The sequence below is a fragment of the Lynx rufus genome, unplaced genomic scaffold (assembly GCF_022079265.1).
Source record: "Lynx rufus isolate CCGP_SWC_20201006 ecotype Redwood Valley unplaced genomic scaffold, mLynRuf1.p SCAF_11, whole genome shotgun sequence".
Taxonomy (NCBI): domain Eukaryota; kingdom Metazoa; phylum Chordata; class Mammalia; order Carnivora; family Felidae; genus Lynx; species Lynx rufus.
Window position 1 is genome coordinate 6,444,706 of NW_025814825.1, and position 144,179 is coordinate 6,588,884.

Sequence of the window (144,179 nt, forward strand, 5' to 3'; positions counted from 1 at the left end):
CTAGCAGGAGATGGAAAAAGAACAGGTTTCATCTTTTAAGTCATTCTCTTTAGGATCCTTTCCCTCACTCTATTTTCAAACTACTATTAACATAGACTCATTTAATAATTTTAGCCTTCCTCCAAATAAAATATTCTCAAGCATGTGAAAATACTCCCCCAATAGAGAGGGGAAGGTGACCTAGTATTTAGTCTCATTGGTATACTCATTAATAATTACACAAATTAGATACTATCTCTGTACCATGTAATTCTGCTCTCACTATCTGCTCTCCTATGTACTTTCTTACTCTTTTTTTTTCCCCCTGATAAATGAACTCCTTTAACATGTAGAAGATGCACATTCTACACATCTCCTAGGAACACCAAGTGAAATGCTGAAGAGAAAGAAATTCTTTATTTAATAGAGTCTAATTAGTTTTAAGGTTTAAAACACGTTGCATTTGATCATAACATTATCAACCCCATTTAAAACCCAGATGACTTGCCAAACATCACACTACTGAGAGTAGAAACGGGTCTCCTCATAGAAAGTCCTTTGACCTAAATATACTGCCTCCCACCATGTTAAATTTCAAAACCCAAAGGGTCTTTGCAGAGTGCAATGAAGGAGGCACTCCACAGCACAACAAATGAATACTAGTGATATATGTTAAAAATAAAAGAAACAATTTAGTATGTAAAGAAATAATTTTAGGGGCGCCTGGGTGGCTCAGTCGGTCAAGCGGCCGACTTCGGCTCAGGTCATGATCTCGCTGTCTGTGAGTTCGAGCCCCATGTCGGGCTCTGTACTGACAGCTCAGAGCCTGGAGCCTGTTTCAGATTCTGTGTCTCCCTCTCTCTGACCCTCCCCCGTTCATGCTCTGTCTCTCTCTGTCTCAAAAATAAATAAACGTTAAAAAAAAATTAAAAAAAAAAGAAATAATTTTATATTTTCTATACAAGAAATGTCTCAAGTATGCCAAATGAGGCAACACTTTAAAAGCTTCTAGGTCGGAGATAATGTATTTCCTTTTCTCCCAAGTCTCTAAAGCCTTGCCTCACACCATAAAGCACTTAATTAATGGCCACCTACTAGATCTCTACCATCCAAGATTCGGCCCAATATAGAGATGAGAAACACCTACTACTAAATCTGGGCACTGTCCATAAGAGACTCCTCATCAGATGAATTTACTCTTAATTTAGACCAAGAATTCTCAACCATATCAGACTCAAATGTTTCCCCTGCATAAAATATTTTCCAATTTCTGCATTATCACCCTGAAATGAAAGGAATAACAATCTTCCTACAGACTACTTCAAACAAAACTTTATACCCTAAATAAAAATGTAAAAGGGAAATGAAAATAATTTATAATAAGATAAGTATTTCAGTGTTAATCCTGAAACAAAACTGAACTAGAGGACATACCAAAGTAATTAGCAGGTGAACGTGACAACAAAGTTGTTTGTGATGCAATTTTCCAAAACTGTAAACAACCCTTGGTCAAGTTGTGAACAAAACAAATCTTCCTTTCCGCGCAACATTTTCGCGTGGAAACAGAGACTGCAAAGTTCAGTCTCAGTTAAAACTAGGAGTTTTTATGTAAAAGGGAGTTTCTAGATTCAGATAATTATGAATGTTACATACACAAATGTCAGGCAGAATATTGCTAAACCACACAGGACACTGGGAACAGTCTTTGTTCAGGATAGCCCATGCACTGCAAAAAGTATAGCATCCCTAGTCCCCACCCATTAAATACTAGTGGTTAGTCCCAGTCATTCCAACAACAAAAAATTTGCCTCCCAACTTCCTCCAAGAGGGCACCTCCCATTTAGACCCACTTCCTTAGACACAACTCAACTATCACAGTATAATGTGAAGAACACTCAGGAAGCATGGATTAGAGTTCCAGTTCTACCACCTATGAGCTATGTGGTGATTGGCACTGAGTACTCTAACCCTCAGTTTCCAATGTTATCAAGTGGGGATAAACCTATGCTTTTTGGGTTATACAGGTTGACTCAACAACATGTGCTTAACACAGGGCAGGTGGTTTCCAACACATGGCATGTTGAGATATATAAAGAAGGAGGCTGTTCCAGATTGAGAGCAGCAAAAAGTGACATGTGAAGGAGGCTGAAGATACAATAAGCATACAAAACGAAATTTAACACACAGCAGCCTAGGGACATTTCAGAGAGCAGCCAACAGTCCTACACATCTCAGCAACCCCTGAAGGCATATATTACAATGCAGTAAAATAATATTCAGAATGATGACCGCCAAACCAAGAATGCAAAAAAGACATCTTTAAGAGACCTCTGTGGTATGAGGCTGAAATTTCATAAAGCTTCAATAATTAAGAGAGTAACTGTACTAACAAACTTTTCAAACCTTTCCAACTTTCATTGGGCAATTACCCTAGAGACTTGGAAAACACAAAAAATATCTAATATACAATATCTATCCTCAAACATTTTACGATCCAGTAGATTAGACATCAGTAAAACATAGCCATAATATAAAGCAGAATGAAATAGGCATTAAATAGAAATTCACCTAATAAATCATAGGGGCCTAGGAAAAATTATGAATAATTCTCACTGGGGAAAATCAAGAACATCCTCATGGCATAGGACACTGAAAAACAAGAATTCTAATAGGTAGAGAATAGAGAGTAAATCATTAAAGAAAAAATGAAATCTAGGCAAAGGTACTGGGCATGTAAATATAATTTGGTTCCCAAAAGAGAACTAGGGAAAGGGTAGGGGTCCAAAGGGGTTGGGAAGGCAGTAAAATTCCAAGTTTTAAAAACATTTCAGGACCTGTTCATGGATGGATTTAAATGCTATTCAAATGAGTTTGAGTTTTATTGGGCAAGAGAGTTTTCCAGAAAACTGGTGCTTATGTGACACACCTGATCCCCAAAGAATGCTTGAAATAACAGCCAAAAATAAAAGGTTCCAAACAAATACAAGTTTTCATTAATGAGATCACTGAAACTAAAATATATATTCTTAATGAGTAAATAAGAAAAAGAACTTAACCTAAAAGCTGAAAGCAGCTTCTGAGCTCACTTCTTAAATAATCAAAATACTACTAAGTTTATTGAACCTTGGAACTTAAAGGAAGTTAGGATCTTATATATGTCCCCCATCTTCTTCTAAGCAATTTGGAGAACTTCCTAAACATGTTATTTAGCAGTGCCTCATGTCACTCTGAAAGGCAAGAGGCAGGCTACAGTATAATTTGTCTGTTTTTACTATGGGGAAACTGAGGAACAAAAAGAATAAATTACAACATGGTCAAAGAATAAGCTATTTTCTTGGACTTTAATTAAAGGCTTGAAGCCCACATTTCATCCTTTATTCTTCGTACCATCTGAATATTAGAATTACCTTTCACCATCTTCTTAACTGGAGGGGGAAAAAAAGACAAGACTAAACCTGAAGATCATTTTCTCAATTTGGTACCGCCACCAAAAGCTGTTTTTATATTCTATCTCTTGAATTATGCTATCTACAAGAACCTCAAGGTGTAAGTAAGCAGTAACCCAACCTCCCCTGAAAAAAGACAAATGTAAATAGCAGGGCAAGGCAGGAATCCTAAGCCCAGTTTTCACTCTGAGTATTTGGCAGGCTCAGATGTGTTTGTAAAACAGGCCTTGCAGATGTTGTGATGGGAAAGGTGCTGTGAAAGGCCTAGAACACTGCTATCAATACACCCACCGCTGCAAACATGAAATCCAATGCCACCCTCCTCTGCCCCTCCCTGCATTGCACCACGCACCACGCGACTCCTGGCACACACCGAGGCCTGTGCAAAGATCCTCCCGACGTTTCCTTAAAATGCCGTACTCTTGAGGATGCCCAGGGCGCTGGGCTTCAGCGAATAGTGAGGACACCCGATGTGGCTAAACACATCTCAAAATCTTGCCTCCCTAGAATCTAGGGCCAGGTCCAGAGGAGTCTACCGGACACAGAGTTCCTGCTATTTTTTCCCACATATGATGAGAACCCCTACCCGCAAGTCCCCTGCCTCAGCCCCCGGCCACTCCCTCGGCCCCGGTACGCCAGGTGGGCGTCCCAGAGATGTAACGAGTAGGGAGGTGGAGGTTGGAGCTGAGGAGTCTGGGCCGCGAGGCTTTTCGGCGCCGGCCGGGGTCCCGACCGCCCTGCCCCCGGAGCACCACCGCCCAGACCCGGGCACCACCGACGCGCCGCCGCTGCCGCCGCCGCCTATCAGCTGAGTGCAGGGGCGGGGCCGGCTGGCTCGGCGGCGGCTCGGCCGCGGGCGGGGACGGGCGGGGACGGGAGGGGGGACCGACCGCCGCGCAGCTCCGGCCGCTGCGCGCATACACCCGGCCCGGCTCCCGAGGGCGCCAGCGCGGCCCCGGGGAGCGCGAGGAGCCGGCGAGCGCGCGGCCTGCCGTTGGCGGCCTGGTCCGCCACGCTCGGCGCCCACCCGCCCCCTAGCTGGGGTGCAAGACCCCGGGAAGATGGTGTCCTGGATGATCTCCAGAGCCGTGGTGTAAGTGCAGCTCACGGCGCCCCGCCGCCCGCGCGAGTCCCGGGAAGGCGTAGGGAGGGGTAGGGGCTAGGAGAGGGGAAGGCCCAGGCCTGGGCAGGGATGGGCTGGCCCGGCCTCGGGCCTGCCCGGGGGCTGTGGGCCCTCGGCCTCCTCACCCTGGTCCACGTCGCTGCGGAGCTCCCTGCGGCGGACTAGGGCCCGGCGGCTGCGGCGCGGCCGGGCTGCGTGCGGCGCGGCGGCCCTGCTCCCGAAGCGCTGGGCGGGCAGGCGCGCAAGGCAGGCGGCGCGCGCTCCCCGCTCCCGCTCCCCGCGCTGCGCGGCACCGCCCTGTGGGCCCGGGAGCGGCGCGCCTCGCGGCGGCGCCCTGCGCAGGCTCCGCAGGCGTTGAGCGCGGGAGGCTCGGCGATCCTCCCAGGGATGCGGCGGCGGCGGCGTCGAGCCTTTGTATCCCGCGGTTGGTGCGGTGAGGTGTCTCTCTCGGCGGCTGAATACCATTCGGTCACGTGTGGTAGGAGGAGAGATTTGTCTAAAAACCTGAGACCGCTCCTAGCTCAGATCTCTGGGAAAGGTTCCAGCTTCCCCCGAGATTTACAGCTTACCTAGAGAGACTCTCCTTGTTGAATGGGGACACCCGCTTGTTCGGCCAGATCGCAGAATCTGGCCCTTTCTTGTCGGAAATATTTGCTAAGTGATTGAGAGGCTGCAGGTGCCTGTTGCCTTTATTCAGATTATCAGTTAATTTCATTGTGCTCTTACCAACAAGTGCTACAGGTCCATAAGAAAAAATTAAACACCGCAACTCAACTAAAGCTATTTGACTACAGTTTAAACTGATTTTCTCCCATTCTCCCCCATCTTACGCCCCCGCTTTTCAAAGAAAAAAAAAAGTCACAAAGTAAACAATGACGTAGGGACAGCCAGGGGGCCTTGGATTCATTATTCTTGATCTCTGTAGGGGTAATATTACCTCAGTACCTTTATGAAATGTTTTTGTGAGGCAGCAGGCTATTCTAATTAGCTTTAGAATGTGGAAAAAATAATATTTCCAAATTTTCAAATTTTGTTTTCCACTGGAGAGAAGGAAAATTTCTCCGTGAGATTTGGTTTTTTGTTTGAATCATTCAGCATCCCTATTCTACCTGATTTGCAGTACCCTTCTAAATTTGTCATTTGATCGTCTTAATGAGGTTTGTCCTTCCTCTGTACAGTTACTAGTTTTAAAGCTGCAGGGCTTCCTGCTTCATCTGTACAGAACTAAAAGTCAGGAAATAAAAGCATACTACAGGTGTGTTCAGATTTTTTTAAGGCTTTTTTTTAAGCCTTTGAATGTCATTTACATAATACAGGCATACTTTTCTTGACCTAGTAGATGTATATCAACTGTTGTGTCTGCACCTAGAAAATGAAGTGCCCCATTAAGAAGCTGTACTTTTTTTTTTGTTTTTAACTCTGGTTTCCTTTGACCTATTTTCTTTTTTCAAGAGATAGAAAATTGAGAAGTACTTTGATATAGTTTGCATTACTCAAATCAGATTCTTGTTTTGGATCATTGACTATGAGTATGTCTTTTCTAGGTGTTACCTATAACACAAACATTAGTAACAGTGTTGGTGTTAATGGAACTGACAGTTCAGATACACTGATCCCTGCAGTACAGGTGAGAATGTCAAATCTTGTAAGAGTTACACCCAGTGCTGTAGGGGTTAGATAAGGAGGGAATTATATCTGGTTGGAGAATCAGCAAAAACAAGGGAGATTACATTTGAGATGGGCCTTAAAGGACATTCTGAATTTAGACAGCCAAAGATGAAAACGTAAAGGAGTCCAGATAAAAGAATCATTGTGAGCCAAAGCACAGAGGAGGAACAACCTAGATTAGTTACAGAGGACTTGAGGGACTTGGTTGAGAGAGAAAGCTGGAAAGGTAGAGTGGGGCCTGTTTTCAAGGAATTTAAGGGAAAAGTGATAAATTCTGTTAGGCAGTAGTAGCTTTGCTTTGGGAGATTCTCTCCCTTGTTGAGTGAGATGGTTGTAAATGAAGAAACACTAAAGACAGGGAGCCCACTTAGGGGGCTCCCTAACTGGAGAGAGAAGATTAAAGCTTGCAGTGCTAGAATGTATGGAATTTGAAGTGTGAGGCAAAAGAAAAGAAACAAAAATGTGAGGGAGAAAAGGTCACGGAAATGTATTTCATGAGCCATTGAGTTATTAGCATACTAGAAAGCACAATTGTCAAGGAATATAAGCATCATTATATTTTGCCCCTGTGGTCCTCAATTTCTCGATCTCTAAGCACTCAATGTTTTCTACTCACTTGATTGTACTCTAGGGACACAAAAGCCCAATCCCAGGATCTAAACAAACTTGGAAACCTTTTTCACACCATGAGATAGAATTTCACATTCTTTTTAACCCACTGGAACAGCCAGCTAGTTTTGAGCCTGAAGAAAAGAGATCAGACAGTTCTCTCAACACGAACCTCTGGGTGGATTGGGCAGGGAACACAAGGAACTTCCATACCCTGAGCTCCCTGTGTGCTTGAGCACTTTCTCCCCAAACCCGGTGGTACATACTGGAGGAAGAACCCTGGCTTTGGAATCAGATCTGGATGCCAGTTACTAGCTGCATGGTGCTGGGCAATGTACGAAGCCCATCTGGGCTTCAGTGCCTTCGCCTTAAAGTGGTTATAATATTTACCTCCTTAAAACTATTGGAAAGATTTAACTCTGGGGGGTGGGAGGGAGGGGAGGGTGGGTGATGGGTATTGAAGAGGGCATCTTTTGGGGTGAGCACTGGGTGTTGTATAGAAACCAATTTGACAATAAATTTCATATATTAAAAAAAAAAAAAAAAAGATTTGTTTAACTAAAACACACCAGATGTGATGCCTGGCATTTATTGTGCACATAAAACATAACGTATTTTTTTTAGTGGGGAGGGGAATAAGATAATATAGAAAGAAGTATCATTGGGCTATCATCAGGAAACCTGGAATTTAGAACTAGCTTTAGTTATATTAACCAGCTGAATGACCTTGAGCCAGCCTCTTACTGATTAGATACCTGTTTCTTTCTCTGTGGAAATAAAGGATCTGGTTTATCTGTATTCTCTTATACAGCTCTAGCATTCCGTAATGCTATGAAAGGGCTTTTTGGTTTTTGTTGGGTTTTTTTTTCCCCAGTCTGTCTAAAATCAATTTTAACTTTGCAGGCAAGATTGAAAGTTAGTTAGCAATTATTAAGGAATGGGCACCTGGGTGGCTCAGTCAGTTAAGCATCTGACTTTGGCTCAGGTCATAATCTCACAGATCATGAGTTCAAGCCCCACATAGGGCTCTGTGCTGACAGAGTTTGGAGCCTGCTTCAGATTATGTGTCTCCCTCTCTCTCTCTGTCCCTCACACTCTCTCTCAAAAAGAAACAAACATTAAAATATTTTTTGAAAATTAAGGGTTAGTAGTCTGAGATTACCAAATGATATTTCATTCATTTGTGATACCTGTACCTTACCTATTGAAACATGACTTACAGGTTAAGAGAAATCCCGTTTTTCTAAGTTTTCTTAATTTGAGTATATATCATTGTGGTTAAGATCAAGATGAAAGACTGCCTGAATTCAAATATTAGCCCTGCCATGTATTAGCTATAACCTACTCCATAGGATTAAATGTGTCCCTATACATTATGTCTGTAGTCCAGCATTGGACACATGGTAAGTATTCAGTAAGTATTAGTAGTTGTTACCAGATAAGGAAGAACGTATTCCCCAACTGTCCCAGAATACTGAATGTTTAAACTGTTTTCAATTTACATCTTTGTCTTATTGTAGGTGACATAGTTGTAATTACTGTAAAAAAAAAAAAAAGTTTTCTTATTCTTACTATATTGTAGGCATCTAATGTGTTCTCTGAGATCATTCTGTCTCTTTTATGATCAGGCCAATATTCATAATTTTCATAGCCATTCATTTTTTAATTTTGCTTTTAGATCATTTTAATATGTTATTTTCATAACTAATGCTGATACAATTATAAGACTATACCAGACATCATCTATATATGCTTTTTTCTTTGTATTTTCTTTTTTAATGCTTGTTTATTTTTGAGAGATAGTATGCACAAGAGTTGGGGGGGCAGAGAGAGAGAGAGAGAGAGAGAGAGAGGGACAGAGGATCTGAAGCATGCTCTGTGCTGACAGTAGCCCTATGTGGGGCTTGAACTCACAAACCATGAGATCATGACCTGAGCCAAAGTCAGATGGTCAACCAAATGAGCCACTCGGGCACCCCTCTTTAAGTATTTTTTTAGGCTGAATATCCAAGGGAGTCAAAGGCTATGAATATGAATATTTATGACTATTGATATGAACTGCCAAACTGCTATCCAAAGGATGTTAATATTTTACATGGCCACCAACAATGTATGATCGTGGTCTTTATCACAGTGTAACTAGATTTGGGTGTTTTAATTTTTTCATATTTTCCTAATATATATAATAGATCTCATTGTTTTCTTTTGTATTTTATTTCTTATTAGCCAGATTTAATATTTGTCCTAATATATATTGTATCTCCTGTTGTACAAATGGTCCGTATGTACTTTAGCACTTTAACTCTTGGTTACTTGATAATTTACTTGTTGGTCTGAGCTCCTTACTTAATTAACCTTAAGTCATGTTTGATGCAGATGTTTCTCAATCTAATTACACTTCTCTTTAGATATTTTGGTTTTAGTTGAAGAGAAAATTTATAGTTTTAAGACAGTTCAACTTGTTCATGTTTTACTTTGTGATTTATTTTTCACCTCTAAATATGGAATACCGATCACTCTACTTTTATTTCTGTCAGAAGTAAATTGATCCTTCTCAATTATATTTAGTGGGTATCTATAAAGTCTAAATTGTATACCTTAAAAACCATACTCCAGCAGCTTTCCCCCTTCTTTCTAGCATACTTTCCCTCTCTCCCAGATTTTTCTTTTTAGCAGGCAAAAACATGCTGTCATTTCTCCCATTTAACAAAAAACTCTTTCAGCCTGCTATACTTTTCATCTTCTTATCCCATTTCTCCCCTTCCTTTTAAAGCAAAAACTCCTCAAAAGAGCAGTCCATATACACTTTCTCCACTTCCTTTGGGTCACTCAGACCCACACCATGTAGGCCTTGCCGCCACCAACCATTCCACTGAAATACCTGTTCTCTAAGTCATCAGTGACTTCTACATGACCAAACTGTCTGGTCCTCACCTAACTTACCAGGACTTTTGGTACAGTTGCTCACTCTGTCCTTGAAATGGTCTCTTCACTTGGTTTCCAAGAAGCCTTGTTTTTGTACTCTTCACAACTCACCGACCACTCCCTCCCTTCTCTGTCTCCCTGCTACATTCCTCCACATGCCCTGACTGATTAAAGTTGGCAGGTCCAGGAGCTCAGTTCCTAGAATTTTTTTCTCTTCTATAAGGACTCGTAATTTACATCTCCAACCCAGAACTCTGTGCTGAACTCATGATCCTATTTTTCAGGTGCCTACTTTACTTGGAAGCATCTAAGAGTCATGTTGAACTTAAGATATCCAACACTGAGCTTCTGAATGTCCTTCTCAGTGTGGCTACCCTGGCAGCCTGCACCAGCTCAATTAATGTCAACTCAGTCCTTCCAGTAGCTCAGGCCAAAAACCTTGGGATCATCCTTGATTCCAGTTTTTCTCTCATTACCTGCATTGAATCCTATAGCAAATCTTGTTGACTCTACCTTCAAAATATAGTTTTCATCACCTTTCTTACATTATTGTAGTCCAAGCCAGCATCATCTCTTAAATGCATTATTATAACGGCATCCTGTTTCTCCCCTTTGTGGGTTAAGATCGTGATAGGATTAATGAAAAACATCTTGAGTACTTTTTAAATCCTTGTGGAAGTTTGAGGTCAGTCACAATCTGTAAGTGATATTTCTCTTCCTTTATATGTGCTTTACATACTTTTAAATAGTTGTAAAATCTCAGTGATGGCTAAAATATCATCTTTCAATTAGGTTAAGGTAGATTTTGTTTTCCAGTTTTGATGAGATTTGTCATGTGAATAACAAATAATTAGGAGCTATGTCTAAGAATAGGATGCTTACTGAAATTGCTGTTAGGCAATGAGAAATAAAGTAAATAGGAGCAATGTTTTCAAGGACATTGGAAAAGTTAAAATCTTAAAAATATAATTTGTCATGAATGCCCTCCAAGAGGTCATCTTTTCTGTCTTCCTTCATTGAGACAGAAAACACATCCTAAACTATTGGGTCTTGCTTTCATTGCCTAGGCCAGAACTTCAACAAGATTCCTTTATTAGCCTTCATTTCAGAAACAGTTTGCTTCTGTTCACTTTTTGTTACTGCAGCTATTTTAATAACTTCTTTTTCCACTGGATTTTTGAGCCCTTTTAGTTTGGATATTTCCATGTTCTCTCCTTTTGGCGTAGATCGTAATGTTCAAATAAAGAGTATATTACAATAATCATGGCATAAATGGGTAATTTAAATATCTTAAATATATTACTGTTTTGTCATGTGGAAAAAGATTACTGGTGAGTCTCCGTTAGCAGAACATGAGCTTTTTAGGTCATTGATTATGTACTTGCACTGAACTAGCCCTTTCATGTATTTCTGAGGTTAAATGAAAGGTTAAAAGTAAAAGTTATTCTAGGGGCACCTGGGTGGCTCAGTTGGTTAAGCGTCCAACTCCAGCTCAGGTCATGATCTCATTGCTTGTGAGTTCGAGCCCCATGTTGGGCTCTGTGCTGACAGCTCAGAGCCTGGAACCTGCTTCAGATTCTGTCTCCCTCTCTCTCTGTGCCTCTCCTGCTTACACATCTCTCTCTCTCTCTCTCTAATACAAATAAACATTAAAAATTTTTTTTTTAATTTTTTTTTTTTTTCAACGTTTATTTATTTTTGGGACAGAGAGAGACAGAGCATGAACGGGGGAGGGGCAGAGAGAGAGGGAGACACAGAATCGGAAACAGGCTCCAGGCTCCGAGCCATCAGCCCAGAGCCCGACGCGGGGCTCGAACTCACGGACCGCGAGATCGTGACCTGGCTGAAGTCGGACGCTTAACCGACTGCGCCACCCAGGCGCCCCAAAAAATTTTTTTTTAAGTAAAAGTTATTCTGTTATAAATGTTTTCACATTCACAAAACTGTTAAGCATTTATGCATACTTATCGCTATTTCTGAAGTAAAGTTACCAGCTTCAGTCATGTTAAATTTTTACAAAGGCTGCTAGGATGGAAAATCAGGTGAAGTAGCATACTCGCTAAGATACTATGGACAGAGAAAACAGCTGTTAGGTTGGAAATATTGAGCATGGCAAAAGATTTTAATAGCAGACTAGCTAATGTTTGAATATCATTAGGAATGGCTGTATATTATTCTAAATATTTTTTATTTCATTTGAAGATCTTTTAAATATGTCTAAGTTTTTTAACCTAGCACTTTTCACATTTTAGACTGGGTAATCCTTACTTGGGGATGCCTGTCCTGTGCACCATAGGATGTTTTACCAGCATCCCTGGCCTCTGCCCACTAGATGCCATTGGCACCTCCCAACTGTGACAGCCAAAAATGTCTCCAGATATTGTCGTAGGTCACTAGTGGGCAGAATTGCCACTAGCTGAGAACCACTGTGTTAAGTGAAAAGAGAAGAAACCTGTACTGTTCAATATGGAAGCCACTGGTCCCTTGGCTATTTAGACAGTTAAATTAAACATTAAATTCCTCAGTCACACCACATTTCAAGTGTTCAGTAGGCATTCAAGCTTAGTAACTACCTTATTGGATAGCACAGAAATAGAACATTTCCATCATTACAGAAAGTTCAACTAGAGTGAGCCCTTATAAGGCATGGTTCGCTCAGCATTTCCATTTGAAAATGGCTTTGTTTGCGGCTTCTGTGTACTTTGTGGGAGAAATTACAGGCTATAATGATACTTGGAAATTTATAAGTGTCTCAGGATATCTCTTGCTTAAGAATTTTCTGTATAAAACACTTGCTGATCTTAATTTTTTTAAGTTTATTTATTTAGAGAGAGAGAGAACACAGGTGGGGGAGGACCAGAGAGAGAAGGAAAGAGAGAATCCAAGCAGGCTCCGTGCTGTCAGCACAGAACCCGATGAGGGGCTCAATCTCACAGTTCCTGAGATCACGAACTTGAGCTGAAATCAAGAATCAGACACTTAACTGACTGAGCCACCCGGGGACCCCTCAAAATTAATTTCTATTTCAGTATTTACAGAGAAGTTCCCAAAATTGATGAGAATCACTGATACAGTATACTTTGAAAATAATTTATATAATCACATATTCTCCCCATCAATGGGCTTATTCCTTATTTTCTAAATTTGTAAATTGTAGTTTACAAGTTACAGTTTTCTTGGTCCTAAAAGTTGTTCAGATACGAAGATTTGAATATAGAGCTGAGAGTTACCAGTATTTGCTGTCCTTACTGTTTAACAGTTTCATCAGCTCTGCAAAAGCATAGATACTAAGGAAATCATGAAAGCAAAAGTCATAGGAAAAAACTAAACATAATAGGTTTGTACTAACCAGTAGTTCAAAACATAATTTCAGGAAGTATTCAAATATATTAATGCTGAGACCTTTTATGTTTCCAAGGAATAATAAGTCTATTTTAGGAAAGAATTATTTTCACCTGTAAATAAAACCAAGCATTCTGCTGTGACAAGTTTCCTTAACCTTTTATCATGTCACATTTCTGAGAAATGCGTTAGGTTGCTGGGGCTATTATAATGAAATACCACAAACCTTGTGGCCTGAACAACAGAAATCTATTATCTCACAGTTCTGGGAGCTAAAAGTCAAGGCAAAGGTGTCAATAGGTTCCTTCGTTCCTTCTGAGGGCTGTGAGGAGGAAATCTGTTCCAAGACTCACTCTCTCAGCTTCTGGTGGTTTGCTGGCAATCTTTGTCATTCCTTGGCTGGTAGATTCATCACACCCATCTCTGCCTTCATTTTTGTGAAGGTCTTTGTGTCCAAATTTTCTCTTTTTATAAAGAACGTAAGTCACAGTAGGTTAGAGCCCATGCTAATTACCTCCTTTTAACATGATTTCCTCTTTAAGGACCCTGTCTCCAAATTAGGTCACTATTCGAAGTAGTGGGGATTGGGACTCCTTCATATCTTTTTTGGAGGGCACAATTCAACTTAAAACAATATCTTTTACATATCCTGAGAAAAACTAAAAAGCCAAGGAAGTTTTAGGGATTGGATCAGAAAAGGAGAAAAATTAATGACTAACAAAATAACTGTCTTAATTTAAGAGTTGTCACATGAGGGAGAGAGTACTGATTTTTTTCTTCTTGTGAACACCATGTTAGAGCAATAAGTGGATGTTATAAGGAAGAATTTAATTCAGTAGATAAGGGAGAGCTTTCAAATACCCAGAGTTGTTCACCATTGAGACGGACAACCTCATGAGAACAGTGTGTTGTCTATCACTTGAAGCAGGAAAGGGGGAGTAGAACCCTTGCTGAAGATCTTGCCTTTTATGACTTGTATGCTTCCAATGGAGAACCATAGATAGATTACTTTTCAGTGAGAAGCTGTGAAGTGCTGACTTTGTATTTAATAAAACTACTTATTTGCGAAGAACCAACTGATGGTTGGCAGAGGGAAGGGAGGTGGGGGGGGGGAGGGACTGGGCAAAATGAGTGAAGGGGAGGGGGAGAGACAGGCTTCCAGTTACTGAATGAAAAAGTCAAGGGGATAAAAGTTACAGCATGGGGAATATAATCGATGGTGATGTAATAGGGTTGCATGGTGACAGATGGTAGCTACACTTGGTGGTAAGCACAGCATAAGGTATAAAGAAGTTGAATCACCATGTTGTATACCTGAAACTAATGTAACATTAGTGTCAACTGTATTGTAAAAATTTAATAAAATAAACATCTAAAGTGTAAAAAAACTACTTGAATATTTAAATAAATGAATACATTAACCTTGTACTAAGTGAATATCTGCGATGAATAATAAGCAGCATTATTTGGTATTAAAAAATAACATGAATATATACAGCACTGAATAAATGATATGCTAAAGATTCTGCCAGTGTGACACTTTTTCATCATCAAACTTTAATCACTAATTTTCAGGACTCCCAAAATTTAGAATACACTTTCACCAAAACTGTAAAGTGGATAAATGGGACTTCCTTTCCATGTTTAAACTTCCAGAGGCCCACAGAAACAATGAGCTGTAGGCATCCTTTTATTTTCTTTTTTAAATATTTATTTACTTTTGGCAGAGTGCAGGCAGGAGGGGTAGAGAGAGGGGGGACAGAAAACCAGAAGTGGTCTCTGCGCTGACAGGCTGACAGCAGCAAGCCCAGTGTGGGGCTTGAACTCATAAACTGGGAGACTGTGACCTGAGCCAAAGTCGGACACTTAACCCATTAACCCACCCAGGTGCACCAAGCAGTAGACATTCTTGACTGTGAATTTAAAGAAGGTGCAGGGGGCGGGGTGGGGGCGGGGTGTGCCTGAGTGGCTCAGTCAGTTAAACATCTGACTCTTGATCTCAGCTCAGGTCATGATCTCGTGGGTTTGTGGGATCGAGCCCCACATCAGGCTCTGCACTGAAAGCACAGAGCCTGCCTGGGATGTTCTCTCTCTCCCTCTCTCCCTCTCTCTCTTTCTCTCTTTCTCTCCCTCCCTCCCTCCCCCCACCTTCTCTGTCTCTCAAAATAAATAAAACATTTTTAAAAAGTGCAGATATGAGAACAGAAGAGAATTTGGTGATATTTGCCTAAGGGGGTTAATTTTGCCATGATCAGTTCCTTGCTGCTTTGTGCCTATGGTCTTTGTTTTCTGTTCAGATGCTGATTCATCTCAGGATTGCTGAACAAACTTTCCAGTTGTCCGTTCAATATTTATTTATTTGCATTTTTTAAATCATTAATTTCATCAACCATAGTTTTTATTTATGGTTTTCTGAAACATAAGGCCTTTTAATTTTCACTTTATATACGTAAGTTAATCTTGCAAATAGAAATGTTGGTGGTTTTAAGGTGTTTAATGGATCATTAATGGATAGGTGAAAGGTACCCTTTAAAGATACACCTCTAGATCCATATAAAGGGGCCTTAGAAGTGTGTAAATCTTAATCTGAAAACATTAAGGTGTTAAAATAAATTATGTGAGAAAAGTCGCCTGAAAGCTTTGTGTAAAAATATTCTGAAAGGATATCTGGTGTTTTCCTTTGCCAAGTTGAATGACAGAAATGCAAATTGGAGATAAACTCCCCCGCTCACACATACACGCACAGTTAATGCTTTTTAAATTCTGATTAAATGCTTTTTTAGGCATTTCTAAATCCTAAGTCTTGTATTATTTTGTGTGGTAAACATGATGCAAATATGGCTTTGTTGCAAATGGTCTCCTAAGTTTAAGAAATAAAGTATACTATCTTCTAGTGAATCTATACCACATTACCTTAAATGTTTGCTAGTGACAAGTTCTTGTAGTGTTTGAACTAAAATAGCTCACCTACAACTAATGAGAAAAACAAAAGTGGTAAGCCGTTTTAACAGAAATAGTTACAATTAAAAAGAGGCCTTGGTTACCTCGAATGACTGAGAAATATAAAGGAAATCCTGCAGATGATACAGCCCACTACTTGGAAGTGCCACCACCCCAATGCCCTCGGAGCATGTGATGAGAGAAGGAACAGCATGAGGAAGGAAAGCACGCAGCCCCCTTTCTTTGAGGAGCTCAGCTCTGCTCTCCACCATCACCATTATCTCTTGTCCTCCCCTTTATGCTTGCCTCACCTTTCTCTCTATGTCTTGTTTTTCCTCCCACTCTAAATAAAGGCGTGACTATCTGTGTCATGTGCAGAGAGATGATAATTTAAAAGGATATTAATTTGTAGTTTTCAAACAGAGCAGGGTTGGGAAAGAGGAGGCTATAGGGATATAGAAGCCCAAAATTAAAGGGGACAGGAGATGGAGGACCTAGGTCAGTAATGACAGTAAAGGTACACAGATTACATCTCTCCTGGTAAAAGAGCCTGTGGGGCATCTGGGTGGCTCAGTCGCTTAAGTGTCAGACTTCAGCTCAGATCATGATCCTGTGGTTCATGAATTCAGGCTCCGCATCGAGCTCTGTGCTGACAGCTCAGAACCTGAAGCCTGCTTGGGATTCTGTGTGTCTCCCTCTCTCTCTCTCTGCCCCCCCCCCCCCCCCCCGCCGCTCACACTCACTCATTCTCTCTCGCTCAAAAATAAATAAACATTAAAAAAATTTTTTAATAAAAAATAAGAGTCTGTAACAATGGGGACGAAACTATAAAGAAAGTTGTAAAACATGATTGAAAGATAAAAAGTTCTGAGTAAATGGATAGCCCATGTTAATGGATCAGTGTTAGCTGATAATTATCAATTCTTTCCAAGTAGATCTATAGTTTCACTGGGATTCCAACAGAATTTTTATGGTTTTTGTTTTCATGGGACCTAACAGACCAATTATTTAAAGTTCACAGGAGAGAGCAAAAGCCCAGCAATCAACGAGATAGCTACAAAGAACAAGGAAGGAAGACCTGTCCTATTACCTATCAAGGTTGATTATAATGTTGTAGTAATTGAGACAATATAGAGTTGGCACAATGATTGACAGTAAACTTAAGGGAACATAGTCGAGAATCCAGAAACTAACCCAGCACACGTGAAAATCTGATATGACAGACTGGTGTTCAAAGTCAGCAGGAAATGATGGGTGACTTAGTAAGTAGTGTTGTGACAACTTGGTTATCCCTCCGAAAAAAGAGTAAAATACATCCTTATTTCACAGCAAACTCCAAAATAAATTGTAAGTGGACTACCTGCCTGTAGGTGAAAAAACGAAAATGTTTACACTTTTAGAAGAAAATGTCAAAGAATATCGTTATGGTTACGAAAGGAAAGAACTTTTCAGACTCTACAAGAAACCATAAATGATTGATGGTACAGCCTAACATATGTCTGCTGCACCAGACCTTATTTTAATCACTTTTACACAAATATACTTCTCTCTCACAATAGCCCTAATAATGTAGTTACTGCTATTATCCCCATTTTGCCATCAAGAAACCCAAGGCTTAGTGAAGTGAAATAACCTGCCCAGGGTGGTCATATAACTCACTAAGTGACAGAGCTAAGTTGCAGTCTAGCTCTAGAACCAGACCTTAGCCAATATGCCTCACCATTTCCCCATGTAATAGAATTTGCATGCCATAATTTCAGTGAGTGTTGTTAAATGTGTGTACTCACGTATCACCACCCTTAACAGGATCGAGATTCACTTTACATTCTCACCAGCAGTAGTTGAATGTCTATTTCTACCACTTTCACCATCCCTGATGATTTTATCTTTGCTAATTTCTGTGAAAAAATACCCAATTATTTTAAATATCCTCTTCAGGATATGTGTTTTAAAACTCTACTTAGAAGCCCATACTTCTTTTTTCTCAATTCCTCAGTAATTTAAGGGCTGGGGAGGAGGATGTAATGGAAGCCAGCACTAGAATTGTGGCCCAGTAAGGGTAAAGAACGAAGACCATTTTGTAATATATATGACAAAGTAGGATGGAAAATGTGAAGAATTCCTTAAAATCAATAAGAAAATAAGCGATCTAAAAAAAAAAAAAATGGACAAAAGTAAAAGGCATCTCCTAGAAGATGAAACCAATGGCAACTGCACATATAAAAAGAATCGCAAAACTCATTAGTTTTCAAGAAAATGTAAATTAAGACCACATTGAAATTCCATTTCACACATTCTAGATTGCAAAAATTAAGAAGTCTGAAAATGCCAAGTGTTGGCAAGAATGGGCAGAGCAACATTTTTGGGAATGACAGGAGAGGAAGTCATGGAAACTTACAGTGTTCATCATTCACATACCCTTTGACCCAGCAATTCCACTGCTTAGTAGACCTTAATACCTGCACCAGGAGACATTTGCAAGGATATTTCTAGGAAAGTTCTTAAAGCAAGAATCTATAAAGTATACTACAAAGTATTACACGAAGAGGAGACTGGGTAAATGTTGTTATTTTTACATAATGGAATATTACACAGCAACAAAACTGAATGCGGTACCACTTTATAAATATCAACATGGATGACTGTTAGGGAAATCACAGTGTTTTGTTTTGTTTTTTAAAAACAAGCCAGATGGGATTACATTTAGTATGATATAGAAGACCAAAATTAAAGGGGACAGGAGATAGAGGACATAGGTCAGGTTTAAAGACCCCAACAAAGGTAAAACTAAACGATATAGGAGATAAATACATATATGGCAAACCTATTTTTCCAAAAAGAGGATGATAAATGCAAATTTTAGGATCAAAGTAACCCCTGAGGGAATATCCTAGCAGAGGAAAAAGCTCAGAAGCAATGGTAATGGTGGTATTCTACCTTGGTTTTGGATGACTGATTCACTTTGTTGCGCTTCATAAATTAGAAGCATGTGTCCTGGTTTCTTCATATCAACTGTTACGTTTCAGAAATGCTCAACCCAGTGAGGACGAAGATACAGAAACTAAAGGGACAAGCTTAGACAACGGGGAGCAGATACCATCAGAAAGGAGAGGCTGCCCCTGCCCCAGCCCATATGCTTCTTGCTGGTGGAGAGGCCAGTTTTAGTGCTTAGCCAGGCCCCAGATGGAGGGAGGGATGGGGCCGCACCTGTCACAAAGAGTTTGTGAACAGAAGGCCAGAACCCCTATGAAATTGCCAGGCAGGCTGTCTCTAGTTCCTTCTTTTTCTTAAAGCTGGTAGGAATCCAATGAAGAATGTCCAATTTCTTATGTATCCAAAGGATTTTTGGGGTTCTAGAAGTAGGTACATAAACACTTAGGAGTTTTCTTGTTTTTTTTCCCCCCACTTATTTTCAGATGACAGTTTTCATGTTTGATATGTGGGATGTTGCTATAAAAAGCAACTCGATGTCTAAAAAATGTATAAATTAATGTGCCTTCACTATAGCTACTTCTAGACTAAACCAGACCTAAGAGAGTGTTACTGTTGAAATGCAGAATAATAGTCTCAACTCTATAGTATGCTTTGTGTTCTAATGATGTTGCTTGTCCGTTTTGAGTTTAGCTGGTCAGAAATTTTATGTTACTTGAAACTCCCTAATGCCTACAGAAGAATAATTTAACTTTAAGGTTATGTGTTTCAAAGCCTAGTACTAAGCCTAGTACTAAGGAGGGGTATGTGTCCTAGAACATGGGATGGGTCTGAACCTATCAAGGGAAGTAATGTCTAATAGTAACCTTTTATACCAATGTGTAGCTCTGATTTCTTATGCATGCTGAACCTCATTTATAGAAAAGGAAGAAAATGGAAAAGAATAGCGAGCTGTGTGTTTTCCATGTGGTCAGCATTGCTGTGGGGGTGATCTGGCTAAGACATCTGTCACCCACTGATGGCCAGGATTTATTTGGCCTGTTAGGCTGTCCCCTTGTTCCCTTGTCATTCCACGTGCTGTGTTCACTTGGTTAGTAGAGGAGGACGTTCAGAACCCTGCAGTATCTCAGGAACATGATTGTGAGATGATTAGCTAGTAGGTTTGCAGATTTGTCTGTATGTTTTTCTAGTTTGAGAATGCAAAGTAAATAAATTTAGTAGCTTTAACTTCAAAAGTTATCCATAATTCTGTACTAGCCTAGCATCTCCCAGAAATACCAACAAGATCGCCAACTTAGTTTAAATAATACTTTTTTTTTTTTTAATGTGAAAGAATTCTGTTTGATGAGGAATCCTGGAGGATTTGGGGAGAACGGTATAAGAAGAAGGAAATCAGAAAATGAATCAATTAGCTTCTGTAACAAGTGCATGATGCTGCCCAAAGCCCAAGCATGTACTAGGGGGAGAAATGAAGTGGGTTATTATGGAACATTTCATATGAAACATGATTGGAAATTCATGAAATAAAATGGAACTAATACAAACAATCAAAGATTTGGAAACTGGGATAAGCTAAAAAACAAATGAAAAAAAAAGTTCGCCTACAAATGAGCTCTGAAATCAATGACCATTTATTCCTTTTACTCTTTGCCAGATTCTTGTTTTATTGTTTTGTCAGTCTTACGTTTTGCTAACATTTAATCCCTCAAAGTAATCCTAAAACGTCCCAATAATCAGACAAGATTTCCTAACCCTGTTTACCCTTTAAAAAGAAGTTTTGTCTTCTCTGTATTGTTGGAGAATAAATTTTGGATTTTTTTTTCTTTACCCTGTTCCCTTCACCCCCCTCAAAAAGATAAAAATAAAAAATAAAATAAAAAGAAGTTTTGTATAATGGGGTACTTTAAAATTATGGCTTTGGACCAGAAAAACAATTATATAGCTATACAAATGTTGAAAATGAATGCTGTTTCTGAGAAATATGGTTGATACAACGATAACATTCACTTCTTAAAAATCCTAATAATATTATTTTCACTGTTTCTGACAGTTTTAATTGAGAGTAGCTCAATTACATAGAGATGCTTTGGATTCTTTATTTAGAATAAGAACTCACAAGGCACTGTATGGTATTTAAAAGATTTTTAAAACACCTTTCCTAGACCCCATTCTCAAAGATTCTGACTTAATTGACCTGGAATAAGGCCTGGACAGCCTTAGTTTTAAAAGCTCCTCAAGCAATTAGAATGTACTAGTTTGAAAATCTTTACACTGGAGATTATGAAATAGAAAACCTAGTGAGGATTTTGAGAAATAGTATTGTCAGGAAACTATCACAGAATTGAGCTGCTGAATTGTTACCATTAAAAAAAAATTTTTTTTCAACATTTATTTATTTTTGAGAGACCTAGAGCACAAGCGGGGGAGGGGCAGAGAGAGAAAGGGAGACAGAGAATCCGAAGCAGGCTCCAGGCTCTGAGCTGTCAGCACAGAACCTGACACGGGGCTGGAACTCATGAACTGTGAGATCTGACCCGAGCTGAAGTCGGATGCTTAACTGACTGAGCCTGACTGAGCCACGCAGGTGGCCATGAATTGTTACCATTTTAAAACAAGGAGAGAAAAATTGTAGAATATCCTTAGTTTGGTTTTCAGTGATTTCATGATATTTGAATACCTAGAAAATACTTATCTGAAGCCTAGCAATAAGCAACATTAGTTGTCTATACAGCAGTAATCGTCCCAGACAGATTTGCTTGTCCTTTTAGATTGAATTACAGAAGTATTAGAGGAAAGGAATGTAGTGGATGGAATGTCTGGATTTTATTACAGCATTCTCTGTAGTACTACTTCATGAAATCCACCTTGGAAATGCATTTCATATTCCCAGCTAGCGTGTGAAACAAAGTCTAGCAAATATCACATTTGTCAGATTGGCTAAATAGCACATTTGCAGCACTACACAATTTACACTGCCTTAAAAAGATCATTTTAAAATTTGTTGGTGTGGGGATTTATATTTATTTTTAAATTCATCTAAAATCATTCCTTGCCTTTAAAAGCATCCATAGAATTAATATTGTCGATTAGAATGTGTTACGAGTGGCTAAAAATATAATAGGTAATGGAAATCTGGAGGCAGGGGGAGGATGGGAGGAAGCTCGAGGCAAATTTCATCCTTCATGGGAGAAAGCCAGATGCTGTTTGGAGCTGGAGCACCAGCCTTTCGTGTTCCTTTTCTTAAAATCAAAGGATTACTTGAGGTTCTGACACTTCGGCTGTTTAAATAAGTTTTATTTATTCCTTCAGTTTTATTTATCATCTGTTCAATTAAACAAAATTGGGGTTATTTTAAATGCCATCTATTTTAAGATCCCATTTTACATACCTTTTTATCAATCTTCTTTCTCCACTAATAATACTGAAAGAGATGTTTGGATCATCAAATGGTATCATTATGTCTGGGGAGCACATCTGGGGGTGAGTTTTAGATTTCTTTGTTCTTTTTGGTAATGTATCTATTAAAAATATGAACATTTCTGTTTAAAAACATTCTTTAAATATGTTGCTGTTTAAAATATGTATTCTTTAAATCAAAGATTAGTTTTAAGTTTCCCTCAGAAAAATAAATGCCTTTATTTTATAGTCTCAACTTTTAATACCAAACAAGACTAAAATCTTTTAAGTGGTAGCATTTAAACCCAAATAGCAGTATGTGTTAGATAGAGAAGGAAAACCACCAGCCAACAGAACTTAACAAAAACTAATGGCTTTTATTCTAACATTTATTATACAGAAAAGTATTTTTTAAAGGTTAAGAAACTCCAGTTATACTAGGGACAGAATTGGGTGCTTATAAGCTGGTAGCATTTTACATGATGTTTAAGTTCTTCGGGATTTCATAATAATAAGGTCTCAACAAAGGATAGGTATTTCTTTTTGCCAGCTAAAATGGCACTGCTCTCTGGCAGCAGTATAAAAACAAGATTTAATCTTTTCTTCAGCCTGCTTTAAAATTATTGTGAAATTCTAATAACTCTGTGGATACACATTTCAGGCTTTTTTGCATAAGGTAAAAATACAAATACTTTCATGTCATTATTTCTAATTTACAGAATTCAGAGTTTCATAAAATGCCACCTCACATTATCATTATCCTTTTGAGTCACTACAAGTGACATCACTACTTCTTAGTACGGTTGACCCTTGAACAACGCAGGGGTTAGGGACACTGACCACTGCACAGTTGAAAATCTGTGTAGAACATTTGACTCTCTCAAAACTTAAATACTAATAGCCTACTATTGACTGAAAGCCTTACCAATAACATTAACAATTAACACAGATTTTGTATGTTATACATATTGTATACTATATTCTTACAATAGACTAGAAAAAAGAAAATTTAAAAAATCATAAGAAAATATATTTATACTTACTGTACTATATCGAAGCAAATCCACATGTAAGTGAACCCACCCAGTTCAACCTGTGTGGTTCAAGGGTCAATTGTAGTAGTAGGACTTTACTTCATCCCTAAAATGTAGATAATTCTGTTCTTGATTAACTCAGGTTGCTTGAGGCACAAATGTGACATTCTGTGTGCATTCACGAGCACAACACGAGCCTACGCAGAAATCTATCAGTCCTTGCTCCTTAAAACAGTCTGTTTGCATTACAGCAAGGCATTAACGAGTATTTCAGAGTTGCGACTCTTCCATTAAATGTCATTAGAGTTACAAAGAAATGAAAGAGGAGGAAAAACAGACTTAGTTTAGTTTTGTTTTATATCTTCCTGTTCTCTGTGAACACCCAACTGTGAACCTTAAGTAAACTTCAGTAAGGCCACCTTAACAGTTGACCCTTAGTCTAACAGATTACAAATCCTAACCCATCTAATTTAGGTAAGACCTCAGTTCTTCACTTCTGTGTCTCTGGGTACATTCAAGGGTATAGGGTGCCACCTATATAGTTGCTACCTGCATACACTCTTCTTGCTCTGGCTGTTCCTTGTGCCATCGATGCCACCTTTCCTGTGCTTTATTATGCCTACTTGCTCCACAGCCATTCGTCAGGCAGTATTGATTCACCTGGACTTCCATGCCCTCGGGAGTCTGTGCTCACTGCTACCAGGGCCACCTGGAGTTCCCGGCTGCTTTCAGTGATCTGTTGCTGCTTGACAAACCACCCCAATACCTAATGGCTTCGGGAAAAAGTCTAGCTCATGATTCTGTTGCACATGAAAAGGGAAATTGGCTTTCTTTCATCCTTTCTAATGTTATGATCCCATGGCAATTGCTTTTGATTAGAATTAATTTTTAAAATGATTTCATGTATTAGAAGGATTCTGGTGCATTAAAGTTTTTTTCTAGTACTAGTTAGTAGACCTAATGCCTTAAATTTAGTGGTAGAATAACAAAATTTACAGGTGTCATCTTTAAGTATTTAACTCACATTTTTCCCCCTGATGCAAACCATGCTTTTTGTCTTTATCACAAGCTGACTCAGGTTCTAGGACAATTCATGAAGTTGCCTCTTTTTGTTCAATAAGAAAGAAAAACTGATTCAAGTAAAGAGGAAAATAGATAATTTGTCAATTCTTATGTGATCATGACTCATACTAGTGTAAGTAGCTTAATTTTTCGCTTATTAAAAAGGTTGCTTTGATTGTTAGAGAATAAATCTCTTATGAAACAACCTTACTTAACAGGTTTAAACATTTGGGTGGGAAAGAATATAATTTTCTAGAAGTGTTTTTTTTTCGGAGTGACAAATTCGGGCACACAATTTACGATACTATTTCTAGCATACAATGCTTGGAGTATTCATTTTGTGAACCTTGTTTCTCTGCAGCTGATATGTGTGTGTATGTGCTTTAAAAAGAAGTTTTCAGAATCTGTCCTTCCTCTTTTTTATATCCCTTCCCCGAGAAAAAGCTATGTTCATACTTAAAGTATAGTTTAGTGTGCTTCTATGGAAACTAAAAACATATGAAGGAAATAAATAAATAAATAAATAAATAAATAAATAAATAAATAGTAAATCTTTGGCCATCAACCAATAACAAAAACATTCTGTGAAAAGAAATTTTTTTTTAATGAAGCAAATACATTTTAAACAAGTTGAGCATAGATGCTCTCCACAAAATAAGGATGAATCAGAAATGAGGAAAACCAGCATTCCAAATGAATATAAAAATATTGGGAAATATGACCATTTGTATATGTATGTCAACATTGAGACTTCTGCTACTGAAGAAAAGTAGACTTTGCACTGTGTTTTTAGTTTATGTTTTAATAAATTAGGATAAATCACATGTGTCAAATTGAGAATTAAAATTGCTGATACGTATGTTTAACTAAGTGGTAATTATACTTAACCCACCAGAAAAAGATGCTACTGCCGTCCTATTTTCTAATCTGAAGTAGCCACTGCATATATTTTTAAAGGCCATAAAAGAAAATTGTAGAACCGTCAGATTGAATAGCACTGTGTCCATTTCTTTTGTCACTTTTTCTGGCCTCAGCTTAGGCAATATTTGTCTTTCAGACTATGCATACAAAACTATTCCATTCTCCCTTTTTGTGTACAGTAGGGGAAAGAGTTTTTGTTTTTGTTTTATACTTTGTGCAAGTATTTATTGAGTACCTATCATGTATCAGAGTGTTCTAGGCTTTGAGGATGAAGAGCTAAATATATCCTGAAGAATGCTAAACACACAGACAGCAGATGGGTAAGTCCATGAACATATTGTTGTGGGACAGTAATAATTGATATTTGTCAACTGTGTATCACATGCCTGGCGTTGTTACATGGCTTAAGGTATTTAATACTCACAAGGTAGTCTCTGTTAAATCATATCTTACAGGAAAGCAAACAGGAACAGAAAAGTTAATAACTTACCAAAAGCCACACTGCTAGTAATCACATCAACTACGTACAAGATGCTGTGAGAACAGGGAGGAAGTCTTCCTCACCTAGAGGAGGCAAGGAAATACTCTGAGAGGAAATAGCTTTTCAATTCCCTCTCTGAAGTGATCCTTCTTGAGAAGAGCTCCCAATCAGAGAGGGAAAGTATGCCAAGACATAGAAACAAAGTGACATGACTGTCTTAGGGAACAGCAAAGCAGGTAGTTCAAAAGTATTGGAGCACAGAGCTGCCAGCGATGAGATTAGAGGAGTCAGAAGCCTAAGATCAATTCAGTCTAACTTCTAATAGCGTGATAAGAAGCTGTTTCTTGATTGAGAAAGGAAGGAAAGCAGTGAAAGGTTTGAACAGGAAGCCTGGGGAAAGTGAGGAGGCCAGGTGGTCCCCACGAAAATTAAAAAGGATCAGAATTAAGGCTGAAGTAAGTGTTTGGGACATGGGAACAGACATGAGAGAGATTTGGGGGTGGAATTTGACAAAAACGATTGCAGGTGTCTGGCTCGGGTTATTTGAGTGCGATGCGTCACCATTTTGTGAGATGGAAAACATGAGGAAGAACAGGTTTAGAGAGGGAAAGGAATGATAAGCTTGAGCAAGAGCAGCAGCAACTGCAAGGTGTGGAACAAAGGGTTGTCAGAGCACTCTGGACAGGGGAGGCATGCAGAGGTAGATGGGATGTTACAGGCACTGCTCTCATTTTAATCTGGGGTTGGGTTCACATGCATCGTTTGACTTCATACTTGCATATATATTATATATACTCTAGTATAGAGCAGGTATTACATCGTAAATTTTAAAAGAAGCATTTGGGAAAACTGCTCTAGAAATAAAAATACTCTTAACACCTTAAGATTTTGAGAAACCTTCCCAATTCTCCTTATATGCATTAGAGTTTAGTCAAATGCCATTAAAGCAAAGGCTATTTGATTTACCTACTCCTTTCTCCACACACTAAAATTTAAAACTAAGTAACAAAAGAGCCATGGGATCAATGGCCAGCAGAAGGAACTACCTTCTGCTGCTTTGTGGTAGTTTTCATCATTAGGTTAATTTCCATGACTGTCTTATTTTTAACAAATACAAGGAATATTGAAAGCGCTACTTAAAAAAAAAACCCTAAAACTTTCCTTTTTAAATTGCTTACATTTATTAAGGGACATAATTTATTATGTTATGTTTCTGTTAAAAGATAAAGCATCTTGTTGGAATAGAGTTTCCATTTACTCTCGGGGTGACTTGGAATTTTTAATTAGGGTAGCTAGGGAAGGCTTCGGTGAGTAGTTGACATTTATTTGAGCAAAGACTTGAAAGACGTGAAGACATTAGCCTTGCAGATCCTGGGGAAGAGCTTCTCAGGAAGGGAGTTAACTCAGTACAAGCTCCAAGGTAGACTTGTGCTCAGCAAAAGAAAGTCAGTGTGGTAGGCAGAGCAGTACTGCAGCAAGAGATGTAGGCCATTGTTAAGGACATGGGAATTTACTCTGAGGGAGGTGGGAAGCCATTGGAGGGTTAGGAGTATAAGAGTGACATTATCAGATCCTATTCTAAAAGATTTCTCTGCCATGATAAACAGACTGTAAAGGAGTAAGGGTGGAAGTATGGAGATCCATTAGGAGGCTATGTTAATAAATCAGTGAGAGATGGGTGGTTACTTGGACTGGACTGGTAGCAGTCATCAGATTCTAGATTTAGTTTTAAGGATATAACCCAGGGGACTGTTTGACAGATTGGCTATGGATGCTGTCATGAAATGGAGTTCACTTAAGGAGTATGTAGACCTAGAGAAGAGAATTGACAACTTATCTCTAAAACATAGATGGAAATGCAAAGGTCCGAGGGTAGCCAAGACAATGTTGAACTAGAAGAGCAAAAATAGTGGGATGACATATTTGATCAGCTATTACTGGTGGGATGAGTTTATTTAGATATGAAGATTACAAAGTTACAGTAATTAAGACAATGTGATACTGGGGCAAGGATAGACAGATAGGCCAATGAAAGACCGTAGGATCTAGAAAGAGTCCCATACATATGTGGATGCTTATTTTGTGACAGAGGTGGCACCACAGAGCAGTCCTATGCCAATTGGATATCATAAGTCCATTTAATCATAGCCCCAAACTCAGATCACACACAAAAATTCTAGTCTCATTACAGGTAAAAAGTAAAAGTTTCTAGAAAATAATATAGAAAAATATCTTTATGATTTTGAAATAAGGAAAAGCAAACAAAGAGGGCACAAAAAGCATTAGTCATAAAGGAAAAGACCAAGAATGATAAATTGAAACAGACTAAAATACTTCTCATCAAAATAGACCATTAAGAGAGTGGGGAAAAAGGCAGACTGGGAGAAAATATTTATAAAACACAACAAATGGCTCCTATTCAGACTACATAAAGGAAAATGGGCAAGGGACTTCACACCAAAAGGGGGGGTGGGAACACATGCAAATAGGCAATAAACATGAGTAAAGGTGCCCTCCCTTCTCTTTCTGGAGTAGTGGCAAAATTATGTAATACTGAACCACATTTCTATCCTTTTCATATATCTTTCAGGAAAAAAAATAAAAATCTAGCTTCTTGGGTCTTTATTTGTATTACTAAATCTTTAGAATTGAATAGGAATTGAGACTGTTCAAATTTAATCTAAAACTTAAATGGCTGTTTAAAGAAAATAAAAACCAATTCTTGAACATGAGATTACAGTCTTAAGAAGAGTTCTCCTAACATAAGCACCTGCAATATTAGACACACTCATGCCTAACCTCATTATTATGAGTTGGGTGCTTTGTCCTTGCTGTCCAGACCTGTGGGTATGAGGGGCCAGGCAAGACAAATACCAACATGAAAACTAACATTTCATATCTTAAAGGAAATATCACTGAGAAAGAAGAATGCAGAGACTATTCTGTACACAAAATGCATATTTTCTTATAATGTTTCAAAATTTATTTTGTCCTTTTGTTTAAGAATGTAACCTAAAGGCAGAGGTTGCCATGAGTGGCAGTTATTGATGGTCATAGGAGGAAGGTTTTCATGAGAGGGCCCTGGGATCCAAGGTAACCAGCGTGTGTTTAGCAGGGACTGGAAGTGATAAGGATAGAAAAGCATCTGTGTTTAGAATGCTCCAATGAGCAATCAGCACTCTCCTGAGATGACCCTTTCCTGTTGCTAGGCACTCATTTCTGTTCCTAGAGTGGGTGGCAACATTATGTAATGCTGAACCACATTTCCATCCTCTTTATATATCTTTGGGGAAAGAATTAGAGCTCCCAAGTGGGTTTTTTTTTTTTTGTACTATTAAATTTTTTGGATTGAATAGAAATTAAGATTGTTCAAATTTGGCCGAAAATTTGAATGGTTGTACATTTCAAGGGGGGAAAAAAAGTATATCCCTGAACGTGAGACTACTATTTTAAGCTCTTTTACCATAAGCGTCAAATAATGTTAGGTACTGTCAGGTATAAGCAGTTTAGGTGATTAATTTACATATTTCACATCAGATATAAGGAACTCCCATCTCTCAGCTATGTCTTCCAGCCCCAGAAGTGCTTGATAAGAGACTGATTTCTTTTCTCCTTATGGAATGTTCCGATTCTCCTTTTCAGAGCAAATCCTCTGAAAATTTAAATATAAACAGCAGTTTAGGGTTTCATTTTGAGCAGTCTGGTGGACAAAAATGTAACTGTGATAGGCCCTGGAATTGAAAACATGAAAAACGGCTTGATGAAATATTTTATGACATGTTTTCAAATGTACCAGTGATGAAAGCTATTAAAGTCCTGAGTATTCTTATAAATAAAATGAAAATACTAGCTAGCAATATAATCGATCAAAAGCTTTACAACCAATCAATATTATGTAAAGAAAATAGTATTGTTTTATATAATGGCTGGAAATTAGAAATGTCTGATGGTGATCTCCTCTAACAATCAAAAGAAATGCCTTTGGAGTTATTGAAAAGAAAAAAAAAAAAAAATACACCACTGAGGTCACTAGGAAGTATACACTGCTTACAGGCTGGTAGCCCAGCAAGACAAAGAGAGCACAAAGGAGCTAGTATTTACCTAGGGGCATTTCCTGTAACCTGATGACCTTGAGTGGTTTTCCTGTTCTCATGGGGCACATTGGGATCAGAAACAACACCCAGTGTAGGCAGTCTAATACCTTAACTCTAGAAACCAAGGACTAGAGGACTAGGTCTCAATCATTCCATAGAAAGAAGAAAAAGAACACAAGTAGAAAAAATAGTACAGAATAAGATGTTAGATTTAAGCATAAATATTTCAAAATTACAATAAATGTGTATAAACTGATAATTCTAGTTGAAAGATTTTAGACAGCATAACAAATCTAGTTACATATTTACAAGAGGATGTATTTAAGCAAAAATTAACCAAACTATAAGAATAGACGAATCCACAGTTAGGGTAGGAATTTTTCAATATAAAATATTTTAACTATTTCTGTCTTTAGTGGCTGCTGTTCCTCTTTTATATTCTTCTCTGGGAATATAGTAGTTTGTTAATTCAGTTTTAGGTTATCCAGTTTTGTACATAATTACAATCTTTTATATAACTGAAACTTAACCCTTTGAGAGACAAAGAACTTAATGAAAATTCTTCTAAAATGCACTTTATTCTTCCTTACCTTCTTTGTAAAATTATTTCACTGGTTTTATAGAAAAATGTTAAAGCTATGGAAAATGTGAACAAGTAGAAGGAACATCCACTTACGCTTCACCTAGAATCACTTACTGTTAACAGTTTGTCATAATTGCTGTATCTCTTCCTCTTCCCTCTCTTCCCCCAAGAGCAACAAGTTTTTGTTACTACTTTTGTTGCTTCGACAATGGTACTGTACCAATTAGATGTCCTTGTGCAATATATATAACGTGTGTGTGTGTGTGTGTGTGTGTGTGTGTGTGTATAGCTAAAGAAAGACCTTATGCCTTCCACAAAAATGACTTCAAAAATGGATCACAGACCTGAATGTAAAATGCAAAACTTTTATAAAACCTCCAAAAGAAAATATAAGAGAAAATCTAGGTGACCTTGGGTTTGATGAATTTTTAGATTCAACACCAAAAGCATGGTCCGTGAAAGAAAAAAAAATAAATTGGACTAAAAACCTGCTCTGCTGAGGACTGTTAAAAGAATAAAAAGATAAGCCACAGACTGAGAGAAAATGTATGCAAGGAACACTTAAAACTTAACAAGGAAATAAATAACCTAAATTAAAAATGGGCAAAAGAACTGAACAGACACCTCACCAGAAGAAGAGATACAGATGGCAATTGCACATACGAAAAGTCATACCACATCCCATATGTCATTAGGGAAATGGAAACTAAAACAGTGAGATACCAGTACACACCTATTAGAATATCTAAAATCATAAAAGTTAACAGCACCAATTGCTGGCAAGGATGCAAAACAAAAACTCCCATTCATTGCTAGTGGGAATGCAAGGTGGTACAGTCACTTTGGAAGACGGTTTGGCTATTAAAAAGCTGAACATAATCTTACCATAGAATCTCTCAATAATGCTCATACATAATCATCCAACTGAACCAAACTTAGGTCCACACAAAAACCTATATGCGAATGTTCGTAGAAGAATGCTCATAACCTACCAAACACTGGAAGCAACCAAGATGTCCTTTGCTAGCTCCTAGTGAATGGATAAACACACTGGTATATCCATACAATAGAACACTACAATGATAAAAAGATAAGAGCTTATCAGGGCCACACAAAGGGGGGGGGTGGGGGGGGTGGGGGGGTTGAATTTTAAATGAAGGAGGCAAGTCTGTAAAGGCTAAATACTGTATGATTCCATTTGTATGACATTCTGGAAAAAGCAAAACTATGGAGATTTTAGACAACAGTGATTGCCAGGCATTAAGGGGAGTGTTAAATAGAGGATTCTCAAGGGTTTTAATAGGGCAGCAAAACTGTTGCGTAGGATACTATGATGGTGCATAAATGACATTACACATTTGTCAAAACTCCTACAACTTTACAGCACAAAGAGTAAATCTTTATATACAAATTTTAAAATGTCATTTTAGGAGACTGAGGAATCAGGATGGGAAACTAAATGTGACAAAATAATCGAACTCTATAAATGTATTAAACAGCTTTGGTTGAAGAGAGTAGAGGGAAAAAGTGCTGATCTGAGTAACTTGGGAAATAATTGAAGGCTTATCTAAGACTCCAGTAAAAAAGAACTATAAATGGCACTGTCCTCTAGTTGATAAAGTTGTATCCAATCAAAGTATGAGTTAACAATTTTGAAACCATTACACATGCATACTGGAATTAACTGTCTCTCACTGTTGGAATGGATGGTGACACGTAAGCGACGGGAGGACCTTGTGGAGAAAAAAGATGACGGAGGGAGGCATGCACACACTCTCCCAGGTTGAAGTAGAAATACAAAAGGTAGGTGTATTTAGGAAACCATGTGGGAACATGTGATTTATATAAGGCAGTGGTTTTCAAAGTATGTTCTGATGAGTCCCTTCAGAGGCTGGTGGGCAAGGGGATAAGGAGGCCAGCTATTGAAGTCTTCAAGCAAGGAAGTACAGCAGGTATATTAGGAAGACTGATCCGACAGTGGAGCCAGAGGCGTTTTGGGAAATTATCCAATAAGTCAGAGATGCATGAGCCTAAGGGTATCGCTGACCACTCCCAGTTTGCACATAGAAAAGGAAGATGTACCTTGGACTCTCACCAAGGAAAAACCAACAGGACTGGGTTACAGGTTGGATGGAGGGGAAAGAGGAGTCAAAAATCCATTGTAGAAGTGGGTAAAGGGGGTTGAAGGGTACAGTCTTCCAGTTATAAGTAAGACATGAGGATATAATGTACAGCGTGCTGACTATACTTAATAATACTGTATTGCATGTTTGAAAGTTACTGAGAGTAGGTCTTAAAAATTTTCATCATACGAAAAAATTTTTATAACTCTGAGTGGTATTAGACTTACTGTGATCATTTTGCAATATATACAGGTATCAAATTGTTATGTTGTACATCTGAAACTATTATGGTATAGGTAAATTACTCCTCAATTTAAAAAAAAGAAAGGGGGGTGGAATTAAACATTAAAAAAAAAAATACTATCTTGATACCAAACCTGGACAGGCCAAGTGAGCTGAACCACTCCAGACTAGCAATATAGAAGGACTTTTTCATAGCAGCTTAATATAAAATGTTTTGTAAGATCTTCAACTTTACAAAAGAATATCACTATCATTATAATTTATGGAGTAAAATAAGTATTTTAAAAGGTTTTTTTTTTTTCCCCTGAAGAATTTCATGTGGAATTTAAATTCAGTGGTACTGGATTATATGGGCACACGAGGATAATACATTGATTTCATCCATAGTCTAGAGGGAAATACAAAGTGGACTGAAATTAACTTGAATATGTAAACTCGAAGTATGATGACTGTGGGATTGTACCTCGTGTCAGCAGTGGGGATGAACACCCAACAGACCTGGAAATTGTGTTCTTGTTAAGCTTCAGTTCTTAAGGTTAGTCGCTTTCTCAGAAGTCACTAGGCTGGATAGCATCTATGCCTTTTGGGGGGGTGCCCTGTGTTAAATCGTAAAGCCCTAGGTTCGGTGGCACAGCTAAAAATCCCATGTCCAGAGTCTGTGAATTGTCTCCTGCTAGTAGTGTTGTTAGGTGAGACAGAGACTGTTACTGATGTGGCTTCCAGTTGGTGAAGATAAAATCCCCAGCAGAAGATTTGGTATTCCTCTGAGCTGGTGACATCAGCCCCAAACCCAGGATTCATTTTTGTGAGGGATAATGAAGTCACCAGGGATTTACTGCCCATTCCCCCCACCACAAGAAATTAAACTATGAGCGAACTAAAAATAGAAGAAAAGCTAATCTAACACCAACGCAAACTTATTACCAGGGTTCACAAATACCCATGTTCATATTAGCAAAATTCATAAACAAAATCAAAAGACAACATACTAGAAAAATATTGGTTAAGATATAAAGTAAACAAAGGAGGGCCTAGAATCAGGAATACTTTAGTAGTAGCGAGCACACCCACCACTCAGATCTTGGTTTCAGATACATTTTCCAATAGAAGGAACCAGGGCTCCTTGGCAAAATAGCTGATTCTAGGAATGCAGCAAAAAGTATTGACAAGATAAGCCTGGACTATCTTGCAGTGCCAGAAAGTAGCAAAGTGCTCAAAAAAGATAAAAATAAGAACAATGATGGTATGTTAAAGGGACATAGGAGCCAACTGAAAGAGATCCCAATGACCAAATCTAGAACAATTTGAGCAACACAATAAAGCAGTAGTGTAATAGAACCCAAAATGTACAATAAATATCTGTGAGTCATAGTGATATAAATAATGATTGAATAAATGAATGGAGGAAAATAGAAAAATCTCCCACACAGGGGAATTCCAAAGAGTGTATATAGATGCTCTGCTCTCAAGGTGGTGGAACATAACTTGCCACTCAACGAGCACAGGATTTACATAGTGACTTTCTTCCCAAACGTATGGTGTGGGAAGTGGGGCAGGATTTTGGAGGGGGCTGGGGGTGGGGGATGGTTATAACTGTCCTGAAAAATACTGCTGCAATCAAGTGATCAAGGTTAACATCATAAATGATTAAGTCATGCTGGTTGTAAATACTCTTGATATGTAATGAAGATGGCGTATCATGTTTGTGATAAACCCCCCAGAAACCCTTATCCCCAATCCAATCCTGACAAAAAACAAAGGAAGAATCCCAATTGAGGGTCATTCTAAAAAATATTTGACCAGTACTCCTCAAAACTATCAAGGCATCAAAAATAAGAAAAGCTTGAGAAACTTTCTAAGGAGCCCAGGGAGACCATGGTCAAATGTAATGTGGTAAATGGGTGGGATCCCAGATGGAATCCTAGAATAGATATATGTAGAAACTGAGTAAATCTGAATAAAGTATGAACTTTAATTAATACTAATGCATTGTTAATGGCTCACTGTTGTGCAAATGTTCCATTCTAAGGTAAGATTTTAATGGGGAAACTGCATTGTGATATATGGGAACTGTACTATTATCACAATTTTTCTGTAAATCTAAATCTCTATTAAAATTAAAAATTTTTAGAAAGTTGAAGACATTGTGACGTTTAGCCCTGATTATTATGTCTCTAAACAAGGGCATTCTTATATAGCCTCAAGACTAATATCCTCCCAAAAATGTAACATTATGAGATATTAATACCAAAAGTACAGTTCATATTCAAACTGCCGACATTGTCCTGATAATGCCTTATATAGCTGCACAGTTGTTTGTTTGCTTGTTTGTTTGTTTGAAAAACAAAAACAAAAACGCAGGGCTTGAACTCTGACCCTGAGATCAAGACCAGAACTGAGATCCAGAGTCAGACTCTTAAATGACCGAGCCACCCAGGTGTCCCTGCACTGTTGTTCTTAATCCAGAATCCAATCAAAGATTACACACTGCACTTAATTGTCATTTCTCTTTAGTCTCTTTAACATACAGCAGTCCTCTGATGAAGAGGAATTTTAACGCCGCTTTCTTTAGAATTGATAGATCAATTGCCCTTTGTTTAATCATGTGTGTGTGTGTGTGTGTGTGTGTGTGTGTGCGCGCGCGCGCGCGCATGTGTATACACACACACGTGTTTTTTTGTTTTTTTTTAAGGAGCAAAAAGCAAGGTCACAATTGGTAGAGACTATACTATTTCTCAAAAACAGGAGTAGGGTCATCTAAAACTGCTTCTCATGAAACAATGAATGATGTTTCATAAGAGGCAGAGGGCTTGGTAGTACCAACCAGCCAGCATGCTGGTTTTGTGCTGTCTTACTGACATCAGAATTAAATTAGGTGGTGGTGTAGTTCTTGCAGCACATGTTTGCTTGCTTTTTCTGCTAGTGAGTTGTCCAAGACAGTATAAAGTTCCCTCTCTAATTTTCTTATACAAAGAAAGTACTTAGACATCCTCTAATCAGTTGACTATCTCAAGAGAAGAGAATATAAAGACTATTTAATTCTTTCATGTTTAAATTACAAAAATGACCAGAACATAAAAATTCCTGTTACTCATTCGCTACACAAAATAGGGAGACCAAACCATGCAACCTCATTAATGAGAAATAGTAACATGTAGGATGCTTATGAAAAAGGAGGTATTCTAGCTCTAGGGAAAGGCATGAGGAAAAAAAAAATCACTGAGTTGGAGATACTGGAAGTACTGGAAAGATTTGGATGAATGAAATGAAGTGGTTTAAGAAATATAAAAATAGAATGTTTTGGGCACCTGGGTGGCTTAGTTGGTTAAATGTCTGACATTTGATCCCAGCTTAGGTCTTGATCTCAGGGTCGTCAGTTCTAGTCCTATGCTGAGCCTACTTAAAACAAAACAAACAAACAAACATACTAGAATGTTTTGATTTCCAAATCACTGAAAACTTAGTTTTAATTAAAAAGCAATGGGGAGTTCACAGATGTATCTTTAGTGCTAGAAGACAGTACCTGGCTCATAGGATGCCATCAGTGATACCTGTTTTTGTGTAATGGAGAGGAATTAAAAGATTATTTTAAAGCAGAATATTAAATTCACCTTAGGGGGGGCGGAACCTAGAAGAGTTGTCATGTGCATCTGTGAGGTGACCATAGTTGACTGCTGTGCAGTCCAAGCTACACAAAGTGTCCAAAGGGAGGACTTGGCCACAATTTTATTTTTTAATTTAGTTTTATTTTATTTTTTTGAGAGAGAAGACGTGAACAGGGGAGGGAGAGAGGGAGAAGGAGAGAGAGAATCGTAAGCGGGCTCCACACCCAGTGTGGAGACTAACACAGAGCTTGATCTATAAAGACCATGAGATCACGACTTGAGCCAAAATCAAGAGTCGGACACTTAACTGACTGAGCCACGCAGGCACCACTGGGCAGCAATTTTAGATCTGAGTGCAATTCATGGAAGTTCACTTCATGGTCATGTAGTGCTGAATGAACTGCACAGAACAAGAGAGAATCCACATTTACGGATTTCCGTAGTCATTTTGAGGCATGTATTTTTAAAAAGGAAATTTTCCCAACATTTTCAAAAGTGGTTTGGGATTTTCCTTCAATGAAAGCTTTTTTAAAACCTTAGATTACAACTGAACTCTTGTTATTAGTGTCGATGGAGCTAATGCTAAGTTTGGGTTTCAACATACCCTGTGCTGAAAGGCTAAATAAAGAAAACCGTTCCTCTTGAATTAACAGCTAACGTAAGAGTGGGGTTGGTCAGCTCATAGGAGTAATTCTTAACCCCATCTAGTATAGTCACCTAACCAGTTTGATAAAAATTGGAGAACCTATAAATTTAAACTAAAGATGCAGGTATTCCTCCATGTAGACTTTGTACACAACCAAGAAATGTGTCTCTGAAATCTTTCTATATATGAGAGTAGTATATTGATGGGTCACAATTTCTTAGGTACCTTCTGAATACTGACTTCATTCAACTAATGTTGGGGATCTGCTTGCTATGGGTTATAGATTACATGAAGTAGGAAGTTGTTTTGATTTTTGGTGGGTTTTTTGTTTGATTTTGCTATTGAGGGAAGAGCACAACTCTTAAAATTAGAAGTTTTGTGTTTCTTATGTTTTGGCTTTGACACTTGCTGGGTACTTAATTCAGAAGTTCCTTAATGTCTCCAAGCCTTACATTTATCATCTGTAGAAATAGAATAATACTTACCCCACCTTGGAGTTTACTTGTAGTGACACTCAGAAAAATTACACTTGGTAAACTGGGGAATGCTGGAGATTGGCTCACTTAGTTACAAGATGACAGTCCCCACATTCTGTGGAACTCTGCCCACCGGATGCAAGGTTACTTGAGTGCTTCAAGGGTCTTCAGCCCTTGGTTCTATAGTGTACTGAGTTCAGCATTCTTTTTAAACAGTTTTCTTTGGTTTGGGTCTACCACATAATAGGCCCTAGTGGTGGGAAGGGATGGGAGTGGCTAGGGGAGATGAAGTACGAGTCTGATTTGCTTGTGGACTGATTTCTGTCCCCTAGTTTATCTTTAGCTTTCCTTTTAAAGTAGAAATGAGAAGCTCTGGGGTAAAATTAGAAGTTTAGCTCTGACAACATGAAAATTCCAAGCTTCCTAGTGCTTGATGACTATAATTAAAACATGTATAAGGTCTTTCAGAGGAATTTTTACTGTCTTTATCTCTCCTTGGCAGTTTTAAACTTGTATCATTGGTTACAGAATTCAGGATCTGAGGTTTTCTTCTCATGGGTTTGACTTTTTCTTTATGTAATTTTCATAATTCTCTTCAAGGCTGTAGTTACCTGATGGCCACTTAACTGTGTTTTACTGAATGGGAATTCTCTACTAGCCAAGATTCTTAGCAATAAATCTTTCTCAAAATTTGTGTAAGACAGAGTTGTGTATTATTCTGGCAGTGATCATGCACAAACTTTGATGGCTGCTTTAAACAGCAACATAATGAGGGATGCCTGGGTGGCTCAGTCATTTAAGTGTCTGGCGTAGGTCATTTGGCTCAGGTCATGACCTCACGGTCATGAGATTGAGCCCCGCATCCAGCTCTGCACTGACAGCCTAGGAGACTGCTTAGAATTCTCTCTGCCTCTCCTTCTGCCCCTCCCCTGCTCGTGTGCACATGTGCATGCACCTTCTCTCTCCCTCAAAATAATTTTTTAAAAAAATACTGTTTCTAGGATACCTTATCAGTTAAGATTCTATTTTGGAAATTCACAAGAGTCTTTGTTAATATTAGAGATCTAATAGTCAAACAGAATTGAAGTGAATTATGGTAAAGGGCAGAAAACTTTTTTTTCTTTTTCTCTGTCTTGCATGAAACTCTTTATGAACTTGGTTGCCATAATAGCCTGCCTTTTATTTACTTCAGTAAATTCGGTGAATTCCCTCTACATACAGTGTTTCATGGTTTTTCTGATGGAAAGATACTGTAGTTTCCCTTGGCTAAAACACATATCCAGTGGTGTGCTGGTAATGCTTACCAACTGAGAGAAAAAGGTCTGATTCATATCGTTTGCTAATTTCCCTGATGTGAATTCTCCCTACAATAATAGCCTTTTCAAGCCACCAATGTGAGGTCACTGAATGTGGAGCTGGGAGGAGAGACACATGGTGCAATGAGCATCTCCACCATACAGACGAATAGATGTAAATAACTTCAAGACCACATAGTAAAATGTACTAAGATGATTGGAAAATGCGGAGTTTGAATATTTACTGTCGGTTTTTAATATGTCTTATGTATTTAAGTTACTTTACCATAGGATACACAGGAAACTATTTGCATGCCTATCTTTGGGGAACTATGTGGTTTCAAAACAGGAAAAGACTTTTACTTTGCTTTTTCATTCTTATGTTCTTTAAATTAGTTACTGGTGTTAAATTTATGAGCAACAACAAACACAATATTAAAGCAGCAGCTCTCTGGGTGATTCTGATGTATGTCTAAGTTGAGGAACTACTAATGGTTCTCAGCCACTAGCTTCCTAAACTAAAAATGTTTTTCTTGGTTCTCTGGCACCTTAGAGCTGATTTTGTGCTTCATCGCAGTGATTATTATATCCTATTAATTTACATGCTCTTACGTTCTTCAGAATGATTTGAGAACTTTTTTGCCAAATGTAGATGTTAAAATGCAAAGAAAAATAAGAGTTTCACTGCTAGAAAAAAATTGCAAAGTCGAAAATCAGAATTTGTAAATACAAATATGCCAATCTTAAGGTTCGCCATACTTGATAATCGAGTTGAACAACAGATTTTTTGTTTCTGAGCTTCCTAGCAATCAGGGATTGGGGAGAGGGAGGGAATAATATTTTTACCATCATATTCTCCTAGAATGCTAAGCATTGCATTTACTGAATTCCAAAGTAAATCACATACATGAAATTTCATGTAGAGGGGTACTCATAGACAATGCCCTTAACACATTCCTCTAGTATTTATAGCCATGGGTTTCATATGGCTGTTTCCTATACCTCAAGAAAAAAAATTTTTAAACCATAAAAATACGTTCTTAATTTTTTTAAATGTTTATTTTTGAGAGAGAAACAGAGTGTGAGCCGGGGAGGGGGAGAGACAGAGGGAGACACAATCTAAAGCCAGCTCCAAGCTCTGAGCTGTCAGCCCAGAGCCCGATGTGGGGCTTGAACTCACAGACTGCAAGACCATGACCTGAGCCAAGTCACATGCTCAGCCAACTGAGCTACCTAGGCACCCCAAGAATGTAATATTAAAAAGCATCTCAGTTGAAATGACTTTTCCCTTAAAGGAGAGGTTTAACAGTAACCTGATGGTCAAGCTTGATTCAAATTTGGAATGACACCTCCTAGAGGAATAAAGATTTAGAACAAGGCTGACAAAACATGGCAAATAAGTCTACTCAGCTCCTGTCCTTTGTAGGTGTGAGTTTATGGTGCTGTGTTGAAGAGGACTCTGAGACCAGGGTCAGCAGAAAGGAGTACAGTCTGTCTGGGTTACAGGAATGGAGAACAGCAGAGAAACTTCTCTGTGTTTGCCATCCTTATGCAGGCTATCTTATGTAAATTTCACTGGTCTCTGTAGTGTAAAGTGGATTGCAGACAAATGCAGTTTACAATCTTCGATAAGGGCCTGGAGTGTTATATTCTGTGTCGCTTTTTGAGAGTATATATGGTATCTGTGTTAATTGTGACTAACTCATGCTAACAGCCTGGTGCATCTATCATCATTCTGGTTTTTGACTCTGTAGTTTATTTTGTCTGTTTAATATTTGGTATCCCATTTTAGTTCATCTCCAGTCTGAGTTGTTTTCAGTTCTTTCATCTAATAGAACATCATCGTTACTGTTTGTTTGTTTGGGAGTATGATTCTAAAAGCAGTGAAATAAGGAGAATTTGTCAAGTAATTCCTGTGGGAGCATTATCTTGTTACGCATTAGTATCATGTAGTTCCTATTATTGGCAATGAGCTACTTGTTGCACTTACTTTTAATGAACTACAACAAATTCTTTTATGTTATTAGAGAGGAAATTTATTATCTAAAGACAATCTCAGGGGAAATTAAAATAGTTCAGAAATGTTAATATCATTAGCTATAATATTTTGGGATTTTTTTTTTTTTTTTTTTTTTTTTTTTTTTAGTAATGATACAGAAGTTAAACTAATGTCATATACCTTGTAAGTTTACTGGCTCCCTCATGCACTCTCCAAAACCCACATTTAAAAATTAGTGTTTATTTCCTAATGACATCCTAACGTGGAATAACTAGGCCAAAGGGTTTGAGATTTCAAAGGTTTTGTTATATATTACCAAACTATTCTTCAGAAGAGTAGCATCAATTTATATTCTTATGGGGAAATTACTCATTCAAGGACTATTTTTAACAGGCTTAGAAAAAAAGTCACATAGATAGTCAGTAGGCATTTTTTTCAGCAGATGAACTGTGTTTTTCTAAGATACGGATTAGAAAAATCATACAAAAACAATAATACAGTGTATCAGCCTCAGTCTTCACATCTGTAGAACAGGTATGAAAATAGTACCGGTCTCTGGGTATTATTGTGAGAATTAAGTGCAGCAATATATGGAAACTGCTTACTATCCTGCATAGTATAAAATGTCAATAATTATTAATTATTAGTAGTCGTAGAAAGATGGTTCACCATAGCGTTAATTAAAATAGTAGTAAACATAGGAAAGGATTTAAATGATTTTCATTCATATGAGTTAATATTATACCATGTCTTTTTTTTTTAATTTTTTTTTTTTTTACATTTATTTATTTTTGAGAGACAGAGACAGAGCGTGAGCAGGGTAGGGACAGAGAGAGAGGGAGACACAGAATCTGAAGCAGGCTCCAGGCTCTGAGCCATCAGCACAGAGCCTGACTCCCAGCTCGGACCCATGAACCGTGAGATCACGACCTGACCTGAAGTAGGACGCTCAACCAACTGACCCACCCAGGCGCCCGTACCATGTAGTTTTTTTATGTTTATGTATTTATTTTGAGAGAGCACATGTTGGCAGGGGAGGGGCAGAGAAAGAGAGAGAAAGAGGAAGGGAGGGAGAGAAAACCCCAAGCAGGCTCTGCACGCTGACCTAAGCCAAAAATGAAGAGTCGGACACTTAACTGACTGAACCACGCAGGTGCCCCATACATACCATGCACTTTTTAAATGACATTCTTTAAGGATATGTAAAGACGTAACAAAATGGCTTATAATATCACGTTTACTGAAAGAGTATATATTTATCCTGCCCTAAGATGTCAGTTAATTATGTTTAAATTATGTTTTAATTAGGTTATAAAATATTGTTTCTAAAATATTGTCTTTAAATATGTTAATTATATTTTAAAATAATGTTCTTTAAAGAGATCATAGAAAAAACTGGAAAATACCAAAATGCTAATGATTAATGTTAAAGATTTTTTTTAATTATTTTTTTTAATGTTTATTTATTTTTGAGACAGAGTGCAAGCCAGGGAAGGGGAGAGAGAGAGAGAAAGAGAAGGGGACAGAAGATCCAAAGTGGGCTCTGTGCTGACAGCAGAGAGCCTGATGTGGGGCTTGAACCCACGAACTGTGAGATCATGACCTGAGCCAATGTTGGACACTTAACCTACTGAGCCACCCAGGTACCCCAATGTTAGTAATTCTTAAAAGTAGATGATAGGTATAGGGAAGTTATATTAATACTATTCTGTTTCTATACTGTAGTTTTCATTTTTCATAATCATTTCTTAAAAGAATGACAATAAAGTTTAAATCCTTGGAATTAGTGTTTTGTGACTTGTTTAGATGTAAATTAATCCCTTGGCCAGTTTTGTTATTAAAATTTTATTGGTACTTGAAGGTTTTTTAAAGCATTTAAGAGAATGATAGGTCAAACTTGAGACCATTTGATAAAAATTATAACAAATACATATAAATATTTGGAATGGCATTTAACAGAAAAGATGGTTCATTCAGTAATGGGATTACTTAGTGATTTTTGTCATTTTTTTTACTATTTTACATCTTCTAAAAATTCTACAGTAAACTGTGTTTAGAATCTTAATAAGGAAAAGCTTTAATCAATATTTGATGAAATCCAGATAACTTTTATGCATTAAGGATATTATTCTAGGGGCGCCTGGGTGGCTCAGTCGGTTAAGCGTCCGACTTCGGCTCAGGCCATGATCTTAAGGTCCGTGAGTTCGAGTCCCGCGTCGGGCTCTGTGCTGAGAGCTCAGAGCCTGGAGCCTGCTTCAGATTCTGTGTCTTCCTCTCTCTCTGACCCTCCCCCATTCATGCTCTGTCTCTCTCTGTCTCAAAAATAAATAAACATTAAAAAAAAAAATTAAGGATATTATTCTAGTACTAAGAGCACTCCTCCTTGTTGCTTCAGAGACTGGTCTTTGAATACACTGTTCTTCTCTAGGACAGTTTTGGTGAATGATGGATTTATGTCTGAATATATGTCCAGAAAATAGCTATTTCAGGTATTTTCTATATATGAAATACGATATAAGGGCCACCACTATTACTACATTCTCATAAAATTTCCTTTTTAAAAAAAGGTACAGAATATTCAATATAGCCAGTGTTCATATATAAAACTTTACCTTAGTGGGAGGAAAGGGTATCATGAGTATTTTGGCAAAATTTTCCCTCTTTAGGCAGAAATAAGATTAAGAGGAAATGAGTAACTATTTCTTCCTGCCTCCAGAACTGAAACAGTATTCAAATTTATGAGAGAATTTTATTTGTAGCAAACACTTTCTTTATAAACCATGAGTTTATTTTGTAGGTGGCCTTTTAAAATAAACTATTTGATTTTATACACTGTGCTCATACTCTGGCTTTATGCCCGACCTCCCATGTCGCAAACATCCAGAGTAAGACCCAATATTAAAGAAAATAAACCAGAAAAAAAAAAAACCTAGAAAATATTACAGATGTTAGTAATAAATTACTCAGTAATATTCACATTAGAGCAGTAATAAATTATAATAGTGGTGGTCCTTAAAAAATTGTCCCACTGTTTACTAAGACATATAGCCTTTCCTGTGTTCCAATTGAAATACATTATTGTTTTCTACTCTTACAAGAGTGAGATGTTAGGGGATATTGTGTTTATTCATTTGACTGATTCTATTCAATACAGAGGTTAAAAAATAAAGGTAAAGCACCTATATGCATTGTATAAACTAGCACCAAGTCCTTACTATATATGAGAAAATACCTGTTTTGGAAATCACTTACCTTAAAAAATACAATCTAGAATATGCTAAAGGCAAAGTGATTAATCCTGACACATTCTAAAATTCAAAACAATTTAGGGGCGCCTGGGTGGCTCAGTTGGTTAAGAGTCTGACTTCAGCTCAGGTCATGATCTTGCAGTTTGTGGGTTTGAGCCCCGCATAGGGATCTGTGCTGACAGCTCAGAGCCTGGAGCCTGCTTCGGATTCTGTGTCTCCCTCTCTCTCTGCCCCTCCCCTGCTGGTGCTCTGTCTCTATCTCTCTCTCAAAAACAAACATTAAAATTTTATTTTTTAATTAAAAAAAAAAAGTCACACGCTTAAAAAAAAACAATTTAGAAGTCTATGCAGGGGTAGGTAGCTCTTGAAGAAAAAAGGATTAAGGTAAAAAAAAAAAAAGGCATATTGAGAAAACCATATTGGAACAGATGGATTTTATAAGGAAGAGATTTTCAAATTATGTTTTGATGAGCCGCCATAGGGGCTGGTCAACAAGGAGGTATGGAGGCCAACTATTGAAGTCTTTAAGCAAGACAGTGCAGTAGGTGTATTAGGAAGATTGAATTGACATTGGAGCCAGAGGGATGTGTTGGGAAATTTTTCAGGAAGTCAGATGAGATGGCACGAGCCTAGACGTATCATTGGCCATGGGTTTGAAAATAAAACAGGAAGATGCACACTTGGACTTTCACCAAGGAAAAACCAACAGGACTGGTTAGAGATTGGATGGATATTATAGCAGGGGAAGGAGGAGTCCAAGATCCAAATGGTGACAGAAATGAGTCTCATGTTGAATTTAAATCCAGGGGTACAAGATGACATGGGACTATGGCAGGAGGTGATTGTATCCAAATTCTAAAGGGAAATACAAGGTGAACTAAAATAACTTGAATACATATGCTAGAAATATGATGACTAACTGTGGGATTGTACCTCGTGTCAGTAGTGGGGATGAACACCCAACAGACCTGGAAATTGTGTTCTTGTTCTTCAGTTCTTAATGTTGGTCCCTTTCTCAGAAGTAACTAGGTTAGATAGCCTCTGTGCCTTTTTTTTTGGCGGGGGGGGTGCCCTGTGTTAAATCATAAAGCCCTAGGTTCTGTGGCACAGCTAAAAATCCCATATCCAGAGCCTATGAATTGACTCCTGCTAGTAGTGTTGTTAGGTGAGACAGAGACTGTTACTGATGTGGCTTCCAGTTGGTGAAAATAAAATCCCCAGCAGAAGACTTGCTATTCCTCTAAACTGGCGACATCAGCCCCAAACCCAGGGTTCATTTTCTGAGGGGTAATGAAGTCACCAGGGATTTACTATCCCTCCCCCCCCAAAAAAAATAAACTATAAATGAACTAAAATTATGGAAATGTAAATACTCATTCTCAGTGTAAGAAAAGCTTATTTAATATAAAAGCTCATAAATATATACATTAAGGTCATAAATATATATGTTAAGGGCTGACTTGTGTCCCCTTTCCAAATGCATTTGTCAAAGTCCTAACCCCCAGTACCTCAGAATGTAACTATTTGGAGATAAAAAGTTAAGGTGATTAAGTTAAAATGAAGTCTTTAGAGTGTTTTAATCCAATATGACTGGTGTTCTTATAACCCAAGTTTGCACAGTCCAAGGGATGACCATGTGAGGACACAGTGAGAAAGTGACCATTACAATCCAAGGAGAAGGACCTCAAAAGAAACCAAACCTGCTGACACCTTGATCTTGGCCTTGTTGTAGCCTCCAAAACTATGAGAAAATAAATATCTTTGCTTAACCCATCTAGCCTGTGGCATCTTTTTAAATGACAGCCCAACAAACATAATTTAACACATATCTTAGCAAACTTTAGAATCAAAAGATAACAACTTAGACAAATATTGGTTAATATGCAAAATAGACAAAGAAGCTACAACACTCCAGGAACAGTGAGCATATGTCATCCCCAGAACTTGGTCTTAAATACCATCCTCCAGTGAGAAGAACCAAGGCTCCTTGGAGAAATGACTGATTGTAAGAATGAGTCAGGAAATACACATTATGAGCCCAGGGCATCATGTAGTGCCAGAAAGTAGCAAACTGCTCAAAAAAAACCTCACAATTATAGGTCTGTCAGAGGGATACAGGAGCGAACTGAAAGATGTTAGTGTTCAAAGCCTTGGACAACAAAATGAAGTACTATTGGATTAGAATCCAAAGTGTAAAATAAAAATATAGGAGTCCATGTTGATATAAACAGATCATTGAATAAATAAATGGAGAATAGACTAATCTCCTTTGCAGAAAGATTCCAAATAATTCATATAGATATTCCACTGTCAAGAAGGTAGAACACAACTCCCTGCTCAAGTGTGCCCTGTGCATAGTGGCTTTCTTCCAAAGAATGGGCAGGGGTGAGGTGGGGAGTAACCTTACAGTTTAAAGTCTGACAAACACTACCTCAGCCAGGTGGTCAAGGTTAACATCAATAGTGATAATTCATGTCGATAGTGTGTCCTTGATATGATAGGAGGAAATGGTACTTTACCTCTTGTGGTCTTCCTCCCAAAACCCATACCTTGATTTAATCATGAGAAAAACATCAGACAAATTACAGTAAAAGGACTTCCTCCAGTACTCTTGAGTAATACTCCTCGAAACTGTCAAGGCCATTTCCAAAGAAAAATCTGAGAAATTGTTTTTCTTTTACAACCAAGAGGAGCTAAGGAGACATGACAGGTAAACATAAGGTGCTATCCTGAATGGGATCTTGGGACAGAAAAAGGATAGTAGGTAAAAACTAAGGAAATCTGAATAGAGGATGGACTTTAGTCAATAATATATCAATATTGGTTTGTTAATCGTGGCAAATGTACCATGCTAATGCAAGGTCTAGGGGAAACATGATGTAGAGCTTATGGTAACTATAGTATATTCCCAACCTTTCTGTAAAATTAAAACTATTCCAAAAGATTCTTTTTAAATAGACCCAAAAAGTAGACAACAAGATATCATACACCCTGTGCATCAAAAGGCCAGTAAACACTTGAAAAGAAAATCATGTGTAGTGCTATTCAGGAATGTATATTAAAACATCTGGCACACTTTAAAAACAATAATAATAATAATAATAATAATACCCATGATCGGCAGTGTATAGGAATGTAAAGTGCAACTGCTTCTCTGGAGGGCATTTTGGTGATAGGTAAAAACGTATGTACTATTTGAAGCAGCAACATCCCAACCAGGAAGTGAAATGTTTTTACGTCACGTGCAATAGCACACCCCTGAAATTGACCAAAAGCCTATTAACATTGGATTATTTAAATAAAGTAAGGGCATATCAATGTGGAATGTAATGAACATATTAAGAATACACACTGTAGGGGCGCCTGGGTGGTTCAGTCGGTTAAGTGTCTGACTTCGGGTCAGGTCATGATCTCATGGTTCGTGAACTTGAGCCCCACCTCAGGCTCTGTGCTGAACCCTTGCTCAGAGCCTGGAGCCTGCTTCGGATTCTGTGTCTCCCTCTCTCTTGGCTCCTCCCTCGCTCATGCTCTGTCTCACTCTGTCTCTCGAAAATAAATAAATGTAATTAAAAATTAAAAAAAAAAAAGAATACACACTATAGAATATTTGGGGGCAAAAGAATCCCATGATGTGTCACATGAAAATGCCAACTGTAAACCATATATATACTGTTATGCTACCTCTATGTCTATTCTTTCATTTTATGTGTGATTGTACATATCTGTTGGGTCTGGGATTTGGCGAAATAGTCTTCACAGATGGCATTAAGTCCTGTTAATGATTTAGGTATTTTATAAATGTTTACAGAGAGCTATTTTAATGCATGTTGTAATATATCAACTATTGATAATTAGAAGCCAGTGCTTTTCAAAATCATGGAGTAAAGGACACTTTTGTATTACAGGTTGTGCGTGTACATACATGTTATATTTAGATTTTGGGAATGTTACATGTGGATAAAAAGTAGGATTTGCATACAGTAAAATGTTGCCTGCAGTTATCTCTGGGAGAGATGGGACAATTTTTATTTTTGGTGATTTTCTACCTTTTCCAAATGTTCGAGGAATCATATTTTTTGTGATGAAAAAGGTTTTATTTTAAAATTCAAATATAGGGGCCCCTGGATGGCTCAGGCATCTGACTTCAGCTCAGGTCATGATCTCACAGTCCGTGAGTTCGAGCCCCACGTCGGGCTCTGTTCTGACAGCTCAGAGCCTGGAGCCCGCTTCGGATTCTGTGTCTCCCTCTCTCTCTGCCCCTCCCCCACTCACGCTCTGTCTGTCTCTATCAAAAAATGAATAAACATTAAAAAAATTTTTTTTAAATAAGTAAAAATTAAAAAATAAAATTCAAATATAATTAACAGTGTTATTAGTTTCAGGTATACAAAGAGAAAGTTTTTTTTAAAGGTGATTTTCCCATGATACTATACCTAGAATATTGAAATCCTCTTTTTGTTACAAAAGTATTTTTACTTTGCTTTCTGAGCAGATTTAGTCTGTGCACAAATGTGCATTTACACAAATTTATATTATTGCATATTTCCTATGTAGTTTCTGCTTTACTATTAGGTGAAATTTTCATGAGCTGTCAAAAGCATTGTTGTATGTGATTAGTCTCTCATTCTTTTTACTTTTAGGTTGGTGTTTGGAATGCTTTATCCTGCATATTATTCATACAAAGCTGTGAAAACAAAAAACGTGAAGGAATATGTAAGTATAGTTTTATGAGTGATTGATTCTAACTTAATGTATCTGTGATATACAAGACCAGAAAATCATTATTTTAGAAATAGCTGGGATACTGTTTTTGGTTAAAAATGTTACATGAATATGAGTTTAATGAAGTTAGTCTTTTAAAAATAATTTTGAATACAGTTCCAAAGTGGAGTTTCAAAAAAAGTTCACTGTCAGTTGGTATTTAAATAAGTGTATGATCCAGTGAGTAATTGGATCTCTTACTCATTTTGTCTCAGTTCCAGTATAAGAAGTTAGGGGGCTGTCTGGTTTTTAGCCTTGTGAATTTATAGGTACACTGAGAACATAGTTCTTTCTTACTCCAAACCTTTTCCTTTATTCATAACTGGTTTGTCACTTTTTAATTCATTTAAGTATACAGATGTCTTATCACTGCTGACAATAGCAGTCTTTTTTCTTCTTAAATCAGACTCTACAGTTGACCCTTGAACAGCACAGGGGTTAGAGCCACCAACCTCCCCCTCCCCTGCAGTGGAAAATCTGAGTATAATTTTTTTTTTTAATGTTTATTTTTTGAGAGAAAGAGAGAGTGTGTGAACAGGGGAGGGGCAGAGAGAGAAGGTGACAGAGGATCCAAGCAGGCTCTGGCGGACAGCAGTATAATTTTTAACTCCCCAAAAACTGAACTATTAATTGCCTACTGTTGATCAGAAGCCTTACCCATAAGGTAAACACATGTATGCGTATTATGTACTATATTAAAAGTAAACTAGAGGGGCACCTGGGTGGCTCAGTCAGATAAGCGTCCGACTTCATCTCAGGTCACGACCTCGTGGTCCCTGCATTCAAGCCCCGCATCTGGCTCTGTGCTGACAGCTGGGAGCCTAGAGCCTGCTTCAGATTCTGTGTCTCCCTCTCTCTCTGACCCTCCCCCAGCTCTCTTGCAAAAATAAACATTGAAAAGAGAAAAGTAAGGTAGAGAAAAGAGGTTAAGAAAAATCATAGGGAAGAGAAAATACGTTAATAGGCCTGTAAAACAAATTTATGGGTAAATGGACCTACACAGTTCAAACCTGTGTTGTTCAAGGGTCAACTCTACCAGCCAATACATTCCTCCTCATATGGAATGTTTGTCGTACTGTTATTAAAGGAGATCTTTTTTTCTAAATCTGATTAGCTCTACAGTTTAAATACAGGGTGAATTTTCTCAACTTTGTGCCCATTTTTTCACCTATAAAGTATTATAAACCCAGGATAAGAACTCGTGTGCCTCTGTGTGACCTTGTGTATATTTCTGTGCTTACGGTATAGTCCTGTCTTCCCTCCAAATCTGGGTGATTTTGTTGGGAAAAGAAAGAAGTACAAATTGAAAATGAAGTTTATATGAGAAGCTCTAGTGATACAAAGATATCAGTGGGCACACAGATACCATGCCCTAAAATAAAAAGGGGGTAACAGTAAGAAATATGAAGGTATAATAAATTATAAATAAATATACAAAGTTATAAATAAAGTATGTAAGTTATAATAAATTATAATAGGCCTGTCATTTATAAACTAATGCTAAAAGAACAGAAAAGATGGTGTTTAGGGATTAGCCTAAGAACCATTATAAAATATTAATTCATTTCTTTATTTTTTTAATTTTTTTTTTAATGTTTGTTTATTTTTTGGAAGAGAGACAGACAGAGTACGAGCAGGAGAGGGGCAGAGAGAGAGAGAGGGAGGGATACACAGAATCGGAAGCAGGATCCAGGCCCTGAGCTGTCAGCACAGAGCCCAACACGGGGCTCAAACCCATGAACCATGATATCATGACCTGAGCTAAAGTCAGACACTTATTCAGCTGAGCCACCCAGGCACCCCAATCCATTTCTTACTATGTGTCACTTTAACTTTGTTAGCATTATCTTTTAGAGACTTAAAAACATGGGTTTCTGTGTTTGAATCCTTAATAAACACTCAGATTTTTATTCCTGTATTAGTCTATAAATTTGGGATGAATAAGAATGGTTCTAACCCTGAAATTTTAATTCTACTTCATAAGTTAAAGATAACCTTTGGACGAGAATCCAGTAACATTCTCATTCAAACTGATGGAAAAACTAGGGAAGTAGAAAGGCAATTGGTTTGATAATTACGTGGTAATCAACTCTCCACAAATGAAAAAGCTAAAAGCAAAAATGGTAAGGCATTGAAACAGAAGGCAGGGCATTTGCTTTTGACAAGGAAATGTGCTACAACTCGGAAGACGTGGTGACCAAGTTGTCTGCCATCAAGGCTGCTAGAGAGACCAAGCTGAGATATCATATTAAAACATTTGCATTTATATGATTTCCTACCAATTTCAAAAATACTTTTATATATTATTGTTTGCAATAGCTACTATAACAAAATGCCAAATACTTACTGGCTTAAACCAACCCAAATGTATTTATTCTCTTACCATCCTAGGGAACAGATTCTGAAATGGATTTACAGGGCTGTACTCTTTCTGGAGTCTCTAAGGGAAAATCTTTTACCTTACCTTTTCTAGCTTCTACAGGCTGCCTGCATCCTTGGCTAATGGTTCTATTCCTCAGCTTCAAAGCCAGAAATGTTGAGCTGAAACTTCTCACATTTCCATCCCTCTAGTTCTCTCTTCTGCCTCCCGATTCCACTTACAGGAATGCTTATGGTTACCTTGGGACCACCTGAGTAACCCACGATCTTCTCCGCATCTTAGGGTCAGCTGATTAGCAACCTGAATTCCATCTGCAGCCTGATTACTCCTTTACCATGTAACATACTCACAGGTTTTAGGAATTACGTAGGACATGGACATCTTTGGGGTAGGGAGACATTTTTCTGCATACCATAATATCTCACTGGTCCTCACTTCATAAATAAATAAATAAATAGATAGATAGATAGATAGATAGATAGATAGATAGATAGATAGATAGATAAAGTCTGGGAGAATGTTTCGATGTTACAGTCGACATTTTTCTGCATACCATAATATCTCACTGGTCCTCACTTCATAAATAAATAAATAAATAAATAAATAAATAAATAAATAAATAAATAAATAAATAAATAAATAAATAAATAAAGTCTGGGAGAATGTTTCGATGTTACAGTCTCGGAGAAATAAATTGACTTACCCAGGGTAACATGGAACATTAAGGCAGGAATCATACCAGATTGGATATGTTGTTACAAATATTTCATTCTGTCTCTTCTACCAAAAGTAGGTGAGGACTCTAGCTTGTAAAACAGTTTTCACAACCAGCCAGTGGATGTGCTTCCAAAGTAGACCTCCAGGAGCCACAAAAATAAGGATATTTTCAAAGAAGGGCAATGAGGCTGTTTAACCAGTACTTAGGGCAGGACTCTTACATATTGAAATCAACTATGATCAGAACGGCTAAAGATGAAATTAGGTTTTGAAAGGGTTGGCAGGTAACTATTTCCAACCCAAATTTAGTTGTTTTTTGGGTTTTTTGTTTTGTTTTGTTTTCAGTTTATTAATTTGAGAGGGTGCGTGCACGTGCCTGCACAAGTGGGGACAAGACAGACGGAGGGGGAGAATCCCAAGCAGGCTCCACGCTCCGTGGAGAGCTCAGAGCTCAGTCTCACAAACCTTGAGATCATGACCTGAGCCAAAATCATGAGTTGGAAACTTAACCCACTGAGCCACCCAGGTGCCCAAACCTAAATTTACTTTTGACAAAATGTTTGAATATTATTATCTTGCTGAGTCTCACCTAGCCTTACTTTAAACTTTGATTATAACAGTTGTATTAGAACTCTGTTCTCAGAGGGGCGCCTGGGTGGCGCAGTCGGTTAAGCGTCCGACTTCAGCCAGGTCACGATCTCGCGGTCAGTGAGTTCGAGCCCCGCGTCGGGCTCTGGGCTGATGGCTCGGAGCCTGGAGCCTGTTTCCAATTCTGTGTCTCCCTCTCTCTCTGCCCCTCGCCCGTTCATGCTCTGTCTCTCTCTGTCCCAAAAATAAATAAACGTTGAAAAAAAAAATTAAAAAAAAAAAGAACTCTGTTCTCAGAAAGTTTTCCTATATAGTGATCCCATCCTAATTGATTTTGTTTTGCATATGGTGATTTCTTAGTAAAGTTAACCTTCATATTTCCCTGTTATATTTTTAATGGCCCTTTATATTATCTGATATTATATTATTTGTATGTGTATTTGTCCTCCCCACCAGAAACAGCTCCATAGAGTTTGGTTGTTTTGTTAACTGATACATTTCCCTACCTAGAACAGTACATGGTATATATAATAGGTACTCAATATTTTTTAAATGAATGAGTGAATGAATGAATAAGAAAAGGAAGAAGAGTTGAAAAACATGTACATTTCTTAAGGGGATTGGTCTAGGTTCTCAGCTTTGATTCTGCTGGGTTAAGGAGTACACAGTCCAGTCTGACTTAACCCAAAGCTCAGTGTCTTTGTGGTATTTGGTTGTTACCTAAATTCCACTGATATCTACTTCAAAATTGTTTTCAGAAAGCAAACATTTTAGGTTAATTTACTTCTTTCCACCCTAACTACTACCATTCCCCTTAAGCCTACAAACAGTAGATTGCACCTGATAAAACAGATGCTGTGCTCAAATCAAAACAAATGGAAAGTGCTGTGTATTTTGGCAACCTTCCTTTCTTCCTTTGCCTATTTTTAAAACAGAGCTTTCCTAGGATATAATTTCCTGTATAGTGTGGCTGATATGGCCTACTTAAAGTCTTTCAGCCTTGCAGTAATTGAAATGTAAACTTACTGAAGAATTAGTATGGTTTTGCAAATTTTTTTAGGCTTATACCATCTCGTGACTTGAAAATAGAGTGTTTATTTCCAAGTCGTGTGTAATTGCTGTAGCTTTTCTAGGAAACCGTGTTCTTATTCTAAGAATGTTGGAGAACGTGGCAATGAAAAGATTGGCTAACAGCACTTAAAAATCAAAATCAGACATTTGGTCTGATCACAGAGATTTACTGTGAGCAAGAACAAAGAACAGGGAAAATTCTGGGAGATTACTCTTTTAAAGGCTTAGAAATAGCCCTCTACGGATGCCTGGATGGCTCAGTCAGCTAAGAGTCTGACTTCAACACAGGTCATGATCTCATGGTTCAGGGTTCGAGCCCCACATCAGGCTCTGCATTGACAGTGACAGAGCCTACTTGGGATTCTCTCTCTGCTCCTCCCCCACTCACACATCCATTTTCTCTTTCAAGATAAATAAATAAACTCATTAAAAAAAAAAAGGAGCTAGCCCTCTAAAACCCTATTGACTTGGTTTTGAAAGTGACCTAATTTTTCCTAAATACTTGGGTGATATGAAAATGAACAAATATACCACACACTAGCTTTATAGTTCTTGTCAATTGGTAAAATCTGAAGTTATTTACTAGTTTTAGAGTGGATATAGAAGGGAAAAAATGCAATAAAGTACTTTTTTTTTTTATTGTCAAGAAGTGTTCCCCAGCCATCTTTTCATATTTTGGATTAAAAATACTCATTTGATTCAAGGGTTTTAATTTGGGAAGTGTAAAGGTTAACCCACTGATTGAGATGGAATTTTTGAAAATTAGTCTTGTTAGACCACATGTTTATTTGTTTATTTTCCACTTTGATCTACTTTTAATTTAGTTTTTGTTTTTATCAAAGCTGTAATTATTTAAATTTTAAAAATCAAATAGTTTCTAAGGCTTATTATGAAAAGAACAATTCCCCACCTTCCCCATCCCCATTTCTCTCTAGAGGCAACTACTTTCAGCTCTTCTAGCTGAATCCTTTAGTATTTATTTCCATATCTAAATAACATGCTTATATTACCATTTCTTAATTTTTCAGATGGGCATTATCAGTTGACTTCTTGCTATTATTAAGGATGATTAATAGTAGTTATCACATATAACTATACACATACATATTTCCCTGCCATTATAGCCTCCAGGGTCATCACAGTGTAATTTGTATTGGATCAGTATTCAGTATTTGCATTATGTAGGCTAAGTTAAAAAGAAAGAAGCAATAAACTAAACAAATAAAGAACACAGCACCTAGAACCAGGCTGCCAAGGTTAACATCCCAGTCCTATCTGTTACTAGCTATGTCATTGTACAAGTTATCTGACTTTTCTGTGCCTCAGTTTCCTCATCTGTAACATGAGAACTGTTATAGTACTTACCTCCTCAGGTGGTGGTGAGAATTACATGAGTTAATGAACATAAAGCATTTAAATCAGTACCTGACATAGAATAGTACCTGATGTATAGGATTTTTCATGATAGAAACACTATTTGCATTTGGTCTCTGTGGTATCCTATCATTACCATTTTTTTTCCTGCACAGTGGTTTGTTTTCCCTGCTTGTTATTCATTGTCTTGTTTTCTGGTTTGTTGTTTGGTTGGTTGGTTTTTCACTTATGTGGGATTCTCTATTATTGCACATTTACACCTGAACTCTGCCGCAGTTGTGTGGATTTCTTCTCTGTGTTATCATCCAATGGATATTCCAGACTAGCTCTTGTTTTAGATCCTCAGATTTCTTAATCTCCTGTTTTCCTCCATTTTAAGTTTACTTCCTCATTTTAATGAAGTACATCCTTCCGGAGAAGACTGTGTGAAAGACAAATTTTTTGAGATGCCAGATTGGAAATAATTTTCCTTCAGAATTTTGAAGACATTTCTCCATTGCCTTTTAGCCTGTAGTGTTGCTGTGGAGAGTCTGAAGCCATTCTGATTCTCACCGGCTTGTGGGATCTTTTCCATGTGTGGAAAATTTAGGTTTAAAATTTCATGATTATGTGCCTTGGTGTGAATCGATTGTGGTAGATTTTGCTAAATCCTCCCCTTTTAACTTGGGAAATCCTTTGTCCTTCAGCTCTGGGAAATTTGGTTAAAATTTATTTCTTTATCGATTTTCTCTGCTTTGTTTTCACTGTTTGTTCTGTCTGGGATTCCATTTATTCAGTTGTAAAGCTACTTGGACCGATTATCTAATTATCTGATCTTTTTTCTTCTTTTTCCTGTCACTTTTTCTTTTTGTTCTGTTTTATGATGAGTTTCTCAATGTCATCTTCTAACCCTTTAGTTAATCTTTAATTTCTGTCTCTGTGTGTTTAACTTCTAAGAGCTCTTTTTATTTTCTGAATGTTCCTTTTCCTATAGTGTTCTATCCTTATGTTGTTTAAAATAGCTTCCTTTTTGTCTATGTATATGAAAAATGGGGTTTTTTTTAGATACGTTCTTTCTGCATAGTCTCTCCTTTGACTTCTGGTTTTTGTTTGTTTGAGCCTCTGTCTCTCATGCATGATTTTCTCAAATGTTGGATAATATTTGGTCCTCCACTCACATTTGAGTATGATAATCAAAAGCTGGTTACAAGGCCTGAGCCCATGAAGAGGCTTGCTGAATGTCATCTTTACTGTAGGGTGATCTGACAAGGCAGCTGTATTTGTTCCCAGTGTTCCCAGTTGTACCACAAACCAAGTGGCTTAAAAAAACAGAAATATATTGTCTCACAGTTCTAGAGGTTAGAAGTGCGTAATCAAGATGTGGACAGGGCCAATTCCTTCTGAAACCTGTTGAGGAAAATCCTTTTCTTCTTTCTTTTCTTTTCCTTTCTTTTCTTTTAAGTTTATTTAAATAATTTATTTTTGGGAGGGGGAAGGGATAGAGAGAGAGGCAGAGAGAGAATCCCATGCAGGCTCTCTGTCAGCACAGAGCCCAACACAGGTCTTGAACTCACAAACTGCGAGATCATGACCTGGGCCGAAACCAAGAGTTGGATGTTTAACCGACTGAGCCCCCCAGGCACCCTGAGGAGAATCCTTTTTTGCCTGTTTGCAGCTTCTGGTGGTTGCCAGAAGTCCTTGGCATTCCTTACCTTCCAGGTGCAGCACTTTGGTCTCTGTCTCTGTTGTCACATGGCGTTTTCCTCTTGTGTCTGTGTATCAGTCTCTTCTCTCCTTCTTACAAGGAGCCAAGCATATTAGATTCAGGGCCCACTATACCCCAGCATGACTTCATCTTAACCAATTACATCTGCAGTGGCCCTATTTCCAAATGATGTCACATTTTGAGGTACTGGGGGTAAGAACTTTGTATTAGTCAGCTCAGGCTGCCATAACAAAATACCACACAGTGAGTAGCTTAAACAACACAAATTTATTTTCTCACAGTTGTGGAGGCTGAAAGTCCAAGATTAGGGGGCCATCAGGGTTGATTTTGGGTACAGGCTCTTCCTGGCTTTAGACAGCCATCTTCTCTCTGTGTCCTCACGTGGCCTTTTCTGGATGCCTGTGTTAAGAAAGCCCTGGTGAGTTCTTTCTTATAAGGACACCAGTTCTATCAAATTAGGGCCCCCTTATGACCTCATTTAATCTTAGTTACCTCCATAAAGGCCCTGTTTCCAAATACAGTCACCTTGGGGGTTATGGCTTCAACATAGCAATTTGGGGGAATCACGGGTCAGTCCATAAGAGACTTCAACATATCTTTCTGAGGGAGACACAGTTCAAACCATTACAACTGTTTCCTGGGAAAATGATCAGTGTCTGTATGTTTAGATATTTTCTCTCATGTCAGAGTCTTCAGACAAGATTCTTCCATTCTGAAAGGTACTTGGTTGCTAGCGTTCCGGTGAGAGACTAAGGGTTGGGGGCTCTCAATATTTAATTTATAAACTAGAACTTAATGCCTACTCTCAACTGTGCCAGAGATTTGCAAATCCAGAGGCCCTTGACTCTTCCCAGAGAATCAGCCGCAAGGTTCCTGTGGGAGGAAGGAGGGGCATCGCCTGACCGCGAAAAGGGGAGGAGGGCATCTGGGAGCCTACCTGCTCCTCAGGCAGACTTAACAGCCATACTTCCTGGCTTTTGCCCTCGTGACCAAGGATTGTGTCACCAGTTCTTGAGCCTTTGGGGAGCTCTGCGGTGTAAAGTTGGATTGCTTCTCCACTTTCCCACTGTCAGCTTAATATCCAATTTTCTCAGGCCTCCTAACTCAGGTGCTCCTCTTCCACTTCCTTCCTACCTCCCCAAAATTTGGATTGCTGTCTTCTTTTCTTCATTCTTTTGGACTTGTCTTTTTTAAAAAAATCACGTTTACTGTTGTTTTAGTGAGATTTGTGGTAAGGATGCAATTAAATGTATATGTGCAGTTTATCAATCTTTACCCAGATTCCCAAATTGACTGTGTGAGTGGAACACTTCTGGTTGAAATATACTGTGATATCAAATATAACTTATCATGAAATAAACCATTATTGTTGGTTTTTAAAATGTGCTCACATAGAAGACAGATTTAAAGTAGTAATAGATACCATTTGTTTTAGATCTTTGACAACAATTTTGAAGTTTAATTTTAACTGACATACAGGGAATCCATGTGTATCATGTCTTGAGTTATATGGTTTGTAAATCAAGTATTGATACATAAAAATCACAATTTTCACTTAGGACAGTTGAATAAAGTCACTTGAGACAATTTATTATCCTTTAATGAACTAAACCTACTTACTTTTACTTAAAGTAAAGCGGGTGACGAATATTGTTTTATAAACCTAATTCTTGATGTGCCAAGTTTACATATTGTATGTATAATACATATTAGTATGTAACTTCACTGCTGAAGTAATTGATGCTGTTATAATTAAGTGACTTACACTCTTCCTTATGTTTTCTAGAAATGATTTCTTCATGATCATCTCATGACCATTACAGTGGATCCACTTTAGGAAACAAGTGTTAAATTTAAATAAGGTTATTTACTTGGGGAGGGTGTTTAATGAACACCTAGCACGGTTTTTTTCTGAAATTTTAGAATGTGAGGGGCGCCTGTGTGGCTCAGTTGGTTAAGCTCCAACTTCAGCTCAGGTCACGATCTCATGGTTAGTGAGTGAGCCCCGTGTCTGGCTCTGTGCTGACAGCTCAGAGCCTGGAGCCTGCTTTGGATTCTGTGTCTCCCGCTCTTTCTGCCCTTCCCCCAATTGTTGTTCTCTCAGTCTCTCTCTCTGTCTCTATATCTCTCTCTCTCTCAGTAAATAAATAAACTTTTAAAATAAAATAAAATTTTAGAATGTGAATTAGAGCACCCCTTGACCTTGTATGAAGTAATTCAGAAGCATCCCCACAGTTTTCATGCTAAGATGCAGCCAGCCGACTGCAGCAGTCTTATCCTTTACTAACTTCCCGTGCAAATGCTTTGGAAAACATGCACAAAGGGAAGAAAAAAAAAAAAAACCACACAGTAACATTCAAACCTAAGAGGCTAACTCGGGCTTTTGCTAATGTCTAGGAAGAATTTTACCAACTGTAGTGCCAATGGAAATAGACTTTTTAAAAACAGGGACAGAAACCGTTGTTTCCATTAAAGGAAATGTTGTTAAGTAGTAAATTGGAGGGAGGCCTAGCCACCTCCACCCTAATCCCGTGATGGAACAGCTTAAAATCCGAAAAGCTACAGCAGCCAGAAAGGACTGCCACCACCCTCAGTGTGGGGAGAACGTGTTCAGAGGCTGCCAGTGTTCTGCTCCCCCCCCCTTATCTACTCACACCCCATAACCTCTCTGCTGTGAAGAAACCTCCAGTAAGTTACAAAAAGAAGAAATAACAACTGAGTACAAGGGAAAATCAGAAGTGCGGGCGGTACTAGATGAATTCAAAAATAAAAATGACAGTAATTCATATTACAATTTATATTCTGAATCACTTTGAAAGCCTGTATTTTAGGGGCGCCTGGGTGGCTCAGTCAGTTAAGCGTCCAACTTCGCCTCGGGTCATGATCTCATGGTTCATGAGTTCAAGCCCCACATGGGGCTCACATCCCATTTCAGATCCTCTGTCCCCCCGTTCCCCCCAACCCTACACTCTCTCTGCCCCTCCCCTGCCCACACTCTTTCTCTTTTAAAAATAAACATTTTTAAAAAAGGAAAGAGCCTATATTTTAAAAAGGAAGAAAATGAAACACTACACTCGCAAAGCAAGAAAAAATACCAAAATAAAAGAATCTGTAAAGGAAGTAGAACAAACAAAGCAATAAAAAAGCAGAAATACAAATAAAAAACAAAATTGAGGGAATTAAAGGAAGAGTTGTTCCCTTAAGTAAGTCTAATAAGGTAAACACTTGAAATAGTTAAAGGTAAACACTTGAAATAGGGAGAAGAATAGTAGAGGGATTGACACAATGAGAAATCAGAAAAGATATAAGCAAGCAATGCTAAATTAAAATTTAAAAATAATAAACTACCTAAAAATTCTCATTTAAAATTTTTTATTGGGGCACCTGGGTGGCTCAGTTGGGTAAGCATCCAACTCTTGATTTCTCATGGTCATGAGATCAAGCCCCACGTTGGGCTCTGTGCTAGGTATGGAACCTGCTTAAGATTCTCTCTTCCTCTCTCTCTGCCCCTGCCCTGCTCACGTATGCACGTGCACTCATTCTCTGTCTCTAAAACAAACCAAAAAAATGTTTAAAAATTTTATTAAATTTTATATTTTTATTAAAAAATTTTTATTTTTAGAAAATAGAATCCTCTCTGATAAAATATACCTAAGCTTTTGCCTTTTCAGCTAAAGTTGACAATATTTTTGCAGAGAAATTTTCCCTCTTACACAGCACCAGGATCTACCTTTGATATGTTTAGATATGGACTTCATCTTTCCATAACGTAATTTTAGAAATACAGTGCTTTCCCAACCACAGGTGTAATAATGAGATTGTCAGCCAGATCACCACCACACTGTGAAAGGTCCTCCTAAAAATATAAAAGCTAGAACTGTTCCCTAAGATTTTAGCTAACTTAGAAAAATAAAATCTTTCCCCAAACCTCATGTAATTTTAAAAGCTCATGAGAAATGTTACTTCAGAAATATAATAGAATTGTAAAAACATGAAGTTCTTTTAAAAGACTACAAAAAATTTAAAGTATATCTAATTATACAAATATATGAAATTTTGGGACACCTCAGTGGTTCAGTTGGTTAAGCATCTGACTTTGGCTCAGGTCATGATCTCATGGTTTGTGGGTTCGAGCCCTGTGTCAGGCTCTGTGCTGACAGCCCAGAGCCTGGAGCCTGCTTCAGATTCTGTGTCTCCCTCTCTCTCTAACCCCTCCCCTGCTCATGCTCTGTCTCTCTCTCTCTCTCTCTCTCTCTCTCCCTCTCTCAAAAATGAATAAATTTTTTAAAAGTTCAAATATATGAAATTTTGCCTATCTTTTGGCTATCAGAATGAATATAGACTGATTCCTTTTCTTTTTTTTAAACCACAGATCCAAACTCTGTAGGTAACATGGGAAAGCAAACTTCAAAAGGTCTTGAAAAGTCACAAAAATAGACTGACTTGAGTAATTTTACTTTAAAATATTGTATTAACTTACGAAGATTTCCAATAGACATCTTTTTTTAATGTTTTTATTAAAATTCCAGTTAATACACAGTGTACTATTAGCTGCAGGTATATGATACAGTGATTCAGCACTTCCATACATCATCCAGTGCTCATCACAAGTGCCCTCCTGAATCACCCGTCCCCCACCCACCTCCCCTCTGGTAGCTATCAGTTTCTTCTCTATAGTTAAGAATCTGTTTCTTGGTTTGCCTCTCTCCTTTTTTCCCTATGCTCATTTGTTTTGTTTCTTAAATTCCACATATGTGTGAAATCCTATGGTATTTGTCTTTTTCTGCCGGACAGAAAAAGTCACAAAAATCGGTGGAGTTGAATAGTCTTATTTTAAAATATTACATTAACTTTGAAAGGTTTCCAAGAGGCATCTCTTATTTATCTTTTAGCTTTTTTTAAGTTTATTTATTTCTGGAAAGAGAGAGCAGGGGAGGGGCAGACAGAGTGAATCCCAGGCAGGCTCTGCACCATTAGCACAGAGCCCAACTCAGTGCTCGAACCTATGAACCGTGAGATCATGAAATGGGAGATCATGACCTGAGCCAAAACCAAGAGTCAGACACTTAACCAGCTGAGCCACGCAAGTACCCCTCAAAAGGCATCTTTTTTTTTAACTTTATTTTTTATTTTTTAAAATTTACCTCCAAATTAGTTAGCATATAGTGCAACAATGATTTCAGGAGGAGATTCCTTAGTGCCCTTTACCCATTTAGCCCATACCCCCTCCCACAACCCCTCCAGCAACCCTCAGTTTGTTCTCCATAGTTATGAGTGTCTTCTGTTTTGTCCCCCTCCCTGTTTTTATATTATTTTTGTTTCCCTTCACTTATGTTCATCTGTTTTGCCTCTTAAAGCCCTCATATGAGTGAAGTCATATGATAGTTGTCTTTCTCTGACTGACTAATTTCACTTAGCATAACACCCTCCAGTTCCATCCACGTTGTTGCAAATGGCAAGATTTCATTCTTTTTGATTGCCAAGTAATACTCCATTATATATATATATATATATATATATATATATATATATATATATATCACATCTTCTTTATCCATTCATCCATCGATAGACATTTGGGCTTTTTCCATACTTTGGCTATTGTTGATAGTGCTGCTATAAACATGGGGGTGCATGTGTCCCTGCGAAACAGCACACCTGTATCCCTTGGATAAATGCCTAGTAGTGCAATTGCTGGGTCGTAGGTAGTTCTATTTTTGGTTTTTTGAGGAACCTCCATACTGTTTTCCAGAGTGGCTGCACCAGTTTGCATTCCCACCAACAATGCAAAAGAGATCCTCTGTCTCCGTATCCTTGCCAACATCTGTTGTTGTCAGAAGACATCTTTTAAATGAAGTTTTAACACTTCTGTTTTAGTATGGTATATCTTTTCTTACGATGATTGTCAAAATCAATTATTGGAGCCACCAAGAGAAGTTTCTGCCATTGATATGATGTTTGAATGTAATTTCAGCCTACTAAGTCAACATTCTTACCTTTTCCCTGTAGGAGGCAGATTTAGATTTACTCTAAGAAAGAGAATCTAAGGGCACTTCCTTCTTGGGAGAGGGAGGAGTCTGCACCAAGTGGTCAGTGTCCAGATAACTCTGGGTTCTGGTGATGGGTGGACAACAGGGACATTCCTCACGGAACCTCTTCAGTGTAGAAGAGCCTGTAGGCTGCTCTGCCAGGAGAATTTACTCTAAGTTATAAACAGTGCCTCTGAGAGGTGGGCTAAAGGTTCAGCTTCTTCATTTTTTGAGCTTTTTCTTTAAATGATGGTGTACCTAAACAGTGTTATGAAAATAGGAGTACATTTTAACTGTCCACATTGAATAAATTATCACACAAAACTGAGTTCATCGTCTTTTCTCCAAACCCAAGACTCTTCTTACATTCTCTTCATGAATGACACCCACCTTCCCCTAGGTGATATTGTCAGAGAATTCTCCTGCTACAGCTCTTCTCCAACTTTAAGACACATAGGAATCCCCCTGGGATCTTGTTGGAACGCAGATTCTGATCTAATAGGTCTGCCCTGGGCTTGAAATTCTGCATTTCTATCAGGCTTCCAGGTGATGCCAATACGACTTGTGTATATACCACAGTTCAAATAGCAAGACTTGGGGCACATTCTCATCTCTGATTACATATCAAAAACACTTTTGTCTTTTATTTTATTTTTTTTTAATTTAAAGTGTTTTTTTTTTTTAGAGAGTACAAGCAGGAGAGAGGGGCTGTCAGGGGGTGGGGGAGCAGGGAGAGAGAGAGAGAGACTGAGAGAGAGAGAGAGAAAGAGAGACAGAATCTTAAGCAGGCAGAGAGAGAGAATCTGAAGCAGGCTCTACACTCAGCACGGAGCCTGATGCAGGGGTCAGTCCCACAACCCTGGGATCTTGACCCGAGCCGAAATCAAGAGTCGACTGCTCAACCAACTGAACCATCCAGGCACCCCAAAACCCTCTTGTCTTTTAAATTACTGTCTGCCCTCTCTCTGGGCATGGTAATGATGAGGCCTAGAATCTAAATAATTTTTTTTTAATTCCCAAGGAATTTTTATCTACAACCAAGGTGAAAATAACTAAGAGGTATCTTATTGTGAAAAGTGAATAGTTACCACGTTGTACTTTTTTACTATAAGTTTATGTATGCATATGGACACTAAATAGCAGATAGTTTGTTTTAGAAACATCTGTATGTACATGGATTGATTAACAACTTGGAACATACTATAGAAAAATAATTTTTCTTTTAATTTTTTTTTTCAACGTTTATTTATTTTTGGGACAGAGAGAGACAGAGCATGAACGGGGGAGGGGCAGAGAGAGAGGGAGACACAGAATCGGAAACAGGTTCCAGGCTCCGAGCCATCAGCCCAGAGCCGGACGCGGGGCTCGAACTCACGGACCGCGAGATCGTGACCTGGCTGAAGTCGGACGCTTAACCGACTGTGCCACCCAGGCGCCCCAGACAAATAATATTTTAACAAAATTAACCATACAATACAATTATCGGGGTAAGGATATTGAATTAGACTTTCTCCTAGTTTCCGTGTTGTAGGGCTGGCCATAAACAAAATTTTCTACATCAGTGAAATTTCTGTACCTTACTCCAGCCTCTTCATTCCTCCCACTGTGTTTACCTGGGTCCTTCATGCTGTCTTGCATTCTGGCACTGAGCCAGCCCTTTCTTACCCCAAGTATCCTGTGACCTGTCACTTGTCTCTGTACATTCATCCAAATGTGAACTTCGGTTCTCTAGGTAAGGTTGATTGCACATGTTTTTGAAGGAAAGTAATTTGATATCGTAGGTTCATTTTCAGTCATGACAGATTTATTCTTCCTGGGTTTTTTTTTCCTACCAGTCTTTTTTTCTCAAGAACACTGTGTTATCCCATGTGGTATAAAGGCTGGTTCTCACTCTTTGAATGATTATTGTACATTTAAAGTATACTGTCAGTGGGGCACCTGAGTGGCTCAGTTGGTTGAGTGTCTGACTCTTGATTTTGGCTCAGGGCATGATCTCACAGTTTATGAGTTCAAGCCCCACATCCAGCTCTGTGCTGACAGCGTGGAGCCTGCTTGGGACCCTCTCTCTCCCTCTCTGTCTGACCCTCCCCTGCTCACGTTCTCTCTCTCTCAAAAAATTAACTTTAAAAATAAATAAAATATGCTGTTGAGCCTAGACTGTAAAGCTACAAGTTGTATATAAAAGAGCATATCTTACCTAAAGAATGAAAATCTTCATTTTCTAGCTCAGTCATCAACCTGTCTGTCACCTGGACAAAGGAGCATACCATTTAGTAGCTCGGTTTGTTCACTCATAGAAATAGTACGATGGAATTGTCTATGTGAAGGTAGATGGGATGGGGGTACCGAGGTGCCTAAGAAATGGAATACCTTGGGAATACCTCAAGTAGGAAACATGATGGGCCAAGACTTTGGGAACACTAAGGGAAAGAAGAAGGTAGAGTGACAATTTAGTGTTAAAATGAGCACATGTCACTCCTATCTGGATATGCTCTTTCCCATGCTAAAATCCTGAGAAATTCTGTGTGGTTTTGGTAGAAAGGAACTTTCTCAAAAATATTTATTATTCAAATAAATCAATAATACTTTAAACAGCATAACAAAGCAAATTCTGAATTCTCAGCCAGTGTGGATGGAGAGTTATTTTGGACCGAGAGGTCATTTCTTCCTAAAGTCTGGTCCCAGGAACAGTTCCCATAAGCAGATCCTGCTTTTTATGTCTTCTTTCCAACACTCCTTTTAAATTAATTATCAGTTAGTTTTTAAACATTTTTGCACTTTTGCTTTCTTTCATGTTCCTCAAACTGCTGAGGTCAGGGATGAGATACACCGGACTTCTGTGATTCAAAATCACTGGGGAGGGGGCTCCTGGGTGGCTCAGCCGATTAAGCTTCCGACTTCAGCTTAGGTCATGATCTCATGGTTCATGAGTTTGAGCCCCGTGTCGGGCCCTGTGCTGTCAGCTCAGAGCCTACAGCCTGCTTCGGATTCTGTGTCTCCCTCTCTCTCTGCCCCTGTCCCGCTCATTGTCTGTCTGTCTGTCTGTCTCTGTCTGTCTCTCTCTCCCCCTCTCTGTCTCAAAAATAAACAAATATTAAATTTTTTTAACACTCACTGGGGAGGACCAAAGCAGTGTCGTTGACAGAGCTTTCCCTTTCTAGTTACAGTCCTTCATACTTGAAGAATAATCTGTGAGCTCTTTGGCAGTTATGCCTGGAATCTGCAGGTAAACTATGTTGCAGCAACCTCAGCATCTGAAAGTATAACCCCCAAACATCTGAGTTTGGACAAGCTGTACAAAGTTAAGATAGTCTTAAATGGGGCAGGGAGGGAGAAGTACCTCAGAGTTGAGGAAGCTCAAATCAATTCTAGCCTAATTTATTCACCCCGAGCACATGCCCCATCTTTTTAAAAAGAACTCTTTTCAGCCATGGTCTCTATGCACTTGGGATTGAACTTCAACTAGTTTATTTTCAAGCATGCTTCTAACTTGGCACAGCTGTGGGAAAAATCCCATAACTGAGCCATCTGGGTTGGATAAAAGAGGGAGTTTTTCTATTGATTTCTCACATTTTGTTCCTTTTTGTTTTTAATGGGGGAAAATCATTATGAAATAACCAAATTATTGCATAATGTTAATGAAAGGGGAGAAATCTTTTCAACTCTACACTGTTTCTAAAGAATTCTATATTGGAAGGTCTCTCTGTTGTCTCTGAAATGTGGTATAGAATGAATGTTTTGGGTGAATTGACTTGAGTGAATAATAATGGTCAGAAAATAAAGTTCTCTTTGGGTGGTCTGAAATTCAGCAGTGTTTATTTCTTTTCAGACTCAGCAAAGATCCCCCCCCCCCGCCCCAGGGAAGCATATTTTAGCATTTGATGATCTGGATTTACTTAGTGTGGTTATAATTGAAATCATTAGGCATATATAATTTTTCATAAAGACCAGCATTAATTGCTTTATTACTCAAAGAATCTGAAGTTAAGAAATGTTGGAAAACTGTTTAATCTCTGATAACTTTGAGAACAACTTTGACAAAATAGACTATTTTAGATGTTAGAAACTGCTGTTTGCAGTCCAGAGTTACTTCTTTGAGTCTTGCATCAATTCAGACCTTAGAATTAAGAAACTTTTAAGTAAAAGTCTTCCTCCGTACTTGCTTCACCACGGGTACTGGGAACATGATGAGGAACAGGATGCTTTCTGTCCCTGTTGGTTGTTACAGTCAGAAGACAGGGGCAGATGTTATAGAAACCGTTGCTCAGATATGCTACAAAGAAAAAGTATGGTGCACAAAGATTGTATATGACCTTTAGAGGCGGCAGAGTTAGGGAAGGCTTTCCTTTAGAACTGAAGAAATTTCATTCACACAAAGCCAATATATAGTATATAATATAACATGAAATAGTAGTAGTTATATGGTAGATCAAACATTATGCTGGTAATCAACTATTCCTTATCTTCTTTTACTAATCCCTCCCATGAAAGCTTCTTGGCAGCAGGAACACCTTGACATCAGAGTTTATGCCTATTTCATGTCAGAGGGCTTTGTTTATAAAAGGCCCTGAGTAATATTTCTCATTAATATATCACATAATTTTTCTTTCTATCATGCTAGTGTAATTTCGTAGTTGTATCATTTAACATACATTACTGTTAACATCATTGTTGTTATAATATCACACGGGTCCTAGCATAGAAAGAATAATTTATACAAAGATACAATTTAAGAAAAATATTTTGGGGGCACCTAGGTGGCTCAGTCGGTCGGGTGTCCAACTTTGGCTCAGGTCATGATCTCATGGTTTGTGAGTTCGGGCCCCAGCTCAGGCTCTGTGTTGACAGTTTAGAGCCTGGAGTCTGCTTCTGGATTCTGTGTCTCCCTCTCTCTCTTTGCGTCTCCCCCATTTGTGCCCTCTCTCTCTCAAAAATAAACATTAAAAAAAATTTTTAAGAAAAAATATTTTTTAATTAATATGCCGTTTACTGCTATTGCCTTGACTCATAAATCTACAGCAAGATCCCTTCCCCCAGAACATTATGTCCCGCTATATATTTGGAGCCTGTCCATCACTCTCAGTTTCTGTGATGGAAATGATGAGGATTGTTTTACAGTTGCTGTTGACTTTTTGTTTGCTTTATTTGGGCATTTAAATCAATTTCATTGTCTAAGAATGTAAATCATAAAAACTGGTTTCCTTTAAAAATGTTAAAAGATTATGAAATGAGGCCTACTTTCCTTTTGGCATCAAGGGTAGATAAATGCATACCTATTAAATGGAGCATGGTCTTTTGATAGTAAATTTAGCCTATGGGTATATTCATTTTACAGTGTTCACTCAGGCTTAAAATATCCTCTAATGCCTTTGAGAGAGTAAAGCGAAGAACGCCATCACGTGACTGTCTGGGTTTCTGAAATGCTAAAGCTTTGTATAAGCCTTATGGATTTTGAGTAATAATAAAGCAAGTGCTGGCTTGTTAAAAAAGATAATCTGATCCATCCACTATATAAACCAGAATGTAATTTTAGATACTATGGTTTTACATCACAGATGATTCCATAATCTCCAAAAGAACTTGCCTAATTATAAGAGTATATTTTCTTGGAATATAAATTCATTTTGATACTTAAATGATTTTAAGATTCCATTTGAGGAATCTTTTACTTATAAATATTGTATTTTCAATTAAAATATTCACATTTCTCTAGTCGTGAAAAATATAGTGCATAAAGGGTTCCAAGATTTAAATATGACTGCCATTTCATTGTGACCGCTTTCAAAAGAAGTTGATTACCAAATAGTTAGGAAAAATGGAAGTTACAGTCTTGCGTATAGTTAGCCCAGTTTACTAATTCTTATACTAAATATTTTTGAGCATCTTTTTTGTTCCAGGTACCATAGTAGGCATCAGGTATATTCTTGAGAAACAAAACAAAGTTTGCAAAACAGACCATCGAACAACCTTTCTCATGTAGTATTCCCACTGACGTTTATGTGCTTAATTCTTTGGATATCTTGGCCTCCCGCTCAGAATATATCCACTTCAATCTGTGTGCAGATCTCTAACAAGCTTCTGTGTCTGACTTACTGGTCTACTGGAAGTAGAAAGGGATTGCCGCTGAAGCCATCCGTACTGACAGTGCAGGTGATAATGACCAAATTCACACAGACAGAGCCACATTTGGCAAGGGATCACAAAAATAATTTCAAGTAGTATTTCTTTGGCCCTGCTCCAATCTGCTGCATGAGAACATCAAAACTTCTTATCCTCCAGATCCTTCTGAGAGTCCCCTGAAGGTGTCCCAACCAGAATTTCTTAGCATGGCAGTCCTCTTCTCTGTTTTCAGGGCACTGTGGAGGTATCACCCATAACCACCACAGGGCATTAACCGTGCCGCGCATGGCAGCCGACGGCGCTGTGACCGATGAGAACCTCATGCTACTCTGGCCCTGCTTTCTCAGTCTCCACAGAGATTAGAGTTCAGCCTTTCATGTTAGGGTAGGCTCAGCTGCTATAATTGTAATGTGTAACAAAAATGCAACAGCTGAAGGAATATAGAAGTTTATTTCTCTCTCACATAACAGTCCACCTTAGGTGTTCATTTTGGCAACAAATCTTGTGCTGTCGTTCAAGAACTAGGGGGAGGGGGGCTCTGCCTGTCTTCAACACACAGCCTCCAAGGTTGCCCTGCTCTCTGCCCTTCCAGCCCACAGGAAAGGGGAAGAGCCTAGGGGGGAGATACCCCCACTTCTCAAAAGCCTCGGCTCACATTCAGTTGGAGAGAATTGGCCCCACCTCTCTGCAAAGGGCCGCTTCCCAGTCACATTTCTGCTATGACAGCAAGCTGTCACCTCCGTCTCCCTCTTGTTGCACTGTCCTAGACCTAGACCGCTGGCGGCCTCCTAGATCTAACCTCCAGAGCAGCTGAGGACATCCTCCATCATGTGATCTGCAGCATCTGTACCCTAGGCTGCCCTCTTTCCCATCCAGATCAACAGCTTGTCTAAATCTTTACCATTGTCCCCATATCCACCCTCCTTGCCACTCACACCAGCCTGAAAGGTTGGTGACCTGCCCCCTAGATACGGGGCCCTAGCTGTGGTCCTCTCCCCGACAAGCCACTCTTTCCTTCCATCCCAGTGGAGGACACATCTCTACCTCTGTCTCAAGCTCACTCTCCTTCCCAGTGTAATTCTTTTCTATCTCCTGTGGGATCTTGTTCCACTAAATATTCCTGCTTTCTCTGAAGAGAATCTTATCTTGCTGGTAAAGTTTTCAATCGTTGAGAGTGTAAACATGCTTTCTTTTGCTTCATGCTGTGTTTTTTTTTTTAATTGCCCCTCTTTTTCCTTTTTAAACCAGATCTCTTAAAAGACTAGTTTATGTTACCTGCCCTGTCTGCACCTCCTGTCTAGTGTCCAGCCTTTTGCAATCCTTACAGAAAAGGAGCACACTGAGCTGTGTGCAGCCCACGTTCATTCAACAACTCGTCAACATGTACTCCTGAGCTCGATCTGTGCCAGGCACAGGGAATTCAGCAGTGAACAAAATAAAGGTCTTTGTCCTCCTGGAGTTTCTAGTAGGGAAAGGCAGAAAGTAAACATCTATCTGTTAGGTGTGTCAGTGATCTGTGGAATGTTCTAAAGACAAAACGGAGTCAGGATATAAGGGGGCTAAGAGGACATGGATATTTTAAAAGACCTCACAGGTAAATATTTGAGCAGAGATCTGAAGCAAGTGAGAAAGCAATCCACGTGGATAACTGGAAGGAGAGCATTTCAGGCCAAACAAAACAAAACAAAAAAACAACAAAACATGTAATAAGGCCCTGAGCATATCTGCACATACAAGGAGCATATCTGCACATACAAGGGACAGTAAAAGGGCCAATATGACTGGAGCAGAACAGGGCAGGAAGGAATAGCAGATGAGGCCGGAGATGTAGCTGGTGCCAGATCCACAGGGTTTTCTAGACTAGGGTGAGAATTCTGATGGGAGCTGTAAGAGGGGCTTGAGCAAAGGAATGACATGATTTTGGTTTTGTTTTGGCTTTTTTTTAGTTTACTTATTTATTTTGAGAGAGAGAACACGGGGAGGGGTGGAGAGAGAGAGAGAGAAAGAGAAGCCCAAGTAGGTTCTGCACTGTCAGCACAGAGCCTGACCCAGGGCTGGAACTCATGAACCATGAGATCATGACCTGAGCTGAAATCAAGAGCCAGATGCTTAACCAACTGAGCCACCCAGGCGCCCCTTGTTTCTGTTTTAAGGAGAGACTCTGACTGCTGTATGCAGAATAGACCCCAAAAAGGCAGAGTGATCAGTTAGGTTGCCATCAGAATAATGCAGACAGGAGATGATGGTCATCTGGGCGGGGGAGGTATCTGTGGAAGCAGAGAGAAATCCATTCTGGGTAGATCAAAGAGATGACAGGCTCAGTGCTGGCACCTTCCATTCGCCCCGCCAGTGGACTTTCCTCTCCACATTCCACGTTTCTACACCTTGCTTATGGCCCAAGAGGCTGATCCATACAGACTGCATCATATCTGGCTTCCGTTTAGTTTGGCCCCTGAAAGGCTTCTGCAGAAGATCAGAAGGCAGGATGAGCATGAGGTCAGAGTACTGTTCTCCCAGCATCCTCCCTTCCTCCCTGCCACCAGGGGTTGGCTGTGACTGTCAACCTGAGGCTACCACTCTCCCCTACAGTTGCCCTCTCTGGATTCCAGGAAGCTTTCCCCTGTCCTCCCTCCTTCACATCCAGGGGTGATTCCAGTTCCTACTGTTGCTAACTCCAGGGTGCTTCAGTATCCTTTCATTGGGTTTCCTGAACCTTGCCCACAACTTTATAAATAGTCCCTTTAGTAAGATTTCCTCAGATTCTTACACTCTTGACTCATACTGGAAGCTAGGGCATCTAATGTAGTAAAAACAGCAGAACTTTTTTTTTTTTTAAGTTTATTTGTCCATTTTGAGTGAGAGACAGAGAGAGAGAGAGAGAGAGAGAGAGAGAGGGGGAGAGTGAATGAGTGGGGGAGGGGCAGAGAGAGAGGAAGAGAGCAAATCCCAAGCAGGCTCCAAGCCATCAGCACAGAGACCAACTCAGGGCTCAATCTCACGACCCGTGACATCATGACCTGAGCCAAAGCGAGGCAGAGCTTAACTGACTTAACCAACTGAGCCACCCAGGCACCCCAGAACATTGTTTTTAATCACAGTTTTTTACTTGTTTGTTTTTCTTTTCCCTAGTAAAATGCTAAATCCGTGAGGACAGGAACTATCATACTCATGTTTCTATTCTCATAACATAAAGTAGGGTTTACTACAGTTTTATCAGTGTTATAGGTAATGATGCCACCTGAGTCCTTAAGAATTGTCTAAACTATGTTTGATATGAAAGATTTATCAAAAGTATGGTGTGTATATCCATCTTAGTGCTTATAGGTATAATCTTCACCTTGCTGGATAATTCAGTTCTCTGGGACCAAAGAGACTTTTAAGAAAAAGTTGGGTATACAGCTTTCTTATTACTCATCCTCATGGAGATATTTAGACAATGGTTTGCTGATTTTACCAATTGTTTCTGAACTAGCAAGATACTGTACTATTTGTTCCCACTTTTCCCAAGAACATAAATTTTTACCAAATAAAGATGATGCCAATAACTTTTTTTCCCCAGGAACTTAAAAGGTGTGTGACTTATTAACTTAACTTAACTTAACAGTTAAGTTACTAACTTACATTTGCATAACATTTTAATAGTGACTATATTTGGTTATATACATTCATAAGATTACCAGTGTGAGGGGCTTCTCGGGGGCTCAGTCAGTTAAACATCTGACTCTTGATTTTGGCTCAGGTCATGATCTCATGGTTCATGCGTTCGAGCCCCATGTCAGGCTCTGCGCTGGCAGTGCGGAGCCTGCTTGGCATTCTCTCTCTCGCCTTCTCTTCCTGCCCCACCCCTGTGTTCTCTCTATCTCTCTCTCTCTCACACACACACAAAAAAACTTAAAAAAAAAAAGATTATCAGTGTGATCATTTTCCTGCCAATTTTTGGTTTTAGTTTTGCATTTTGTTATTGATGTTTTCTGTTGATCTAAAGAATATTTTATCTTTATTCTTCACATGCTTAATTATACTTTTATAGTTTTGTGACTTGTTTTGTTTTTGTTTTTTTTTTTGACCTTGACTTCTTCCTTGCTATTTCCTTGAGCAAAACCTTAAACAGTAAGCTTCATGGCCTTGAGGTGTAATTTTAATAAAAGCTGTGCTGAGTAATCATTTGGTATAAAGTCCCAACCAAATCCATTAATAGAAAAATAAGCAATGTCTTTTCAAGGTTAACTTTCTTCCTGGTTGCTCGCACGAATAATACACACTTATTACATTCATTTAATTATTGTCTGCTATTATAATTTAAGATCCATATTTCTGGTAAGGACAACCAAAAAATAACCTTAAGTTTAAGAGCAGATTATCAAAGAATTTGTTCAAGGACAAATTAATATACCATGGGGTTTTGCTTATATAAAATTGTTGTTAATCCAGGAAAATGTCCAGGAATACCCTCTTGACTGGATACTTTGTTGTGTTTTAACTAAAAAGACATGGCTAGGGACTCCTGGGTGGCTCAGTCAGTTGAGCCTCCAACTCCTGATTCAGCTCAGGTCATGATTCCAGAGTTGTGAAATCAAGCCCCCTATCAGGCTCTGTGCTGAGCATGAAGCCTGTTTAAGATTCTCTCTCTCTCCCTCTGCCCCTTTCCCCTGCTCACACTCTCTCTAAAAGAAAAAAAATATATATTTTTAAAAGGCATGACCTTCTTTTTCTCCTTTTTTTATTTTTGACATTACTAAATATAAAGTGGGGTTTTTAAAGAGATAAACATTACATTCTTTAAAGCACTTTTATTTTGTGGATTTAAAATTAATTTAATAACTTCATTTGGAAACTGAGTAAGCACTTGACTGAAGGGAGTGTGCGCTTGAAATCTGGGACATTTAGCGGTTCTCATTCATTCGAGAACTAGTCATTTGGAGGTATCACCAGTCACTCTCCGTGCAGTCCCCTTTTCCTCTCTCTTCTCCTCTATTAACCAGTAAATTATGACTACTTGGGGAGTTGTTATCCATTTGGAAACTCACAACGGTAACAGCGGCGGGAAACAGTGAAATAACGAAAAGTAACAAGCACCGACTTAAATAATTTTACCTTGCTGAAAGTTTCCTAAGCTTTCTAGAAGAGAGTCAATTTAAGCCTCCTCTTTCCTGGGCAAGAAAGGAACAGTTTACCCTGAAATCCCCGTGTTGAGTACAAGGAGGGGGACGGGGGACCGAAAAGATCTGGTTCGAAGGCCGCTTGCGCACTGAGAAGCCGCCCCCTTGATAGACTTGTTCCTACTCCTGCCGTTTCTTAGCTCACCGGCCAGATGCGGCTTGATTATTTAGGCCCCTCAGGAAAGTAAGAGGAGTTTACCATCTTGTCTCAAACTCTGGCCCATGCAGCGCTCGAGTCTCCTCCAGAGTCGCACCGTGGGTGGACCGGTGGGGCCCCTCTGGAGCCATTTCTTTTGTAATTGGCTCGGTTTTTTTTCAGTAAAGAGTTGTATAGTTTTAAAAAATTAAAACTCCTTAGATTCTTTCTAGCTGTATAAAACCTCATTCTTCTGTTTGCAGCCTTTTCTTTCTTTTCTTTTTGGGGAGAGGCATATAGTCAATCAGGGTACAAGCTAACCCTCTGAATACAGTTGAGAGGTCAAAGTGCTGAGTTAGTGTTTGGCTCTGGAGGGGCAGGTGAATCAGAGCTTGTCAGAGTATCACTTAACTTAAAAAAGGGAGGGGCAGGAGAAAGTATACATAGGATGAAAATCCCCATATTTGGACAAAAGCTTGGAATTGGTGGCAGTGAGAGATTTTAGAGAACCCATGAAAAGTGAACAACTAAAGAGTACATTTGGGCTGTTTTGTTTTGTTTTTTAATTTGCGATGATAATTGTAAATCCATTGCTTTGTTTTTCAGATATAGATAAGATGCCCTATTATTTGCTTTGGGCAATTTTTTTAAGCTTTCAGGAGTCTATACATTAGAGTAAATTGGTATGATTTCTATTTCATAATACATTGCTTCAAAAGTTATTCGTGGCTATTTTTAATTGATTTGTCTGTGTAAATAGAAAACCATAAAAGCCACTTGAATTGTAATTCATTTCTATTGTCTATGGAATACCCAAACAAGCTTCTATATTAAAACTAAATAGTAGGTCAATTTTCTAGCTATTTATAGAGACCTAAATTTTTTTGTCCTCTCATTTGGAAGAGAACAAGGGAAGCAGTGGTTATTCTTGGATTTCACATTTAGCCAATCCTCACAAATTCTTTCTCTACATAGTATAATTGATTAATAGCACCAAATCCAGGGTCAGAGAGCCTGGATTCAAATTCCGGCTAAATGACCTTGAGCAAGTCATTTCACCTCTCTCTGTCACTGTTTCCTTATCTATAGTGGAAATAATTATGTTTCCTACCTTGTAATATTGCTGTGAAGAGTAAATTACTTAATATATGTGATATAGTTAGTGTAGTCCCAAGGCCATAGTTGGCATGGTTTTACATATTAGCTATTATTATAATATTGAGCAGGAGAGCAGAGATTTTAATCCTTAATGAAAATCCAACCTATTTGAGCGATAAGAGAGTTTGTGTACTCAAGTAGGTGGAAAAGTATAGTCGGGGAAATGAATTCAAGAAAATTAACCTGGTAGCATTCAATGAAAAGGATTGGTATAAAGAGACACTGGAGTCTCAGGGACCAGTTAGGATGCTCTATTCCAGGAAAGAGGTAAAAACGTCTTGAACTACTATCTCAGTCCATCCAGATTTCTGTAACAAAAATACCATAGACTAGGTGGTTTATAAACAACAGAAATATATTTCTCACTGTTCTGGAGGTTAGGAAGTCCACGATCAAGGCAGGTCTGATTTCTGGTGAGACCCACTTCTTGGTTCATAGGTGGCCATTTTCTCACTGTGTTCCCACATGGTGGAAGGCATGAGAGATCTTTTTGGAGGCCCTATTAGAAGAACAGTAACTCCATTTATGAGAGCTCCACCAACACGACCTCATCAGCTCCTGAAGGCGCCACCTCCTAATACACATTTGGGGTTAGGATTTCAACATATGGATTTGAGGGGGAGGAGGACACAAACGTTCAGCCTATTGCAGCTGCCATTGTGGTGTTGGTAGAAGATGGAAAATGATATGTGAGAAGTTACAGGCTTACATATGGGGGAAAAGAATACACTAACTTGGGGTGCCTGGGTGGCTCAGTTGATTAAGCATCCAACTCTTGATTTTGGCTCAGGTCAAAATCTCACGGTTCGTGGGTTTGAGCCCCGCGTCGGGCTCTGCACTCCCTCTCTTTCTCTGCCCTTCCCCTGCTCACAGTCTGTTTCTCACTCTCTTAAAATAAACAAATAAACCTTTAAAAAATAAATGGTTAAGCATTAAAAAAGAGAGAGAGAATACAGTACCTGATTTTCAAACTGGGTGACTAACATTATGGATGTAATAAATCCAGGATCGTTCTTTGGTTTCTGAACAGTTTCTATATATTGAGAATTAAGGAATGTAAAATTTAAAAGACAAGTCAAGATTAAATGTGGTCATATCTTATTATGCTGTTATTTATATAACAAGTAAATGGCTAATTGTCATCCATAAAGAAGCACGTTGATAAGAATAAGATCTTTCAAAGAACTTTCCTCCAGTTAAGAAAAATCTATCCTATTGTGCTGATTCTTTCATTCAGATTCCTTCATTATATTGTGTCAGGACTGGCAATTTGTTATTCTTTGATTCTTGTCTTGTATCCCAAGATTGTTGATGTTGTGATACGAGGAATTCAGACATAAACCTATTGAGAATTAAACTATCAACTTCCGTGCTTGGTCCAACTATAGATGTGGAAACATATATGTAATTATTCAGAGTTGCAAATAATTTTCATCTGTTATTTCATAAGTATTTTTATTATTTCCAGGTCCGATGGATGATGTACTGGATTGTTTTTGCTCTCTATACTGTGATTGAAACAATAACAGATCAAACAGTTGCTTGGTAAGTTCTAGCACTGAGAAAGGGCCAGACTATAGACACCTCATCAGGTGTCCTGAGTTCTTATCCTGCCCTTGGCTGGTAACCCGGTGAATTTGATCAAGTTACTTACTTATCCAGTGTTTCACTTTCTTTATCTGGCTTCCCCATAAGAACATTACTTTCCTTACAGTCCCCCCTCCAATTAAAGCAGCTCGTGTCTCCCCTTGGGTTGCTCCCTGCCCTCCTCCCACACAGGTCCCAATATCTTGGAATACAAAAACTTAGTTGTCATCACCCTTTTTCCACAGGATGACTTGAGGCTATTTTTATCACTTCCTAAATGACTCCCTCTTTGAAGCCCACAGCATCTGGTTCTAAACTCCCTCCCCATCCTTAAAACTCTCAACTACAAACATTCAAACTGGATGACGTCAGCATCCACGTGGACGCCCACTCACCACCAGCTCCTTGGCTGCTCTGTTCCAAATAGCTGAGACAAAATTAAAGCATGTTTGTACCCTCAAGGATTTAACATTTTACCAAGAAGCGATCCCAAAGGGAACAATTTGAATCTCCTGTGCCATATTTCACTGGTGCGTTTCCATCTAAACCTTACCATCACTGGAGAAGTCCTCCTTTCAAAATCTTTAAACTTCATACCTTGCCAGTATCCTAAACTGCCCTCGCTGCACAAACCTTCAGCCTAAATTAGCCTTTCTTTGTTTCCTTTCCTGGGCTACAAATGCAGCACCCCCAGAACATCATTCAGCTGCTCTCATGTAGGTACCAGTTTGACCCTCCCCATTCCCTTTACTTGCTGCTTCCCTGCCCTCCTATATCTGTTTGAGACACTTGCTATTCTCTCCTTTAAACTGTCTTTCTGGCTTTGCTATTCTCATCGTATTCTCACAGCACATTAGGTCATATTGGATTGCTAGGAAAAAAATAAAGAAGTCACCAGACTTTAACGTTCTTAACAACTTGCCCTTATTTATGAACCTCTCTGTGTCTGCAGCCATCTTTCTCTTCTGACTTGAAATGTGAGTTATTCTTCCTCTGTCCCATAGCTCATTCATTTACCTGTTAAGTGTTTGGTGGAGAGTTTTGGGGGAGGGTTTTTTGTGTGGTTTTAAATGGCAGAACACAGATTTCAAACCATGCTAGGTCTCTTAAGTTTCCAAGTTCTCTTTTTCAAGACTTCTCATATTTTCCTGATTGCAAATGTCACCTATGTATATTATTAAGAAGCGAGTGGTGTACAAAAAGTTTACTGTGAATAGCGAAAGCCCAGAAACTCCTCTGTAACTGCGCCATGGTAAAGACCCTTTGTTGACTACACAACAGCTTTTCGTTACTGCCCTGGACCCCTCTGCCTCATCAGAAGAGCCCAGATTTGTTCAGTTAAACCATGTATCTTAATAATCTGTGTCCCATGGGATGCTAGCCCCTGTGGTATATTGTTCACTTTTGCTGTGGCAGCAAACAACCCTAAAGTCATGATGGGTTAGAAAAACAAACATTTATTTCTTGCTCAACTTATGTAAGGGCAAAAGGTTGGCTGCAGCTTTGCGGGCCTCAGTTCAGTTTTAAGTGTCTTCTCGTTTCAGGCCCAAGACTGAAGGAGCAGCTGTTTCATGGCAGAAAGCAAAAATTTAAAGCAAGAGGTTGGGGGTGTTGGGGTGAGGAAGTCAAAGGGCATTTAAAGCTTCTGCGTGCATGTGATATGTCACACTCACATTATGTTGACCAGAGTAAGTCACATGGCTAACCCTGCAGTCATTCCTCGAGGAAGTGCACTCAGCCCGTAGGGAAAACACTGCAAAGTCACATGGAAAGGGGCATGGGTAGCTGACACTAATTCCCAGTCTACCACAATGGTAATTCCATTCCCCTTACAAGTGAATGATTGTCTGCCAAGTGCCGTTTTCCGGCCAAATGAGACTGGAAGGGGAGTTTTGGGGGGAGTGTTGAGAAAGAGAAGGCCATGTGTTCATGGGGTAACTTTGTGCCCTTGGAGTATTAAAAAGCTTCCTCCTGGCGCTTGGAGAGATGTCCGGTACTGACGTCCCCGTTGGGCTCTGCAGAATGGTGGCTGGTATACCTTACTGCCATGGTCAAATGCTGTCAATGTTCTCTCTGGACTGCTACAGTCAGCGGGCAGCTTGCCTATGGTTGCTTATACAGTTGTAGTAGAAGTTTCGGAATCTCAGCAGGGATCAGGTCACTCTTTGGTTAACTGATTTATAGTTAATGAAATTAATTCGTCAATTCAAACATAGTTATTTCCTTAATCACTCACTTTTACATGTGAAAACTTAACACAATGACTGAACTTTCTTAAAAGAAAGGGTGTGTGTGTATGTGTGTGTGTGTGTGTGTGTGTGTGAGAGAGAGAGAGAGAGAGAGAGAGAGAGAGAGAGAGAGAGAGAGAGATTGATTTCCTCATTGTAGTTTATTTTCACCAGTGGTTTTTTCGAATTTTTTCTTGTTAGGTTCCCCCTGTACTATGAGCTTAAGATTGCTTTTGTCATATGGCTGCTCTCTCCCTATACCAAAGGAGCAAGTTTAATATATAGAAAATTCCTTCATCCACTTCTTTCTTCAAAGGAAAGGGTAAGATCTATAAATCCATAAATCATTTGTTAGAAATGGACATCATCACATGTTTTGTGCTATTAAACAAGTAAAACTATTATATCTTCGGGGAAAAGTCCTTGTTTTTGGCTTGTTGACACTATTGTTAAATAAAATTTATACCCATGAGTTTGTTTGTTTTTCCCCCAGGAGATTGATGACTATATTGTACAAGCAAAGGAGCGGGGCTATGAGACCGTGGTAAACTTCGGGCGGCAAGGTTTAGCTTTCGCAGCCACTGCTGCTGTCACTGCAGCGGTGAAGGTAATTGTTTATTTATGTTTTTTATTCAATGTCACATTAAGTCAATGGACAAAGTAGGGTGGCTTTTTATTCCAGATCATTATAAACTTTTGGCAGAATTTTGCTTTGCTTATTTTTGTAATGTAAATGTAAATGATAATTTAAAAAACATTTTAATGCATGTGTTTTATAACTGCTCAATATTCTGAGTCTTAACTGATCACAAAATGAGAGCTAGTTAATATATAAAACCATACCTGAAGATGTCATTTTGTCATAATTTTCCTACTTTATAGCCTTAAAATAAGGTTGAGTAAATCACCTATAGTAAAGATGACCATTCTTTCTTTCCCTGTCTCTGGTCTCTCTCTCTCTCTCTCTCTCTTTCTCTCTCTCTCTTTCTCTCTCTCTCTTTCTCTCTCTCTCTCTCTCCCGATGGCAATGTCTTGGTAGGATTTCTGGCTTACTCCTGCACCCCTACTTCAACCAATTTGAGGTAACTGATTATTCAAAATAAGGCATGAAAAAATTCTGTTCTTAAAACTTGAGATTTTACTTAGCCAGTTACTAATGTCATGTGTTGTGTTTTTTTGCAAGTGAAGTTATCAAATGTATGCCTTCTGTGAAAACTTGCGTTATGGCTTTTGGATTTCTTTGCATGTAGTAATTAGTGTGGTTTATTTTGAAAACCATAGCGTAATTGATTTTGGTGTGTAGTATATGGAAAGAAAACAGGCTTCAGATCCCGAAAATGCTGAGTGTGACTTTTTAAATAACTATTGGTGATTTACTTAACCTCTGTGTTCACTGGTTGCTTCATGTATAAAAGAGGGGTAATATACCTGTCTGCCAGAGCATATGAAAAAGCACAGTGCTTGCCAAAACATAGTAGGAGTCCAATAAACATTAATATCATGTGTGTGTGTCTCTCTTTCAAGTGAAAATTTGAGTTTGTTGCTATGAAGTTAAATTGAGATTAAATAGTATTCCAGCTTCTGAGTTAGACTTTTTCAACTTGGTTATCTTGAACTAAAATAACAATGCTATGGAAATAAATATTCTAAGTGGTGATTCTGCATAATAGCAATGGTGATGGGATATAAAATGTCGGTGGGGTTTCCAGAATGAGCCTTAATTTTTCAGAGTGAACTTTGGCTCAAGTACAATTAATATGATCAACAAAATTAAAAACCAAAATTATATTCGGGGCACCTGGGTGGCTCAGTCGGTTGAGCATCCGACTTCGGCTCAGGTCATGATCTCACAGTTTGTGAGTTTGAGCCCCACGTCAGGCTCTGTGCTGACAGCTCAGAGCCTGGAGCCTGCTTCAGATTCTGTGTCTCCCTCTCTCTCTGCCCCTCCTCACTTGTTCTCTCTCTCTCTCTCTGTCTCTCTCTCTCTCTCTCTTCCCCCCTCTCCCCCCTCCCTCTCCCTCTCTCTCTGTCTCTCTCAAAAATAAACATTAAAAATCTAAATTATATTCAGATTATATCCCCAGAAGTGTTACATTCAGAATTAAGTGTAAACTTATTAACTATGCAGCCCTAGACATGTAAGACAACTGTATCATTAATGATTATTAACTATCAGCACTTTAGTGAAGAATAGTTTACCTGTTACCTGGCTTTTAAAGGCTTTTTCTTTTATTAGTATAGATATACTAAAAATTTTAATCTTATTGGACTGTTATCCATTGTAAAAGAAGTTCATTTGCTTTTTTTTCTTGCTTAATGAGAATACATTCCTGATTTCCATGTGTCCTAAAAAAGAGCATCCAAGAGACATAATATTCAACAACTAGAAATTCTACCATAAGACCACAGATGCAGTTATTGAAGAAATAATACAATAATATTTCCCAGAACTGAAGGACATGATTTCTAGATTGAGAGAACCCACGGGGCCTCTGGGTGGCTCAGACAGTTAAGCATCTGACTCTTGATCTCATCTCTGGTCTTGATCTCACCTTGGGAGTTCAAGCTATGCCCTGGACTCTGCACTGGGTATGAACCTTACTTAAAAAAAAAAAAAAAATAGAAAGAGCCCACAAGGTACCCAGCACAATGAATGAAAAAAAGACTGACTGTAAGCAAGGTCATTGGAATAGTCCAGAGACACTAGAGACAAGGAAAAAGTGTTTAAAGATTCCAAAGATAAAAAGTATGTCACATCCAAATGACCAAAAATCAGAAAGGCATTAAATTTCTGAATAGTGACAATGGAAGCTTGAAGACCAAAGAATAATACCATCCATGATACCATAATTTTCACCCTCACATTCTGAAACAGTCAAGCTCTCAGTCATGAGTGAGCTTAGAATCAATCTAATTTTTTTTAAAGCATGCAAAGTCACAAAATTTACCTCCTATTCATTCTTTGTCAGGGTAGATATGCTCTGCCACAATTAGGGAATAATCCATGAAGAAGGAAACCCATGGTATCAGGAGATAGGGTATCTAGCACTGAAGGGAGGGGACAGTACTTCCCAGAATGTACATCTACATAGCAAGTCAAGTGCAATTGGCCGAAATTGGATGTGATGGGTGCAGGGTGCCAGGAGAGGTATCTCAGGGGAATGTATGAGGATGAGAGTATCTAATAGGTTTAACCCTATGCAGGGATGATACTTAAATTAGTCAGCACATGCTACAGCCAGTCAGAAGACACTGAACACCACGAAAAATATACTGGAGGCAATGTGAAGAGGGAGGCATAGCATGACTAATCAAAGGAGTATTTTAAAAACGGGATAATTGTTGACTCTGGAAAATAACAAAAGTTATGTAAGAAAGGAAGTGTAATAATGGAGCATGACTAGGCCCAGCAGCAAGCAGCATTTATATCAGAATCATGAGAACACAGACTGTAGATTGAACAACTATGATTTTGCTCTCTCAGGAAGGTGGAGGAAGGAGAAAAGGAAGTGGAAGAGAAAGAAAATCCTCACCTGTCAGCTAAGAAAGTAAAGGGTTTGATTTTTTTTTTTTTTTAACATTTATTTATTATTAAGAGACAGAGAGGGACTCCTGGGTGGCTCAGTTGGTGAGCATCCGACTTCGGCTTAGGTCATGATCTCACAGCTCGTGAGTTCGAGCCCCACGTTGGGCTCTGTGCTGACAGCTTGGAGCCTGGAGCCTGCTTCGGATTCTGTGTCTCCCTCTCTCTCTGCTCCTAACCCACTCGCGTTCTGTCTCTGTGTCTCTCAAAAATAAATAAACATTCAAAAAAAAAAAAAGAGGCAGAAGCTGAGCATGAGCATGGGAGGGGCAGAGAGGGGAGGAGACAGAATCTGAAGAGGGCTTCAGGCTCTGAGATGTCAGCACAGAGCCCGATACGGGTCTCAAACTCACAAACCCTGAGATCATGACCTGAGCCGAAGTCAGACACTCAACCGACTGAGCCACCCATGTGCCCTGGAAAGTAGAGGGTTTAAAGTGGTGCCTTCAAGAGGATACAGAGGAGAAGGGGACCAGGGACAAAACAAGAAAGCCTGTTGCTTTCCTTTGTTATAAAATGTACTTTTATTTGACTTTACAAATGAAGTATAGTTGATCCCTGAACAATAAGGGTTTCAACTGCCTGGGTCCACTTACATGCCAGTTTTTTTTTCAATAAATTCAATACAGTCCTCTATATGTATTTTCTCTTCCTTAAGATTTTCTCAGTAGCATTTTCTTTTCCCTTTTTCACTTTATTGTAAGAGCACTGTACATAATACATGTAACATACAAAATACATGTTAATCGGCTGGTACTAGTGAGGCTTCCATTCAAAGGAGTCAAAACTTGTAGGCAGATTTTTCACTGCCCGGTAGTTGATGCCCATAACCCCCACATTGTTCAAGGGTCAAATGGTACATGTATTGTTACCCCCCCCACCCCGCCACGAAGATGCTTTCTCAGTTTAACATTTTTAAAAGCATCACTCAACATGATTCTATGGCAAAAACCTAAACATTAAATTTCCACTTGAAAAATTGCTTAGAAAATATGGACATTTTAGAACATTGTTTTGGGAAATGTAGAAGCATACAAATTGCATTTTTCCTACTCAATTCAACACTTAAATGTAGTTTCTAGTCCTGCTACTCTGTGAAACACCTTCCTACATACATATTGTGACTATTTCATGGGATATGTGTTTTACTTTCACTTATGTTTATTGCTTCCAAACCCTCTATGTGGGGGATCAGAAAAATCCCCACTAGAGCCACCTGGGTGGCACAGTCAGTTAAGGTCCAACTTTTGATTTTGGCTCAGGTAATAATCTCACACGTTGTGGGGCCCCATACTGGGCATGGAACCTGCTTAAGATTCTCTCTTCTCCCTACACATCTTTCTCCACAAGCCTGCTTGCTTAATCCCCATTATGTTGTCTTATCCCCATCCCTTCCTCATTTGTTTTTATTTTATTCTTTGCTGCCATCAGTGTTTAGCATCCTGCACATTTATTCAACATCTGCTGGTTTAATGCCTACTGTATGGTCGGCGCTGGGGATGCAGCCGAGAACAAGATAGATACGGTCACTACTCTCACTGCCTGCTGTCTCACTGAATGTATGTTTTCATCAACTGAAAATTTTATCTCATCTTTGGTTGCTAAAAGCTTTCCCCTTGCCCTCCATTATTAAAATAAGCATTAACTCACAGAAATACTTTCCTTTAGAAAGGCTATAAAAGCAATCCTATACCGATATTTCTCTGCTTTCTTTTTTGTGATCCATGGTTTGTGTTTATATATTTAGCATCATAAAACCACCTCTCCATTCAAAGGCAGGAAATAGCATACGAACCATTCATCTAAGTTACCACTGCAAATCAAATGCATGTCCCATAATTTGAATTCGTTTTGGAACTTTCCCTCCTTGTCTGTGATGTGGTGGTCCTTTTGTTATCAAGATCACTATATGTCAGGTAGCCCTCACCATTCTCAGCATGAACACTGTGAATGTTGGCTTCAGCCTGGATTTTATTCATTAGGAATAGTCATTAAATATGCCAAACATAGCATAATGTTAACACTATTTGCCTCAGTTTGTACTGTGCCTATTTTCGTGTAAGTGAAATTAGTTTCATCTCTGGAGATGTCAAAGAAAGGCCCTATGATGGAAGAAATCACTGAACCAGACACTTCATACTAAAGAGTAAATTGAAACTGAAATAGAAAATAGGTCAAGTTTAAGGAGAAACTCCAAGAAAGCCAGTAGTAAAGCTTGAGAATTAATTTATGATTTTTACAACATATAGTTTGTTAAAAATATCTTTCAGGCTAAAAATGATTGGACTCTTGGTATGACCTTTAAAGATCGGTAATACTCCCTGACTAGGATTCCCAAGTTGAACCACCTGAGCATGTTAAAGATGAAAATAGGAATCTAATCAGAACATTTATTACACCGTAAAGCAATTTTCTGAAAATGTTACTCAGTTCTGTGACCTCATTACCAGGCATCTGTTCACAAGGTCAGTGTACAAGTTTATTTTGGCTGAGCAAAGCAGAGACATATGAAGGACCTTCAAGGATTTTGCTGAGGATGTTCAGCATTCCATAGCTTTCACATGAGAAATGCAGGTGGCTTTTGTACAGATGAGCAACATTACTACCAGATAAAGAAGAAAAGTACCATTATAACGTCATATTAACCATCTCTGACTTTTCTCTGGCAGCCTTTTTTGGCAAACTCTTTAGCAAATATTATTTTAAAAAATCAATTATCACAGAAATTAGAGCCTTCCAGGTAAAACTGCTAAAAGCTAATAAACTTTAAATGATGATGATGATTAGGTCCAAATCCTGACATCTTGCCGTCTGCCTTAATGACTTTCTGTTTGTGAAAGGATTTGAGGATATTCACAGGCTTAGTATCATCCATTTAAAAAGAGAGCATTTGCCTAGACAATGGAAAGAAGGGTCAAACTATTTTCCCTACAATCTAGGGAAGCAGAATGTTATAATGAATATTTAATTCACGAATAGTCTGGTTATCTGCATTTTCTAGCCCTGGTTCTGCCCTAATTAGTCATGAGATTTGGGACAGATCATCTGCACTGATCTAAGTTTTAAATTTTCTTACCTATAAAACAAAGAGGTGATACCTGACTTCTGAAACCTCTTCTAGTTCCAAAACAGTAGTTGGTTGTCTCACTGGGAGAAGATTTTGCCCCCAAAGGAACATTTGGCAATGTCTGCAGACATTTGGGGTTGTCACAACTGGGGTTGTCACAACTTGTGTCTAGGGGGTAGAAGTCAGGAATGCTGCTTAATATCCTGTGATCCAGCCCCAAATTATCCAGCCCCAAAATAGCAGCAGTGCTGAGACTGAGAAAGCCTGCTCTAAAGGTACAATGAGTCAGAAAAAATGGAAAGGACATATAAATATGTATAGATAGTTTGGTGTGGGCTACAAATAATATACTTCCTTTTTTATGTTTTTGTCTGTTACAGATGTTCTTTGATAAATATATATAGATATACATATATAATCTTTAATGTTTATTTTTGAGAGAGAGGGACCACAAGTAGGGGAGGAGCAGAGAGAGGTGGAGACCCAGAATCCAAAGCACGCTCCAGGCTTTGAGCTGTCAGCACAGAGCCCAACGCGGGGCTCGAACCCACGAACTGTGAGATCATGACCCCAGCCGAATCTGGATGCTTAACTGACTGAGCCACCCAGGCGGCCCTTTATTGCTTCAATCTTAAAACCACTAAAATTTATTATTCACTTAACAGGAATGCAATCAATTCCATTCTAGGCTTAATCAGATTAATTCTCAAATGTCCTTAGAAGAAAAGGATATTTCGCTAAAAACTTGGAAGTAACCTTGTCTGCATTTTAATGTAGTATGTCAGAGATCAACAAGAAATAGAGCTTATTCATTATTGAACAGTATAGTAAAAATTATTCTGTAAAAGCTTGCTTGTAAGATGACAAAGATTGTTTTTAAATTCTTAAAAAAATAAGAGAGTAAGTTGAAGTTTTTATATAAAACCTAATAAGCTCAGTAAATTCTTATTTAACACAAAATATAATAATTTTGACAGTGTTTAACCAGGAAATGAAGTATTTAAACAAAAGCAGAATTAAAAAAAAAAAGTAAATAAATAATAAAAAAAACAAAGAATTGTTTGGGAGTAGCAAAGTTGGAATTAATCATACATACAGGGTCCCCTTTTACCACTTCTCAGCTGAAGAATATTTCCCAGAGGATGAATGTGTTAGATCTGAACCCAGGACCCCAACCCAGTCAGCCCCTTATAAGTGTTCTCATTTTAATTAATTAATTTATTTTGAGAGTAAGAAAGAGAGAGAGAGTGTGTGTGCATGCGTGGGTGGGGCAGAGAGAGAGAGGGAGAGAGAGAGAATCCTTAGTAGGCTCCTCACTGTCAGCACAGAGACCCATGCAGGACTCAAATCCAGGAACAGGGAGATCTTGACCTGAGCTGAAACCATGAGTCAGGCAACCAACGGACTCAGCCCCCCCAGGTGCCCCGCATTCTCATTTTAAACGGATGTTCTGGGCCCATTCAAATTCAAACCCTGAGAACTTTGAGTCACCCAAAGGGTTTAGGAACACTGCTGCTGGTGATGATCATTTTTAATGTAAACTATTCTGCAAAAGTGTTCTTAATTATTTTGATTTTTGTGTTCTCATCGTAATCTTTCTGTTCCTTTCTCTTCGATTTTTAGGATCAATTTTAACACAAGCAGTGTACATGCAATTCTGTAGAGAATAGGACCTAAAATCTGAGATATTGACTTCCTTTGTGGATGGTAACTCCCTTCCTCCTTATTGACTAATGACTAAGACTACTGTTTCCACACATCTTTTGCTCCGCAAACTAGAACGTTTCTTCATTTTTCTTATACTTCTTGCTTAATACAGGGTAAACCAAATGGAAGAAAATAAAGCATTATTAATTTAAACAAAACCTCAGTACTTTTAGCATTGTTATTGACAAGCAACTATAAAACCTACTTGTTCCCTCAAAATAGAAAACAGTGTTTCTCTTAATGATGGGAGTAAGGGAGTGGATATAGGGAAGATGAGCAGGAAATAGATCAGAAATTCTTACAGTGCACACAATACACTTAAAACTTCACCATGAAACTAGAAAATGTTCATTCATTTGGAAAGTTGTAGCCAGGCATTGGAGGAAATTAAAAGAAACCAGGATCTCATCCAGTTTATAATAAATAGTATTCAAATCTAAGACAACAAACAAATAAAAACTTCACTATACCATCTATTTATGACTAATTTTTTAATATTAAAGAAATTGTTGAGAAAAAGAATAAAATCGCCCATCCCATCTGCCTAAACATCATACAGTTTCTATTTTTGCGTATTTTTGCTGCCTCATTAAACCATACTACTTGTAACTTGTAGTTGTACTTGTACAACTACATACTTGTAACTATATTATGGATGCGATTTAGAATTCAGAGGTCAGGGGGAGGGATTTCCACTTAACATTTTATTATGAACATAATTTCTTTGTTAGTAGACTTTTTTGTGCTGAAGATATTAAAATTGGAGGGAATAGGCCTGCCTCTAAATGTGAATATTTTAAAATTACACTTCTTTAAAGTGATCACATTGGATATTTATAATTTATGTCATGTTTCTGAAGTTCACAATACAGCATTCTCTCTTCACACATTAGTTCTATTCTGAGCCCCTGAGAACATATATAGTGGAAAACCCAGTTTTTTGAGGTGATAATGACTTTTGAAGTGTTGGGAGTCCTCAGAAAGTGTGTACAGCCCCCTTTTGCTTTTCCCTACAGTACTTGGCCTTCCTTTAAGTCTTGAGGACATTGATAATACCTGGGGCTACAGATTTGGTTACTTAAGAACTCCATTAAAATTCAGGCTGTAAATAGCTCATCCAGATACCTCAAGGTCGGTCATTGCTCACCTTTAATCTAAACCCCGCAGCAAACCCCTGGTGGATGGTGTAGCCGACCAGTGTGAATACCCACGACCACACCTGGAGTTCACTGCCGAACCTCTCTTATCCAGGCCAGTGGGTACATTAAAACCCACTGCTGTCTATGGAGAACTCTCTAGCCATCAAGAGCAATGAAAAAGAAGAGGCATAAAAAGAATACTTAGTTTACTTATTACATGGCTCACCATCGGTACGATACCAGTATGCCAGGAGAATGCAAGAAGCCTAAAATTAGTTTCTGAAATTCCTCCTCTGAAGACAGGATATACACAGCACAGCAATAGAACTAACAATAATGTGTGAGTTCATTTGTGAGGCATGCTCTAATTTATTGATTATACTCGTTAAAGATACCAAAGTTTGTAGATGATATCATGTTAGATTGATTCAGTGGCAGTTTGACTTACTTGCATTCTGAGATGTTCTTTCTTGAGGGAGAGGGTTTGGATGGTTACAGCCAGTCTTGGAAAGCACCTGAGTCAGATAGAGGGTGTCCTAGATGTGCATACCAGTTACCATCTGTTTGGCAGTAGGTAGAAAGCCAAGAATTGCTGTGAGGGGGCACAGAAATACACAGGTGGGGTAGAGAAAATGACAGTTGTGAGCAAACAAAAGGGTCTGTTTCAGATGTGCACTGGTCATTTCCTTTTAGTGTGTCTCTGATGTCTTCTTTCACGTGTCTTTAAAGGGACATCTGATAAAGAGGAAGAAAGTACAATGGATTAAACCATAACAAGAGTATTTACTTATTTATTTATTATATTTCAAGTTTTTATTTAAATTTTAGTTAGTTAACATAGAGTGTAATATTAGTTTCAAGAGTAGAATTTAGTGATTCATCACTTACATATGACACCCAGTGGTCAACCCAGCAAGTGTTCTCCTTAATGCCCATCCCCCATATAGCCCATCCCCTGCCCACCTCCCTCCGGCAACCCTCAGTTTGTTCTCTGTTGTTAAGAGTGTGTTTCATGGTTTGCCTCCTTCTCTGTGTTTTTTTTTTCCTTTCCCCTATGTTCATCATCTGTTGTGTTTCTTAAATTCCACATAAGAGGGAAACCATACAGTATTTTTCTTTCTCTGACTGATTTCACTTAACATAATACACTCTAATTCCCTCCACATTGTTGTGAATGGCAAGATTTTGTTCTTTCTGATTGCTGAGTAATATTCCATTGTACATATATACCACATCTTCTTTATCTATTTGTCAGTTGATGGACATATGGCATGACAAGAATGGAAAGATATATGGGACCCAATTATTTTTATTGAGGATGCAGACCCTTTAATTTAATCATTTCTTTTCACAATGTAAAAAATATAGTAGAAATACAAAGTCCAAGTGGGGTATAGGAATGGCCTTTGGTTCTGACATAATATGAATAAGATATGAAGTAGAGTAGTTGAATGAAGATCTTTTTTCAGTGTAAAATACAGTAACGTCCAAATGTTTATAGTGCCTCAGCCTTTGAAATCTGGAAATTTAGAGATGGACCATTATGGATGAGTTTCTACAGTAATATCATAACTAGAGGCCATCATAAATTCGCATGTGTGAGAAGAAATAATAGGAGTAAAAAAAACCTTTAAAAGAATATTTTTAAAGCAGCTATAAATGAGTCATCTGTATGCTATGCAAATTTTCAAAGTGGGTAAATTTAGAAATTATTTTTTCTCTTTATATTTGGGAAAGAAATGTAATTAGGTCTGTAAAGTTCAGAAGGGTCTCTTTCAGAGCCATGCAGTGATGAAAATCACTGAACTGTCTACAGTGATGGAAATGTTCTGTATCTGCTCTATCCAATACAGTAGCCTCTAGTCACATGTGGCTAGTGAGCATTTGTAATGTGCAAGTAAGAAACTACATTTTAAGTTTATTTAATTTTAGTTAATTTAAATTAAGTACCCACATGTGCCCATTGTCTATCATATTGTTAAGGCTTTAAAATGATTTGAAGTCAAATTGCATAGTAGTACATACACCTTGCCAAATAGTGAATTCATTAACTAAATATCATTTTGCATCCAAGATTCTTTGACTTTTAATTTTTTTTACTTTGTTCTAAGTAGAGCCATTACCACTGCTGACTTAGCTTATCTTTAAAACAGTATGTCTTTTACTTTAAAAAGTTATTCTAAATCATAAACCCCAAAGTGCCAGTTTTAGGCGAGAGCAAAATAATGGATGCTGTCTACTCTGAGGGTAAGCTCATCATACATTTTTTTACATTTAAAATAAATTACAAAACTGAAATGTTTGGGAGTGCAATGTACTGATGTCTACAACTTACTTTGAAATGCATTTTAAAAATGAATTGATGGAGGCACCTGGGTGGCTCAGTTGGTTAAGCTTCTGACTCTTCTTGGTTTCCGCTCAGTTCACAATCTCATGGTTTTGTGAGTTCAAGCCCCATGTCAGGCTCTGTGCTAGCAGCTCGGATCCTGCTTGAGATTCTCTCTCTCTCTCTCCTCTCTCTCTCTCTCTCTCTCTCTGCCATTCCCCTACTCGCTCTGTCTCTGTCTCTCTCAAAATAAATAAACTTTAAAAAAATGGATTGAGGGGCTCCTGGGTGGCTCAGTCAGTTAAGCATCCAACTTCGGCCCTGATCATGATCTCACGGTCCATGAGTTCGAGCCCCACGTCGGGCTCTGTGCTGACAGCTCAGAGCCTGGAGCCTGTTTGGGATCCTGTGTCTCCCTCTCTCTCTGCCCTCCACCACTCACACTCTGTTTCTGTCTCTCTCAAAAATAAACATTAAAAAAATTTTTTTTAATGGATTTATGGATAGATTGATAGTAGATATGTGATAAAATACAGGAAAATGTAAACAATATATGGGTGTTCACTCTGCAATTCTTTCAACTTTTCTGAAAGTTTCATAATAAAATCAATAAAGCTTCATGATAAAGTGTTGGGAGGAATTTAAATGTAAGCATACTAAGTATTTTAAAGTGTACTTTTTTCCTCGAATCTCTCACTTCTCTGTTAAATAGAGCCAAGGAGCAATAACAGAACGTTTACGAAGTTTTAGTATGCACGATCTAACAGCTATCCAAGGGGATGAGCCTGTGGGACAAAGATCATACCAATCTCTACAAGAAGCAAAAAAGAAAAGTAAATCAGTCTCCGGTGAATCAGCAGGTGTGTTTGTTTGTTTTAATATATTTTCCTTTCACGATTAGAATTTTGAGTCCAGGTAGGTACTAAAATAATACATGGTAACTATCTGAATTTGAGCAGAGGGAAATTTACTTTTAAGCTTATGTTGCAAATTTACGCTTAACTGTAGTTCTCGTTCTCTAATTTTTCTCTGAATAAAGTTGGTGCTTGCCTTTTGTTGACTCCAGAGATAATCCAACTAAGAAAGTAACAGTAGCCTCTTGTGTTGCCATGAATTTTTAGAAACCTTGGGTGTGATTATTACCACCTCCCTGCCACCAGCACCAGTTCTGACTTGTGATCAGTGCTCTTTCTACTCAAGTCATGTGGTGACATCTGAGTGTTATAGTTAAACACTCTTTACTGTAAATGCTATGAACAAATAAGGATATTGACTCACAAGATAAAAAGTTTTAAGTGGGTGACAAAGGGTGACTCAGTTTGTAAATAGGATTACTACAATGGAAAATATGTTGAAATTCCATAGTCTAGTTCAAGAACTAACTTGTAGGTATTTCTAATATAAATTATGAGCATGGCATAGTTGATATGTTCTAAAACTTTGATAAAGCATTCTGATCTTAGAAATATACACATAAATAAAAAGACATACCTCCTTAGTTATTTTGTCACATATAAGAAAATTGTAGTTCAAGGCTCAGATGAAAATTAAGATCATTATGACATTTCTTATTAATATATTATTAACTCCTTAAGGTACAAGGCTTTTTGGTGTGTGTGTGTGTGTGTGTGTGTGTGTGTGTTTAGGTAGTTTTCTTTTGAGGGAGGTTAAAAATCACCCTTTACATTGAAACCAACTTGAGAAATAAAACAACGGTCCCTTCTTACAGACAAAAAATAGTGAACTTTTTCTGAGTTCTCCGTAGAATGAATAACTTTACCAAGTTGGTGGCTGTTACCTAAAAGGTAGTAATTAAGCATTAGCCATTGATTGAGGTAGTAATATTTTTAAGAATGAGAACCAGTGAACTTTGAACCATCATCCTTAATACATTAACAGTGTAAAAGTAGTTTATAATATAGGCATTTTCTTAATATACATTTAAAAATTAGATATACTGATTTTGATTGTGGAGTCTGCTGTATATATTTTGCTTGATTTGGAACAGTTATCTGACAACTTTATCAGCAGTTTATTCATAATTATACTTTAGAATTGGTTAAGAGTGATATTCTAATAGTTAAATGAAAACAAGATTACAAATATGAAAATGCGTAGCTGTTTTTGTGATATTCATCTATTAAACTTAAAATAATGGGGCTAAAATATTTTAAGATAGTAAGATGCCATTTAGGTCTTCTGTTAGATTTTAAGCCATGAAATTAAAACAACAAGATTAGAGAAATATGAAGTAAATAGCAGCAGTACAAGAAAGGAACTTATTCAGTTATTAAATTAAAATTTTAATATGCATTACTTTGCACAAATTCTAAGTTTCCTACAGAATGGTGCATACTTTGAGCCCTCTTCCCTAAGGAAAAAATTTAACAAAAACAATCTGTCTTTTTTTTTTTTTTAATGTTTATTTATTTTTGAGACAGAGAGAGAGCATGAATGGGGGGGGGTGCAGAGAGAGAGGGAGACACAGAGTCAGAAGCAGGCTCCAGGCTCTGAGCCATCAGCCCAGAGCCCGACGCGGGGCTCGAACTCACGAACCGTGAGATCGTGACCTGAGCCAAAGTCGGATGCTCAACCGACTGAGCCACCCAGGCGCCCCAAAAACAATCTGTCTTAAAAATATTTTTTTAGGGGGCGCCTGGGTGGTTCAGTTGGTTAAGCGTCTGACTTCGGCTCAGGTCATGATCTCACCGTTCGTAGGTTCAAGACCGCATCAGGCTCTGTGCTGACAGCTCCAAGCCTGGAGCCTGCTTTGGATTCTGTATCTCCCTCTCTCTCTGCACCTCCCCTGCTGATGCCCTGTCTCTCTCTCTCTCCCTCTCTCTCTCTCTCTCTCTCTATCAAAAATAAACATTAAAAAAATAATATTTTTTTAGGGGCTTCTGGGTGGCTCAGTTGATTAAGCATCTGACTTCAGTTCAGGTTATGATCTCACAGCTCATGAGAGTTTGAGCCCCACATCGGACTCTGTGCTGACAGCTCAGAGCCTGGAGCCTGCTTCAGATTCTGTCTCTGTCTCTCTCTGCCCCTCCCCGCTCATGCTCTATCTCTCTCAAAAATCAATGAACAAACGGGGCTCCTGTGTGGCTCAGTTGGTTGAGCACCCAACTTCAGCTCAGGTCATGATCTCACGGTTCATGGGTTCTAGCCCCACGTCGGGCTCTGTGCTGACAGCTCAGAGCCTGGAGCCTGCTTCAGATTCTGTGTCTCCCTCTCTCTCTGCGCCTCCCCTGCTCATGCTCTGTCTCTCTCTGTCTCAAAAATAAGTAAAAACATTAAAAAAAAATCAATGAACATTAAAAAAAAATTTCGTTTTTAAAAAGTGATAAGGTTCCAGGACAGGAAGAGTTGAAGAGAAGATAATAATAGACAGTCTATGTAAACATAAGTCCAAGATATACATGGAAATTTATCAGATGAGAATGATGGCCTTTCAGGCAGGTGGGGGAGATGTTAGGATAATTGCTAGACTTAGAAGATGGGGTAGAAGATGAAGTTATTCCTCTATCTCAAACCTTTCATCAAAATCTTAAAAGATTAAGACTTAACTATAAGATACTAAGCTATAATATAGTAGGAAATTCCTGAGTATATATTTAAACCAGAATTCTTAAGCATGACATCAAAACTAGAAGACATAAGGGAAAAACTTGAGAGGTTTTTCTATATAAAAAATATATATATAACATATAAGGGAAAAATACTCCATACCATACAAAACAAACTAGAAGAAATATTCTCATGTGATACAGGCAAAGGGTTCAGATTTTAACAATACAAAGAATTCTTTCAAGCCAATTATTGTTAATTCTACTAAAGAATACAGCATGAAAAAGACATTCAGCCTCACACACAAAGAAAGAGTAAATTAAAATAGTAATGACAGTAATTTTTCCTCACCAGATTGGCAAAAATATTTTTTTAATTAGCAGTGCTCTCTGTGTTGGTAATTATTCTAGTTATCTGTTTCTGTGTAACGAACTATAAACAGTGACCTGAAAAAGTCACAGTCATTTTTTTGCTCAGGGAGACTGGGCTCAGGGAGGGAGATCTTGCTCAAGGTCTTAGGCAGCTACAAACAGCACCTGGGGCTCGAGTCAGACTCTCAAAGGCTTCTTCATTCACATGTGTGCTGTTTCAGCTGTGAAGAGTCAAACAGGTGATGGCTGAAACAGTTGGGGCTTCTCTGGCCTCTCCTTCTCAACGTCTCTCTACATGGTCTCTGAGAGTGTGGGGGGCTTCTTATCTGGCAGCTAAAAGCTCACAGAGAGGGTGTTTCAACCCAAGTGGCAGAAGTCATGCAGCCTCACTTCCGCCTCATGGCAGTTTGTTGAGACTGGTACCTACGAGAGGAGGAGGGGCGCCTGGCTGGCTTAGTTGGTGGAGCGTGCAACTCTTGATCTCAGGGTCGTGAGCTCGAGCCCTGCATTGGGCAGAGAGATTACCTTAAAGAGAAAAAAGGAAAAAAGATTTAATAGAAGAGGAGAAAAGTGTCAGAATTTGTGGACATGTTTGAAAATCACCACAGCAAGCATGTTGGGAAACAAACACTCTCATACACTTTGTATGAGAGTTTAAAGTGGAATAATCCTTTTGATGACAATCTGGCAATAATTATCAAAATGTATTCCCTCTAACTCAGCAAGAAACTTCTAAGACTATGTCATAAAGAAATAATCAGACAAGTGTTCAAAGATGTAGGTACAAGAACAATTATCTCGTTGTTTATAGTAACATAATATTGGAACAAACTAAATGCTTAAAAGAAATGGTTAAGCAAAAGCATGGTTTATTAGCCACAAAAAGTGATAATGTCATTCTCTACTTACTGACATAAAAACATATCCAGATTGTGGGAAAATAAACAATAACAAAACAATCTGTGTGTTATAATCCAACACTGTAGAGACACAATAAATAGATGAAATGAATTAATATATGTAAGTTATTTTTCAAATGTGTATACATAGGGAAGAGTCTGGAAGGGTATTGCTAAAATGTTAACAGTGTTCAGTTCGAGTATGGGACTTCAGTGATCTTTTTTTTTTTTAAATCAACCTATTTCCTAAATCAGAAAGAACAGTACTCTTTCTTTTGAAAAACAATTCAGGTACTCAATTTTTAGGTCATGAATTATTTTTTATTTCATTTACTTCCAAAATTCCTCAAGAAAAAAATAAGTTTTTCAGTGTGGTAATCACATTCACATTGCAAAGTCTCTTTACTGGTTCATGTGATTAATACATTTACCCCAGATGATCTGCTTGTTCACACAAGCAAACTCAAATTATTTGGAAAAGTGGGTCCATTTTGAAAACTCCTCATGGCCTGCTCTGACTGGTTTGAGGTTGGCTGGTCAAGAAAAATTCTGCTTTGATGAAGCTATTCAAATCTTCATGTTGTCACCATGGCAAAAAGAGCTCCCTCCAGATGCATTTCTGTAAGAAAATGGACTCCTTGAACATGATGTTCACATCCCTTGAAAGAACACCACGTTGTGATAAGTGGGAATGTTTTTTCTGCAAAGAAACTGCTTCTCCCATGTTATTTAAAATTGGCTCAATATTCAGTTTTAGTACCAGCACATAAAGAAATAAAGCACATATTCTTTGTTTTAGGTGCTTTACATATTTACTTAATCCTTAAGATGACTATACAGGTTAAATATTTTATACTTATTTTTCAGATGATGAAACTGAGACATAAGGAGATTAAATTACCTGTCAAGATAGCCCTTGACATAGTCAATGACATAAATGAGGTATCCAAGGTTCCTAAGCTAATTCTTATTCTTTCTCTTTTTAATTTATAAAAAGGCTACACTTAGGGAGACAGTTGGGGCTGGAACTCTGAATTCAAATAATTTGAGTAGGTAGCGACCTTAGAGATGCTTTCGTCAAAGATGGCAGATGGGTGACATGCCTGCTCCCTGCTCTCATGCCCCTGGTGGCAGATATTGCTGAAGGACTGTGGCACTTTACGACACTAGTTCACAGTCCCCCTCAACATAATGCTCCCAACAGCTCAACGGGGTCAGAGTTCACATTCACATGGAAACTTATCCATCATCTTTCATCTGTCTCACTACCTTACCATTAAAGAAAACAAAGGCCTGGTGAGCCTTGGTAGCTCAGTCAGTTAAGCGTCCAACTTCGGCTCACGTCATGGTTTCACGGCTTGTGGGTTCAAGCCCCACATCGGGCTCTGTGCTGGCAACACGGAACCTGCTCTGGAGTCTCTCTCTCCCTCTGTCTCTGCCCCTCCCCTTCTTGCTCTCTCTCTCTCTCTCTCTCCCTCTCCCCCTCTATCTTTCTCAAAAAATAAAAAATAACATTTAAAAAAGAAAAGAAAGGCCTGGAGAGAGGCAAGATGTACTTTGGCTCTCACAGCTAATAGGCAGTGAAGTCCTCTAAGAGGTCCAGGGTGCCTTCCAGGTCAAACTTTCTGTGATTCTACACCTATATTAATATAAGATGGGAAAACTTAAAATATACCAACTGTAACATGTGTGAGCTGTGAATACCAGGTCAGTTTGCAAAAGCATCTGCTGGTTTCCTAAAATGGTCACAGAGCTTTGGGCTGAAGCTGGCCAGACATCTACAGGGCCCCGAGCAATACAGGCTCCTCAGCCTTGGGTCCCCAGTCACTGCTCCTCAGGAATGTGTGTGGAACGACTCCGTCCAATGTAGATCACTAATGTAAACTTAGCATCACCTTTGTATGGCCCCGCAGTACCCCACTAGTTTCGCTTTCCCTGGGCTTGGCAGACCTGTAAACCACTCAGCCATCTCACTGAGTGCCTGCTGTGATAGGACACCCAGATTTGGGCTTCCCTCATAGTCTCAGGTCTCCCTCCTACTCTGAACACTTTTAAATCCTTGGACAACTTTGATTAACACTATTTCCAGCACTCACAGCAGAATGTTCATACATACTCGTTTCCAGGTTTTAAGTGGAATAGAAAAATGCATATTTTAGCGAAGATATTTGACTTGACTCCTCGCTCTTTGACGCATAGTTTGGTTTAATCAATTGCTAAGTTAAACTTGTCAATTTCATCTCCTTGTGGATCCCAAATCTGGCTCCTGTCTCTGTCTTTGCTCCCTGGACCCCGTCATCTCTGACCTGCCATACTGCAGTAACTTCCCTGTGTCCTGTGTCATACACTTCATTCCCCAAAGTGCAAAAGGAATCTCTGAAAGAACCCAAGTGTAATCATATCACCCTTCCGCTTGAAATGCCTCAGTGGCCCCCCACGTTGCTCTCTGGTGAAGTCCAAACTCAGTAGCATGTGGTGTATTCGCTCCCCTGCCTTGTTCTCCCACTCCATCATGTGCTGGCTGTATTGAATCATGAGGCTTCCAGAAGTTAGCCACCACCTCCTACAAGAAGTCCTCTCTCACAGCCCACTTTCCCCCACCCCCAGGCTGAGTTAATTATCTTACTGTAGGCTCCCATAGCACCCACCCCATCCTTATCTTCAATTTACAGCATCTATTATAGTGCTGTCATGCCTGTTAAAGTCTGTTCCCTTCCCTTGTTGGACTAAGTTTCTTAGGGTAAAAGATGACAGTTGTGTCTTTTTCATCACTGTATCCCCATAATATAGCACACTGCCAAACACAGAATTTTTTGAATATTGTGAAATAATGAATCAATCCATTAACTTTCTCTGAAACCATAATTAGAAAGCTAATAAGATTTGTTACCTGAAATTGGGAAACAAAGAAAGAATAAGGTGTGTATATAATCATCTTTTGAATAAGGTTCCAATCCCATCCCATCAGAAGCATCTTCTCAGGACCACTGACCGTTCCCCTCCCCTGGCCACACTGGCCTGCTTGCAGCTCTTCTAAGCAGTCATGTGCCCCCTGCCCTCGCTCCCGGCAAGGGAGTCTGTTCTACCTGGAACACAATTCCTTGGACTGACGGGGGAGGAGTGGGGGGACAATGGATCTTGGCCTAAATCATGACCGATTCTATCCCCAAATCCTCCCTAATTTTTAGCCTAGTAGTCTGGCAGCATAAAATTGTGCTTGCATAATTTACATCTAAAGGTATGTCTCTTATTATGAGACAAAAAATCTTATTAACAACTCTTCATGGTTTGCTCAGTGAGTCTCAAGTTACTCATGGCCTGGGAGAGCGGATTAATAAACGTTTGTTCAGTATCTTTTTCTTCACATGCAAGAAGTCCATCCACTGCCCCCACCTGAACCTGGAAAAACTACTTTTTTCTCACCTGAAGATGTAGGTATTTATGCTCCTTATCTTTATTAAAGGAGAATTTGAAACTTAATGGGGCCTTGTAACCTCACCCTTGTCTTGATAACTTGCCTAGCACTCTTCTTGCCATAGACTTGGGCCCCTCTCTTGCTCCATCCAAGCAATGGTTCTCAAATGTTTCGAGCCCTGGACCCTAGGATAAGCATCACCTAGGAACTTGATAGAAATATAGATTCTCAGCCCCACCCTAGGCCTAGCAGTCTTTGTATTAGTAAGTTCTGACTCTTAGTATGTGCCTTTACTAATAAACTCTACTAAGCTTGATAACCACTGCTTCAGGAATGGGAGTGTTCCTGTCTCTGAATATTGGGCATCAGGATGCTGTCAGACTTCCTGACAATAACCAGCCTGACTACCTGCAAGTTTGCATATTGGCCAATGACCCGTCTTTTGTCGCAACACACATCGGCCTGTTAGCACACCCGCAGGACCTCTTGCTGACCTTCCTGATGCGGCTGTTTTCTTTGACTAACATCTGTCATCGTAGCCTGTGGTGTTTGTAATTGCTGAGGCCTGCCTGGCTGGCTTTCATCTCAGCAGCTGCAACAGTGTTGCTTTAACATCTCCATGGCCTGCCCCCCCCCCCAACCTCTCACAAAGTTCTAGCCCCTTTGGGTCTTATCTGACTCCTTACGTTCACCCTCCCTTTCCCAATCTTGACAAAAGTTTTGACACACAGTGGGAGGAAACCCTTAATTTCTAACTAAAGTCAAAGGCACAAATGACTAAATGAAACACAAAATTGCTTAGATTGTTTAGAGTTCAGGAGAAGGAGAAAGGGCAGGGAGGAGATCTGCTTATGTTCTCTGAGTTTTGGACAAAGTGTTACCTCCTCAAAAATCAATTATTTAAAATCATTCTGAAAAATGCATGGTGAAAATAGGAATAGTCAGGGGAAGAAGTGAGTTATGAGCCTCATCTAGAATAGTGCATGGGGCAATGATTGATGATAAAGGGCGGGGAGCACATTCCAGAGGAGAAAGGGAGAGGAAGGAGTAAGCAGGCAAATGCAGACCATGCATCGAAGTGTGCTCGGATGGAGCGGTGTCCTTTCCCCGAAACATGCTGGTTTTGACCTGTTTAGGTTATGGAATGCCGCTGAAAGACGGAGATGAGAAAACCGATGAAGAAGCCGAAGGGCCGTATTCAGATGATGAGATGTTAACGCACAAAGGACTTCGAAGATCACAAAGCATGAAATCCGTGAAAACCGTGAAAGGCCGCAAAGAGGTTAGTCCCATACAGAGTTGTTTTCCTAATGATTGGTGTTGAAGGCATTATCATCCAGGATATTAGCGATCCATAAAGGAAGGAACCCAGTGGTAAATCAGCAGTTACGTTTAAAATTCTTTCTTCAGGAAGAACCTGGGTGGCTCAGTCAGTTAAGCACCTAACTCTTGGTTTCAGCTCAGGTCATGAGCTCACAGTTGGTGAGTTCAAGCCCCACGTCAGGCTCTGCTCTGGCAGTGTGGAGCCTGCTTGGGATTCTCTCTCTCTCTCCCTCTGCCCCCCCCCCCCCCGCTTGCTCTCTCTATCTCTCCCTCAAAGTAAATAAATAAACTTTAAAAAAAATTATTTATTCAAGGGGTGCCTGGGTCCCTCAGTCAGTTGAGCATCAGACTCTTGATTTTGGCTCAGGTCATGATCTCACCGTTGGGTATTTTAAGCCCTGCCTCGGGCTCTGCGCTGACAGTGCAGAGCCTGCTTGGAGTCTCTGTCTCCCTGTCTCTCTGCCCCTCCCCTGCCCCTACTCTCTCTCTCTCTCAACATAAATAAATAAAAAACATTTAAAAAAATTTTTTTAATTAAAAAAATTCTTTATTCAGATCGGATATATTAGGATCTCTGGAAGTTTGCAAAATGATAAATTCCTAGTCTTCCCCTGTAAGCAGAAGATGGTATTCTTATATAGCAAATCATATGGTTGTCATGAGCACCCAGTGCCAGCCCTACGCCTAAGCAAAGAAAGCAACTGACAAAAATAACTACATAGTTTTCTTTGAACCAACCCTGTATGAGGACTAACTAGAAGTTTATCTATAATAATATACTGTCTTTGTGTCTGGAAAGCAGGATTCCAGTGAATGGTCAGATCATTGTGAGCAATGTTCATTGACCTACCAGGTGAAGCACAAATAAGAACAGTTAATGTTTTTATAATGTTACATAAGTAGCCATGTCTTTTGAATACACACTTATAGGATAATTGATTCTTTATATTAGAAAAGCTTTAAAAAATATTACTATGATCATGAGCTATTAAGTTCTAAGTTGAAAAGTAATCATCTAATTTGTAATAATGACACATTTCTCTCTTCAGGTGCGATATGGGTCACTAAAATATAAAGTGAAGAAGAGACCACAGGTGTATTTTTAGTCATCTGCACCTCAAGATCCCAAGACAAGTTATGCTAATCCATCAGCTTTTCTTCTAACATTATCCAGGATTTACACATTAAAATAATACTTTAAACTGTGGCGGTGATAGGGTTTATTTTCATCAATCTAAGTAGCTTTCATTTCTTTAACCATTACTTCCATGTCCTGACTACTCCAGGTAATTATGCAAAGCTTATTTATATATATATATATGTATATCTATATATGTATACATATATAGATATACATATATATCTCAGAAATAGTAGAAAATTGTGTTATCTGTTTTCAAATTCCTCAACAACATTGAGTGCCTGGGACATTAAGATGAAACACAAACCCACAGTATACTTGAAAAGAGTCTTTTTACAGTTTAAGATACATCAGCCTTTGTGGTATTGTATTGTGTTTACCTCCGTTTATGTTATATCTATCACATGAGGATAGTAATTAGATAGGCCTCTGATCAGCAGTGATAGGACAAGGGCATAATGTAAGATATAGTGTGTTTTATATATTCTTCAAATTTTTACTTTTAACATACTTGTCGGTTTTTCCACCATCAGCTGAACGTTTTCGAAACAAATATTTGAAAGCCAGGTCTCCACATAGCACTTTTATTCCTGACTAGTTTTGCACACTTGAAAATTGTTTACTTATTTACGACTGTACATTTATTTTAAGCTTTACTGACACTTTATTGTTATTTGTCATATCCTGACATGTCACATTTATGCCTCGAATTTCATCATCTCTTTTCCTGTGGGTTTCATTTGTTAAATTTGTTAGGTTCTAATAATATGAAAATATACCTAATTGTCCAACTTTAACTATTTTTAATTCTCTCCTCTATAGATAAGAAGCTGTTTTACACATCAACTCGTTTTCCATATTTAACCCTACATTGGTAGTCACACTTAGCATGTTTTTGTTAACACTGGTGACATTTTCAGCATTTGGAAGCAGTAGCTTTAAAAAAAAAAAAAGTAGTAGCTTTTGTGAAACAGAGTCACGAAATTATCCAGCAGTCAGTCCATTCACAAGGTTGACCTCCTATGTGCTGCTGACTTATAAATCTGTATTGACTACATTTGAATCACTCATCTTTCTGGCTGAGATCATTTCCTGAATATAGGTGCCAATGCAAAACACAGATGTTAATCTTACACACTAGAAACTATTAGAATAGATATTAGAAAAATATATTTTAATCCAAGAGATTGTGAGTTACTAAATGTGGAGGCTTTTTTAGGTTGCATTGATAACTATGCATTAACTCTGTTAATGGTGGTGGTTTTAGTGATCACTCATCAAATTGGTACAGTTGTAACCATTCAGATAATTTACTTGACTGTTCTGTTTGTCCAAAAGAGAAAACAATGAGTGAGATTTGTGAGATCTTTGACCTTTCTACCTTTTAAGAAGTGAAACCAGCTGGCAATGTATATTCAGGACCTCCTCGGATTGTTGGCAGAGGATAGAATGTTTACTTAGGACTACCTTAGTTTAATTCATACATTTCTCTTGATACATTCTCTTAAAACATTATCTAGACTCTCTCACATTCTTGATATATGACACCAAGAAAAAATTCCCTCAACTTTGTTTCTCTGAAAGTTTAATTCTATGAGTGTCTTCATTACTTTACCGTGACTAATTTTTAGCCTTTTAGTTTTCTAAAAAGACTCATTTGTGGTCAAAATTCCTAGAAATCCTGATTATAAACTCTTGGAAGAGAGTTTTTATTTACATTGCCTAGTCCTAGACTTACCAATGTAAATGCTACACCACGTTTCTCTTTCCTACCCAAAGGCAGCGTCATCTCGAGTTGCCTGACAAAGTCATGTAAGTGACTTTATATAAAAACATTACCTCTGGGGGCTGCTCTGTGCCACTTTATGTTTCCTAAGACTAAAGTATTAAACCTATTCTGTAATTATAGTAAACTCATAAATACTGCTCTAAATCGGAGGGATTATTTATCCCTTTACACTCCTACAAACAAAGACAAGACCAGTCGCAAAGAGGTAATGAATGTCCTTTTTAAATCTCTCTCTCCACACAGTGTTCCCTCTGATCTATTTCTCCTGTTACATCCTTACAGGCAGTGGATGTCATTTTGCTGTTCTATTACTTCCTTTCTCTCCTTTTCTTACATTTCTGAGATTTTGCTGCTTTTCTCTTGTGTGTGTTTTAGCATGCCCTTTCCTTTGAACTTTGTATGATAAGCTCACAAATCTTAGCCTCTTTTAAAGTGGAGCAGGCCATTTTTTGTTTCTCTGCTTTTGAATCCACTGCTTTTAAAAGAAGGAACTTTATCTCTAGACCACAGTGCCTTGCTTTCCCACCACCACCATTTGGTGAATGGGCATCAGACGCTGCGCAAGCCTATTTAAGGGCGCTATTTTGGTGACTGTTGAAGTTTATGCAGAAATTGTAGCCGGTGTTTTATTATATATTTCTTCAACTTGTGCACTAATATTAACTATTTCCAGAGGTTTTGGAAGTGACAGTTGATCTATTCTTCAGTTTACCATGCTTTTTCTGGGATAAAAAAGAGCCAGAAGTATGTCTTATTGCTAAGTAATTAATTATGTAAACCCACCTAGGTCCTGCACAAGATTCCCTCCACACGAGTCACTATTCCATATATGTACGTGGATTTGGCTAGAAAGTGGTTAAGTGTCAGCATTTGCTAATTATAAGTACTTGACTATACAGATTGATGGAACAAAATTATTAAAATATTTTCAGGGAACTAATCCATATGTTACCACCAAAGATTTCTACAGTGTTATAAAATATGTAAATACTCCAAATTTCTGTAAAACACTGGTTAGATAAATACATTTTATTTCATGTCTTTTTTTTAAATAACACAGTTTGAGCTTCTGTAATACTTGAACTTTTGTGTTGTTAAAAATAACCCAATGTTACCTTCTATGAAATATTAGTAATTTGTATGTTTAATTGGAATGGACTAAATTTTTATTTTGATTTTCTCGTATTGGGAAGATTAAGGAGTTAATATGTATTGACAAGCAGTTTCCTAAATGTTGTCCTGTATAGGCTGATTCATTGACAAAGCAATTTGGTGATTTTGAGGCGATCATTATTACTGTGGTAGTCAGTGTATATTTCTTAGTAAACAGCATTTACATTTACTTAAGTTTATTAAGTTTTACTGAGTAAAACTTTGTGAAAGAAAAATATGGCTTTTTCCTCTAAATGCTTAAGATTTCGTCTACTGGTAGTGTCCTACAGATTTATTGTATATTAACTTTTTAAAAATTGACCATGAATTAACATTTTCACCTCTAACACCTCTTAAATCTGTGTACTTTAATAGTTAAGAGAAAGCAGTTTTATAATTTTTTAAACTCTTTGTAAAGGCTATCTTTAGGCCTAGTCTGGGGGTAATTTTACAGATGTGTTTTTTGAAAACTTTAATATAAAATAAACTCATTTTATTAGTGACAACTTGTATTTGTGTGTGTGTATCAGAATACCTATGTTGGGTTCCATACGTTTATAATATTTATTATTGAGTATGTATGTAGTATTGTGTGTGTGTGTGTGTGTGTGTATATATATAATATATATATATATATATATTTATGTATGTATATAATAGATGACATATGCACACAGTAAAGATTCCAAATCACAGAACAAATTATAAGAAATCATGTACATTCCGGAATGGTCACAGGATTACAAAAGAAACATTGAATTTTTAAATTGGATGTTGGAATGGGAAGATTTTTAAAAAAGTACAGAAACCCTAGCTATCAATTTGTATTGGTTAGCTGCCTCAGACATAAAATATAACACAATTCAGTTTTATGTATCCTGGAAATGTTCTGAGGTTCCATCTGTTTTAAAGTCAGACATCTGTCTGCCTCACATTTAAGCTTTAGAGAGAAATCCCATGTTTAAAAAAGTTTCTTTGTGTTACTTCATTTTGATATATAATGTGTTAAAGCATTTCCAAATGGAGTTATGTTTTCATCTTTATTAGGATGTACATCCTCGTGGTGATCCAAAGGAGTTAGAAATTTAAATAAAAATTCAAAAGAACACAATGAATATATGAACTGTGGCATTTTTCCCATTTTATTCTCCTTTTAAATGGTTCACTCTTCTTGAGAAAGATTTATGCAATGAAAATCATGTCAGAGATTGATTGGTTGTTCCCTGGAAAACATTCCTCCCTTTTACCTACCCATCAATATTCTAGCCTTGAAACACTCTCCTCATGGTCTGGTTTTGCTTTTTATAAGATAATGCTTTAAAATGAAATTTTATTATTTATTTATTTATTTTGTGTGTGAGAGAGGGAGGGAGAAAGTGCACCTAGTGGGGAAGAGGCAGAGAGAGGGAGAGGGAGGATCCTAACCAGGCTCCGTGCTGTCAGCACAGAGCACAATGTGGGGCTCAAACTCAGGAATCCTGAGATCATGACCTGAGCCGAAACCAAGAGTTGGATGCTTAACCGACTGAGCCACCCAGGTGCCCCAATTTGTTTTGTTTTTAATCCTTGATTCCCTTCTTTTCCTTACCTCTTATATCCAGTACATTAGTATTTTGATTCTGTCCAAAATATACAGGCTTACTCGTGGAGAAATTGCCAGTTTGTTTCTAGACCACTGCAGTCAAGCATGTATCACAATAAAGCAAGGCAAAGTAAATGTTTTGGTTTCCCTATGTATATAGAAGTTAGGTTTACATTTTACTGCAGTCCATTAAATGTGCAATAGCATTATGTCTAAAAATACAACATACATACTTTATTTTTAAAATATTGCTTTAAAATGCTAATCATTAATCACTCATCACAGATCTCCATAACAAATGTAAAAGTGGAAAAGTTTGAAATATTGCAAGAATTACCAAAAGGTGACACAAAAACCCAACAAAGTGAGCAAATGAGGTTGGAAAAATGGTGCTAATAGACTTGCTCAATGCAGGGTTACCACCACCTTTAATTTGTAAAAAAATGTAACATATATGCAGTTCAGTAAAGCAAAGCACAATAAAACAAGGTGTGCCTGTATCCTGAATTTGTTAAACTCCCCTCCCCTCCTACTAACCTAGTTTAAGCCATCATCATCTCTCACCTGCAATACTCAGGGCATACCTTTTATCGAAGGCAGAATTTCAGCAGGGGCAGATGGTCTTGCACATCAGCCTTGGGAAAGAAGTTTTTCTCTTCCAAGCATTGTTTAATGCTAAATTTGGAAGAAGTGAGTGAGAGTTGATGAAGTCAGGTTAGAATATCTGGCTGAATTATAATGTGTTTTGCCATGAGGCTATCTCAAAGTGTTGAGAAAGAATATGGGATAATAGGTGGAGGTTTTTTCCCCCTTCAGAATGTTAGGCCTAGTTACTCTAAAGTTGACTGCTACGACAGATCGTGGTAGTGGCAGGAATCAATACTAGGTACCTGTATTAGAGTTCTCCGGAAAAATGGAACCAATAGGTGTGTGTGTGTGTGTGTGTGTGTGTGCGCGCGCGCACACAGGTGTGCACATACACACATATGTAGAGAAAAAGAGGGAGGAAGGAAGAGAGACTGACTTATTTTAAGGAGTTGGCTCATCCAAGTGTGGAGGTCATCAAGTGCCAAATCTGCAGGGCAGAGGGCTTACTGGAGACCCAAGGAAGAGTTGATGTTACAGCTCCAGTCCCAAGGTCTACCGTAGGTAAATTCCTCTTCAGGCCTTCGACTAAGTGGATGAGGGCCACCCACATTATGAAGTGTAATATTCTTTGTTCAAAGTCTACTGATAAACTAAATATTAATCTCATCTGAAAAATACCTTCATAGTAACATCTAGACAAACCGCTGACCAAACGTCTGAATACTGTGGCCTACTTAGTTGACACATAAAATTAACCATCACAGTATTCTTAATTAAGTTCCAAAAGAAAATATTTACCTTGAAATATAAAGTTATATGTAAAAATTACAAGTCCTGGGTTTTATTTATCTTACAAAGAAAAGGATTGTTGCAGCACATGGTTGCTTTGGAAGAGGAAGAACAGTACCTTGTAAGGCTTATAATGTCTCTCATATTCACCTGTGATAACCTAACCTTTGCATATCAGTTTGTTTTCACATTTTGGGAAGAGGTGTCATCCCTGTTTTGTAGATAGAGAAACCAGGACTCAATATTGACCAGCCTAGGACCCAGGCACAACACTTGTGGCTTCAGACTCTTGTTAACTCCATTTCACTTGGTTATCTTGGCGATTACAGAATATTTAACAGCTCACCTAGAGAAGATTCTTAGCGTATCTGTGTTAAAGCAATATTTTCAGATTATTTCTCAGAAAACTGAATGGAGTGAAGTTTTTGAGTCATTTGATGTTAAGAATAGATTTCACTCTTAGGAGTAGCTTCAGTAAGGAGAGAAAGGATGCTTTGCAAATGGAGACAAAAAAAGAAAGACAGATAATTTACTATTAATTATTGGCGGAGACAAACAGGAAGAGATCTGAAGAGAGGTGGTAGCTTCAACGGGAGGAGTATCCTCCCGGGAAGTGCTTTCCTTCCTTCCTCTCTCCACCAGCACTTGCTGTGTGGCTTCCTCTCTTCAAACCACACCTTGTAAACCCTTTTATGTGCTCCGTTCACAAGAATTTTTGTGCATTGTTCCCTACTGGGTTTTAACCAATAAAACATACAAAAAAGGCCAAATGCCTCTTTACGTAGGAGATGAACTCCTTTCAGTCTTTTAAGTCCAAAGCAAGTACAGTGAGTATATATAGCAGGGGACAGTTTCCATATGTTGGAAGAAAATGGTACTGTATTATTTATAGTTTGCAACATGTTGTATAAAATGCAAACTTGCAGGGGGCTCCCAGGGAGGTAAATGAGACAAAGAAGGAAAGACTTGGGGTACTCTGTTTTGCTATAGTCTGAGAAGATGCCTAAAAAACAAACAAACAAAAAACCAAAAAATAGTTTTTAAAATATTTAACATTAGCCAATGTAGAGGAGAGGTTGTGGTCTTTACCTTACCATAACTTACATTCTAAAATTAGAAAAGACACTGAAGCATGAAGAGGGGGAAAAGCCCTTAATATTGTAACCTTACTAGGAAAGGGGGAGTTTCAGAAAAGCAAGGGGAAGTAATTGTCATTAAAAGGATACATCTTCCAAAGTGCAAAGCACAGTTGCATGAGATGTGGCTGATATTTGACCGGACAGTCTCAAAGTACATGAGACAGTGGCAAGTAATAATTGCTTCCTCATTTAGATTAGACAATGAGCTCTCTCTGCTAGCTGCTCTCCTCTAAATAGATTGTAGAGGGTAATTGAAACAAGTTATACTGGGAAGTGGAGTGACCAATTCCTCAAAGTGTGAGAGCAGAGCTATGGTAACCTCTTAAGCCTGGCCTTCATCCTGTTCCTATTTAGGGAATCCTCAGGGCAGCCAGTGTGGAGTGCAGTCTGCAGTTCGCCAGCTTTATTGTTTAGACTTGAAGGGAAGGTCATATGCCCTCTTTGACAGAGAGGTTTATGGGCTCTCTCTAATTAGCAGCACCCTCCACCAGACAGACTGTTGGCCACCTTCCAAGATTGAGATTTGGTAGCGGCCACTGATGAAGGAGAAAACAAGGTTATTTACCCTGTGACTGTAATTCTTGGCACAAATTCTCTCTTTACACTCAGACACATTTTCCTTTTGTTCCAACTTGCCTTTGGAATTCTGAGTAGGGCGTTAAGGGAGGGAAATACGGCTATATATTTAGTAGTGTAAACAACCCATATGTTGGCCTCAGATACTTTTTCTTTTTGCTATTCTAGGGCCTCATGGTTCAACAACATAAATTGAAAGAGAGAGAAATAAAAGGCAACATATTCAGAACGTTTCTCGCAAATGTAAATACTTGAGCAGATGCCCACACACAACCTCAGAAAAGGAAGTCTAAGTTGCAACATTAAAATAACGACAACTGTGCATTAGGACACTTAGAAATACCCGTGGTAAAATATGATTGCGTTTAGCCATTACTGGGAGCACCGGGAATACATTTGGCCTGTCCTGCCCTGTCGGTTCCATAAGACGGTGGGTTAAGCTGATAGAAGTGCTTTTTGGTTGACTTAAACCAGATGCTCTGACTATTTTTGTCCTGTTAGCAGATGCAGCCGCACTGCAAAAGGCAATACTGCCCCCCTCGGCCGCCCGCCAACTGCAGGAGCAGGAGCCTCGTCTCCACCAGCTACCTCGGCCATAAAACCCTTTCAAGTTCCCATTATTATTCCAGGCACATTCCAAGGGGTTTGAGTCACAGGGTTCACTTGGCTTTCCTCCCGTCCTGAACTGCTTGTACCAGGTGGAAGACGACCTCCAACTTCAAAAATGAAATCCATAACCGGTCAAAGAGCGCTTTAGGGCAAGCCCCAGATGCAACTCGATTGCAACTTCTCTCCCACACCTGCTGTTTGCTGGCTGCGCACCTGGAGTCCCAGGGCCAGCGCTAGGCCTGCTTGGTCTAAACACAAGGGTTTTTCTTTGGGGAATCCTGTAAAGCTGCTCTATTTCCCCCGCTGGTTTGAGAAGTTCCGAGGGCTGCTGGGCAGCGGGGATGGGTTGGACATTTTTTCCGTTTGGCGTGCGTCGGGGAGCGCTTGGAGGCCAAGGCTGAAAGCCCAGGGGGCTGAGGTTCCGCCGGCTTTTAAGTCAGCTCGGAGGGAAAACTCCCAGCCCCTCCCACACGTCCAGGCAGGCTCGCCGGCCGCCAGGCACCGGGCGGAGGAGCGCGCACATCTGGCCGCCCAGGAGCCACATCTGGAACACTAACCCCCGCACCCAGATGTTCCAGGGGCAGGGGGAGTCCAAGAACTCGAAGGGCGGGGCTTCCGCGGCTGCAGCTCCTCCCTGCAGGCCAAACGGCTGGAGTCCAGCCTCGGGAGCCGCCCCCGGGGCGCGCGGGTTGAGCCGAAGGGGTAGCTGGGGCTGTTTGAGGGGGTGGGGAGGATGCTGGAGCCGGGGTCGGAGGCTGTTGGAGTGCTGGAGCCACACTGAGGGATAGGGGGAGGGGTGTTGGCATGGTGGGTGAAGGCTAGAGACGTGCCGAGGACGGCGCTGGGGCGTCTGGGGAGCTGGGGGTGTTGGGGTTGAGCCAAGGGCCCGCCCGGCTCCCGAGTCGGCCCCACTTCGTGGGATTTTACAACTGAAGGGGAGGTGGTGGGGGGGGAGGGGAGGGGAGGGGAGGGGAGGGGCGCGCTGATCGGGCGGACACCGAGGGCGGGGTTCCCCCCAGTGGGCCCGCCGCTCTGGCGCGGAGACGCAGCCGTTTCCTCCCGCGCCGCAACTCGCCCCCGCCTCCATGCGCCTCCCCGGGACCGCCCGAGGCGTCCTCCCAGACGAGGGGAGCCGGCGAGCCGTGCTCCTCTAAAGCTCTTTCACCCAGTTCCTAACCCGGAGAGGGAGGAGCCACACAAGCCCTCCGGACTTTCTCGAAAACCCTAGCTTGCCGGAGGAGGCTGCTTGGCGCAGGCGGGCGCGCCCCTCCAACGTTTTGTGTTTCTAGCTGGACTTTTGACGTCCAGCTAAGCAACAGTGTTTGCCAAGGAGTCGGGGCACTTTGGAAGATCCTCCGATCTGAACAAATCGTTTCCATTTGATTTATTTAACCAAGGTGAGGGCGGGCGGTGTTCTTGCTTGCAAACTGTCCTTCATCCAAGTTGTCCTTAGATTTTCATCTAAGGGTGTCACAACGCCCCAGGTCATTGCGCAAATGTTTTGTGACAATTTAGAAAAACAGAGGAGAAAAACATCCTAAAATAAAGCCACAACCGTCAGGAAAATGCTAAAGGATGTTGGTTCTTCTTCATCTGACAGCCCCAGTCATCACATATTCTCCACCAAAATAAAATAAATAATTCTATTCACAGCCCTCAATTTATGGCAAATCTCCCCCATTAGGGGCGAAGTGCATGAAAGGGCTCTGGTCCCACCCTAGTCACCAGCTGAAACTGGACGAGCTTGTTTACCTCTCCCCAAGGACTGCTGGGCTTCACTGAGAACAATCAAAAGAACACATAGTCCATGAAGCGGTCAGGGTACAGTGTCCAAAGAATAGCTCTTCCACTGCTTAAGTCTGTGACCTGGGGCGGAGTACTCTACCTCTTGGTGCCTGGTGCCTCAGTCTCACCATTATAAAATGTAACTGCCTGTAACAGCACAGGGGTGGTTTAAGGATTAGGATTAGTGAGATAGTGGAAATCAAACGTGTAACACAAAGCCCAATGCACAGGAAGAATTCAGTACTGTTATTATCATGGTCAGTGAGAGCAGGCTCTGTGTATCACTAAGATAAAAGTTGTGGGCAATGGCAGTTGGAAAAGGTAGGCTCCAGAGCTCACCCCTTTAATATGAGTCTTTATACCTGCTGAACCTGCAGCTCTGAAGTCATGGCTCTAAATCCTTGCCCTGGTAGAGCTTTCAGTCTAAGTAGAGGAAATTAGGTGAAATGACAATGGTACATGAATGTGACTTTTTTATAACATGAATTTGACTTCTGGGTGTCCCCATTAAAACCACTTCCCAGAGAAGAGCACTCTTCTTTGAGAAGATTTCACTAGGGTGATGATTACATGCGCAAAAACCATCTTTCTTTGCCTTTTGCTTGTCTACACATCTTCTCCCAGAGGAGTCTGATCAGGGCAGCGCCCGTATCAAATGAAAATGTGGGTACTTAGAAATATTTTATCTTATTTATTTTTTAATGTACTTTTCTTTCTTGTTTGTTTATTTAGAAATATTTTAGATGGCACACAAGGCGTAAGTCTGAAAAAGTAAAGGCTGTTGTGAACACAGGGCAGCTGTTGGAATTTATCTGAATCTTAAATTCTTCTGTTTCCTCCACTGTAAAGTAAAGGGGTTGGATTTCCTTTTCCTTCCTGCACTAACATTCTTTAGTTTCTAGAGGTGTCCAGGTGATACTTCCTGTGTATGCCAGGGCCCACAGGAGGGAAGGAAGGGATTTGGAGACGCTTTGGGCTTGAGAATGATGTCATTGGGTGATGAGGGACGGTGATGAAGGAACTCAGATCAGTACTGACTTGAGCAAGGTAAAGTACCTATAACCAGGTAAATGCTAACATATTTTTACACACACAGTGGATATATTTATGTTGTATACACTGGTGTGTCTATTTTAAATCTAGGAGGTACATACCTATGTGTTTATAGTAGCATAGATTCTATACACACAGATCCCTCCTCTACTAAGTTTTTCCACCGCCTGCAAAAAAAAAAAAAAAAAAAAAAAAAAAGGTAGAATTTTCCTCCTCTGGCCATGACTGCTCTGACTTTCCAGCAGAATGGGCTATAACAGAAGGTGTCCATGATTCTGACCGGATGAGAAAAGTGTGCCCTTTTGTGGGCCTCCTGTCATGTTAACAAGAAAGTCCCCCAAGAAAGGAGGACAGTGGCCCTTGTGTCCACAGCCCTAATCTCATTTTACCTCAGAATATCTCCCATACCATTTTCCGTCATCATCTTCCCTGAGATATTTCCAAATAATAATGCAGCTCCCCCCACCCCCCCCCGCTTCCCGTCACCCTAGATTCTTCTCTCTCACACGCCACACTCCTCACTCTCTCACACTCCACATGCTATCAGCCATTCCCGTCAGGCACTCTAATTTATGCCTATGGATATGGATGTGGATGCATGGCAAACCCCACCCCTTCTTACCACTTCCGATACTAGCATCACTGTTTCTTGGCAAACCTACTGCAATAGCTTCCTAATTGTTATCCCCGCGTCTTCTCCCTTACCCTACATTTCATTCTCTGTGAAGCAGCAGCAGCAACACTTTTAAAATAAAAATGAAATGTGCTCACTCTCCTGTTCAAAATCCTCTGTCTCCCGTCACGTTTGGAATAAAACCCACGCTCCCAATGACAGCCTGTGGGATTTGACTCTTGTCTGATTCTCTCACCTCATCCTCTGTCACTTTCTTCCTTGTTCATTCCTCTCCAGTCATTCCAGCTTTGTCACTGTTCCTCAAAAAATGTCAAGCAGACTCCTACTTCAGGGTCCCTGTTTTCACCTCAGATTTTCACAGGGCTTCCCCTTAATTCATTCAGGTATCTGGGCCAGTGTCACCTAAGAGCAGACCCCTGAGCATCCCATTAATATAGATGCAACATAGCCATAGCTACTCTCTCACCGATCACCCTGGTTTATTTTCTTTCTTTCTTTCTTTCTTTCTTTCTTTCTTTCTTTCTTTTGTGTAAAAAAGGTGATTTTATTAAAGCACAGGGACAGGACCCATGGGCAGAAACAGCTGTTCCTTTCATATTTCTTATCAAATCTCTTATATGTCTACCTGTTACTTGATTATTATTTGTCTCCTCTCTAGAATGTATGCTTTGAGGGGTCCCTGGGTGGCTCAATCAGTTGAGCGTCTGACTCTTGACCTCAGCTCGGTCTTGATCTCAGGGACATAAGTTAAAGCTCTGTGCTGGGCGTGAAAAACAAAAAATAGAATGGTCGATCTTAAGGTATCCCTAAGTTAGTGTAAACTCAAGAGCATGGCATGCATCCCGCGTCTCATGGGCTTCTTTCTGATTGGCTCCTGCTCCAAGATGGATCTTGACTCTTAGAACGGAGTTTAATTGTAGGTGCATATAAATATGGGGATCAAAGTACACTCACTCAATGGGGGAGGGGGAGAGAGAAATGGAGAAAGAAAACAATGTAAATAGTGTGGGTAATTAGTTTACCATTTTACTCAGCAAGTGTATGTACTGAAATAAACATGGGATGGGAGACACAAATCTGCTCTCTTCTCAGTTCCTCTCTGTTCCTCCTGCTTTTCTTAGTAAAATCAGTGCTCTGTGCTGGGTGTTTCAACATGCTCATTGTCTGAACAGCGTGGCCCATGCAAAGCAGGTGGGCAATGAGTTTGAATCCTCAACCCACCACATTGGTGTGTGGCCTGGGGCAACTTACTTACCTTTTCAGTGCCTCAGTTTCCTCATCTGCGAAAGGGGCCAATAAGATTATTATAATGATTAAATAGATAATATTTGTAAAGTTCTTAGGACAGTGCCTGGAACATAGTAAGCAATGTATGAATATTTTTTAAGAGAACCTATTTAAATGTTTGACTTTACTTGATTTTCCACTTCTCAAGGAATTTAGTATAAGATACTGCTTTACTGTGACTGGCACTGCAGTTTTCATTATGTTTTTAGGCTAGTAATTTTAGTTTTAGCACCAAGCACAATATTTGTTTTGCACCCATTTTCTACTCTAGCATTTATACTTGCCCATAAATTCCATTTAGGCCAAAATATCCCTAACTTCACAAAAAAGAAATTGTACCTTCAGGAGGTAACCCCTGTTACAGTTGAACAAAAGTGTTCCTTACTCTTCAGTTCTTTAAGCTTTTCTTGGCCAGCTTTTCTATAACATAATATTGTTATTTGGTAGTTGAATGTTAGTCCTGCAGGAAAATAAGTATCAGTGCTTTTTCTAAACCTGTGTGCCAAATCATCCCTGAAACAGGGGAATTGGGCCAGATAATCTCTGGAAGTCTCTTTAGCTCTGTTTTTCTATGGTTTTCATGAAAATGAAAATAGCTTATAAATGAGTGGTTCAGGAGTTAACACTATATTATTTGTACCTGTCAGCTCTGTGAATAGTGGACAATTGAGATAGTTTTAACTCTGCTGTATTGTCTGGAACAGATTAGGTTCAATGCTAGATTCAACAAGAATAAAGTCTCTTTGAACTGTGGACAGTCTGTCAGCACTCTTCTGGGATCAACATTTCACTCCTCCTCCCAGGGTCCTGGTCACTCACTCCTTCTTACATATCTGCATTAGAAAGAATTGGAAACACTCCCTTGGTTTGGTAAAATCTCTTTGAGATTATTCTACACACGATACGTTGATAAACATATCTCCTGTAGTCTTTGCCTTAGTTATGGTAGCATCATTCATGCATTTATTCATCCAGTAAATATTGACTAAGGGTTTAGTATGTGCTAGGAATTGTACCAGTGCTGGCCACTTGGTTGTCCAAGCTGGAAACCTAGGAGTCATCTCAAATGCACTTTGTCCCTTGCTCTCCACATACAAGATCAGACACCAAACTGGTGTCTATACTACCTTCAAATATCTCTTGTATTTTTGTCCTCTGCTCCACTCGCTCCCCCATCACTGTGTTTGTAAAGGCAACCTAAGCCCAGCAGAGTGTGAGGCACTCTATTTAGGAGGCTCCAGCCCAGAACAGCAAGAGTAAGGGGGAAAGGGAATGAGGCAAGGGAAGATGTGACCCTGTGAGATGCACTGTGTTTCCACCCTGGTTACTGTTGTGCAGTGACACAACAATCACTCAGTGAATTGTGAGACTTCTCTGGAAGGGTTACAAGGAGAAACCACCTCTCGCACTGGTCTACAAGAGAGGGGAAGGCTATCTGCTGACCTCTCTCCTGGCTCTTTTTGTCATTGGTGAAAGTTTACCCCCAGAAAGCTGAACACCTTTGAACTTCTTCTGGGTTGTATCATTTGACCACTTGGTGGCTCCCAGGAAGGCAGATCCCATGCCCAACTTGTGGTACATCATCAAGTTTCAAAAGTAGAGCAGGAGCTTGACACAGGGGAAGTTCAGACCCAGAGAGGAATGAGGCGGTCAGGAGATCTGAGAAAGTACACAGGTTTGTGTCTCACTATAAAAAAAAAAAAAAAAAAAAAAAAGACTTCAGGGGTGCCTGAGTGGCTCAGTTGGTTAAGCATCTGACTCTTGGTTTCAGCTCAGGTCATGATTTCACGGTTCATGAGTTCAAGCCCCATGTCAAGATCTTTGCTATCAGCATGGAGTCTGCTTGGGATTCTCTCTCTCTCCCTGGCTCAGGCTCTTTCTCTCTGTCTCTCTCAAAATAAATAAACTTAAAAAAATAAGTAAGTAAGTAAGTAAATAAATAAATAAATAAACAAATAAAAGACTTTATACTTTTTCCTTTAGATCCTTCTATCTGCCTACTAAGTGGATTTTGTACCTCTCATTCGCTTCCTTCTAATCCATTCTTCACACTATACCCAGAATGATCTTTGCAAGACTCCAATCTTTGACTAGCTCTCCTTAAACTCTATAATAAGATTCCAGATTTATACCATAGCATGTCAGCCTCCATGGTCTCGCCTGGGCTGTTTTCTTCTTATTAAAGATAATTTTTTTTTTATTAAAAAAAAATTTTTTTTAACGTTTATTTATTTTTGAGACAGAGAGACAGAGCATGAATGGGGGAGGGTCAGAGAGAGGGAGACACAGAATCTGAAACAGGCTCCAGGCTCTGAGCTGTCAGCACAGAGCCCGACGTGGGGCTCAAACTCATGGACCCTGAGATCATGACCTGAGCTGAAGTCGGTCGCTTAACCGACTGAGCCACCCAGGCACCCCTTATTAAAGATAATTTTTATCAGTGGACTCAGTCATTCCTCTCAAACTCTTTGTTAGCACTTAACTGGTATATTTTCTGAATCAAAAATTAATACACTCGTTATAAAAAAATTGGAAAATACAAAAATATCAAAAAGGAAATAAAAATCAATTGCCTAGAGGAGAAAACTCTTATTAACATTTGGAATACTTTCTGGCCATATTTTGTCTGTGCATATGTGTGCATTCTTTTAATTCTCAGGTGCATTTGTTAAATAAAAATTATACTTCAAGAGGTGCCTGGCTTGCTCAGTCAGGATAGCATGCAACTCTTGATCTCAGGGTTGTGAGTTTGAACCCCATGTTGGGTATGGAGATTACTTTAAAAAAATAAAATCTTAAAAAAAAAAATTAGACTTCAAGAATTACTGCATTCAAGTTTGTATTCAACCAAAAGTACATGTCAAGACCACCTAAATGATTGAATTTGATAACATGCATTTTACTACAATTTTTCATGTCTTTGTTTTATTTCCTTACCTGTTACATTTCAGAAATATAGTACATTAGAAAACCCTCTTAGACATAACCCCTTCTCAATGTATATCTCTGCTTTGTCTTAAATAAAATAGCTTAATAATAAACTTAATAGATAATCTAAAAATCATAAATGCAACTATTAACTTCTGTTCTATTGGGAGAGATAATTGAAGGCAATTATAATTAGCTGTTTCCCACATCATGGACTAAAACTAGATACAAAATTTGCCCTACATTAAAGGTTTGGCAAGAAATTGTTTTATGATTCTATAAATACCAGTATAATATTTTTACTTTTTTATTATCAATACATTGACATTTTAGCATCACAAATTACTATTTTCTCCCTATCGATCACATATGGACCCTTCGTGGTAGTTGATAAAATTGTTGTGCGTTAAAAAAAAAAAAAATCAAATGGTCGAAACTAAATTTTGAAAACAATAGCAGTGAAAGTTGATTTTTTTTTTTAATGTTTATTTATCTTTGAGAGACAGAAAGAGACAGAGCATGAGTGGGGCAGGGGCAGAGAGAGAGGGAGACACAGAATCTGAAGCAGGCTCCAGGCTCTGAGCTATCAGCACAGAGCCTGATGCAGGGCTTGAACTCACCAGCTGTGAGATCACGACCTGGCCTAAGTATGATGCTTAACCGACTGAGCCACCCAGGAGCCCCAATATTAACACATTTATAAATCAAAGACATCTCTTGTCTATTGATTTGTTAGAGAATCACTTAGGGTTCATTAGATAAGCACTCAAATTATTTTACTTAATACAATTAAAAAAGAAAAATCTGCATGTTGGCCATGTTTCATTTTATGCATTACATTATTCTCTTAGGCTTTGAATTAGAGGATATAAATCATAGAAAGCAAAGCATCACATTCTCAACTAATGTTCCAATTATATTTAAATGATTCAAACTGCACATAAGGAATTATTTTTGAAATCTAAGTTTTCAAAAAAAATTTTAAACAAAACATAATCTGATTCACATAAACTACCAGCTTAATTTATACTTAAGAAACTAAGGTTTTTTTTAGTTGTAAAAATCAAATCACATGGTCTTATAAAAACCAAGGTTCTGGTGTACATAATGAGTCTAAGTCAGTATTCACTAAGGCTATGTGAAATTCTATCAACTTTCAGCCCAATGTAAGTTCAAACCATATTTGCACATAAACAAAACTGGAGCTTATGATGCAAATGGCAACAAGTCATAACTTCTGTATCACGGTGGGTTCTACTAAACTTTCCATGGGATACAACAGATGGCAAAATTTGACAGTTTCCAGAAAATGAAAGCTATCAGAGCAACAAATAAAGAATACATTAGATACTAGAAAATAGAAAAGTCCACAGCATTGATGCTGTTAAAAAGTGAATAGGATGTTAAATAAACATCTCCAAAACATAGAACATCAGCAGACCACAAACCAAAACATGTCACTTTATTCCTACTTATAAATCTATGTTTTTAATAACAATGATAACTATTATGATTATCATTATTATTTCTTTTTAGAGAGAAAGAGAGTTTGTGAGCAGGGGAGAGGGGCAGAAAGAGAGAGAGAGAGAGAGAGAGAGAGAGAGAGAGAGGGAGAATACAAGTGGGTTCCATGCTCCACACAGAGCCTGATGCAGGGCTTAATCATGAGATCATGACCTGAGCTGAAATCAAGGGACGCTTAACTGACTGGGCCACCCAGGTGCCCCTGTTTTTAATAATTATTTTATTAAAGGAAAACACATTTCTGTAATGCAACAGGCAGTGATGGTTTTTTTGTTTTTGTTTTTTTTTTTCCTACCTCCCTGACTGCTGCGCAGTCTTTAAACCATCCTCCAGACTGGCATTATCTCATCGAGACTTCTGCCTGAAGTCAGCTTGTCATGTTTCAGCAGGACTTGGTGTTTGGTAGTCTGCAAAGTCCCTTTCTCGTCTTTCCAACCCTGGGTTCCTGCCAGCCTGCCCCTATTCTCAGTGTCCTGTCCTCTCCCTGGCTGGGGCGGGGGAAGGACGTGCGTCGCCTGTTTTCCACAAGCTACATGCACAGCATGGGGAACTAGCTCTTCATACCAGTGAGAGGCCATTGCTTCTAGGCCACACAATGCTAATGGAGCCCCTCCCATCTTGCACCTTCCCTCTGCCTATTCCCAGAGGAGAAAGCCAGTAACCGTAAGGTTCTCCGTCTCACTTGAACCTATCTGGATGTTTCTCTCGTCTCCCTACACAGACTGTACCCTAAGAGGGATAATTTGTGGATACCTCCATTTCCTTTCCCTAATCTTTCCTTTTATCTCTCCTCTCCTCTCCCTAAACTCAAACTTGCCCTAAGCTTTCCCTTCTTGGCAGGAAGGTACCACCCTTCTGTCATATCCTACTCGTGTGCAAGGTGACATTTGCCCTTTCTCTTCTCTGGGGCCACAGTGATAGGAGGGCTGCAGAGGAACACAGTTTATGGGAGGGATGAAAAAACACATCAATATTTTCTAGATAATCCTCATTATGCTATGGTAAGTGGTATCCACTGTGGCTGATAAATTTACAGTTTTCAAAGCACTTTCTTATCTGCTATCTCACTATCGTCATGTTACTACAGGATGGTTGGGTTCCCAGAAAACAGACTCTAAGATGGAAATTTACACGCAAGAATTTTCTGGGGGCGAGTGCTCTCAGAAACAGCCTCTGCGAGGGCGTGAGAGGAAACCGCGCTGGGCCCAGAGAGAGGTTGGACTGTGGATGCAGTGTAACTGGGGGCTTGGCCGACCTCACAAGGAGCTCTGGAGTTGGGATAGTCCTTTTCATATTTTCCCCAAATTGCATCCTTTATAGCCCTGAATTGACAGTCATTGGATCTGAGCTGCTTCCTGGGAAGGGGACATGACCTTGGATGAGGCAGCTGCCTTCGGCAGCAAGCAATTCTCTAGAGAGACTTAGATGAGCACTGTTAGCCGAAAAACCCCAGGCAGCTGCTGTCCTGAAGGCAAACTGGGGGGCGCATCACAACATCCACTGTATTTTACCAAAAGTGAACTTGCTTCCTGCCTGTTCTCCGTATTTTATGCCTGGGAACCTGGGACATAGGGAGAGTAACTAGATCAAGTTTCCAGAGCCAATAAGTGATTTACATATTTTATTTCATTTGCCCTGCAAAATAATTCTATTAGGTATATCTTGTTAGCTCCCTTTTATGGACAAGGCTACTGAGATTCAGAAAGGTTCAATGATTCCTCTAAGTGTTGAAGGCTGGCGAATTGTAGAACAAAGATCCATATCTTCTCATTCCACATCTGTGCTTTCTGTATCTCACACACTGACTTGATCTTGCCAAATCACGTGGAATGAAGGAATTTTAGAACTGGAAGACATTTCTGGAAAACAGTCTAACCCACTCATTTCTCAGAGATTAAAGTAACTTCATAAATTGTTCAAGGAGATAAGGCTGGTGAATAACCTCCCTGGGCCTCAGTTTTCTTATCTGTTAAATGGGATCTGTTAAATGGGATGAGCTGCCCACCCACAGGGTAGTTTTAAGATTCAAATGAGATAATGGATGCAAAATGAACTTGAAATTTATTAAAATAGTACAGGGTTGTCAGTGTTTAGCCATTTAGACACTATGTTGGCAGTAAGAAGGGACTTCCACCTGTTAGAAACAGCAGGGTCAGGCTAGTACAGCAGAGAGTGTAACGTTTTAAGTTTTGGGGGTGATTTGCACAGAAAATGAACTTACAATTTAACAAATTCTACTAGTTCAGATTTTTGTTAAAGGTGTACAAGTTTCCAGAAAACTAAAACAAAAACAGAAGTGCTTTCTGGCAAATTCTGATTAGAAGTTACATCCTAGGAGGTATTTGCTGTGAATAATTCTGACTGATACCCAGAATTCAAAATCGCATAACTTCCCATTCTCAGATAAATCAAATAGCACAGCTCAGTTTGCTTTGTATAAAGGAAACACCAGAGTTCCTTCCTCTGAACTTTGGAACTGTTTGTGACATAAAAACAAAAGATCCAAAATATTTTTATGCTTTGTCATGTAGGCTGAGTTCCTGAAACACCACCATTTAAATTTCAGTTATAGGGCTTAATTTGTATCCACAAGTGATCACAGTTCTGCTTTATTCATTCCTTAATGTGGAGTTTGGAATTCAAGAAAGTCTGTGAGTTGATTGTATTACTGTTTCTCTTCCGGAAAACTCACGGGTGAATTTATTTTCCATGTTTTTAACATGACAAAATAGAAAGTTCTATTCATACAGTTGTTCATAACAACAACGCTATCTTTTTAAAGACAAAATGGATGTTATCTATTACCAAACAATGAGTCACCCCAAAACTTAAAATAATAATAATAATAATAATAATAAATATTATCTTTCAGTTTCCCTGGGTCAGAAATTCTAGAGCAGCTTGGATAGATGGTTCTGACTTGGGGTCTTTCAAGAGGTTGTAATCAGATGTCAGCTGAAGCCTTGTGAAGCTGGGGGACTCACTTCCAAGGGGGCTCACTCACATGCCTGGCAAAGTGGTTCTGGCTGTTGGGGGGAGACCTCAGTTCCTTTCCACATGAACTCTCCAGGGCTAACTAAGGACACTCTTGAGTGTCCTTAGAATATGGCAACTGGCTTCTCCCAGAGTGAGCAGTACAAGAGAACAAAGTGGAAGCTGCAATGCCATCATGACCCAGGCTTAGAAATTACCCATCTTTGCCTATTGGTAACTCAGAGCAGTGCTCAGTCCTAATTAAATGTAACAGGAGGGGCGCCTGGGTGGCTCAGTTGGTTGAGCGGCCGACTTTGGCTCAGGTCACGATCTCGCAGTCCGTGAGTTCGAGCCCCGCATCGGGCTCTGTGCTGACAGCTCGGAGCCTGGAGCCTGTTTCAGATTCTGTGTCTCCCTCTCTCTGACCCTCCCCCGTTCATGCTCTGTCTCTCTCTGTCTCAAAAATAAATAAACGTCAAAAAAAAATTAAAAAAAAAATGTAACAGGAGACTACACAAAGATGTAAATACAAGGAGGTGAAGATCATTGTAGACCATCTTGGAGGAGGAGGAGTTAGCTGATGTGTGAATTCCAGTCATTTAGATGATCATGCGTCATAGGGCGCCTGGCTGGCTCAGTAGGAAGAGCATGTGGCTCTTGATCTAGGGGTTGTGAGTCTGAGCCCCACGTGGGCATAGAGCCTGCTAAAAACTATAAACGAACAAGCAGGAATTAAATGCGTACAGTGAGAGAGCTCTGACATCTTTTCTTGTCTTCCTCCAGAGAAAGGGAAATGCCATGATAGCTGAGAGAGATTCAATATGCAAAATCCAAACCCTTCAAGAATATTTACACAGAACTCAGAACCTCAATCAGAGAGGGTCGAGTGGTCCATCTGGGTGCTCTCCACCTTCTGACACGAGGCCGATTAACCTTCGAAATTGCAAGCCAAGTGTTAAAGTGGTTGTGTGATTTAAAGGCATGTTGGCACAGCCAGCAATGGGAAATCTCAGCTGTGGTGTCCATACTTCAAGCACTCGTGTGTGAGAAACTCCTCTCTCCTACTTGATATCTCGACTCTGCCAGAGCCATCATGCTATACTGGAGGTGGGGCTTGATCTCATGAACGGTGAGATAATGACCTGAGCCAAAATCAAGTGCCTGAGGCTTAACCAACTGACCACCCAGGAAACATTTTATGTCAAAGGATTGGAGTCAATGCTAGAGGGCTATATGCTCAAAATATCTGACTTCCCAGACCCAAATTCCAGCTCTCATCTCTAGTTGGATGACTAACTGGTATCTAAAGTATGTCATGTCCAAAACAGAACTCTTACTTTTCACCCCATTTAATACTCAAAACCTGTTCCTCTCAATCTTCATACATGTTACTCACTACCACCACTCACCCCGCAGCTCGGGCATATAACCTAAAGAATATCTTTGATTCTTGAGGCAACTGGGTCCCTCAGTCAGTTAAGCATCAGGTCGTGATCTCACAGTTTGTGGGGTTGAGCCCCTCATGAGGCTCTCTGCCATCAGTGTGGAGCCTGCTTCGGATCCTCTGTCCCCTGTCTTTCTCTGTCCCTCCCCCACTCATGCGTGCTCTCTCTCTCTCTTTCTGTCTCTCGAAAATAAACATTAAAAACAAACAAAAAAAAAAGAATATCCTTGGTTCCTCCTTTTCCTCACCCCCTAGATCTAATTCATCAGTACCTTTCATGAATTCTCCAAAATCTATCCCAAACTCGTCCCCACTTTTCCATCCCTACCACCATTATCACCACCGTCACCACCACAACCCTAAACTAAGTCGCCTCTACCTGAATGAAGTAGAAGAACTTCATTTCCACTTTTGAAGTTCTCTCCTTTCCATTTTCGAATCCACAAGCTGCGTGGTAGGTGTCCTAGGAAGCCAGCAGATAGCACCACATCACTGAGCTCCTGACATGTATCAGAGAGAGTCCACCTTCTTCCCACTTAGCCAAAGAGCCCTAAACAAAGGGCCACCAATATGTACATCATCTTTTTTCTTGCACTTTCATTTAGACTTGGAAATGGGCAAGGTGGACACATTCTGTTTAGTTAGGACCACTATGGTCCTAGTGAAGCAGATTTAATTATAGTTTACACATCACATTAGCTATTATACTTTACTGTTCCCCTACAGTTAACAGTGTATGTTGAGAATACATGCATATAGATATGATTTTCAACATCAACCTTTTAAACAAGTCACTCCTAGCAACCCCTCCCCCTCCCCCAAGTGATAGAAATCATTGGTGCAGTGAGGGGTAAGAGTGGAAACTGGAAAACAATCTGTAGCATTATAAGTAAAAAAGAAAGTTGAGTTCTGAGTATGAATGACAAAGAAGCCAAATGAAAATGATGATAGATGTAGATCTTTAGTCAAACATAAAGGGTGTATTCTTGTAAAAAATATTTAGAGGCATACATGTTATGTTTATTGTTTGGAGGAGTATAGGACCAGAAGGTCATTTTGACCAGAAAGAAAGTCATCAGAGTCATGGAAAAAAACCCACCTTACAGAGAAAATAGCATGTAAAGTAACTGAGAGAGAAACCTAAAAGCTTCTGGTAAAATATTAATTTCTTAGGCCTTTCATATTTTACTCTTTATTTGGAGTTCGAAAAAGGATTTTGATGGTTGAATGATCTCTTCAGGCATTACGTACACACTTAGAGATTGTATTTTTCTTATAACTAAAAATATGAGAAGCGTTCTTCATAAACAGAAAAAGTATGGAAATAGAATCATCTCTTGTGGCCATGTTAATGAGACTTCTCTCAGGTAGAATAAATTTAAACCAAATTTACACTGAATGAATCAGAGGATTGTTCTGACGTTTTTCCCTTTGAATTTTGAATTTCCTACCTTGAGTGTTAAGAAAGGTCATTAAAGTCATTATCAAAGACTGATACAAATCAGGGTATGATTCAGGGTTGCTGAAAATACTTCTTTTTTTCTTCCTTGTTTGTGGTCTATCTGTATTTATCCCCTAACCTAGGTAAAAATGTGTAATATAGTTTACTTTTTAAATAGCCTTTTAAATTTTAGTGTATATTCTGCTATAACAAAATAAAGAGATGATTACCATAAACCAGTAATGATGCCATGCTTCAGTGATGCCAATCCCCACGGCTAAATCAACATTAGATAGGGATTTTCAATTCTAGTTTCAAAATACTGTGAATATTATCTAGAACTACTGGCAGATATATTATAAAATTCTAAAACTAACTAATAAAAAAAGGACTTCCCCAATAATTTGATTTCACTTTAATCTTGGAACTCTAACACACTTTTGGAAGGAGGATGAGATAAATAGTAGCTCAGATAAATAGTAACATGATTTGAACCTGTCAATACGTTTGAGCACCACAGAGGCACGGAATGAAATGGCACAAGTCCCATTTATTGCTCTTTGGCCTTAGTTGATAAAATTGTAAGATTTAAACTTTTTTTTATGTTTATTTATTTTTGAAAGAGAGAGACAGACAAAGAGAGAGAGAGAGAGACAGAGCCTGAGAAGGGGAGGGGCAGAGAGAGAGGGAGACACAGAATCCGAAGCAGGCTCCAGGGTCTGAGCTGTCAGCGCAGAGCCTGATGCCGGGCTGGAACCCACGAACTGTGAGACCATGACCTGAGCCAAAGTCCGATGCTTAACCAACTGAGCCACCCAGGAGCCCCGTAAGATTTAAAATAAGGACCAAAGAATCAGAAGGCTAGGATCCTTCCAACCCTACATACTTACTCACTGGGTGGCCTGTATACATTATAAGACACTGACCACCTCTGAGCTTCGTTTTGTTTTTTCAGAACAGAAGCAATACCACTGACCTCCCAGAGCTGCTTTGAGACTTAAGCAAGATAATCAATGTGAAACCACACTGTACCGAACAAATATAAGACATTGTTCAATTCTTAATGTGAAGTTGAGTATTTCGGGATAGGTGCTACCTATTAAATAAAATATATCATTGTATTTTAAGAACAAATACAGACTCTTCCCCATCTTTAAATTTTAAACTGAGCATTAACAGATAGATGACCTCTTTGAAGAATTATAGAAGGAAAACATGATCCAAAAATTCAAGGAAAAGAGACATTGGCAAAACAAATTAATTTATTAGAAAATGTAATGAAACTTATACAACAAGTCAAAATCAATTTGTTGGACAGAGCTAGAAATCGGTTCTCAAAATGGAAATCGAAGAAGTGTCAGCATGCCATTAATTGGTAAATCTTGAAATGTCTTATTAAATGAAAGGAAAATGAACATACATGTATTTGATACTGGCCTGCTTTTTAGGAGCTTTGGAATTATTTATTTAGTTGTTTGTTTGTTTTTATTTTTTTCGAATGTTTATTTATTTTGGAGAGAGAGAGAGAGAGACAGAGCACGAGCAGGGGAGGGACAGAGAGAGAGGGAGACACAGAATCCAAAGCAGGCTCCAGGCTCTGAGCTGTCAGCACAGAGCCCCACGTGGGGCTTGAACTCATCAACTGTGAGATTATGACCTGAGCTGAAGTCGGACACTTAACCGGCTGGACCACCCAGCCGCCCCCGGAATTACTTTTATGTTTTGATTAGTACTTGGGATATGAGTAAGACAGTCTGAAAACACCACAAGTGCTTTCTTCACCTGATGCAGTTAATAAATCACCTAGACTTCGTGTAAGTGAAGAGAGATCTCCACGACATGACTGCACAGCACTGCTCACAGGTTTCTTTTTATTCTCTCTGTAGCTTTTGCTCTGCCTCATCTAACCCAATGCCTTTGCTAGGAATGAGCCATATCATTGCATATTGGTCCAAGCCACGTTTTTATTCCCCCCCCCATGCACATTCTTTTCTTTCTACCACTATTTCCACATGTGCTTGATGTGTTATTGTAGGTGTGGTTGATGCTGACAGACAACATAAGCTAATAGCGATCTTCAAAGGATTTATATTCCCAGCCTTGCATCCACATAGTTTAGTGAATGAATGTATGTGTGTATGTACATTCATATGTTTCAAGTTAAAAAAAATGTTCAATGAATCTTTTTTAGAACATGACCCTTCACTTTAAATTATTTTTTTCTTGTTCACTAAGCAACAACCAGTCCTGACTGTGTCAAAAAAGAAAGCTGCAAAGGTGTCTCCTCAAAGGACAGATCTAGGATCAATGATTTCAATCATAGAGAGACAGATGCTGGCTTAGTTCAGATAAGGAATTTCCAATGATCAGAACTGTCCCCCCAAAGTGTTTCCTTTGTAGATAATCCTGCAATTGGGAGGTTTCATCAGAGGCTGAACACAATAGCCTGCTTTTCTTTTCGGAGTGCACTGGTCCACCTGGGCGCTTGTTTGTAGTGCAGAATTTCATGCCCCACTTCCATCAAAGTACTTTCTAATTTTTTTATTTTTTTATATTTTTTTCTTCGTAACGTTTATTTATTATTGAGAGACAGAGCATGAACATGGGAGGGGCAGAGAGAGGAGGAGACACAGACTCCGAAGCGGGCTCCAGGCTCTGAGCTGTCAGCACGAAGCGCCACCCGGGGCGGGGCTCGAACTCAAAGACCGGAGATCATGACCTGAGCCGAAGTCGGAGGCTTAACTGACTGAGCCACCCAGGCGCCCCTGCATCAAACTACTTTCTAACAAGATCCCAGGGTGACCTTGTGTTTGAAAACCACTGCTTTAGGTTTCTTTCTAATCTTGAGGTGATATGGCTCTATGGCTCTGCATCCTTCCCTGTCAATACCAAAAGATCCTGATGAGTAAGTGACTTTAAAAGGCGTAGAGCCATGGGGTGGCTTTCCAATATGGGACCAAATTTCAGGATGTCACCTCAGTCTAGACTTCAGACCAGTCCTGAAAAGTCTTATGTCCAGATGCCTTTTTCCTCGATTATTCAGTTGGCAGCCTCCTGCTACACCTCTGCTCTCCTTCCCTCGTGTAGCATCTGCCTCACTCTGGAATCCCACAAATCGTTAAGGATTCAATCAAGCATCAAAGAAAATCTTAGTTACATTTGAGTCATACCAATGTTGATATCTCTCTGATATTTCACACTTTTTGTGAAATATCTTAGTGAAAGATAAAATCAAATACACACACACACATACACGCACACACTTAACATATATCAGAATGTGTCATCTGCTTAAATACCTCTCATGTGTGACATCAGGATAAAAATTCAAACCCCTTACCATGGCCCAAGGGCTCTAAAAATTATATTCCCCTACGATTCCTCAAGCCATGTGCCACAGTCTCTCTTGCTTCTTCATGCTAGTCATCTGCCCTTCTGTCAGTTACTAGAGCTTTCTTCTGCATTAGGACCTTTGTACATGTAGTTCTTTCTGCATAAATAACTCCCACCGGCCTAGGTGGCTCAGCTGGTTGGGCATCCGTCTTTGGCTTAGGTCATGATCTTGCTCTTCTCGAGTTCTAGCCCCATGTCAGGCTCTGTGCTGACCACTCAGAGTCTGGAGCCTGTTTTGGATTCTGTGTCTCCATCTCTCTCTCTGCCCCTCCCCCACTCGTGCTCTGTCTCTCAAAAATAAATAAACATTAAATAAAAAAAAATGTTTTTTAAATAACTCTTCCCCTGACTTTCAAGTCACTATCTTCTTTTACAGTCCATGTTTACTTTCTTCATTGTACTTCATTAATGATCTCTGTGGTTTTGTTAGGTTTTTGACTCATTTACTGACCCTTTTTTCCCCAACCCCTTCCCGGTTTATAATACCTGTAAGGGTAGAGACGCTGTCTTCTTTTCCATAGCACCGTGCCTAACTCAAAATAGGCTTACAATAAATATTTGCTAAATTAATGAATATAGTAAAGTCACTTTTTTATTTGAAAGCTTTATTTGCCTCAAATGAAATTATAGGCAATTATAACCATTTGTAGAAACATTTCACAAACATGAAATAGAATAGCTTCAACCTTTGGTTGCAAAAGTAACATAATTACAGAATAAAGATGATAAATTTTCTTTCTTAAGCCTGGAATATGTTCTGTCAGCTGTAACCTTGGTATTACTATAGGCGTGTTGAAATGTAGTTTTTCCGTAAGTAGATGACATCATTTTAGTACAATCTCTTTTCTTTTTAAATCTCCGATGGTGCTATTAATCAAACACAAAGCCTATAAAATCAGCCGGTGTCATCTTGTCCTTTGCTGGTTTCCTGATTGGAAAGCTCACCCTTGGCCTGTGATCACATTCATTTGGCAGAAAGTCAGTTTATTTGATGGGTCAGGACATCAAAATGTTTCTTTTCTTGGTTAAATTAATTCTCTTTCCCCCAAAATACAATATAAATGGAACGGATGTGTTAAGTAAACCCACAGATACTTTTTCTCCTAATTCACCAAATGCTACTGTAGCTCACGTCTGAGAATACAGGAGGTGACATGAGGGACACTAACACCAAACAGAAGCTCAGCGAGTTGGCCAGCCAGATACTTCCCTTGGCTGACAGAACTCAGCTTCTTTCTCTCCCTCTTCACTAAGTTGTAGATTTTTTTGAGCATAAGAGATGGTATCCTCTTCCTTTGCAACTTAGCACACATATAAGCTAACTGGTTGATTCCCAGTGTTACTGATTATGCGCCATGAAGAGGTTTGGACTCCATGGAAGAATGGTCCGCATAGTACAGACTATTTAGGTTGGAAACACAATTTACTTACCCCCCAAAAACAAAAATCTTCCATCCGCCTCCTTGAGCAACACTATGTAATGCAACTAAGATGATATTGTTGAGTGCATACTATATTCTAGGCATTGCTCTACATGATTCACACACATTATCTGGTTTAATACCCTATTATAGCATGCGGCCATTTGAAATGTATGAGGAAGAGCTGATGTAGAGAACGGGCTAATGAAGAACAAATGTGAAGAACTTCATTGCTTGTTCGTGTTCCAACTTTATCGAGATATAATTGATGTAAGTTTAAAGCGTACCGTGTGATGAGTTGATACATGTATACACTAGGAAATGTGTACCATGATGAGGTGAGTTAACATATTCTTTACCTCACATAATTATCGTTTTGTTGTTGCCGTCATGGTGAGAATATTAAAGCTCTACTCTCATAACAGTATTGATAACTACAGTCACCACGCTGTACTGAGATGCCAGGAAATTATTCATCTTATAGCTGAAAGGCTGAAACCTTTGACCTACTTCTCCCCATTTCCCAAGCCCTCAGACCCTGGCAACCACCATTCATTCTACTGTTTCTGAGGTTGCTGTTTTTTGATTCCACATATAAGTGACATCATACAGTATTTGTCTTCCTGTGACTTCTTTCATTTTACATAATGTCCTCAAGGTCCATTCCTGTTATACTTAATGGCAAGATTTCCTTCTTTTTTATGGCTGAATAATGTTCTACTTCATATATATACCACATTTTCTTTTTCCATTCATCCATTACTGGATACTTAGGTTCTTTTCATGTCTTGCTGTTGTCAATTATGCTGCAATGAACATGGGAATGCAGATATCTCTTTGAGATAGTGATTTCATCTTCTTTTATTTTTTATTATTATTTTTCTTAATGCTTATTTATTTTTGAGAGAGAGAGAGGGAGGGAGAGAGAGCGAGAGAGAGATCATGAGTGGGAGAGGGGCAAACAGAGAGGGGGACAGAGGATCCAAATGGGCTCTGTGCTGACAACAGCAAGCCCAATGTAGGGCTCAAACTCACTAACTGTGAGATCACGACCTGAGCTGAAGTCAGACACTCAACCGACTGAGCCACCCAGGTGCCCCAATTTCATCTTCTTTTAAACATATATCCAGAAGTGGGATTGCTAGATCATATGGTACTAGCATATTTTTAATTTTTTGAAGAATCTCCATACTGTTTCCCACAGTGGCTGCACCAATTTATGTCCCCACCGACAGTGCACAAAAGTTCCCTTTTCTCCACATCCTCACCAACACTTATCCCTTCTTTTTTTGATGATAGCCATTCTATCATGTGTGAGGTGATATCTCATTATGGTTTTGATTTGCATTTCTCCGATGATGGGTAATATTGAGCATGTTTTCATGTACTTGTTGGCCATTTGTATGTCTTATTTGGAAAAATGTCTGTTTAGTTCCTCTGCTCATTTTCTTTCTTTCTTTCTTTGGCTCAGGTCATGATCTCACAGTTTGTGAGTTTGAGCCCCATGTTTGGCTTTGCACTGGTAGTGCAGAACCTGCTTTGGATTCTGTCTCCCTCTCTCTTTGCCCCATAAGCGTGCGTGTACATATGCACACATGTGCTTGCTCTCTCTCTCTCAAAAATAAGTAAACATTAAAAAAATTTTTTTAAAGGTTCAGCATCATAAAAAGCTAGACGACCAGGAGTTTTTAATCTGTTTGCACATTAGAAACACCTGGCTAACGATGGGGGAGGGTAGGAGTAGTTTTGAAAAAATATGATCTTAGGGACACCATAGACCAATTATATCAGAATCTCTGGGATGGGCTCTTGGTGTCAATATTTGTGAAATGCCCCCTCTCCTATGATTTTACATTTTTTTTATTGCTTATTCACTTTTGAGAGACAGAGAGAGACAAAGTGCGAGTGGTGGAGGGGCAGAGAGAGAGGGAGACCACTCCTGTGATTTTAGTGTGGAGCTGGAGTTTACTACTGATCTAGAATAAATCACTGTGAATTGCACTAAGGTTTCTGATTGTTGCTCAACCGCTTTCTCAAGAGCTCATAATTCAGTAATACAGGGGTTTAATGGACCATCAATTGTTAATATAAAAACAATATTTCCTTATTCTAATAGTATGATTTGGGCTCATAGGCTTATTTTTCATAAGCAATCCCAAGTCAGCCATTATAGTTTGTTTTATGGCTATGTCATCTTTGAATCTTTGATAGGAGTAGAACTGTTCTGTATCTAAGCACCTGACTTTTAAAAATTTTTTAATTTTCTTTTTGAGAGAGAAAGACAGAGTGTGAACAGGGAGGGGCAGAGAGAGGAGACACAGAATCTGAAGCAGGCTCCAGGCTCTGTGCTGCCTGATGTGGGGCTCGACCTCAGGGACTGTGGGATCATGACCTAAGCCAAAGTCGGACGCTTAAACAACTGAGCCACCTAGGCACCCCAGTACTTGATATTTTTCTAATGTGAAAGCAAGATGAGCATCTGGGTATCTGGAAAAAAAAAAAGTTGTGGGCTGGGAATTTGACTTTTGAAGTTCCCTTGTGAATTCTAACAAGTTGGCTTATTTTTGAAATCTCTGTTTTAAAACTACAACAATGATATAATTTTGTATTTTGCTCTCAAATTCTTCAATGGTTCTTAAAGGCCAACAGCTCTTTCCACTGTGAAATGGGACCCAGAGGTTTTCACTAACTCCTCTCCAGAAAATTCAGTAATAAAACTTGAATTTGTATTCACTGTTACTGAAAAATCTCTTATCGCCGAAGGACTCTGAAAGTCATGGTGAAAGATACCCACGTCTAGGTCGGGACACAAAGAAGACTCAACTCGTTGGATGGCTGATTAAAGGAATTATCTCAAACTCCCCAGCCATAACATTGAAACAGACCTGGTTGTAATTTATTTATTTACTCAGCCATCTGGTCTCAGGCGCTAGAGGAAAGAAGGTGATTATGTATGACGCAGATGAAGCAGCAGCTCATTGCACCAAGATACTTGAAAGGCTTATTCTGGGCCCATTCTGCTGACCAAAAAGGCCCACTCTGGTCAGACTGCAGAACTGTAGAGCCTAATCTCAGGATCATCTGGTGAGCTCTCTCTTCTCTAGGGAATGGGGAACAGGGAAAAGTTTTCCCCAACCTTCCTCCAGGTGTGAACTACCTGCAGAACACCCGGAGAATCCTTTCAGTGGGAGCCACGCACTCAAGCATGGTGCAGTGTCCGTTACGTCTGCCCTACAAAGTGAAGGCCAGGACTGAGTCTTGGGAAGGAAAGAAAAAGACAAATATATCCAGTGTCATGGAAGGTCTTTCTGCTTGTTTGTCATCCTTGACCTTTATCTGTATACCTACTGTGGATGATAGAATTAAAGGTAAATGGAAACATTTCCTTCTTAGAGAAAGAGGTGGTGCCATCCAACTGTGATTCCTTTTATGTTGATATATATTTTTGGGGCTCTGTGTTGCCCCCAAATTTGCCTGTGTTGAGACCTGGTTCCTGGATTTCAAAGTGCTGCCATAACAGGCAGCAAAAGAAAAGACTCCTCATATTTCAGGATGCTGCTGAGAGAGAGCGCTCATGTGACCCCAAGTTCTCTTTCACGGTCAGTTGTACTCTCCGCTTAAATCTGAAGTAGGCTGTGATTAGAAAGCTGATCAAAAGCAGGGCGGTGAAAAACCACTTGTAGAACTATGAGGGTACTCTCATTAAATATGAAAAGTCTTCGTCGCAAGTCAGTGGGTAGGGAAGAAAGGGCCTACACACTGAATGTTGCCTTTTAGTAGCCACCACTGACTTTACTGGACTGCTAATAAGGAATTTGTTTATTGTAATTCTTCCCAGACACTGTACTGAATCTATATGGGTCCATTATACCTGTGACAGGTAAGATAATGTGATTATCCTTTATATATTCAGAGAAACTGAACCTGACCTTTTAATGAATAAATACAAGAATCTTATGCTATACTCCTAATCAAAATATATGGATTCAGAGAATTGGTTTTGTTTTATGCATCAGACTTATTTTTAACAGCATACATTTTCCTTTTTTTTTAGAATCATGTGTATGCATTCTTTATACAATTTCAGAGATAATAAAGGCCAACATATTTTTAAAATGCCTATTTAATTTGATTTCTTAGCGTTTCTGAAGACCTTTCTTTTTTTTTTGATGTTTATTTATTTTTGAGAGAGAGACAGTGTGAGCAGTGGAGGGGCAGAGGGAGAGGGAGGTACAGGCTCCAGGTTCTGACCTGTCAGCAGAGCCCGACGGGGCTCAGACTCACAAATCGTGAGATCATGACCTGAGCCGGAGTCAGATGCTAAACCGACCGAGCCGCCCAGGTGCCCCAAGAGCTTTCTATTTGAATATGCATTTATAAATTTGCATACTTTCTCCTTCACAATTGTATCTTTTTTTTTTAAACCATTCTTTTTTTTTTTTTTTAATTTTTTTTTAATGTTTATTTTTGAGACAGAGAGAGACAGAGCATGAACGGGGAAGGGTCAGAGAGAGGGAGACACAGAATCTGAAACAGGCTCCAGGCTCTGAGCTGTCAGCACAGAGCCCGATGCGGGGCTCGAACTCACGGACCTCGAGATCATGACCTGAGCGGAAGTCAGCCGCTTAACCGACTGAGCCACCCAGGCGCCCCAACACAATTGTATCTTTTATAGCAAGGTCTATGGCACGATGGCTTACATATTATAAGCTCACAAATATTTATTGATCGGTTGATTTTATGTTACATATGGGACACAATCTATAATACTGAGTTTTCATGCTGCCAGACCCTACCAAACTTTTTGGAAAAGAAATAATTTTGCTTCTGTCCGTATTTAAGCATCTCCGATTCAGTTTGTATCCACTGAAATATAGCTCCTGTCCTCAGCAACCCACTGAAACAGCCTTTGATGAGATCACTAGTGGCTACAGTAGAGGCATTTTCCTAGACCTCTCTGTGTATTCTGAAACTCTCCCCTCCTTTGGCTTTTATACTATTTCCTACTTCTCTGCTCCTTCTTGGTATCCATTGTAGATTTCTCTTCCTCTGCAGATCCCTTAAATATGATAGTAGATTCATCTGTCCCTTCTCTTCTTATTCTACCCTCCTTGAAGGATCTCACCCCACTTGTAGGACTTTAGTGTTACATGCTGGGAAAACTTAAATTGACCTGTCCACACAGGCAAGGTTTACCTGAGATTTAGACCATTATTTCCAGGTGTCTGCCAAACATTTCTATCTGGATATCCCCAAAGCACCACACACTCAACATATAAAAACTGAATTCCTCACTACATCCTTACCGTTCCCATCCTACCACATGACTCCTCCTGCTTATCCCTTTTATATCCTGACTTAGTGAAGTTCATCCATTTCCCACCACTCTGTCAGTTGTACAAGATAAAAAGGTTGGAACTATTAGTAGAGGTGGCCTCAGCTGTTAGTCATAGGACAAGAGATTCTTGATTTTCTTAGCCCATCGGCCTTCATCCTTCAGCACTCAACTCGAGCACTGTTTCCCCTCTGAGGCCTTTGTCATACCCAAGAAAGTAGTTAGATACTCTCACCTCCACATGCCCTTAGACTTACTTACTTACTTTTACTATAATACAAAATCATGTTGTATTATAGTTGTACCCTACTATGAACTCCCATGAGTTCAAACTGATACTAAAAAATAACAACTAGTTAGATATCATTGTGGGTCAGACACTAGTAACCCAATTCACTATTTTGAAAACATATAGTAAAAAGATCTAAGAATTTATACTGCTTTTGCTTTATGAACTATATAGTGCGAGCTATATATATGAGCTATATAGTAAATGAGGGAAATTTTCTTAGTATTCTGGCTAATAAATGAAGGACGAATAGAATTATAATATCATCACTATGCAGTCCTTAATGAATCTACACACTGAAAACCAACATCTGCTAACATGGTAAAACAATAGATAAGCAGACATTAGTGCCTCCTGATGGAAATGTACTCCATTTATTAAATACCCTTACCAAAGCTAACCAAATCTGAATCTTTTCAAACCTGTTAGATTCAACTACCGATTTAAAAACAGAACATTGAAGAACATAGCAAACAATACCACAGGGTTGTAGTCAGCAAAATCCAATCTCTGTCTACAGGAAAAATGAACTGGTTTCTTTCTTCAATAAATAAGTTACAAAGCTAAAAAAAGACGGAAGTTTGAAAGCCTAGAAAAAATTTAAAGACCTAAGAAATATGGAGTGAATCACAATGAGTGGACTTTATTTGGATCTTGATTCAAACAAACTGTTAAAAAGTACTGTATTTTGAGATAGTTGGAATTTTGAACACTGTGTATCTGACAGCATTAAATTATTATTATCAAATATTTTAGGTATGATAACAGTATCTTTGCTATTTGTTTTGAAGACACTTCTTTTAGAGATACATACTGAAATGTTCATGGCCAAAATGATATGTCTTGGATTGCCTTCAAAACTATTTGGGAGGAAGGAATTCAGTGGGATTTAGTTGAACTAAGATAGACTATGAGTTTGAGATTCTCAAAACTGATGGGTCAAAGGATTCATTTAAATGTTCCATTATGCAGAGGTTTTTTGTTTTGTTTTGTTTTTTAAACAGTCTAAGTGTCTGACTCAGTGCAGATCTCTTTCCACCACTCTATTCGATTGATCGTGGAAAAAAAAACAAGCAAAATTCCAGAATTTTCTGCTTTTTTTTGGAAAGGGGTTCCCAAAACAAGGAATGAAGGCAGTGGTTAAAAATGTCCATGCTTGGAGTTCATGAACTCTGTTTTCTCATCTGACTTTGCCAAGAACTTCCTATGTGGTCTTTGGCAAGATTAGATTTTCCTGTCTTGATTTGGTTACTCTCCAAAAGTGGTCAGAGATCAAGGTCTACACTATGACTTAGCAGAGAAGGTTCCATCTAAGGAGGTCTCCACCATTTGTACAAAGATGATGCATAAAGTGAGTCTATTTTAATCAGTTTTTAAATAACAATTAATACAATAAATTGCATAACAAATGTAAAAATTAAAAAATCTTCATAGAGGAAAAAAATGTATTATAATGAAAGGCCTTTTATTGACCAGAGCTTTATAAGTAACAGTATTATTGACTCAAAATAGTAAAGCTAGTCCCCGCCCCCCTCTTTATTTAGAACTGTTTTTTCATTTTAATATTAAGTCTCATGGTTGGGATCCTCTGTAACTTATCTTTTTTTCTTTTCACAGTTTTCCTTACTGTTTATTTGAAATATGGTAATAATGCTTTCTACACTGGTTTTAATCTATGGTTTACATTAATTTCTTTTATAAAGGGCTGCTCTTGCTTAGATTTTGAGGTGTTTTCAATGCCAATATTCACAGACAGCTTTGCAAACAAATGAAACATGATGCTCATTTGATGCTGATGCATATATATTTTGTCTATCTTGCCCCAGAAATAAATGACATGGTAAAGTAGATGGAGTCAACTTTCTCTTCTACCCACCTGGCATCATTTGTTTCTAATTCCAGGCATCTAGTCGAAGATATTTTGTCAGCCAAAGAGGTTGGGTGTCGCTCCACAATTCTCAGTTGCTTATGTAACAACTAGACAATACCCTTCTGTATAGCAGGGTTTTTTATCCATACTAATCCTCTCCCATACATTTGGACAGACATACTTACTCAACCACAAACATATGCCTGCTCTAATTTTCTTTCTTATAGCTGTAAGTTATTTTGCCCAAGATATACTTATTCATCTGTTTCATATTTAGATAGCCTTCCTTAGTATAAGCCTTAAAAGGCTGTCATGGCTATTGGAAAAAAAATTTTAAATAAGGAGAAAAGTACATGCAGGATAATTATATAGCAGAGCTGTTATATCTTTTATAGGAGGGAAGAGAAAGAGGGAGGGAGAGAGTTGAATGCCAAATGGACACACCAGAAAGTTTTCAAACTTCCACAACTCACAAAAATTCATGGGGAATCACAGGTCGAACTTCCTTGCTCTAGAGTATTGAGAGGAGATGTTAATGTTTAAACAAAATGCAGGCAATAAATCTTGGGTTGAAAAGTAAAAATATGAAAATAAAAAGTGCATTGAGGGTGCATATGTATGTGGAGGGGTACCTCAGAAACGCTCAAAACTAGCTGTCAGTAGTCAACAGATTTTCTACTGTGTCTGCTGTAAGCATGCAGAGAGATATCATATTAGAATGGATCTTGGGTTATAAATGATGTGTTAGAAGTTCATAAATAAGTTTTGGAATTTACAGCCCAAACATTCTTCACATTGTTCTCTATCATATACCCTTTCCAAAAATAAGCTCACAAGGCATATTATGAGGGCTTAGCTAACTCTCCAGATTCCAAGACAGAATTGCTAAACTTATCCGTTCTGAACTTTGAATACTTGTTTTTTTTTCAAATTTACACACTACTGGAGAATTCTGCATTTCTAAAAGTTTTAGTGAGAATCAGCTATTCCAATAATGATATTCAAATATTTACTGCTGCTTTTAATATTATATTTTAGGAGCTACACTGTAAAACATGCTTAAACAACTTTAGGAAGTTGTAGGATTTTAACTGAAACAGAGGCAGGTTAAGGATTGCAGATTATGGACTACTTTGAGTTGTCATTGTGTGGCTGAGACTGGCTGGCTGCACACCGATCCCTTTTCCTCCTCCCGGATGAACAAGAAGACGTATGGTCTAGTATGTTCTAGTCCTGTCTGCAGGCAGGTTGGTGTTATTTGACTAAGTTTGACTGATGGGGTGTGTAGGCAAGTAACGTCCACCATGTCCAGACTTGTCTGTAAAACATCCTCAGTGACCTTCTTTGCCCTCTGTCTTTACTTTTTGGCTGAGTGATGATCAAACAGAGAGTCCACGGAGGCTCTAGGGGATAGCAGAGTCATAACACAGAAGTAACCCGATCTCTCTATCACTGTCTAGAGGATAGCCCCTAAGGGAGAGCTGCCCATTCTGTATTGGGCAGGGAAGTGAGAAAGAAAAATCTTTTAATTAGATAGTGAGAATTCTTTCACAATGTATACTATATCAAATCATCACGATGTACACTCTGAATATCTTACAATTTTATTTGTCAATTACACCTCAATAAAACTGAAACAGAACAAAACAAGCAAAGACAGACACACAGACAGAAAGAGGAAGGAAGGAAAGAAGGAAGGAAGGAAGGAAGGAAGGAAGGAAGGAAGGAAGGAAGGAAGATGGGGTGCCTGGGTGGCTCAGTCAGTTGAGCATCCCACTCTTGATTTTGGCTCAGGTCATGATCTCACAGTTCATGAGATCAATTCCCACATTGGGCTCTGTGCTGATAGCATGAAGTCTGCTTGGGATTCTCTCTCTCTGCCTCTCCTCTGTTCCCTCTCATTCTCTCTTTCTCTCAAAATAAATAATAAACTTTAAAAAGAAGAAAGGAAGAAAGGAAGGGAGGGAGGAAGGAAGGAAGGGAGGGAGGGAGGGAGGGAGGGAGGGAGGAAGGAAGGAAGGAAGAAAGAAAGGGAAAGAAAGAAAGAAAGAAAGAAAGAAAGAGGAATTCCTGTTGTTAAGGCTCTGAGAAATCTTTAGTGTTAAGCATTGGGAGTGTGTATTGATAGCCACTAATATTGATTACCTTGAAAATAACATTGTTTGTAGGTATTTGGTATACCATTCTTTCATTTTGTTTACCAAGAGCCACTGTGCTCAGTACCTCGTCTTTTTTAAATGTTTATTTTTGCGAGAGAGAGAGTGGGGGAGGGGCAGAGAAAGGGGGACAGAGGATCTGAAGCAGGCTCTGTGCTGACAGCAGACAGCCCGACCTGGGGCTCAAACTTACAAACCACGAGATCATGACCTGAGCCACAGCCAGGCACTTAACAGACTGGGCCACCCAGGCACCCCATTTGTCTCTGTTTCTTAAGTAATGCTCTACACTTCTCTACTCTCAGACCTCTGATGTTGACCCCAGGCCCCGCATCATGTAGGCCATGATGTTATACTTCCAAAGAGAGCTCACTTCCCGATCACAGGTTTGAAGAGTTTCAGAGCACTTGTCCTTTCTTCAGGTAATAGATACTTCTATTCAAGCAAACTAATTTCTGTTGGGATAGTAAACAACTTTTATGACAAGACGCTTTACATTATGGAGGTACCCCCTCATATACATACATATCACCATTCTTTTTTTTCAACCCAAGATTCAAGTTGCATTCTGTATAGGTATCAAAATTTCCTCTCAGATTTCACAGCAGTGAATTTTAACCCATGACTCACCATTACTCGTAGTTGTGGAAATGTTAATACTTTCCGGTATCTCATTTGGGTTTCACAACTCTCTCCTGTTAAGTGTAAATAGCTCTATTTTACAATTACCTGGTGTGTGTTTTTTCTCTTTATTTTAAAAAAGTTTTTGTGTTGGGCCACCTGGATGGCTCAGTTGGTTAAGCATCCAACTTCGTCTTAGGTCATGATCTCAGGGTTCGTGAGTTTGAGCCCCGTGTCGGGCTCTGTGCTGACAGCTCGGAGCCTGGAGCCTGCTTCGGATTCTGTGTCTCCCTCTCTCTCTGCCCCTCCCCCACTTGCATGCGCGCGCGCGCGCGCGCGCGCGCGCGCGCTCTCTCTCTCTCTCTCTCTCTCTCTCACTTTCTCTAAAAAATAAGTAAATAAACTTAAAGAAAAAATGTTTCTGTGTTGGGAAAAAACCCCAGTTGTCACATCCTGTGCTTGTCCTTCACCCTCGTGCTACTACCACACTCACAACATTTCTGGCAACATACGTGTAGGTGTTTCCCCACACCAAGCAATTCTGCAGCAGCACTGGACGTCCTCCACTTTAACTCAATTATGACACCGTCTGTCTGTCTGGAGATAGCACCAGATCCCACGGGTGAAGGGCTCAGTCCCGGCAGACTGTCCCCCTCTTCAGATGCCCGTTGCAATTCCAAGCTGTCACCTGTGTTTCTGACCAATTGGCTATAGATAGGAAGTTCTCACGACCCCCTCCTCAGATTCGATTCATATGCTAGAGCAGCTCACAAAACCCATGAAAACAGCTTACTTACTGTGCACCAGCTTACTATAAAAGGATGTGATAAAGGACACAGATGGATATCCAGATGGAAGAGATGGTTTAAGGGCAAGGTATGTGGGAAGGGGTGCAGCGTTTGCATGCCCTCATTGGGTATGCCACTCTCCCAGCACATCCACATTTTCACCAACCGGGAAGCTCTCCCAAACACACACGTTTTAGAATTTTTATGGAGGCTTCATCATGTAGGCATGGTAGCTCATTAACTCCATTTTCAGCCCCTCTCCCCTCTCAGAGAAGAGGGTGGGGAGTGAAGCTGAAAATTCTAAGCCTTCTAATCACGACTTTGTCTTTCTGGTGACCAGTTGGCTCCATCCAGGAGCCTACCAAGAGTCACCTCATTAGAACAAAAGACACTGCTATCACCCAGGAAGTTTCAAGGGATTTAGGAACTCTGTGCCAAAAGCTGGAGGCAGAGATCAATGTATATTTTTTCTGTTACCTCACAGTTTCTAATAACCGTGATGGCATTTTGTACCCCTCCCCCAAATCTCAGCAAGGAAGGCACAGGATTCACCAGCTGTCTGTTCCCTCCCTGCCCAGCACAGCCTATTTAAGGAACAGCACTTGCTACAGGTGCCTAGAAAATCCCAAGGCCCTCATCTCCTCCACCTGACCATTTCCAAAACCTCAACAGAAACTCTGGCCTCTTCTCCATCACCATGATTGCCACTTCACTGGCAATCCTACCTACAAATTCTGTTATCTTTTTTTTTTTTAATTTTCCGTTTTCTTTTTTTACATTAACATCCAAATTAGTTAGCATATAGTGCAACGATGATTTCAGGAGTAGATTCCTTAGTGCCCCTTACCCATTTAGCCCATTCCCCCTCCCACAACCCCTCCAGCAACCCCCAGTTTGTTCTCCATATTTATGAGTCTCTTCTGTTTTGTCCCCCTCCCTGTTTTTTTTTTTTTTTAATTTTTTTTCCAACGTTTTTATTTATTTTTGGGACAGAGAGAGACAGAGCATGAACGGGGGAGGGGCAGAGAGAGAGGGAGACACAGAATCGGAAACAGGCTCCAGGCTCTGAGCCATCAGCCCAGAGCCTGACGCGGGGCTCGAACTCACGGACCGCGAGATCGTGACCTGGCTGAAGTCGGACGCCCAACCGACTGCGCCACCCAGGCGCCCCTCCCCCTCCCTGTTTTTATATTATTTTTGTTTCCCTTCCCTTATGTTCATTTGTTTTGTCTCTTAAAGTCCTTATATGAGTGAAGGCATATAATTTTTGTCTTTCTCTGACTAATTTCACTTAGCATAAGTTCCATCCACATAGTTGCAAATGGCAAGATTTCATTCTTTTTGATTGCCGAGTATATATATATATATATACCACATCTTCTTTGTCCATTCATCCATCAATGGACATTTGGGCTCTTTCCATACTTTGGCTATTGTTGATAGTGCTGCTATAAACATGGGGGTGCCTGTGTCCCTTTGAAACAGCACACCTGTATCCCTTGGATAAATGCCTAGTAGTGCAATTTCTGGGTCGTAGAGTATTTCTATTTTTAGTTTTTTGAGAAACGTCCATACTGTTTTCCAGAGTGGCTGCACCGGCTTGCATTCCCATAAATTCTGTTATCCTTGAAGCTACTTTGTGTTCAACCAGTCTTTCCCAAACCAAGTTCAGCATAATCTCAAAATCAACCTAGTTTCTATACTTTCAAATTTTCCTCACCAAGAGAATTCCCCATTTAGCCTACATGAACAACCTTGACCTTGTCTAATGCCTCTGGTACTAGAGCAGATTCTACCTGGTGAGTAGAGTAAGTAGTGGCATTTTCCCAGAGCCCAGACCCAACCCAGATCTCAGGCCTGCTCTGGATCTTGGCAGAAGTCTAAAACAGATTCTCAAAGTTTAGAATGTGTTAGAATTACCCAGGAGATACTTGTTTAAAAGAAGATGCCTGAACCTAAAATCTGCAGAGCCTTTAATCCATTAGATTTTGGGTGCTTCCTAGGAATCTGTATTTTTGTGACACCCCTCAGATATATCTGTCCCCGATGGTGCAAAGACGTACTTTGAGAGTACAGATGGAGTAATGTCAGCTATCAAGTGACATATTAAGATGCCCTGAGAAAAATGTTACTTTGTGTGAAAATAAAGTCAATCAAAAAAAGCTTTATGACAGGTTGGACTTTGTCATTTGAGGACCTTCTCAGGATTTTGATGCTTAGTCTCTTTGCTTACAGCTCTCCAAATCTCCTCTAAGCCATGACTCAGCCTTTTGTTATATGTCCTCAGCTTTACCTCTCAATGTTTGTTTCTGTCCTTACATTGCATTAGGAATTCATCCAAAGTTCCAGGTCATTGAGTTTGTGGTGGAAATTAATCCCCAGTTCTCTTCCTCTTCCAGACACAGCTGACACAGAACTTCTCAACCCCTTCTGCTAGGAGGAGCTATGGCATTCATTCTGACTGATGAAATACGAGCAAAAGTGATAAACGTGGGATTCTCTAGTCCCTCCCTTTCCTCCCACCACCTCTTTTGGGCTTTGTGTTCCAAAAGGCACAACTATAAGCCAGTGGAAACAATCTGCCCGAGTCCTTTAGTGACTGTGTGTGAAGAGTTTCTCCTGATTCACATGGACCTAATAGTATGAGCAAGAAATAACCCTGTTTGGGTTAATCCACTGAGATCTGGGGTAGTTTGTTGTCACAGAAAACCAAGTCTATTCCAACTAATATGAAGTGGTGTATTGCTTTAATGGAGTTTGTCCAAGGCTACCTCTTTTCTTGCTTATTTAGTTAATGGCTGCTGACTGTCTTAGAGAATTCAGTCTTTTGGCAATTTAATAAGTTGTCTTTATTTAGCGATAATGTTAAGATAAGCACCTAATAAACGTGTTTAAGTAAATAAATATTTAGTTTGAGGGGCGCCTGGGTGGCTCAGTCAGTTAGGTGGCCGACTTCGGCTCAGGTCATGATCTCGCAGTCTGTGAGTTCGAGTCCTGCGTCGGGCTCTGTGCTGACAGCTCAGAGCCTGGAGCCTGTTCCAGATTCTGCGTCTCCCTCTCTCTCTCTCCTCCCCCGCTCATGCTCTGTCTCTGTCTTCTCAAAAATAAACGTTAAAAAAAATTAAAAATAAATATTTAGTTTGAAACAGAAATATTCAGGAGAATCTCCCCTTACCAATTATACTGTGAACTCTTTGAGTCTGACCAGCACAGAGCTGACAGACTATTGAGCATTTATCTTTTAGTATCATTCAAACATCCAGATTTGAGAGCCACCAGCCATCATTTGCACC

The 144,179-nt window shown here is 39.2% G+C and overlaps 1 protein-coding gene across 2 annotated transcripts; it reads left to right on the forward strand.

Moving 5' to 3' along the window:
* The first annotated feature begins 4,421 nt into the window (after window positions 1-4,421).
* On the forward strand, window positions 4,422-105,164 carry REEP3 (receptor accessory protein 3). 2 transcript variants are annotated; one of them, XM_047072840.1, is made up of 8 exons: window positions 4,422-4,518; window positions 48,810-48,882; window positions 76,836-76,912; window positions 79,384-79,504; window positions 79,676-79,789; window positions 91,717-91,864; window positions 100,393-100,538; window positions 101,629-105,164. In XM_047072840.1, the coding sequence occupies exons 1-8, from the start codon at window positions 4,487-4,489 to the stop codon at window positions 101,683-101,685; spliced, it is 768 nt and encodes a 255-aa protein (XP_046928796.1). In that variant the 5' UTR covers window positions 4,422-4,486; the 3' UTR covers window positions 101,686-105,164. The 2 variants fall into 2 exon arrangements, with proteins under 2 accessions (XP_046928796.1, XP_046928797.1); XM_047072841.1 differs by lacking the exon at window positions 4,422-4,518 and adding an exon at window positions 31,704-32,337.
* Window positions 105,165-144,179: the final 39,015 nt, after the last annotated feature.

What these genes read in the sequence shown, in the direction of transcription:
- REEP3 (XM_047072840.1), top strand. Translation starts at nt 4,487, where the DNA reads ATGGTGTCCTGGATGATCTCCAGAGCCGTGGT. An exon ending in ATGATCTCCAGAGCCGTGGT is followed by an intron (nt 4,519 to 48,809) that starts GTAAGTGCAGCT and finishes TTTTACTTTTAG; the next exon opens with GTTGGTGTTTGGAATGCTTT. An exon ending in TTCTTTCTTCAAAGGAAAGG is followed by an intron (nt 79,505 to 79,675) that starts GTAAGATCTATA and finishes TTTTTCCCCCAG; the next exon opens with GAGATTGATGACTATATTGT.